The sequence below is a fragment of the Equus quagga genome, chromosome 9 (assembly GCF_021613505.1).
Source record: "Equus quagga isolate Etosha38 chromosome 9, UCLA_HA_Equagga_1.0, whole genome shotgun sequence".
In the NCBI taxonomy this organism is placed as follows: Eukaryota; Metazoa; Chordata; class Mammalia; order Perissodactyla; family Equidae; genus Equus; species Equus quagga.
The window spans coordinates 18,966,267-19,110,445 of record NC_060275.1 but is presented as its reverse complement, the minus strand read 5'-3'; the positions used below and the strand labels follow the sequence as shown (position 1 = coordinate 19,110,445).

At 42.2% G+C, this 144,179-nt stretch overlaps 2 protein-coding genes and 1 pseudogene across 5 annotated transcripts in view; all 3 read right to left on the bottom strand.

Moving 5' to 3' along the window:
• Nucleotides 1–543, bottom strand: part of NARS1 (asparaginyl-tRNA synthetase 1) — a 21,339-nt gene extending 20,796 nt beyond the window's left edge. The window contains exon 1 of the mRNA XM_046672039.1: nt 365–543. Coding sequence (XP_046527995.1) covers nt 365–407 — 43 coding nt within the window. The 5' untranslated portion in view covers nt 408–543. The remainder of the gene's footprint in view (nt 1–364) is intronic.
• Nucleotides 544–28,008: 27,465 nt separating this feature from the next.
• On the bottom strand, nt 28,009–140,259 carry ATP8B1 (ATPase phospholipid transporting 8B1). 4 transcript variants are annotated; one of them, XM_046671721.1, is made up of 29 exons: nt 139,761–140,259; nt 103,968–104,352; nt 86,980–87,182; nt 72,981–73,078; nt 71,538–71,651; nt 69,512–69,610; nt 69,336–69,397; nt 67,139–67,211; nt 66,960–67,030; nt 64,803–64,885; nt 64,525–64,683; nt 64,271–64,359; nt 61,867–62,057; nt 58,022–58,230; nt 56,543–56,586; nt 55,737–55,893; nt 50,304–50,492; nt 48,248–48,360; nt 46,423–46,587; nt 45,288–45,399; nt 44,198–44,273; nt 41,109–41,241; nt 40,417–40,705; nt 36,192–36,415; nt 35,024–35,107; nt 33,759–34,004; nt 33,303–33,441; nt 30,964–31,094; nt 28,009–29,715 (listed from the first exon to the last, which is right to left on the bottom strand). In XM_046671721.1, exons 3-29 carry the CDS (start codon nt 87,158–87,160, stop codon nt 29,491–29,493), a joined length of 3,756 nt encoding a protein of 1,251 aa, XP_046527677.1. In that variant the 5' UTR covers nt 87,161–87,182; nt 103,968–104,352; nt 139,761–140,259; the 3' UTR covers nt 28,009–29,490. The 4 variants fall into 4 exon arrangements, with proteins under 4 accessions (XP_046527677.1, XP_046527676.1, XP_046527678.1 ...); XM_046671720.1 differs by lacking the exon at nt 103,968–104,352 and having other exon boundaries at nt 139,761–140,258; XM_046671722.1 differs by lacking the exons at nt 103,968–104,352; nt 139,761–140,259 and adding an exon at nt 122,943–123,317.
• Nucleotides 57,436–57,621, bottom strand: LOC124245233 (uncharacterized; annotated as a pseudogene).
• Nucleotides 140,260–144,179: the final 3,920 nt, after the last annotated feature.

Genomic DNA, 144,179 nt, shown 5'->3' with positions numbered 1-144,179 from the left:
AAAGAATTAGAATTCTAAAATCCTTTCCTAACGATCACTTTGGAGAGTTACAGATTTGGGGGCTACCCTGACGTCTGACAGTGCCCAAGTCTCAGCTGAATCACGGGATTTTTCGCAGCGGGGCAGGGCCTGGAGCTGCCGCCATCCCAGCCCTGGGACCCGCGGCGCTCGAGGGGAGTCCGGGCCCAGCGTGATCCAGGTCCCTCCCTTCCCCTCTCCCTCCCATGGTTCTGCATATTAGCAGTGGTGGAGCGCCCACTCCGGGCCAGGCACCCACAAGCGCTGCGTTCAACCAGAACGAGGTTCCTAGTCCAGGCAGGAGCACGCGCCACTTACACACCTGTGGACCCCAAGCCTCACTCACCTAGAACCATCCCGGCGGTCGCCCTGGTCACCTCCAAGGACATCGTCTGCAAAACGCCGCCGCCTCGTCACCCCAACGTGCTCCAGCGACTTCCTAGACTCAGAAGTTGCATCATACAACGTCGCGCATAGATCGCCCTAGGGAGTCACCCGAGCGTCGCGGCACCATTGGTTACCGGAGGATACACGCCGTGCGCGAGCGTCGCTACAGCCGCCATGTTTAGTCCGGGCAGAGGTAACTTCCGGTCCGGCGCCGTAACCTGCCCCCCAGGATTCCGGGGTGCCGCTTGCCTGGGACTCCCAGGACCGGGAGATTCCCGCTCCCTTTGGTCTCTACCTTCCTAACATTCTGGGCTGAATCTTCCAATTCCGCCCCAAGCTGTAGACGCGCCAGGGCCCTCTTGGAAACCAGACCAAGGATATCTGTCCAGATCCCGAGATGCCGAAATGCTGGTGGAATTAACGTAATCATCAAATGTGACAAATAGAAATGGCAAGCAATAGGATATATTGGAGTATATGAGGAAGCCATTTGGTGTAAACCTAATTCGGCCTGACTTTGTTCTTCCAAAAGGGCCTGACCATGGCGGGTTGAGCATGCATTGTATATCTGCTTTAGACACTCCCTATGGCAAGAACAAAGGCCCTTGAGATAAAGGTGCAACTTCCCTCCCCCTCCCAATGTTGGCATTTCCTTAAGGATTAAGCATCTTTTCTTAGGCTGGGAACTGACTGCTGCGCTCACCTGTGACCACCCAGCTCGAGACAATAGACTTGCCTCCTGCTCCGCCCTTCGAGATAGCAGAGCCACTACCTGCTGTGTCCACTCTGTATACCTCACTTCTTTGGTGCCCTTTCCTTCGCGAAGAAAGGCCCCGGGCCATGGTCCTCAGATTTTAGCTCAGAATAAACTCTCCAAAATTTTCATTTAGAGATTGGTTATGGATTATTTTCGTCAACAAATGTATTGAGCATCATCCCAACCCAGGGACGCTGGGATGGGGTGGAGGTAGTCCTAGCTCACATGCATTGCCTGTTTTTGTAAGTGAACATAAGGAGGCATCTTGTTACGCTAAATGTCCCCAGCTCCTCCTCTGTGTGACTACTTGCTGCTCTGCACTATTCTAAAAAAGTTCACATGCTCTCCTGATTTATTGCCTCCGCTTACGTCTGTACTCCCCCATAGCTTGATAAATTAAAACTTTGTCACATGAGTTTCTTTCCAGGAACAGGCTGACCACAGGCAGGAAACATGCCTGCAAGGTATCCATCACAGCTGACAGAAGAATGGAACAATGTGATGCCTGGAGCCCGCCATGCCTGGACCTCCTCTTAGCTGCCCGTTTTCCCTATGTAACTGCCTCAAGATTCTGTAATCCTGGAAGATGGTTTTGTTTTGTTTTGTTTTTTGAGGAAGACTGGCCCTGAGCTAACATCCATGCCCATCTTCCTCGACTTTATATGTAGGATGTCTGCCACAGCATGGCTTGACAAGTGGTGCGTAGGTCGGCACCCAGGATCTGAACTGGTGAACCCTGGGCCACCCAAGCGGAACATCCAAACTAAACTGCTGCGCCACTGGCCAGCCCCCAGGAAGACGGGTTTTTTTGAGACTTTAGTCTTCCATCTCCTCAATTATGCTGGCTAATTGAATTAAAACTTCCTTTCTCAGTCTCTGACTCATTGTGATTAATTGGCTCAGACTACAGTGAGCAGAGCATTGCTCAGCAACATTTTGAAATGTGAAGCTGCCTTAACTTTCTAACTTCAATGAATGATGCAGTTCTATATTTATGTCTCAGAATATGGTATATTTTCATTTAAAGTTATAAGGATCACTATTAGGAAGGCCATATGTTGTGGAAAGAACTAGCACTTCAGGATACAAACCTGGTTGGAATTCTGGTTCTGCCTTTTACTAACCGTGTGTCTTGGGGTAAATGACCTAACCTGTCGGAGCTTCAATTTCTGTATTTGTGAAGAATGGTATAAGTTTACTGCCCAGCATGTAATAGGTACTAAATAAAGGATGGCTAACATGATCCTTCTCAACTTAATGGAATATCAGAGTTTGTCCTTGAATCAAAGGAAAACATATTTTTGTTATGAAAGAAACTCTGAAAATACGATCATGGGGGCCATCTTAGAAAGCTGCCTACCACAGTGAGCAAAACCTGAGCTGCAGTGCCTTTTTACAACCTAATTGGTGAAGTGACATGTCATCATTGCTGCTATATTCTGCTGGTCACACAGGCAAACCCTAGCACAGTGTGGGAGAGGACCACAGGGGGTGAATACCAGGAGGTGGAGCTCAGTGGGGGCCATGTTGGAGGCTGCTTCCCATCCTGATGAATTTCTCCTCTTCGTCCTGCTTTGAGCCCTCAGAGACTGACTATGTGAACTGCACGGTTCTCTGGCTTCTGCTTGGATACAGCCAGTGGGGAGCACTGGCAGGAGAGAAGAGGGACGAGAGTGAGGTCGGGGTACCTATTCCTCGGCTCCTTCATTGCAGTCTGGCTGCATCCTCAACTGAAGGCCACAACTCCTGTCAGGTGGCACTAAGAGACTGTCGTCTGAACTGCCCTTCATGAATTTAGTTTTACCTGATCTATAAAATTGGCTGTACACAGAAACAGTCCATTGTGAAAAGAAAAGTGTATATGGGACTGGGCCTGAGCAGGTCTGAAAGGCTAGAGTAAGCTGCACCAGAAGATGACAGGGTCCCATAGCATCTGCCTTGCCCTCTTTACTGCTTCTTCCTCAATCTACACCTGTAGACTCACAGGATTTCCCTGTGTCCAGTTACTGCAGGGCAAAAAAAGTGAGCCTGGTACTGACATCTGCATAATACGCCAGAAGTGGACAGCTATTGGATTACAGCCTCACTTGGGTGCAGCACTGAAAAGACAGTGGCAAAGACAGATGGTAGAACTCTGAGTAGGATGACTGGTTTTCCATTTCTTATGTGAGTAGAGATGGCCTGAGGGACTGATGGACACTGGCTAATAGCTTGGCCAGTTGATCAGGGTCTTGGAAAGAACGAGAATGGAGATTAGGGCTTGTGGGGGAGTATGTGGATGGACCTATCTGAATGGACACAGAATGTGAAGATTTCTCATCCCATGTAAACATCCGCAGAAGTCATTCAGGATGGGGGAGGTTTCTATAATCTGTGGACATTGGCCTTTTTCCAAAAACACCCCAGTGCCTGCTCAAAGAAACCATATAAAAGTGGTGATAGTAACAGGACGGAGGCTAAGCATTGGTCTGACCTCATGGATTGCCCTTCATCAAGGCTGATCTGGCTGGCACTGCAGGGTACCCAAACTGTCAATAGCAGAAGCTAAGTTTGAGAACCTGATATGACACCAATCTTTGGGGGGACCAGCTGGTCACCTGGTGGTGGGTGGATTACTTTAGACCCCTGGAGGAGGCAGCAATGTGCCTCTCAACCAAAGAGTCATAGTCCACATAGGGATGTTGCCCTCCTTGGCTGCAGCACCAACATCTGTGGATTTACAGAATGCTGTATCCATTTCCATGGTACATAACATCTTCTCTAACCAGGGAATATATTTTTAGTGAAGGAAGTCTGACAATGGGCTCATACCTGTGGAATTCACTGGTCTAACCATGGGCTTTATGTTAAATTAGATTATTGTTTAAAATATTCACACATGATCCCCTTTCCTACGTGGGAGAAATATACTTCCCTTCTTCATTTATGTTTGGTTTGGCCATGTAGATTTTCTTTGACCATAGGATATTGGAAGATGTGATGCAAGCACAGGTTTAAACTGTGCTTATACAGTTGACCTTGTTTTCTTGCTTCTGCCAGCATCATGAGAAGAACATGCCCCAACTGGTCCACTGGTCCCAGTTAGGTAAGAGATGTGTGGGGAAGACCTGGACCCAGTCTGCAGCTTGGGGCCAAGCCCAACTGAACTCAACCCAGATCAGCTGACCCCAAATGCATGAGTGAGAATAAATTATTGTTGTGTTGCCTCTGAGTTTTGGAGCATTTTGTTACACAGCTTTGTTGTGGCAATAGTATACTGATACATGCCCCATTATCCAGAAGCAGCTGGATTAAAAGAATAGCTGAATGGTCTACTGGAAGTCAGTTATGACACCCTGTGAGGGTGCCATATATACCTTAAACCAGTAGCCAATGTAGGGTGCAATCTTCCCATAGTAGAATGCATATTATTATTGTTATTTTGTATGTTTGTTGGTTTCAAAGAATTCTTCAGGTATTTTCATTTCCATGAAATAATTGAGATGTCTATGATCCACACTGAGGCCAATAGGCAGGAATCTTTACTGTTCTTTTCCTAAAGGAAAGACAACTTCTCCTAACACCAGTGAAGAGCACAGGAAGTGGGAGAAAAGAACACAGCTCCAGATTTATTGCAGACCATCCCCTCTACCCACCACCCTTAGTCTCTACCCCCAGGATTAAAAACAAAGTGGTCGGGTCGCACCTCCTCTTTCCCAGGGGCATTCTCTCCTCATCTGTCCACAGCGGGCACTGTACTTGCCTGTGCTTGCTGTGTCTACGAGGTGCCCTTACATGTCACTGCTAGATTGTAGGCAAGATGCTTTCCTGGCATCCTTCCAGGGCACTTAGCACAGAGCCCCGCACTCCATAAGCACTTGGAAGCTATTTCTTAGGCAGACAGTCTCATTTAGTCCAACCTTCCTCCAGGAAGCAGGACTTTGGCTACAGCATCGCTGAAAGGGTCACTTACAAAAACAAACTGAAGTTTGTCGGTCTTCATGAATGAATGAATAAATGAATGAATGAACTGAATGAATGGCATTGCTCTTCTGTCTCCTCATCCGACTCTGGCCAGCTGAGGACACGCTCTTCTACCAGTCCTTGATGTTCCGCCTCCGCACCCACTCAGGACTGTCCTAATCTATCGGTTGACACCGCCTTCACTCCGCCAGGCACCAGATGCGAGTCGCTGTCCTAAGACTGTTATGACCTCCACGGGCCACCGTAGCCCTGAACTCAGGGCATGCGCCGCCGGCTCCGCCATGTTTTTTCCGGGCCCGTTCCCCATCTCCCACACCTGGTTGTGCCTTTCCGGCTCCTTGCGGCGCCTCCAGGTGTCGGGGGAAGCCCCACGTTTCTTCCTGTTGCCGGGGCAGTGCTTTCCGGGCCCTGTCTCTGAGTAAACCCACAGATGTCTTTAAAGAGCTTTCGCGTGCACTCGCTTGTTTGCTCCTCAAAACAGTCTTCGGAGAGGGAAGAGACCAAAATCGCTGTAAGCGCCTCTAGGACCGCTTTCCCCGTCCCGGGCCCTGGAACGGGGCTGGGGCCCGGGGAGGGGCGGTCCAGGATTCGCTTAAGTAGCGAATCGGTTAAGCAATCAAAGAAATCTTAGTACTGTTTAGGACGGATTTGAAACTGCGAAGAAAAAGTGGGAATTATTATGATGAAACTGTTAATTTGAGGAACCGAAAATGTAACTTTCCTTTTCATTGTAGAGTTAAATTTAAGCACTTAGGTTTGCTCGTTAATTTATTTCAGTGATTCCCAGGCTCCTTCATATTTGTGAAATGCTTGCTTGTAAACGCTTTATCTATAATCTCTCCCTAAAAAAAATAAAAATGGATGAAATCGTTTTAAGGTCCTGCTGGATGCTCACCCTTTAAGGAGCGTAAATAATAACGGTGCAGCTGGGGCTCTAAAGCCGCATACATTGCCGTTGGACACAGGACTCTTACTTTCTGCCTCGGTGATCCTGGTCAGGTTCCCTAACCTCTGAGCTACGGATCTTTCAATTGTAAGATGATAATAACTTCTCTGGAAGAGTGGTTGCGAGTTTGATAGAAGATCAAGTATACATAAATGTCCATATACAAAAATTGTGCTTGGCATCCAGTGAGCCTTCTGAATTAGAATATAAATGGTATTAATAGTTAATCATTGTTATTCTTTTAATCCTGCATGAATCAAACCTTCAAGCCTTCAACCAAACTGCTGAGGGCTGCTGGTGGACCCACCCCATCCTCCACCCCCTCCTCCCCCGCTGTGAATTCTGGCCAGTATTCAGAATATCTCCCACTCTGCAGATCCTTCCTGTTGCCCCGACTCTCAGCACATGACCTGTCTCTTGCTTCAGACCATTAAATAGGAGCTCTCAGATAGTCCTCCCCTTACAACCCTCAAACTTGCCAGCTTCGACACCCATCCTCTTTCTAGTACAATGCACGTAGTAGCCTCCCTCCTTATCTTCTGGATCTCTCTCAGCTCTCCAACGTAATCTCTACATTCCAACCAGAGCAAACACTTAAAAACATAAACCCAATCATTTTATTCTTCAGCTGGCAACCTTCCATGACTTCCTTTTGCTCTCAGGATCCACCCCAGTCTCCCTGCAGGCTCACTAGGCAGTGAATGCACTGGCCTGTCATTGCTTTCCAAAAGCACAATTAACAGCCTGAGCTAGTTTCTTCACTGAATCATCCTGGGTACCATGTGCAATTTGGGATAGCCTTTAGGAAAGGTGAAGACACAGTCAAATGGAAAAGGAACTGGGGAAACTCAAAGCAGAATTAATTGTGTCTTCTGAAAGCAATGAGGAGAAAGTCCTCCAGGTTAGTAGGAAGACGAGTCATTGTATCAGTTTAGCAGGAGTTGAGGCTCCTAGGGCATCTCTGGGAGTCTCGGAGGCCAAACTGATGATTTCTTAGTTTATCAGGTTTTTTGCTGTTAGAGCAGGTCATGAAAGTATTTTCACCCCAAGAATCCTAAGAAATATCCCAGTCTTGGACAAATCCAGCAAATTTAAAAGCTCTTTGGGGTTCACATTTACGCAAGATGTTTGCAGTGATGAAGTTTTGATGCAAGTTTTCCAGAAGCTTGAACCCAAACTCTCCCTTTAGAAATAGTCCTTAGTGTTATCTTTATTAGACTCTTCAATAAGCATAAACTTTTATGTTAGTCACACAAATTTTAAATAAAGAAGCTGAATGTGGGTGGGAATCCCAGAGCAGATGGTAACGGGAAACCTCCTATAGGATTTCCATAGACCGGCTTATTCATTAGGCAGCTTGGCTCAACAGAACTGTCTTATAATGAAACTGCAAGATGACTCCCTGTTGGCAAATCGACCTCTATTCTAAGGGTTGATTCTTATCACCTGAGAGAATCGATTCCTGATGAGAAATGCTAGACTAAAGAAGCTTCCCATGTTGGCTTCACAAGCCAGATCCAGTGTCTTTCATCCTCTGGTGGAAAAAAAACAGGGAGACGTTCTAGGGCTTATGACAGTCCTTTGAGAGTGGTGGTTGTTGTTTACCAGCGTTAGGGGCCAAAGGGACATTGGTAATCTCTCCAACTGAAGATCATAAACAGGTTATCTGGAGTGAATAGCCTATATCCTGAATTTGGCAGGAGCACCCTGGGTTTTTAACCACCATACTTAGTCAGGAGGTTTGGGTTTCTCTCCATGTTAGAATTTCCTTTCCTCTTATATATACTTATTGTGAACAGCTGCATTATAATTTTACTCAAGTTTTTGAGGCCAAATTCCTGATGATTTAAAAACTATGAGAGTTATTTCTTCCTACGCATCTTACTACTGAGGTCATGTTGGCTAATAATTGATTGGACGGCACAGAGGCAAATCTATCCTGATCTTTGAATCTGCAACATTGTCTCAGATTCTTTTGGAGCTTCCACTTATTTCACGAGACCTTAAGATGTTACCCAGACTCGTATGAGGGCAAAGAAAACGTGTTTGCATATACATGGCTGAAGTCAACACACTGCTTTCCATCTGTACCCATGAACAGGAAGCTACCATCTCTTTGGATTCACAGTCTCCCAAGAGGGCAAAGTAAAGAGCTGAGGGCTGCTGGTCTAGTGAGAAATTTGTGGGCTAGGGAGATACTCAGTTTGAGAGGATTTGTAACTTAAGCAGGAAAAATATGAACTCAAACTACCCTTTTTTGGTTTAAAAATCATTTCTGTTTTTTATTATTTAATTTTTGGAGTAGATAATATATTCAAATGGTTCAAAACTTAAAAATAAAATTTTGAAGTATGAAAAGGTAATTCCAGTTTTAAAAGTTTCACTCCCCACTTCTTCCTTTTATTTCTCTCTTTAAAACAGCTTCTTTTGAAGTATGAATGATATACAACAAACTGCACATATTTAAAGTGTGCAATTTGATGTTTTAAACATATGCATATACCTGTCAAACCATCACCACAATCAAGATAGTGAACATATCCATCACTCAAAATAGTTTTCTTATGCCCCTTTGGAATCCTTCCTCACATATTTCCCTACTGACTAATGATCTTGAGCATCTTTTCTTATGCTGTTTTGCCATATGTCTCTCTTTTTTTCCCCCAGTTTATTGAGGCATAATTGACATACAGCACTGTGTATGTTTAAAGTATACAGCATATGATTTGACTTACATATATAGTGAAGGGATTATCATAATAAGTTTAGTTAACATCCATCATCTCATATAGATACAAAATACAAGAAAAACAATATTTTTTTCCTTCTGATGAGAACTCTTAGGATTTACCCCTTTAACAACTTTCCCGTATATCATAGAGCAGTGTTAACTGTAGTCATCATGTTGTACATTACATCCTTATTTGTATTATAAGTGAAAGTGTGTATCTTTTGACCACCTTCATCCAATTTCCCCTCCCTGCCTCTGGTAACCGCAAATCTGATCTCTTTTTCTATGACTTTCTTTTTTTTAAATTCCACATATAAATGAGATCATACAGTGTTTGTCTTTCTCTGTCTGACTTATTTCACTTAGCATAATGACCTCAAGCTCCATCCATGTTGTTGCACATGGGAGGATTTCCTCTTTTTTTATGACTGAGTATTCCACTGTGTGTGTGAGAGTGTGTGTGTGCGTGTGTGTGTGTGCGTGTGTGTATCTCTCACAAATTCTTTATCCTTTCATCCATCAGTGGACACTTAGGTTGTTTCCATGTCTTGGCTATTATAAATAATGCTACTGTGAACGTGAGGGTGCAGATATCTCTTTGATACAGTGTTTTCATTTCCTTCAGATATATTCCCAGAAGTGGGATTGCTGGATTATATGGTAGTTCTATTTTTTATTTTTTGATGAACTTACATACTGTTTTCCATAGTGCTGTACAAATTTACAATCCCACCAACAGTGCACAAGTGTCCCCTTTTCTACACATCCTTGCCAGCATTTGTTCTCTCTTATCTTTTTGATGCTAGCCATTCTAGCAGATGTGAGGTGATATCTCATTGTGGCTTTGATTTGCCTTTCCCTAATGATGATGTTGAGCATCTTTTCATGTACCTATTGGCCATTTGTATATCTTTGGATGAATGCCTATCCAGGTCCTTCACCCATTCTCTAATTGGATTATTTGTTTTTTTGCTATTGAGTTGTATGAGTTCCCGGTATATTTTGGATGTTAACCCATTATCAGATAAATGGTTTGCAAATACTTCTTCCCATTCCTTAGATTGTCTTTTCATTTTGTTGATTGTTTCTTTTGCCTTGCAGAAGCTTTTTAGTTTGATGTAGTCCCAATGTTTATTTTTGCTTTTGTTGCTTGTACTTTAGGTGTCATATCCAAAAATCATTGCCAAGACTCATGTCAAGGAGCTTTTTTATTATGTTTTCTTCTAGGAGTTTTAAGGTTTCCGGTCTTACATTTAAATCTTTAATCAATTTCAAGTTAATTTTTGTGAATGGTGTAAGATAAGGGTCTAATTTTGTTCTTTTACCAGTGGATATCCAGTTTTCACAGCACCGTTTATTGAAGAGACTATATTTTCTCCACTGAGTAGCCTTGGCTCCTTTGCCAAATATTAGTTGACTATATATGCTTGGGTTTATGGCTGGGCCCTCAATTCTGTTCCATTGGTCTATGTGTCTGTTTCTATGCTAGTACCATACTGTTTTGATTACCATAGCTTTATAGTATAGTTTGGAATCAGAAAGTGTGATGCCTCCTGCTTTGTCCTTCTTTCTCAGGATTGCTTTGGCTAGTGGGTTTTTTTGTTGTTCCACGTGAATTTGGGATCGTTTTTTTCTACTTCTGTAGAAAATGCTGTTGGAATTTTGATAAGGACTGCATTGAACCTATAGATGGTTTTTGATAGTATTGACATTTTAACAATATTCTTCCAACCCTCAAATATAAATAGCTTTCGATTTATTTGTGTCTTCTTCAATTTCTTTAATCAATCTCTTATAGTTTTCAGAGTAGAGCTCTTTCACCCACTTGGTTAAGTGTATTTTATTGTTTTTAATGCTATTATAAATGGGGTTATTTTCTTTATTTCTTTTTCAGATAGTTTGTTGTAATGTATGGAAATGCTATTGATTTTTTGTATGTTAATTTTGTATTCTGCAACTTTACTGAATTTGTTGATTAGATCTAAGAGATTTTTGGTGGGGTCTTTAGGATTTTCTATATATAAAATCAGATCATTTGCAAATAGAGACAGTTTTACTTTTTCCTTTCCAATTGTGATGCCTTTTATTTCTTTTTCTTGCCTGATTGCTCTGGCTAGAACTTATAGTACTATGTTGAAGAGGAGTGGTGAGTGTGTTCATCTTTGTCTTGTTCCCAGTCTTCGAGGAAAAGCTTTCAACCTTTCACTATTGAGTATGATGTTAGCTGTGGGCTGTCATATATGGCCTTTATTGTGCTGATGTATGTTCCTTCTAGACCTCATGTGTTGAGTTTTTATCGTGAATGGATGTTGAATTTTGTCAAATGCCTCTTCTGTGTCTTTTGAGATTATCATATGATTTTTTTCATTCTATTAATGTGATGTATGACAAGGATTGATTTGCATATGTTGAACCATTCTTGCATTCCAGGGATAAATCCCACTTGATCATGGCAAAGGATCCTTTTAATGTGCTGCTGAATTTGATTTGAAGGTATTTTATTGAGAATTTTTGCATCTATATTCATCAGGGATATTGGCCTGTAGTTTTCTTTTCTTATAATGTCCTTTTCTGGCTTTGGTATCAGGATAATGCTGGCCTTGTAAAATGCGTTAGGGAGTAATCCTTCCTCTTCCGTTTTTTGGAAGAATTTGAGAAGGCTTGGGATTTATTCTTCTTTAAATGTTTGGTAGAATTCGCCAATAAAGCTGTATAGTCCTGGACTTTTGTTTGTTGCAAGGTTTTTGATTACTGGATCAATTACTGAGTCAATCTCCTTACTAGTAATTGGTCATATTTTTAATTTCTTTGTGATTCAGCCTTGGTAGTTTGTATGTTTCTAAGAATTTTTCCATTTCTTCTAGGTTATCCAGTTTGTTGGCATATCGTTGTTCATAGCCTCTTATGACCCTTTGTATTTCTATAGTATCACTTGTAATGTCTCCTTTTGCATTTAGGATTTTGTTGATTTTGAGTCCTTGTTCTTTTTTCCTTGGTTAGTCTAGATAAACGTTTGTCGATTTTCTTTCTCTTTTTCTTTTTTGAGAAAGATTAGCTCTGAGCTAACATCCGTACCCATCTTCCTCTACTTTATTTGTGGGATGCCTGCCAAAGCATGGCTTGATAAGTGGTGCATAGGTTCTCACCTGGAATCCAAACCAGTGAACCCTGGGCCGCCGAAGTGGAGTGTGCAGACTTAACCTCTACACCACAGGGACGAATCCTTATTTATCTTTTCAAAGAACTAACTCTTTGTTAATCTTTTCTGTTGTTTTCCTGTTATCTATTTCATTTTTTCCCTCTAATCTTTATTATTTCTTTCCTTCTGCTAACTTTGGCCTTGGTTCGTTCTTCTTTTTCTAGTTCCTTAAGGTGTAGAGTTAGGTTGTTTGAGATCTTTATTGTTTCTTAATGTAGGCATTTATCGCTATGAACCCCTCTATTAGGACTGCTTTTGCTGCATCCCATAAGTTTTGGTATGTTGTGTTCCCATTTTCATTTGTCTCAAGGTACTTTTTTATTTCCCTTTTAATTTCTTCTTGGATCTATTGGTTGTTGAGAGTGTTGTTTAATTACCATGTATTCATGAATTTTCCACTTTTCTTCTTGTAATCAATTTCTAGTTTCATACCATTGTAGTCAGAGAAGATACTTGGTATGATTTTGATCTTTTTGAATTTACTAAGACTTGTTTTGTGGCGTAACATATGGTCTATCCTAGAAAATGTTCCATATGCTTTTGAGAAGAATGTGTATTCTGCTGTTGGTGGATAGAATCTTCTGTATATGTCTGTGAGGTCCATTTGGTCTGTAGTGTTGTTCAAATCTGCTGTTTCCTTGTTGATTCTCTGTCTCAATGATCTGTCCATTGTTGGGAGTGGAGAATTAAAGTCTCCAACTATTATCGTGTTGTGTTTATTTCTACTTTTAGCTCTCTTAGTTTTTGCTTTATGTATTTAGGTGCTTCCATGTTGGGCGCATAAATACTTACAATTGTGATATCTTCTTGATGGATTAGCCCTTTATCATTATATAATGACCTTCTTTGTTACTTTTTACCATTTTCAGTTTAAAGTTTACTTTGTCTGATATAAGTATAGCTACCTCTGCTTATTTTTTGGTTACCAATTGCTTGAAATACCTTTTTCCATCCCTTCACTCTCAGTCCATGTGTGTCTTTAAGGCTTAAGTGAGTTTCTTCTTGGCAGCATATTGTTGGTTCTTGTTTTGTGTTTTTTGGTTTTTTTAAAATCCATTCAGCCCTTCTATGTTTTTTGATTGGAGAATTTAATCCATTTACATTTAAGGTAATTATTGATAAATAAGGACTTACCATTTTGTTAATTGTTTTCTGGCTATTTTGTAGATCCATTGTTCCTTGTTTCTTATCCTGCTATCTTTTTTTGTGTTTTGATGTCTTTTGGTATCAGTATGCTTTCACTTCATCATGTTCTTTTTCCCTTTTCTCATACAGGTTTTCCCCTTGTTGTTACCATGAGGTTTACGTAAAGTATCTTAAAATTATAACACCCTTTTTAAAGCTAACAACTTAACTTCAATAGCATTCCTAAACTTTACACTTGTACTTTTCCTCCCCCTCACAATTTAGGTTATTGATGTTACAGCTTACATGTTTTTATATTTTGCAATGAATAACAGATTATTGTAATTATGGCAATTTTTACTATGTTTGTTTTTAACTTTTCAACTAGAGTTTTAAGTGGATTACACACCACCATTACCATATTACAGAATCTTTGCCTATATATTTACCATTGCCAGTGAGTTTGATGCTACCTTCTTACGTTTTTATGATGTTAATTAGCATCCTGTTACTTCCATTCAAAGAACTCCCTTTAGCATTTCTTGTAAGATGGGTCTAGTGGTGATGAACTCCCTCAACTTTTCTTTGTTCAGGAAAGTCTTTCTCTCTCCTCCATTTCTGAAGGACAGCTTTGCCAGGTAAAGAAGTCTTGGTTGACAGGTTTTTTCTTTCAATATTTTGCATATATTATCTCATTCTCTCCTGGAGTGAAATCTGCATATAGTCTTCTGGGGGTCCCTTGTATGTAACTTCTTTTTTCTCGTGCTACTTTCAGAATTCTTTCTTTGTCTTTGACTTTTTTTTTTTGAGGAAGAGTAGCCCTGAGCTAACATCTGCCAATCCTCCTCTTTTTGCTGAGGAAGACTGGCCCTGAGTTAACATCCGTGCCCATCTTCCTCTATTTTATATGTGGGACGCCTACCACAGCATGGCTTGCCAAGCGGTGCCATGTCCACACCCAGGATCCGAACTGGCAAACCCCAGGCTGCCAAAGCAGAACATGCACACTTTTTTAACTTCTGTGCCACCAGGCTGGCCCCTGTCTTTGACTTTTAATATTTTAATTATAATGTGTCTTGGTGTAGCCCTGTTTGGGTTCAACCTATTTGGCGTCTTTTGGGCCACATGGGTCTGGATGTCCTTTCTTTCCCCAGGTTTGGGAAGTTTTCAGGCATTATTGCTTTAAATATACTTTCTGCCCCTTTCTCTTTCTCTTCTCCTTCTGGAATTCCCTTAATGAGGATGTTGTTTCTTTTGATTGTGTCCAATAAATCCTGTAGGTTTTCTTCACTTTTTTTCATTCTTTTTTCATTTTGCTCCTCTGACTGGATAATTTCAAGTATTCTGTCTTCTAGATCACTGATTCTTTCTTATGCCTGGTCAAGTCTGTTTTTGAAGCTCTCTAATTCTTCAGTTCATTCATTGTATTTTTCAGCTCTAGGATTTCTTTTTTTTTTTTTTTTTTTTGAGAGTATTTCTTTCTTTGTTGAACTCATTTTGTTCATGCATCGTTTTCCTGATTTCCTTAGTTATCTGTCTATGTGTTCTTGCATTTCATTAAACCTCTTTAAGGAGACTATTCTGAGTTGTTTGTCTCACTGCTCATAGATCTCCATTTCTTTAGGGCAGTTATTGGAGCTTTATTAGTTTCCTTTGGTGGTATCATGTTTACCTGATTTTCATGGTCCTTGATTCCTTACATTGTTATCTATGCATTTGAGTAAGAAGTTTCCTCTTCCATACCTTACAGGTTCATTTTGGGAGCAACATTCACCAGTCAGCTCAGTTTGGGTTTCTGGATGTCCCTGCTGGTAACATCCTTGGGCAGGTGGAGCTTGCTATCAGAGTCTAATTTTGTGTGAGGCCATTGCCCAAGCTCAGAGGCCAGAGGGGATGGTGCCACTGGCTGAAAACAGTTGGATAGGACTGCTGACTGGTTCCCTTCCCACATGAAGTTGTAGGATGGGCTCTTCATTTGCTTGGGTTCTCTGGTCAGGGTTACTAGATAGTTGGGACTGGGTACTACACTCAGCAGATGGCACCATGAATTAGCTTCCCTGTCCTGGTGGAGCAGCAGGACAGGTCCCAGGGGCTGCACAGCTTGTTGTTTGAGAACCTGAATCAGGCGAGATGGTGCACTGAATTCCCTCGCCAGATGGGGCCACTGGTTTTGTTCTACAGATGGGGAAAGCCACAGGCCGTGCTCTCTGTTCAAGAGTCACTGTAATCAGGGCTGTTGGATAAACTATGCATCTCCCTGTGTGCTCTAGTTAGGTTCGCTTGTCTGATGGGCTGAGGCTGTATTCAGCAATGGACAGGGCTGTGACTTAATTCTCCTGCCCAAGCCAGGTCCAAGCAGCCTTACAGGTGAACCACATCAGGCTTTCTGGTCTGGAGGGGCCAGGAGCTACAGTCAGCACTATGCTGGGCTATCCCTCAGCTCCACGGCCTGGGCGGGGCAGGGCTGGAAGAGCTCTTTGTTTGAGGATCCAGACAAGACAGACCTGTACCCTGCTGAGTTTCCTGGTCAGACTGCACCACTGTCTTGGCTCTGCAGATGAGCAAAGCTGCTGGTTTTGACCGCTACTTGGGTACTGCAGGTAGGGACTCATTCTGCCAAGATCTGAGTGCTGGTTGTTGCAAGCCCCTCCCTCACTTCTCTGTCACAATCAGATTCCCAGTGGTCAAAGCCTGCAGATTCCCCCACAATCCCTGTTGGGAAAGTCTGGAGTGGAGGCTCCCAAGAAGTGACCCAATGCTGGGGGAGCTAGATGTCCACCCTGGGCTCTCTTTTCCCACTAGGGGAACTGCAGGGACAGGGGAGACCTCTTGGCGTGGTGCTGCTCCGGGCTGGGGGAGGGGCAATGTGGTCAGCATGGAGCTGCTCTTCTTACCTCTCTAAAGGTCCGTCTTGATCCACGTGGTTTATGGGGGCGCGTCAGCCTCACCCTCACATTCTAGGATTCTCTCAGTGATGTCTTGTTCATGAATAGTTGTTAGTTGTTCTGGTGATGGGGAGCAAAGTCAGGAACAACCTATTTGCCATCTTGGTGACATCACTGTTATATATCTTCTTTGATGAAATCTGTTCAAATCTTTTGCCAGTATGAGGTGTGGCTCCAAGTTCCTTTTTTTTATTTTGCATATGGATATTAAAATGTTCCAGGAGCATTTGTTGACAAGGCTGTCCTTTCTCCACTTCATTGCCTTTGTACCTTTGTCAAAAATCAGTTGTTCGTAAACATGTGGCTTGATTTCTAGACTTTTTATTCTGTTCCCTTGACCATCTTGCTATCTTTAGGCCAACACCATGCTGTTTTGATTGCTATAGATTTACAATAATTCTAAAGATCATGTCGTGTTAGCCCTCTGACTTTATTTTTCTTTCTCAGAGTCATTTTGGCCATTTTAGGTCCTTTGCATGTCCGTTTGAATTTTAGAATCAGCTTATCAATGTTTGCAAAAAATATCCCGTGGGATTTGGGTTCTGATTGGATTGATTCTATGGGTCAGTTTCGTCCCCTCACCCTCTCATGTTTTTCACATAAAGGGTGGCGACCACACACACAGTTCTGCACTTGGCTCTTCCTATCACAAGGACGCGTGGAGCTCTTTCCTCAGTCTCCATTCAGTGTCAGTGTGTCCTGTCAGTGGGATGTTCTTCACTTCCTTTAACCAGTCCTCCGTGATGGATTTCTCGCTCATTGCCAGTGTTTTGCTATTACAAACAGTGCCACAGTGTAACACTTGTACATGTCATTTCCCTTGTGGGCAAATACAGCTGCAGGATAAATTTAAGAAATGTGATTGCTGGGTCAAAGGGTGTATAGATTTGAAATTTTAATGGATATTGCTAAATTGCTCTCCCTAGAGTTTTGTCAATTTATATTCCTGCCAATGATAAAATAGAGGGCCTGTTTTGCCATAATCTCCACAGCACATTACCAAACTTTTTCTTTTTTGCCAAGTTGATAGGCAAAGATGGTCTATGAAAATCATTTTGATTTGTATTTCTTTACTACAGGGAAGTTTAAACATCCTTTCATGTGTTTAGGAGCCACTTGTATTTCTTTTTGTATATTTCTGTATTTCTTTGTTCATATCCTTTGTCCACTTTTTTTCTCTTGGATTGTTAGAATCTTTCAGTTCCAAGGAAGTTTTTATATAATAGGGAGATTAACCCTTTGTCTGATATGAGTTGCAAATATTTTTCCCCACTTTGCCACTTGTCTTTGTTTATACTTTTTTTTTTTTTTTTTTGCTGTAAGGAAGGCTTTTATATTTACGTATTTGAACTTACTGCCTTTTCTTTTGTCTTTTTTTTTTTTTTTTTGGTGAGGAAGATTGGCCCTGAGCTAACATCTGTTGCCCATCCTCTTTTTTTTTTTTCTCCCCCAAGCTCCAGTATGTGGTTGTATATCCTGGTTGTAGGTCATTCTCGTTCTTCTGTGTGGGATGCTGTCACAGCATGGCTTGATGAGTGGTGTGCAGGTACATGCCCAAGATCCAAACTGACCAACCCTGGGCCACTGAAGCGGAGCATGCAAACTTAACCACTTGGCCACGGGGCTGGCCCCCTATTAACCTTTTCTATGAGGCTTTATAAAGGCTTTCCCTACTCCAAGGCTATATTTGAATTTTCTCATGTTTTTTAACTACTTCTACGAGTTTTTTTTTACATTTAAATCTTTTATTTATTTGGAATTTATTCTACTACTGTGTAAGGTATCCAATTTGTTTTCCTCTTGTTCCAACACCATTAATTAAAAAGCCTGTCTTTCCCCCATTGATCTTTGATGCCACCTTTATATATAGTCTCTGGGTCTATTTCTGGATCTTATATTCTATTCCATGGAATGTGTAATCGTGCATCAGAATCACACTGTTTAAGTTACTTTTTAAATTATAGAATGATTTATTATCTGGCAGGGATAGTGTCCCCTCATTGCTTTCTTTTCAGTTTTCTGGCTCTTATTAATTTTTCCAAATAAACTTTCGAATCAACCTGGCTACCGAAAAAAGCTGTTGGCACTTTTTATGAGGATCATATGCCATTTATAAATTATCTTGGGGAGAATCCATTCTTTATGGTGTTATGTCTTATCCAGGAACAGGACATGCCTTTCATTTGCTCATCTCTTCTGAATTTGCTAGTATTTTAAAATTTTGTTCATATAGGTTTTATTTGTAAAGTTTATTCCTAGATATTTTGTCTTTTCTGTAGCAACTGCAAATGTGATCTTTCCCCATTATGTCTTGTTTGTTGCTTGCACAAATGAAAGTTATCTTTATTTTGCTACCACTATCTTGTAGAATTCTTCCATAGGTTTTTTAGTTGAATCTCCTGGGTTTTCCAGGAATACCATCATGTCACCTTTAAAAGTGATGGATTTATTTCCTTTCCTGCAATTTTTATACCTCTAATTTTGTTTTTTGCAATTCCAAAGCCACTTCCACATTTTTAGATAACACTGTAGCACTTCATTTCTTGGTACTAAAATCTGTATTAGCGTTCTCCAGAGAAACAGAACCAATGAATATATATATAGAGAGAGAGAGAGAGAGAGAGAGAGAGAGAGAGAGAGAGATAAAGAGATTTATTATAAAGAATTGGCTCATCTGATTTCTAATTGCATTCAAATTATTCTCCCCCTTTTAACCTCTTTTTTTCCCATGGGTTTGCTGTTATTTTAAGCATTGTAGTATTTAGAATTTCTTTCAACCACAAGTAACAGAAAACATGACACAGCTTAAACAGATAAAGATTGATTTTTCTTGTATGGAAGTAGTCTAGAGGTAGGCAGTCAGTGAGCAATTCAGCCATGTCAGTAACCCAATTTTCCTCTCTGCCATCTTTCATGTGTTGGCTTGTTGCTTCATGGTCACAATATGGCTGCCAGAGCTCCAGGCATCACATTCATATTCAAAGTAGGAAGAAGGTGGGGGTGGCAGTGAGATGAGGGGAAAGGCAGTGATAGGCATCTCGGAAAAGTAAAAGTCCTCCCAAGCACACTTCTTTCGTCTCATTGCCTAGAAGTGGATCACATTGCAACCCCTAGCTGCAAGGGAATTTGGGAAGATAAGTATTTAGATGGTCAGGCTCTGTAGTGGAGGTGGGCAAGAAAGAAGAGGGTTGGCAATGGTTGGGGAGTTAGCCAGTCACTAGTGTCCATCGGAGGCATCATTACTTCTTCATGTTTATATAGAGGAGTAAAGGAAGACCTGTGAACTGATCCTAAATAAGCACTGTAATCTTGAAGGCCTGGGTGGTTTTGCTTTGTTATTGTTTTCTATAAAAAGAAAATCACGGGGGCTGGCCGCGTGGCTGAGTGGTTAAGTTCGCGCGCTCTGCTGCAGGTGGCCCAGTGTTTCGTTCGTTCGAATCCTGGGCACGGACATGGCACTCCTCATCAAACCACTCTGAGGCAGCATCCCACATGCCACAACTAGAAGGACCCACAACGAAGAATATACAACTATGTACCAGGGGGCTTTGGGGAGGAAAAGGAAAAAAATAAAATCTTTAAAAAAAATAAAATAAAATAAAAAAAAGAAAGAAAGAAAATCAGGGGCTGGCCCGGTGGAGCAGCAGTTAAGTGTACACGTTCCACTTTGGCAGCTGGGGGCTCACTGGTTCGGATCCTGGGTGTGGACATGGCACCACTTGGCAAGCCATGCTGTGGTAGGCGTCCCACATATAAAGTGGAGGAAGATGGGCACGGATGTTAGCTCAGGGCCAGTCTTCCTCAGCAAAAGGAGGAGGATTGGCAGCAGTTAGCTCAGGGCTAATCTTCCTCAAAAAAAAAAAAAAAAGAAAAGCAGTTTCTCTCGTATTTTTTTATTTGATGTGAAATTCATTTAACATAAGATTACCCATATTAAAATGTATAACTCAGTGGCATTTGGTACATTCACAATGTTGTGCAACCATCACATGTATCAAGTTTTAAAACATTTTCATCACCACAAAAGAAAACCCCATCCCCATTGTGATGGTTAATTTGTGTGCCAGCCTGGGTGGGCTGTGGTGCCCGGTTGTCTGGTCAAACACAAACCTGCACATTGCTATGAGGGCATTATTAGCACTTAAGTCAGCAGACTTTGCGTGAAGCACATTACCCTCCATAATGTGGGTGGGTGTCATGCAGTCACTTAAAAGCCTTAAAAGCAAAGAAGAAGGAGGAATTTGGCCTCCAGACTGCAACATAAGAATTCTGCCTCAGTTTCCAGTGTTTGGACTCAGAATTGCAACATCAACCCCTACTGGAATTTCAGCCTGCTGGTCCCCGCCCTGCGCATTTCAAATTTGCCAAGTCCTGCAATTGTGGGAGCCAGGTCCTTAACATCAATCTCTCTGTCTCTTTTTTTTCTCTATTTCTTTGTACATCCTATTGGGACTGTTTCTTCTCTGGAGAACCCTAGTACATCCATTAAGCATTCACTCCCTCCCTATTCTCTCCTACCCGCAGGCCCTGGTAACCAGTCATCAGTGGTCTCTATGGATTTACCTGATCTGGGTATTTTATATAAATGGAACCATAAATATGCAACCTTTTGGATCTGGCTTCTTTGACTTCACATAGGTTTTCGATGTTCATGCACCATGTATCATGTATTAGCACTTACTTCCTTTTTAAAAATTTTTATTTATTTTTTCAATTGCTATAATTGACATAAAACATTATATTAGTTTCAGGTATACAACATAAAGATTTGTTATTTCTATATATTATAAAATGATCTCCGCAATAAGTCTAGTTAGCATCTATCACCATATATAGTTACAAAATTATTTTTTCCTGTGATGAAAACTTTTAAGACTTACTCATTTACCAAATTTAAAATATACAAAACAATGTTATTAACTATGGTCACTGTACGTTACATCCTCATGACTTATTTATTTTACAACTGGAAGTTTGTACTTTTTAACCCTCTTAACCCCTTTTACCCACCCCCGACCTGAGCCCTCGCCTCTGGCAACCACCAATCTGTTCTTTGTATCCTTGAGCTTGGGGATTCTTTTGTTTTGTTTTTTTTCTGTTTTAGGTTCCATATATAAGTGAGATCATATGGTGTTTGTCTTTCTCTGTCTGACTTATTTCACTTAGCATTATGCCCTCAAGGTCCATCCATGTTGTAACAAATGGCAATATTTCATTCTTTTTTATGGCTGAATAATACTTCATTGTGTGTGTGTGTGTGTGTGTGTGTGTGTGTGTGTGTGTGTATACCACAACTTCTTTATCCTTTCATCCATCAGTGGACACTTAGGTTGCTTCCATGTCTTGTCTATTGTAAATAATGCTGCAGTGAACATGAGGGTGCAGATATCTTTTTGAGTTTGTATTTTCATTTTCTTTGGATAAATACCCAGAAGTAGAATTGTTGCATCATATGGTAGCGTATTTTTAATTTTTTTGAGGAACCTCCATACTGTTTTCCATAGTGGCTGCGCCAGTTTACATTTCCCACCAACAGTGCATAAAGGTTCTCTTTTGTCCACATCCTCACCAACACTTGTTATTTCTTATCTTTTTAATAATAGCTGTAATAATAAGGATGAAGTGATATCTCATTGTGATTTTGATTTGCATTTCTCTGCTGATAAATGATGTTGAGCACCTTTTCATGTACCTGCTGGCTATCTGTATGTCTTCTCTGGAAAAACGTCTATTCAGAGCCTCTGCCCATTTTTAAATTGGATTATTTTTTGGCTCTCGAGTTTTATGAGTTCTTTATATTTTTTGGATATTAACCCTTTATCAGATATATGATTTGCAAATATTTTCTCCCATTGAGTAGGTTGTCCTTTCATTTTGTTTGTGGTTTCCTTTGCTGTGCAGAAACTTTTTAGTTTGATGTAGTCCCACTTATTTATTTTTGCTTTTATTGACATTGCTTTTGGTGTCAAATCCAAAAACTCATTGCAAAGACCAATGTCAAGGAGTTTGCCACCTAATTTTTCTTCTAGGAGTTTTACAGTTTTACGTCTTATGTTCAAATCTTTGATCCATTTTGAATTAATTTTTTTTTTAAGATTTTAAAAAAATTTTTCCTTTTTCTCCCCAAAGCCCCCTGGTACATAGTTGCACATTTTTAGTTGTGGGTCCTTCTAGTTGTGGCATGTGGGATGCCACCTCAGCATGGCTTGATGAGCTGTGCCACATCCACACCCAGGATTCGAACCGGTGAAAACCTGGGCTGCTGAAGCAGAGTGCGTGAACTTAAACCACTTGGCCATGGAGCCGGCCCCTTGAGTTAATTTTTATGTATGGTGTAAGATAGTGGTCCAGTTTCATTCTTTTGCATGTGGCTGCCTGGTTTTCCCAGCACCATTTATTGAAGAGACGCTCCTTTCCCTATTGTGTACTCTTGGCTCCTTTATCATAAATTAATTGACCATGTATGCATGGGTTTATTTCTGGGCTCTCTATTCTGTTCTGTTGATCTATGTGTCTGTTTTTATGCTAGTACCATTCTGTTTCTATTACTATCACTTTGTTATATAGTTTGAAATAAGGAAGTATGATGCCTCTAGCTTTGCTCTTTCACAAGCTTGCTTTGGCTCTTCAGGGTCTTTTGTAATTCCATACACATTTTAGGTTTTTTGGATTTCTGTGAAAAATACCTCCGGAATCTTGGTATGGATTGCATTGAATCTGTAGATGCTTTGGGTAGTATGGACATTTAACAATATTCTTGCAGTCCATGAGCATGGGATATCTTTCCATTTATTTGTATCTTCTTCAATTTCTTTCATCAGTATCTTAGTTTTCAGTGTACAGGTCTTTGACTTCCTTGGTTAAATTTATTCCTGTGTATTTTCTTGTTTTTGATGAAGTTGTAAATGGGATTGTTTTCTTAATTTCTCTTTTTGCTATTCTGTTTCTAGTGTATAGAAATGCAACAGACTTTAATCTACTGATTTTGTATCCTGCAACTTTACTGAATTTGTTTATTAGTTTTGACGGTTCTTTGGTAGAGTCTTTAGGGTTTCCTATATATAGTATGTTATCTGCAAATAGTGACAGTTGCACTTCTTCTTTTCTGATTTGGATGCCTTTTATTTTATTTTGCCTGATTGATTTGGCTGGGGCTTTCAATACTTTGTTGAATAATAGTAGCAAGAGTGGGCATCCTTGTGTTGTTCCTGATCTTAGAGTAAAAGTTTTCAGCTTTTCACCACTGAGTATGATGTTAGCTGTGGGCTTGTCATATATGGTCTTTATTATGTTGAAGTACATTTCCTTTACACCCATTTTGTTGAGAATTTTTATCATAAATATTGCATTTTGTCAAACGCTTTTTATGCATCTATTGAGATGATCATATGATTTTTCATACTTCATTTTGTTAATATGTTGTATTATATTTATTGATTTGTGGATGTTGAAACATGCTTGCCTCCCTGGGATAAATCCCACTTCATGATGGTATATGATCCTTTTAATGTATTGTTGAACTCTGTTTGCCTATATTTTATTGAGGATTTTTACATGTTCATCAGGGATATTGGCTGGTTATTTTTCTTTCTTGTGACATCCTTGTCTGGTTTTGATATCAGGGTAATGCTGGCCTTGTAAAACAAGTTTGGAAGGTTCCCTCCTCTTCTGTGTTTTGGAAGAGTTTGAGAAGGATTGGTATTAATTCTTCTTTAAATGTTTGGCAGAATTCACCAGTGAAGCTGTCTGGTCCTGGACTTTTTTTGTTGATTGTTGATTTTTCGTTTATTGATTTGTTCCTGATTACTGATTTATCTCTTTCCTAGTAATTGATCTGTTCCTATTTTCTATTTCTTCATGATGTAGGCTTGGTAGGTTGTATGTTCCTAGGAATTTATCCCTTTCTTCTGGGTTGTCCAAATGGATGGTGTCTCATTTCATAGTAGTCTGGTATGATCCTTTGTATTTCTGTGGTATAAGTTGTAGCCACCTCTCCTGGTCTGGAGGGTGTGGCCGGGCTCGTGTAGGAGATGAAGCTTATCGCTCTCTTGGTTGTCATTCAAACCTTTGTGATTGTCCAAGCAGCCTATTTTATTTTTAGTGGCTCCCAGTAGTTGAGGGTGTGCCCAGACCTGTCATTGTCCCCTCGGGGAGGATCTGAGTCAGCATCTCGATTCAGGCTGATTGGAAGCCAGAACCTCAGACAGCAGCTCAGAAAATATACAAGTATATATAGTCCTGTAGGACCACAAGCGTAAGCCCTGCTGGCTGCCAAAGCTGGGCACAGTAGGAGTGCCCCCTGGGTGGCAGTCACAAAAATTGCGGCGCCAGATGACTGTACAAGCTCCTTTCTGAGAGATACTGGCAATCTGGAGCGAGGCAGATGGAGAGCACAAAAATGGTGTCCACTGGCCTCCATCCCTAGAGAGCATCTCAAGAGGTCCCTAGATGTATGTCAACTCAGAAGCCTACGCCTCGGGCCACAGTGCCAGAACAAGCAGACAGGCCTCTTGCACAGAAAGACTTAGCGGTGTATTTCAGTCTGCTGTTTGTGCTGTGCCCTGGGGGTGGTAGCCTGCCAAGAACTGTCTCCTCATTTGTTACAACCCCATGGGATCCAGGAATGCAAGCCCTACTGGCCACCAGAGCCAGGTGATTAAGGGGCATCCCCTAGGCAGCAGCCACAAAAAACCAAAGCACCAGACGTGAAATCTGAGACCAGACACGTGTATAAGCTCCACTCCAGAGGATCCTGGTGCTCTGGCTCGCTGCAGAGAGAAAGTGCAAAGAGAGCGCTCACCCTCCAAGGGCGCCGGAGAGGATGACAGTGGGCACTTAGACGTGTGCTCACTTAGAAGCCTGCCCATCAGGTTGCAGCTGTTAAGATAAGCTAATAGGCCTCTTTCACAGGAAACCAGTTGTGCCCTGGGAGTGGTAGCTGGCCAAGAGCTGTCTTTCCACTTGTTATAGTCCCACGGGACCCAGGAACGAAGCCCCACTAACCACCAGAGCCAGGTGATCAAGGGGCGTTCCCTGGGCAGCAGCCACAGAAAACCGGGGCACCAGACACAAAAACAGGGCAACAGATATAAACTCTCCCCTCTGGGAGATGTTGGTGCTCTGGAATGTGGCAGAGGGAGGGCACAAAGATGGTGCCCACGAGGACAAAATTAAAAAGAGCCCAGAGTATAAATAAAAGAAAGGTGGCACCTACTAGGTGGCGCAAGGTGGAGGGAGAGAGCAAAGATGGCACCCACCAGCTTCTGTCTTTGGAGGGTATCCCTGCTGGCCTCTAGATGTGTGTTAAACCAGGTGCCTGCCCCTAAGGCTGGTGCTTTAAGATAAGCAAATAAACCTCTTTCACGTAAAGTCTGGGTGTCTTGCAGTTGGCTGCTTCTGTGCTGGGCCCAAGTGTAGGTGAATCCAAGGGCACAAGTTCTTTACGAGCCGTTTCTCAGTTTGCTATAGCCTTGTGGGTCTCCTGGATGTAAACCTCATTGGCCTTCGAAGCTAGATGTTTTGAGGGCTTGTCTCTCAGGTGCAGGTCTTAAAAATTTGGTGTATCCAATGTGTGTTTCAAGCCCGTCGCTCCTCATGGAGAAGCTCAGAGTTTTGAGTACTGAGGGTGGGGTTTTCAGTGAGATTGTGTCTCAGCCATTCCCACCTGCCTTGATGTGGATATTTTCTTCTTTACTCAATGTATAGGGGTCCCTCAGCTAGTTTTGGGGTTTTTTTCAGAGGAAATTGTTCCATACCTAGCTGTAGATTGTGTCTGTGGGAGGAGGTGAGTTCAGGATCTTCTTATATCACCATCTTGAACCAGTCCCATTCTTTTTTATGGGTAAATAATATTCCATTGTATGTTTATACCACATTTTGTTTATCATCTGTTGATGGGCATTTGGGTTGTTTCTACGTTTTGGTTATTGTGAATAGTGCTGCTATGAACATTCATGTGTAAGTATTATGAGTACTTGTTTTCAGTGTTTGGGGGAATATAAATACGCCTAGAATTGCTGGGTCATCGGGTAATTGTTTAACCTGTTGAGTAACTGCCAACTGTTTTCCACAGTGGGTGCAGGCTTTTACATTCCCACCAGCAATGGATGAGGGTTCCAATTTCTATACATTCTTGCCTACACTTGTTAATTTGTTTCTTTTTATTATTTTTTAATAGTCATCCTTGTGGGTATGAAGTGGTATCTCATTGTGGTTTTTGATTTGTATTTCCCTGATGACTAATGATGCTGAGCATGTTTTCATATGCTTATTGGTCATACATATATATATACACACACACACACACACACACATGCACACACATATATCTTCTTTGGAGAAGTGTCTATTCAAGTCAAGAAAATCATTTTTACAGTGTTTATTTTTAAGGGTCCTAACCTCAACTTCTTCCTGAAATATGTTTTGTTTTCCTTTCAGTGTTTTGACAGGCCTTTCTGTATTTATAAATGCACCCAAAGTTGTACTGGAGCCATAACTTTCTAGCAGATTCTGGGAGGAATTTTAGAAGCTGTCTTACAGTTGTCCTAATCTTCATTCACACCACGTGAAGGCAGCGACTGTTGAAATACACTTAGATCCCATTAGGGTACGTTTTGCTATGACATTAGAGTCTCTTAAGAGCCATTTTATCCCTGTCAGATATCGTTACTGAAAAGATAGTGCCTGGTACTGAACATCAGTAAGAACCTTTAGGTGGTGCTCTTTGGTTAAAAACATTTATTCCTCAATCAGTTTAATACAGTAATGTGTCCCAGGAGAAAAGTGGCCTTTAAGTTTTTAGGGACTCTCCCAGGTCTGCTCAGAGCTCTCTCACCATTTCTATGGCAGAGGCTAGAAATCTGTCCCACTTCCTCCCACTCCACTTCCACAGGGTCGCCCTGACATAGACATGGAATTCTGCTCTAGAAGCAGGCTGTCAGTTGCAGAATAGCAGAGAGGGAGGAACTGATTTCCCACCTTAAAAAGCACCCCCCGGGGGCAGGCCCAGTGGTGCAGCGATTAAGTTCGGTGTTCCGCTTCAGCAGCCTGGGGTTCACTGGTTCAGATCCTGGGCGCAGACCTACACACCACTCTTCAAGCCATGCTGTGGCGACATCCCACATAGAAGAACTAAAAGGACTTACAACCAGGATATACAACTAGGTACTGGGGCTTTGGGGAGGAAAAAAAAGAGAGAAAGATTGGCAACAGATGTTAGCTCAGGGCCAATCCTCCTCACCAAAAAGCATACCTTAAAAAAAAGCACCCCCAGACTGATACTCTCTCATCACCTGCTGTGATTATCCCTCCCAAAGAAGTCCCCCATCTCTGTCCTCCGACAGAGAACCTCCATCTCTGTGGCATAGTCACATTTGTCTAGTGGGGTCACAGCTTCCCTTCCTGGCCAGGAGCTGACAACCTGTCCTGCAGCCAGCTTATCAGACTCAGCCCTCCCACCGCCTGAAGGCTCAGGTCTCCTAACTTCTCCGGACCGGCTCTCCTGCTCTTCAGCATCCTAATTCCCCTTTGCTCATTTTCCTCCCAACTCTTCACCATGTATTTCTCAACCATCTGCTCACTTCCTGGCCCCTACTTTCGGGCAAGGGTTACCTTTGCTGTTATTCTGGCTCCATAGAGTTGAGGTCATTGGAGAAATTGTCCCTTATCTATCCTAAGATGCACCCTCCCTGGACACAAGTGATCTACCAACTATAAATCCATACCCTCTGCCTCTGCAGTCTGAGCTCCTTGTCTCAGCCACTTCTCCCCTAATACTTAGTACCTGGCCTCAACTTTATTTCATGCCAACAAAGGAGCCCCCTCAGTTCCTTTAGAAACCTTGCAGACCTAGATTCTTCTGTCACATACCCCACTCTAAAATAAATAACCCAACTTAAAAGGTTTTAAAAGATTATACTTTCCAAAGATTTTACTAAAGTATTTATTTTTTAAACAAAAATATACATTGGATCTCAGATTTACAGAATATAGAAATAATTTATCGAAAGCAATTTGCATTTTAAAATTGGTAATATTGCACCCAACAGTGTAGGTCTTTGACACTTTTGCACTGTCGACCCTTCCCACAATTCGCAAAACTGGAGAGAAATCTGAAACCGACAGAATTACACAAGCTAACTTTTTACAAAACAACCCCCAAAACTTACAATTCTGTTTATTTACAAGATAAAGAAAAGTTGTAAACTTTCCGAAATTTACTACCATGGAATAAAGAGCCGTACATCCTTTTATCATACCCAGAAAACGAACTATATACATGCTGTGATTTCCTCATAGGAATTCAAAGGAACAGATCTTCTGAACATTTGCAGCCTAAGGGTAAAGAATAGAATTATTGAAAACACTTGTGTATCTTCACTAGAATACTGAAACTAGTGTGTGAAAGATGGGAGAATGAGAAAAGCCTCTGGAAAAATAAGTTTTACCTCTGAGGGTAGTTTCCATGATTGCCTAAAGTTATCTTCAATTTTAAGAGGATACACTGTTACTCAGCCTTAGAAATGTGGCTACCAACCTTTTCTCTCAAGACAAAACAAGCAAAAAAGAGTGAGGTCTCTGTTCCAGTCCCTTATAAAATACTTTTACATATAGGCAGGCACAAAGTTTGCTTTTCAAAAGAAAGCTTTGCAAAATATTCTGCAATTTATCACTGATATCCTCAGTTTTTAAAAACTATTTTTTTTAAAAAAAGGCATAAATAATTAAACGCATCTTTTCATGACATACACAATAAATTCACGTGTACTACAGGAAGTGGCTAAGATAATATGTGATAGCAAGAGTAAACACATGTAATGTGCTATTTTAACCTAGTAGTAAACCAAAACATACCAAAACCTCGTACTTAATGCAATTTGAAGTAATTTTCCCTGATTTAATTGAATTATTAAACCAATGTGAGGAGAACGTGAAACCATGCAACCTATTATCAACTCTGAAAAAGTCATCGGACCACTTAGCTTCCAAGTTGACGAACATGCACGGATCTTCTGTCATTACCATTGTAAGCAAAAGTTCTTTGTTAATAAGGTGGCCTACAGGAAAAAAGGAGAGTCTGGAAAAATCTAATTATAATTTTATAATGAAATACCATTTGAACTGAAACATGACTTTTTAAATTCTGTTGTCCTACATTGAGATTGGGTTAAAATGTTCCCTTTAAATCATAATGACCATAAACAGCTGAATAATAGGACTTTTTATAAAAGGTGGTCTTGGCTTTGCTATTGCTTAACAGTCCAACCCAAGTAGTTTTTTGTAAAGCTTATTGTCTTCAACAAGCTTGCGACAAATTCAATTAAAAAAAAAAAGTCCTGAGAGTTTTCCATAAAAAAATAGACATTTCCTTTCTTGGAAATGTGTGATTCTTTCGCGACAGACCATTTGGAGGCAAAGGCATCAGCTCTCCACAGTTCGCCTGTATTCTGCGGTCCCATCCGCTATGATGGCATCCAGGGGAGAGCGCTTCTTGCGGATGCTGCGGCCGGAGGAGATGAGGTCGGCGTAGCCCCGCTGGTGGGAGAACGCGTAGGCCGAGCGTCGCGAGGACACACCCCGGCGGAACACGTTCTGCCTCCGCTCCCACTGCTCTTCTGCTTTCAACCGCTTGCGATGCTTCTGAATCTACAGAAGGGAGACAGATGGGGCAAGCTAAAAAGAACTGGCTGAATGAAAATGAAGGGCTGTGCCGGCGGAGGACGCCTGGCCGAAAGGACGTGGACAGGCGCTAACACTGATGGGGTGCCTACCGCAGGCTTTCCCACCCCTGTCTCAATTGAGGTGGGCGTCACCGGCCTCCCTTTATTGATGAGGAAATGGAGACAGAGAGCGGTTACAGTGACACTTCCAAGGTCTTGGAGCTAGAAAACGGCAAGTGAGGCTTCCCATTCACCAAAGCTAGTGCTCTTTCCAGTTCATCAATCAGACCGGTACAAGTTTAAGAGAAAACTCTTTCCCTGTTGCTACTGCACAGTCTCGTCAATGGAAAAGGGAGATGTAGCAGATGCTGCTGCTTGCTTACTCTCTTTCTTTCTGATAGAAACTGAGTTTATTCAGGTACCCCCTCCGCCATACAGCCACAATCCTCCTGGAATGTAGGTGCCACCCCCAGGAATGGGACTGATTAATTTTCCTTGCTCAGTACTAGGCCAGGAAGAGGCATGTGACCTAATTCTGGCTAATGAGACCTGAGGGAAGTGTGCTGGGCCCTTCTGTGAAAAGTCCCTAGGCTCCTAAGGGAAAGCTATAGAGGAAACTTTTATCTTCCCTGGATATTGACATGTGAGGATGTGATGCCTGGAACTGCTGTAGCCCTCTTCCAGCTTCAAGATGAAGCTAATAATGAAGACGGGTGGGGGAGGTGAGGGGAGGTGACGATGACATGGAAAGAACCCCAGTCCTTTTTGATGACATTAAGTTGCTCATCAACTGAGCCTGAAGCCTGCTAATTATTATGTGAGTTGATACATTATTATTGAAGCATTTTGAGCCACAGTTTTCTGTTACTTGTAACTCAAAGGATCCTGCTACAAGAAGTGACATTTTTCTTTAAATGAAGAAAGAAAAAAACCCAACCTATTTGTATGGCAAAATGTTAATACTGTAATTGTTAAATAGAGAGGATAGATATATGGGGTGTCATTATACTATTCTCCCTTTTTATGTTTGATAATTTTTGTAATAAAAAGCAAGCCAACAAAAATGCCAAGCCCAAAAGACTTTTTTGCAAAATGAAAAGAGAAGTCGTCATAAAAATGTTCATACCAAACTTTTCAAGAGATTAAAATTTTGCAAGAAAGCTGCTTTTGGGAAATGCTTTGATTTCTGTGAGGGGCACTCAGAGTTAGGAGAGGACTATATTTTTTTCTATACCTTATCACTTTCTGATGGCCAAATGGTCATTGACAGGAAACGTATGGCAACAACAGGCAGTAAGCACACTGCAGCGGTCAAAATGATGGTCAACCAGATATACGGCTGTCTCAGAGCATTTGAAGCTGTGCCTGTAAAAAAACATGGAGAATGAGTGACAGTGGTCCTTTCATCCTGAGGGCACAGTTCATATTCCATAATCCATCAGTGGATTATCTATGGTAAAGTTTTACAAGCAATTTGCCCTCCCCAAAACAGCCCATCACAGCTCAAGGAATGAACATTTTAAAATCAGACTGAGCAAAGCAAAATTAGGTAGGTAAATTCTTTGGAACAAGGCAAGTGTATATATGTGAACAAATAAATAAAGAAAAAAGAAAGTGTGTTTGTTGACATTGCATTGATTAAAAATGCAAAATTAGGTACTCTATTACTTCTGAATTTTTTCAGGAACTTGAAAAAAAGAACTTTCCAATTTATTGTTCTGGTTTGAATCTCCAAATCCTAACAACTGGCACTGCCATTTGTATGACAGGCCTTGTAGTAGATGTTTTATACAAATCATGCCATTTAACCTTTAGTTCTGAGAGATGAGTATTAACTGTCTTTACCACGTAAGGAAATTGAGCTGTGGAAAAATAAAGGAATTAGCCCAAAGTAACAGAACCAGTTATGGCATCTCCTGAATTAAAACCCACATCTGTCTGACTAGAGTCAGGCTTTTTCCACTGCAATGCAGCTTCTAGTTTTTTTATGTCAGAGAAGTAACAATTCCATTCTATAATACAATCAGGTAATCATATATACTACTCAATTTTAAAACTAGAGCCAAATTTGTCACAATATTTTCTGCACTTACACTGTAAGTTTATAAAAATAATGGCATCTTTAAAATGTAGTTTTTACACTGCTAAATGTGTATGGGTTTAAAAAACACTCCCTTTGGGAATATTTCAAGTAGCTGGGCACTAAGTCTTTAAAACAGAGTCAGTAAAGAAAAACATAATCACAAAAAAATGAGCTCAATCTCAGGAGGAAAAGGGTTACCAAAGCAACTGGCTTTTACAATCCAACTCTAATTATTAAAAAACCTATGGAAGGGCTGGCCCCGTGGCTGAATGGTTAGAGTTCCATGCACTCTGCTTCAGCAGCCCAGCTTTGCAGGTTGGGATCCAGGTGTGGACTTACTCCACTCATCAGCCATGCTGTGGAGGCATCCCACATATAAAATAGAGGAAGATTGGCACAGATGTTAGCTCAGGGTGAATCTTCCTCAGCAAAAAAAAAAACCCCTAGAAACAACCCTAATCTTTTTTAGGGAAACAAGTTTATGGGGATTTTTTTTTCCATTGTGAATCCAAACTACTCTATTCAAAATAAGAAATTTATAAACTCCAATTCATGATACTTATTTATAATATTTATGATATCAGTTCGAATTCATCCCAGCATTTGTCAATTTGTCATATATTTTATACAGTGTAAACTATAGTCATGAGTCTCTTAACGACAGGGATACGTTCTGAGAAATGCATCATTAGGCAATTTCGTGGTTGTGCAAACATCACAGTGTACTTACACAAACCTAGATGGTAGAGCCTACTACACACCTAGGCTGTATGGTACTAATCTTATGGCACCTCTGTGTATATGTGGTCCGTCATTGACTAAAATATTGTTCTACGGTGCATTACTGTATTTTGTGTTCTATAAGTTTACTAATTGCCCTGCATACATATTTCCAATGATGTAGTCTACTTTTAAGTTCTAGAATTCCATTATATGGGATTCATAGTTTTATCAGCTAATTGATATTCTTAGGTCTTTGGGTTATTTCCATTTTTTAAAAAACAATTAGAAATATTGTGGTAGTATGATCTTTGTATAGATTACCATTCCAAAATTTGGTGTGTTTTATTTTAGGATATTTTCTCCAAGTGGAAATAATAGGGTCAAAATGTATGAAAGATTTTATTGTTCATTATGTATTTCCAGATAGTGTTTTGGAAAAATTAAACTATGTTATAGTGCTACCAGCAATACATGTATTCTCAATTTCCCAATAACCTGCCAATATTAGGTTTTATGCAAGGAAAAGAAAAGCTTTTATCTAACTTAGCAGATGCACAATTATATGTTAAGGTTATTTTAATTTGCTTTCCTCCCATCACATTACCACCTTCCAACCCACCACCACCATTCAATTTCCAGTCAGGACATTAAGTTTCACCAGCAATAATTCATACCTTGTGTGTTCTGACTTACCCAGAAGTTATGTCAGAATTTAAACTAATGATATTTTTTGGTACACTTATTTTTGGAATTTAGATAATACCAACCTGTAAACGTAAATGCAGATGGCAGGAGAACGTGTATTCCAGCACTATGAAAGTCAAACATGATGCCAAAATAAAGTGCAATGCTTCCAAAAATTGAAAAAGCGTTCACAAAAGTCCAATAAGAAGTATCCAAGCCAATCTGTTGGGAAAGCAGAGAAGAACAGAGCACTCACTTTGGGGACTTAGCAAGAAATAAAAGATTTAAGGATTCTGAAAATAGAATTCAATAATCTAGGCACGATTTGGCTTGAATACTGAACGATCAGAAACTATCCTTGGCTCAGGCAAGAAGTAGGAATGTGCTTGGTGTAAGGGGTGAAAACAGCATTCGTATTTGGTAAGGTGGCAGAGGCTCAGCTGCAGGGAGAATGGGAGGCAGGTGGGTGTGCACGCTGGTCTGTGTACAGAAATACACGTACCTACAGACACTGAAAACAGGCGACGAAAGGCACATACCTGGAAATTGACCGTGATTATAAGAGCAGAGGCAATTGTGACAGCAAAAGATTGGTAGTCTGAAGGCGCCTCTCCATCCTGTCCCACAGTTTGCAGATAAGCTCCAAAAGGTATGAAGAAGAGGACCATCGATGTTAGAATCCCATGCAGCAAGCTTATGAAGAATCTCTTATAGTTGAACAGTAAGTCTCTTTGTCCCACAACATATAAGGCAGGGAATCGAAGGCTCAGTTTGTCACTCACATCCTTGAAGGGAAAACACAATCAGAGCTGTGTACCATCCATCAAGATGAAAGAACTCAGAGAGATGCTACAACTTATTTCTCACCAAGAGTTTCAGCTTGGTAAGTCCTGAATAGTTTCAGCATGCAGGGATCAACCACATTACTTTAGTCCGCCATTAATTGATATTTAATTCAGAGTGGGACTAGGGAGAAGTATTATTATTCTGCTACTTATGGAAAGAAAGCAAATTAGTAATGTCAAAAAAATATAGGGAGGCTATTTTTACCTCCTGAGAGAATATATAGTTTCTAATTCTTTGGGAAAGTATTTTCACATACATGTTGAGGAGTTAATTCCAAATTATTCTTTTTATTCATTAAAGCATTTTCTCTAAGAATTATTACTAGATAATATGTGAACTAATTTGGGAATTAAACATAAATTTTGGAACGTGTTAAAATAATTTACTTTTTTAAAATGAGTAAGTTATTATTATAGAGACATACTATACAGTCAGACAAGAAAGCTTTTGTCCAAAAGGAGGATAATAAACTCTTTTGTCAATGAATTCAACCCAGGCACAAAAGTCCTTTTTTTTTTTTTTTTAAGATTGGCACCTGAGCTAACAACTGTTGCCAATCTTTTTTTTTTTCTGCTTTTTCTCCCCAAATCTCCCCCAGTACATAGTTGTGTATATATATTTTTTAGTTGTGGGTCCTTCTAGTTGTGGCATGTGGGACGCCACCTCAGTGTGGCCTGATGAGCGGTGCCATGTCCACGCCCAGGATCCGAACCAGGGAAACTCTGGGCCATGGAAACAGAGCATGCGAACTTAACCATTCAGCCACGGGGCCAGCCCCAAAAGTCCTCTCTTTTTACTATAGGAAGCACAGCAGTTACTCTTGTTGCCTGACAACAGAAATATAATAGAGTTTACTCAGAATGAAGTCAAAACCAAAAGAACTGAAACAATTGCTTTTAACTTCTCTAAGAGGTGCTCAGTCTGTCCCGAAGTGTCCCTGTCAGCACGAGGCTCCTACCTGGTCAAGCAGCCCCATGAGGAGCACAGGCAGGCTGGAGTACAGCACGTTGTAGAGGGTGATGAACCAGTCTTCGTACGCCGTCTGTGAGGAGATTACAGAGTCTCTGTGTCAGCAACCAAGACATAGCACCAGCCTAGTTGATATGCATTCATCTGCTCTTCAAAGCAGGGACGACCCCAAGCTGAGTGGCGGCTTCTCCTGCCAGTGTAAACACCCCTCAGCTACACCTGCAGCCGGCATGAATTTGGTTCTATGCAATGGGCAGAATCAAAGAATGAAACTAAATTTCCCCCTCTAGGAAATGGAGGAATATGCTCCAGAAAGTTTTTGGAAAAGGAGTCTGCTCTATTTGAATAATACTGGATTCGTCCATTTTTATGTCCCTTTAATAATGAATTGGAAGACATAAAACTAGCTCAGGAGCACCATTCAAAGTTTCTTCACTTTGAGCAAGTCCAGCATTTCCATTTAAACATTTTGTAAAGCAGAATTTGACTGAATATGAGAAATATGCTTCTGAAAGCGCTAAGCGAGGCTGTGCACACCCAAGTCCTCAGGGTAGGATACAGGAAGAGGGCTCAGTCAGCACTAACAGTTACATACAGTCCTGTGGAGACAGGAGGAAGGCCTCACCGGCTCAGAGTTGCCCCTGGCCCCTGTTTCTGAGCATCAGAGAGGTTTGGACAACCACAGGCGCTGACTTAGGTTCATTTTTTACTAATGATATTTTTCTGCTGTATCACCATTTTAACATAGTAAATATGCCCCCCATGTCCATTTCAGCAAAAAATAAAAATTTAAAAAGCCCAGTAAACGGAAACATGATAATAGATCTATGATCATCCAAAATTTATATAATTCCTTGAGCTGTAGTCACCACATAATTTTATACTTTCAAAGTTGAACAATTTGTTATCACTATTCTTAATACAAGGTAACTTGGAAAAAATACATAAGGTGAGAGCAAAGACACATAAACAAAAGCCAGTAGACCAGGAACAAATTTCACCTTTTAAAAGGCAACATAAAATATTTTTAAAGCATCAGAAATATTTTGGAAAAGTAATCTCTAATCTGAATTAATCTATGCCTCAACTATTAAGAGAGAGAACACCAAAACTGCAAATCAAATCAAATCAATTAATTAATGATGATGTTATATTACCTGTGCAGAGTACCCATTGAAGAAGGAGTACCAGAAGTGAACCAAAGTAAATGCAAAGTTTTTATAAAAGAAGTATCGTAGGAACTTGCACATCCTTATGTAAGACCACCGGCCATGCACCAGCAGCAGTCTCTGCAGGTATCTGAACTGAGCAAAGGAATAATCACTCGACATGACGGCTTGCATACCTTCTTGTCCACTTATTCCAACACCAATATGGGCAGCTATGGGGCAGAGGGAGAAGATACTGTGAATCATAAGCCTATTTTAAGACAAAACATTGAGATGATAAAAATGTTTCCATAGCAAAACAAAGAACAAAGGCAGACATTGATGGAACAATAAATATGAAAACTCCTGCTCTCTATCCCCCACCCCCAGTTTCTGAACTCAAAGGCAGAGGTACAAGTTGCTAAACAGAGCACATGGTTGGGCCTCCATAAATGTGAACGGATCTCAGGTGGGTGGTGAATTCCATTTGGATTATCTGCTCAGCTCTTAAACTATCTTTCCCACCCACAGGGTGAGCCCCAGGCACCCACATGAACTGTGTTTCCCTGCCTTCCTGGGCACAGCTGAGTCAGCCCTGAGCAGATATGTAATCTGAGGTAGATACTACGAATTGGCTCTCTCAACCTTCACTCCATCCTTGTTCTAACTGGAGAGGTGGGGAAGCAAATAAAAGCCCTACGTTGTCCAGACTCCCTGGCAGCTAGAGTCTCTCTGTGATTTAAGTTCCACTGTTTCTTCCTACTTGTGACTTAGAAGCAGAAGTGAATTGAAGTCCAGCATCACTTCCCTTTTTGGCATTTCTGCAGCAGAGTTCATATCCATTGTCCAGTTGCCAGATGTTGGTAGACAACTGCAAAGCCTTCTCAATTGAAAAGCTCTTCAGAGGACCCTCAAAGCTAGAAGCTCCTCTGGTGAGTGACCCAGACATTAGACACTCTGCTTCTTCAGTCCATCCAGAGCTTTTATGAGCACCCAGCCCCCTGTATTAATCATTTCCTGCTTCAAGTACCTAAAGGTGTCTGTTTCCTGTATTACACTCTGATTGATAGAAAACTCAAGCTGGGCCAGTCAGTCTCTCTCTCAGCATCTGGAATTAGGATTTGGGTGTTTGTGTTTGGAACTTTAACATGTAAATTACTGAGGTATGGCATGGATATATTTCTTTCTGAGGGGTTCTGCGAGGCAGAGAAATAAAGTAACCCAGAGACAAGGAGAGAGAGACAGACAGACACTGGGTTCCTGGTGCAGTTTCAAGTCCTGGTTCCAGCATCTTCTCAGGCCTGGTTTCTTGGGCAGCATGGGACATATTTGTAGCTTTTAAAATAAATTTAGTTTTGTCATAAGTTAGCTTTGGTTGTTCTCCAACACATATAATCAAAAGTTTTAACTAAGATACTATTAAACTTTCAAAGGCTTATTCATGGCCCACCATGACTTTAAGGCATGCAATTTTTTGCAGGAGGGAAAGCTTCCAGGATGGATTAAAATGAAAAGACAATTCCATCCATCCTTCCAATAGTCATTAAATCACATTTTCGACTTAGAGAATTACGAATTTTTTCTAGGTCTTAAAAGTCATGAAAGTGAAGACAGATATTGAGATGATTTAGAGAACATATGCTGGAGAACACAACCTATTATTACTCAGACCCTGAGAAGTCACTGCCAACTCAGCAGAGTTTCCAACTAAAAGAAGCTCCAAAAATCCCGCCCCAGTTGCAGAACACAAGGTCTGGCAAATTCAAAACACAGCACAGCAACTTGTCCAAACCTAAGTTTTCAATAACACTTTGCAATTCTCAAAAACAGAATAAATTGCATCTCATTCAATATTTATGACCGATTTCAAAACACACAAATACTAATGACTAGTTGTAGTTGCCAAACTGCTCTTTCCACCAAACCATGGCCTTCTTTCCTGAACAAGCAACGGAGGGAAATGTGGCGATTCTGCTGGAGCCAAGGAACAGGAAACACTGCCACGGGCCCTGGCATCCATTCCAACCTTTCTGCTGAGCAGACCAAGGACAGTATGTGCAATGAACACTGTCGCAGTTCACAGGTGATTCAAGGCAACTGAACAAATGCACTTTATAAGGCCACACTGTTTTTTCCCAAAAATCTAAATATAGGCACCTAGACTTTCCAGAAGTTCCAAATGTGGTTTCAGATGCCTCATTGGTAGGCTCCTTCATAATTCCTTAACAAACCCATCATTTCCTCAAGGCTTTCTGCCTCAGTCTCACCTCTCACATGCTGCTTGTTCATTCTTAGGGTTTTAGACCAACAAACAAAACACCCACCAGCCAGTAGACATCTTTAGGCACAAGAGAGGGGGAGGGTAGCTTATGCGAGTCCTTAGATCCTCGCTGGGGACAAAAATGTGGTGGGTTGCAAGGCCCTCCACTTCTACTGGAGAACACTGCTAAACATGAAACATGTTAGCAAATGGTCAGATTCTTTTTGACACTTAAATTTCACTCTACTTCTTTATAAACAACAAACAATTTCTTTCTGTATAATGTTCTTGATGCTGTTGAAAGAGATGATAGTTGAAAGAGATGAAAGTACAAATAGGCACTAACAATACTTGGATAAAGCTACTGACTTCCAAAGAGACCTCAGAGATTCCTTGATTTGTGTGCCAAATGGATGCTCTGTAGTTTATATATAAAAGCACTTGCCACACAACAGAGCTTAATAAAATTGTTAAGACAACTTAAGAAAAACAAGTCTCTATAAAGTTATCTATTTTGACTTTTTGTGATCCTTTTCACTATCAGCTGGTGAACTCAGAGGAAGAAAAATATTTTCAAGTCCAAGTTATATAATCAGATGGTAAATCTGCAAGGTAATGGCCCCCCAATCCAACATCTAGAAGTCTACATTATAACTGAATAAAAATAATGTTTGAGTTCCTTGCCCTTAAGGATACACAATGGAAAATAAACTAGTACTGGCTACAGAGGTAAGAAGCAGATCTAATTCTGAGCAAGAAACGTCATTTGTATGGTAGGACCAGCATGTGCAAAACAGAGTGGAGAGGAATTAAGCTGGCAGTGGCGACAGACGTACTCATGATAAGGAAGAAGACGTACATCATAGAGCTGACTCCTGCTGAGGAAGAAAAGTTGGAATATTCTCTATATCAAGGAGGAGGAAGATACTCTAAGAAAAGAAAGAGACAGATGCATGAGTTACAAAAATAGGCTGAATTAAAACCTAGTTATACATAATGCATTTAAACCACCCAGCACCACAGGACATGCGTATACACTGTAGTCATGTAACAGTTCATCTTAACAATATCACAAAGCTGTAGGTGACGTCGGACACAATTTTCTTGTTTTCAGATGAGAAAACAGGCCTGAGCATAAGACCAAGGTGACACAGTATGTTGGCAGTAAGATGAGGACAAGTGTTTAGGTCTCACTAGTTTGGGCATTTTCCTTACAAGATACTCCCTAATAGTAGTATAGAGAGAAAAAAAGGACCAGGATTCAGACATGTTGATGAGGGTTTGGATCTGCCTGCTTTAATTCCAGCACAACTGTAGTTCTGCATGATAGGACTCAGTCCTTTAATTTGTGGGAACCTAGGGTCCTCCAATCAGCAAAACAACCCTTGGCAGTCTTCTGGGGAGGTCAGGAGGATGGAGCTCTGCTTCAATGCCAAAGATGTCACTGAGCTCAGCCTAGTTCACCCAATGGGGAAGTTCTAACAGATCTACCAAAGGCAAGAAAGCCCCACAGAAAGACCCTTAGGTGAGGGAGAATAACATTCCCAAAACAAACACCAGGGAGAGTTCAACAATTTATGCCAAGCTCAGCAGAATTTTTAACAAAACTCATTAAATAGCAAGATTTTTAATAAGCCCCAAAGAAATATGGGAGGAGAAGCAGCAAGAGGAAAAAAAAATCCAAACATTTGTAAAAAGAAGGAAACAAAGAAGGATAAATTCTCCCATGTGGAACTCGTCTTCTACTTGGCATTCTATGAATAGCCCTGCCATGCCTGCTCTTTCCTACTGGAAGGACTGTAAACCTCCTGAGGGCAGGGTCACAGGTGTACCCATCATGGTTAAGTACCTTTATTAAATGTCTGCTTTATGAAAGCTTAAGCAATGAAATCTGAAAAAACTACCCCCAAAAACGTTCCTGCCGTTTCTTCTCTTAGCAAGTCAGGTTGCACTGGCTGCCTGCACGAGACTCACTTTTGATCATGTTGACGTCATTGGCCCCGTCTCCGATCGCCAGCGTGATGGCTTTCTTGTACCTCTTCACCAGGTCCACCACCATCGCCTTCTGCTTGGGGGTGACCCGGCAGCAGATGACTGCGCTGCACTCGCAGGCCAGATCCACAAAGTTCTGCTGCTGCTGCTCTTTTTTAGCTTCTAGCCTCCTTTTACTTTGCGTCCGCATTCGTCTTTCTTCTTCTGTCCTGGGGAACTTCAGCTTCAGAATCTTACTTCTTTTGGTCTTTTTCTCTAGAAGAATCTCATTCTATGAAGTCAGAGAGGGAAAGGATTAAACCATTTTGGTTTTTCTATCAAGAATACCATTCCCAAGACTTTGATTATGTGAAGGATAATTCTTGGGTTATATCATTGATTATATTGTTCTGATTATACAACATACTTACTATAAAAATTTAGAAAATACAAAAATGTACAAAGAAGAAAATTAAAATTATCCACTAATTGATAAACCAGGTGTAGGCACTGTTACCAGTTTGGTATAATTCCTTTCATATATCTTATAACAAGTCTCAAACTTGGGAAATCACACTATCATTTATAGACTAAGATCTTCAGGTTGGCAGTTAATAAGGAAAACGGTCTAAAATTGTTCCATAATGAACTGCTTTAGTTTGAGCCAAAGGCACAGGTACACTAATGATACATACCAACCACGAACCAGTGATTATTAAGGCACGGTTTCCGCCAGGTGGAAAAAAGGGTTCGTGCACCGGGGCTACAAATTTTGCATAGACTCCACTTCTGTTCCTCTGGTTTTCCATCCTTGTTTGAAGAAGAGCACTAGGGAAAAAGAAATTTAAGTGTTTAAAGTACGAGACTATAAACAGGCCTTTGACTATGAGATAATTTTGACATAGAATCTCTTTTTAAAATTGTGGTAAAAAACACATTACATAAAATTTATCTTCTTAACTATTTCCAAGTGCATAGTTCAGTAATATTAAGTATATTCACATTGTTGTGTAACAATTACTAGAACACTTTCATCTCTCAAAACGGAAACTCTATACCCATTAAATAACAGCTCCCTATTTCCAGGCCCCCAGTCCCTGGTACCCACCACTCTACTTTCTGTTTCTATGAATTCGACTATTCTAGATAGCTCATATGTGGAATCATACAGTATTTGTCTTTTTGTGACTCGCTTATTTCACTTAACATGTCCTCGAGATTCCTCCATGTTGTAGCATGGGATAGTATTTCCCTCCTTTTTAAAGGTGAGCAGTACGCCATTGTATGGCTATACAACATTTTGTTTATTCATTCATCAACCGATGGACACTGGGTTGCTTCTACCTCTTGGCTATTGTTAATAGTGCTGCTATGAACGTGGGTGTGCAAATATCTGTTCGAGTCCCTGCTTTCAATTCTTTGGGGTATAGACCCAGAAGTGGGATTGCTGGCATGGTAATTTTTTAATTTTTTTGAGGAACCACCATACTATTTTCCACAGTGGCTATACCACGTTACATTCCCACAAACAGTGCACAAGAGTTTCAATTTCTCCATATCCTTGCCCACACTCGTTATTTTCTGGGTTTTTTTGTTAGTAGCCATCTCGTGGGTGTGAGGTGATATCTTACTGTGGTTTTAATTTGCATTTCCCTAACGATTAGTGATGCTGAGCATCAGTTCATATGCTTGTTGGCCATTTGTATATCGTCTTTGGAGAAATGTCTGGTCAAGTCCTTTGCTCATGTTTTACTTGGATGACATATGATCTTACTAAGTCTGGATTCCTCCACCATGGGGGTACCATGTTCCTGGTGCTTCGTTATTTGCCAAAGACAGCTAAAGGAAGAAACGGTTGGAAATGTGTTCACAAGCAACTGAAGAAAGGCGATCCTAATCTGAATTATAACACACTGGAGTGACCCCTACTATATTATAAACAGTGGCTTCTGTTTTATTTCCACATAAAGATCTTAGAAATTCTCAGAGCTTTACATCAATGCATTATTGAGAAGACCACATATAACACCTTCACGTGATAGAAAAATGAGTCATGGCATTTTGGAGTAGAAGGGACTGTAAATATCTTATCCAATCTCTTTGTGTTACAAATAAGGAAATCAAGCCCAGGAGAGATGATGCAATTTGCTGCAGCAAGTTGACAGGAAAACTGGAATGAAGACTCAGGTGTCTTAACTCTCAGCCTTGGGCTTCCCTCATTACACACACAGAACCATTATTTTTCACCTTCAAGAGCAGGTGTCTCAACCTTGGCACTATTGATGTCTCGAGCCAGATCATTCTTTGTTGTATGTGGCCGTCCGTTGGATTGTAGGATGTTTAGCAGCATCCCTGACCTCTACCCATTAGAACCCAGCAGCATCCCTTCTCCCCCACTGTGACAACCAAAGATGTCTCCAGACATTGCCAGATGTTCCCTGGAAGGCAAAATAGCCCCCGTTGAGAACGACTGCACTAGAGAATTAGGTATCTACTATCCTTCTGCCTGTTAATTTAATTCTCATTTCCAAGTTGAAAACAAGGAATTTCAAGACCTATCACTAAAAGCCTGGAAGAGAAAAATATGAAGTTATTCAGTCAAACCCTTCTACAGAAATCACCCTTTCGGGAACTACCTAAAGGATGATTCATCTCTCTATAAAGGTAAACTGAGCTAAGAGAATGATCATAAAATTTGCTACTTGCATAAATTTTATCTTCTAATTTATCTCAGGGCCAAATTTTCAACACTTTCAAAAGAGAGACCAGAAATTTATGAAGGCCTCTATCTACAAGAAATAAACCAAACCATGAGGTAATTAACCAAATTACTTGAAACCAAGAAACTACTTAAGTAAACATATTAGTATTTATTTGTCTATTTCTATTTTTTAAAATCTATAAGCACAAAGAGGCATGGTTTACATATCTCCACTCAGAGAGAATGGATCTATTTCAATTATAAGGCTATTGATTTTGTTTAATTTCGCAGAGTGCCTAATATCCTGGAAGTACTCGCAAAAGCTCTAGCATCATCAGTAGAAAGAAGACTAATAAACATCAGCTCCCCCATCATCTTACCAGACTAGGCAAGTATGTATGTTAACAGTTTAATTTGGCCTTGTGACAGCCTGAGGGAGGCTCATAAGGAAAAGCCTTGAGGAATAAATGGAACTGTCAAGGCACTGGGAAATGTATCCTGGCAACGGTGTGGAGCACAGTTCCAGCTTCATAACAAGACAGGGCCTTTTCCCTACTCATTTCCAGGTCTGTTGTGACTCCGATTCAGGGCTAACGAGTGTTTTAGCACGAGCCAACTGTTGAGATATCAGGCCTGCCCCATGCAGACAAGACTACAGATATAACCCACCCAAATGTTTTCTTCCAGGCAGGACTGCGTGGGTTTTTTCTTCTAATTTCCTTTCAAAAGTTAAAATTCCTAGAAAAGGCAATACATGAATATAATTCATATTAATTTGTTAGTGATGTCTCAGGCCCAATTCCTTTTTCAGCAGACAAGCACTGAGGGCTTTTAACAGAGAAAAATGGCCCCTGAAGGGCCAATAAAAGCTCCCAGTTTCCCTAAAACTAAGATTTGCTCAAAATAAGGCCAAACCATGGTAACTAAGAACTGCCTATTGTTCTCTCGCTTCATTGAAATCAGAGGAAACGAAAGTGACATTCTAGCGTCCGCTTCTCCACATGTGTCGTGTCTACCGCATCCAGCCATGCCTTTATAAAAATAAGACACAACATATTCCCCCACAGCAGGCCCTCTACGTACCTTATATCTTCCCCATAGTAGATAGTGGTGTCTTCAGTGAGAAGCTCACAAGCAAATCCTATATTTTCAGCAGTTTCTACAACAGAAAAAAATTAAGTCAAATGTTGTTATGACTGATGAATTTAATAATCAACTTTACCTAGTAATGATGATTTTTTTTTCTATTAATGAAATAGCCAGATTCAAACATGCTTGTTTTTTATAGCAAGGTATAGAAATCACATAAAGAAAAAAAAATCCCTTTCTCTGTAATAAAATAAGTGTAAGTCAAAGTCTGGTTTGAGATGTTTTCAATAGTGAAATGTGCTACAATATCAAATACATAAACTGGTTATTTAATAAATCCATTGAAATACTAAACACATTTAGTTCCTGTGGTTTAATCATTCCATTACAAGGGAAAAAAAGGATAACCACTTCCATAAGCCCTCACATGGGGCTCCTACTGGAGATGTTTTCTCTTTTTCCATCACCACCCACTGGTATTTGTCTAAAGTCAGGATTTCCTAAGCTTATCAGAGTGTGTAACCTACTAACAATGTCAGTCAGAGTAAGAGAAATTCTCTGGTTTCCCATGGGTGGCTTGTGGCATAAAGTATCAATGCCAAACAACTCCTTGTTGAGTTCTAAACTTAAAAAATTAAAATCTTCCCTTGGGTATAAAATTTTAATTATAATTTTCAACGAATAAAATGGGCAAGAAAACAAAAGTTGTCGTCCAGCATTTGGTATTGTTCTGCTCTATGCCCAAGAAATGGCACAGTGCTGGGGAGGCAGAAGGGACGGGAAGGATGGCCCTTCAGGACAGAGCCCATGTCTGGCTGGAGAAGACGACTAATCACAACCAGAAAGATGCGACCAGGAGCTCAGTTAAAAGGAATAAACTCTGCTCCGGAGGGGGTTTGGGGAAGGATGCAGTCAGGGCGGGCTGGAATAACAGAGAAGGGCTTCTTAGGGAGAGTGTCTCGTCTCAAAGAAATGGATAGCGTTTGCACAAGTTGGAAGTCTGAGAAGGTCATCCTGGGCAAGGGAGACAGGAACTATGAATATTTGTCAGTGAACAGATATGATTCCCTACACAATGGATTACCCTTTTTGTCTCCAGTAAGTACCCAGATCTTAACGTCAGCTTTTCCAAGTTTTGAAATGGTTTCTGGGACTCCATCCTGTAGCTTGTCTTCAATAGCTGTAGCTCCCAACAGCTGGAATGTATATTTAAAAAAAGGAATTAGCAAATAACCCAAAAATGTTCCATAATTTCAGTCTGCCAACCTACCAAAGGAAGAAGGGCTAATTACACGGCCCAGTTGGTGTTCTATGGGGGCTGACGGCCGGCCTTGACAGGGAAGGCTGCCGTGTTTCACGCTCACTACAAGCTAAAATAGCCCCGAACTTTTTCTTAAAGTAATTTACCAAGACAAAAATGGAAGTACAAAATCAAGGACATTAAAAACACACTTGCACGGTGTATATGCTACTTTACTCGAACATAAGCCAATTTCTCTTGCTGAAAGTGAAAAGTAGCTATTTGTTGAACATTTCCCATTAATTTTAACTCTACAAGCAATAAGTATTAAACTTTGAAAAACTTCATTTACCAACGGTATATTTTTTTGTTTCAAGATTTTGCAAAATATAAATTGTTTCAGTAATTCTCACAATGTAATAAGTATATGCTGGTTTGCTATGTAAAAATCATAATGAATTTTAATAAGTGATATAAAAATCACTTAATCATAAAAATCAGAATCATGTTTTCTGTCTTTTGGTTTCTCATAATGGCAACTTCTATTTTGCTTGTTGAACAAAAAGGAATTCTAGGGGCCGGCCCGGTGGCACAGTGGTTAAGTGCGCACGTTCTGCTTCAGTGGCCCGGGGTTCACCAGTTTAGATCCTGGGTGCGGACATGGCACCGCTTGGCAAGCCATGCTGTGGCAGGCGTCCCACATGTAAAGTAGAGGAGGAGGGATGGGCACAGATGTTAGCTCAGGGCCAGTCTTCCTCAGCAAAAAGAGGAGGATTGGCAGCAGATGTTAGTTCAGGGCTAATCTTCCTCAAAAAAACAAACAAAAAAAAGAATTCTAATGCCCTAGTTCCACTGTACCAATTTCAAATGCTGAAGTTAGAATTATCTTTCAAGCATGAGATCAAAACTGTGATAAAACAATAAAATTTCCAATTCTGTTTAGAATATCAAAGAAAAAGCTACAAAGGTTAAAACTCACAATTAAGTCTTTTTCGATCTCCTCATACACTTTATCCAGAGCTTCATCCCGGTTAGTTGAGGCTAAGCTGGCAGCCACAAACTTTTTATTCCATTCTTCAAATTCTCTTTCTTCAATTTCCTTGTAGCAAAGGCACAGGGTTCGAAGAGTCTCACTTGCAAAGATCTGTTTTATTTAAAAGACAATCCATCCACCCAATGAAGAGTTAATTTTATGTAATTCAACATCAAGTTTGAAATCTTAATTTGAAGTAATACAGTAAGAGAATTTAAAAAAAAGAGACCATGAAACATGATGAATTCTGTACAAATACATTCTGTAGAGGAGATTAAACAAATACTTTGTTTTCTTAAATATTCTGAGGATCGTAGGAGCGTATTTACAGTTCCCAAATTAGTTAAAAGGGTAAGTAGGCCTTTCTTCTAAATCAAGTCACTAAAGTGAAGAAAACCTTTTTCTCTTAAAATAACAGATGAAGGGAGCTGCCTTGGAGTGTAATGACGTTGTAAACACAGACAACTATAATTTGTTCTCACAAACTGTGTTATAAGTCCAATCAACTATGAACTCTCAACCAAGTATCATTCCCTCAAGCCAATTCTGAAATACACGAGCCGCCGTTAAAGCTGAGATCAAACATTTTAATTAAAAAGAGTCTCTGGGAAATTTAATCACGATGAACAGATTTAAGCCATTTTAAATCACTTAACTATAAACCAGTAAATATGTTTTATTACTTTACAATCATATCTTGTTTAGCCAAGGTGGTAGAACTGGTTCACCCAACTACACGTTCACTTTCAAAGATTCTTTGGAAGGTTCTGCATGTATTTGATTAGACTGCCACAGTTCATATCCTCATGAGAAATTATCCATTGTAACTGCTTCAGCAACATATATAACCCTAAAATGTGACCCCACTTAGTAAACAGCAAATTCGTCAGGGTTCTTTCTGAAGAACCTTTGGCTGGCCTCAGAACTCAATCAGCTGCTTAATGTGAAGGGAAGAAACCACCCTTTATTAAGCATCTACTAAGTGCTGGAAACTGTACAAGATGCTTTCCCTTGCAACAACCCTCCAGGATAGGAATTATCCTCTTCCTCTTTCACACGGGCAATTAATGATTCATCTGAGACAACAACCATGTCCCTCAAGGGCACAAAACAAGCAAAGAGGCAGAACTGGGACACCAGGCCAGATGGATATCCACTATACTTCATTGCCATCATTATAGTGAACCAAAACAATATGAGGAATGGTAGGCAATTCCAAAAGGGAAATTTCCAGAAATATTCTGAGTAATTGCAATATCATTGGACTAAGTACATACAGGTCCCTAAAATAACAAGTTTGAAGTAATGAAGACCAAAGTGATTCACTAGCAAAGGTATCAGAACTCAACCGTCCAATGCATTGCTTTGTCACGCCCTGTCATATATGAATATGCTTTCTTTCCTTCACTATATACTAGGAGGTTGGTGGAATTCTTGGGAGTGACACAAATATTAAGACTACAGCACAGTATGGTTATGTAGCTTGCTCAAGGTCACTGGAAGAGAGACCAGTCATTCCTCTGGGCCAGTCCTGCAGATCCTGCCAACCTGGGATGCTGGGAAAGGGCATGTGGTCATTTACTAGGAAGGCAGGGGCAGAACCAGAACCAGAACCAGCCTGCCATATTCCTACTTTGGTGCTCTTTCCATTCAACTGCCTCAGGACAAGGGAGGGGTCAACAGTTAACACAAAGCTTTCACTCGAGATTAAGAGATAGTACCAGAAAGTGAGTCTGGAATCTGTGGCACAAAGAGTGAAAGTCAGACTTACATCCAGGGCATCCTGCGTCTCTTGCTTTGTAGGATTCATTTGATGTAACCGTTCATAAATTACAGTGTCAGCCCCTTTACAATAAAGCCTGATATTGCCTTCTGGGGTTCTTACTAGTAGCAAGAGAAGGAAAAACAAACAATAAAGTTAGGTTTGATTTCTTAATAGAAAATTACATTTAAAAAGTTAATTAAGTGTTACTATGCAAATAATTCACTATTAGTTTAAGATCATCAATGCACCTAGAAAAACTTTGCTCGCGACAAAGCTGGTAAGCCAGTATCTACATATGACGTGATTGTGAAATAAATATGAAAAGATTTCCTCAGTCTGCTCATATCTTGACTTATTCTTTCAGCAAATACTTACTGACTCCCTATTGTGTGCCACACCCTGTGCTAGTTACTCTCTTCCATACAGCCTTCTTTGTCCCCGCCACAGGAATCTTTCTTACCTATAAACCCATAACACACTGCCTTTAATATTCAGACCATCACATGTCTCCTTGTGACCATTTTCTTGGATTGTTTGATCTGTGCAGTAACTTAACTATAGTATGTGCCTCATAGCTAACGAGATTTTAAGTTCTCCCACAGAGATGCCAGACATGATAATCAGCCTAGATCAGTGCTAGCCACACGGAAAGTGCTCAGTAAAATGAGCCTACTCAGAGTTCAGTAGGCAGTTAAACATATATATTTATTTTATTTTATTTTTATTGAAGTCATAGTAATTTATAACACTGTGAAATTTCAGTTGTACATTGTTATTTGTCTGTCACCATATATATGTACACCTTTATCCCTTATTCCCACCCCTCAGCCCCTTTCCCCTCTGGTAACCCTTAGTCTGATCTCTTTCTCCACGTATTTGAAACATGTATATTTTTATTGGTTAAAAATTCAATCTCACAGCGGAGAAATCTTGTGGACACCACCTAACTGAGTGATCAAAGCTAACATGGCCAATGATGGTGAGCCTTCTGATGCGATGTGCTGGGGAGAATGCAGCCTCATCTCTGTGCTCATCCTGCCAATAATGTATCACCTGAGTCTAATCATGAGGGAACATCGGACAAATCCAAATTGAGGGACTTGACACAAAATAACCGGCCTGTGCTTTTCAAAAACGTCAAAGTATGAAAGATCAAAACCCTGCTGAGGAACTGTTCCAGGCATGTATTGATCATGTAATGCAATGTGTAATCTTGAGTTGGATCCTGAACCAGAAAAAAGAAAGAAAAAAAATTCCTGGTAAAATTTGAAAAATGTTCTATAGATTATATAATAATGATATACCATGTTAAATCTTCTGATTCTGATCATCACATTGTATATAGAAGTGACTGTTCCTGTTCTTAGGAAACATCTACTATTTAGGGGAAGGGACATTAGATCTGCAATTTATTCGCAAATGGTTCAGAAAACAAGAACCTGTATATAATGAAAAGGGCAAAGAGTATGTGGCCAAGGTTAATAGGTGGATATGGAAGAATATACAGGAGTTCTTTAAATCATTCTTGCAATTTTTCTGTAAGTTTGAAATTATTTCAAATTGTGAACTTAAAACAATTCAGTATTAGGAAGAGATCATCATCTCCGCTTGGTGGCCTGTTGTAACGTGCCTGGACCGGAGGTACGATTTTGATTTGCAAGCACAGCCTTAACTTTTCTCAGAACTCCTCTCCTGCTGCATACTGCCTTGTCTGACATCGGGTGTAGAACAGAGGTGCTCAGGGGGGCTCACAAAATAAAAGCACATGTTGTGGGTCTACCACCCACTCTGCTGCCACCCCAGATTCAGCAGCTGGCAGCCCATGTTGTTGAAGGACGTCAACATCTGCAAGATTCAGAGACTGCAGTTGTCCCTTTGAGCGACAGATATCGCGCAGAATGAAGGAAAGAAAACACTAGTTTCAATAAGTCTGTGGAAATCTTCCAGGAGCCAAGTGGTTCATTCATCGCCTCCTTTACCCCGGCATCACTAAATAAAATATGCGAAAGGCAGCATCTAAATGAATGAAATGATTTACAGACATACTCTGAGGGAGACCTACCAATTATAGACATCCGCTTCCGGTCACTGTTGAAGTCTAAAATGGCGAGAACATTGTAGGTCTTCTCAGTGCCCATCTCACTGATGGTGATGGTGTTCTGGGTCCTGGCCAGGAAGGTAAAGCCGAAGTTCCTGGCAGCGCTTACGAGGGCGCCTTCATCAGGGGAGGCCGCCTGGTAGTTGAGCTGACCTAACAAAAGAAGCAGGAGAAAGAACCAGAAAAGCTGTAAGGACAACAGCAGAGGTCACCACCAAGAGTTCACCACTGAGGTTCATTTACATGGGGGATGAGGATGTCTCACAAAGCCCAAAACATCCCCAAGAAAACAAGTCATTGATTCTTTTTTTTTAAATAATTTTTTTTAAGATTTTAATTTTTTCCTTTTTCTCCCCAAAGCCCCCAGTACATAGTTGTATATATTTTAATTGTACGTCCTTCTAGCTGTGGCATGTTGGACGCCGCCTCAGCAAGGCCTGATGAGTGGTGCTATGTCCACGCCCAGGATTCGAACCGGTGAAACCCTGGACCACTGAATGGAGCGCACAAACTTAACCACTCGGCCAGGGGGCCAGCCCCCGAGTCATTGATTCTGAAGGGGTATGCCACCATTAACACTTTTTAAACTTTACAGTGTTATTTCTAATTATAAAGAGTAATATAAACCAGAAGTTAAAAATAAATATCCAAGAACAGGAAAATAATTCCCATAATCCCATCATCCAAAGGAAAAACAACCCTATTGACATGTTATTATAATCCCTTCCAGTCCTTTAGAAAAAGCCCATTTCTGTAATAGTGTCTATCACACTGAATATACATCTACAGTCTGATTATTTTAACATTATATTTCGAGCATGTTGCCATAGCTTTCAAAATTCTCTCTACACATTATTTTAAAGAAAGTAAACATATCATGTCACCATTTCCTGGTACAGACACTTAGTTTATTTCCAAAATTTTTTGTCCTCAACAATAACATTGTAATAACCATTTTGTATGTGTGTAAAGGTTTTCCTGTCTTTATTTTCTAAGGATAGCTTCCTAGTAGGGAAATATGAGCAAGAGAATACTGATAATTTTTAAGCCTATTAGTTACTTATTACTCATTTGTTTTCCAAAAGGGTTGTACCAGTTTCTCTTCCCTCTAGAAGAGTATGTTTACTTCACCTTCTCTATATTTTCATATTAAAAAAACCAACTCATAATTCATCAATCTGTTCAATAGTTTGATGTTTTAAAAGCTGGATAATGGAAAACTGCCTTCTAGTCACAAGTACATTTCAATAATAGGCATAAATCTCACAATGTTCAGTAAGCCAGACACGCAAGTACATGGTTCCATTTATACAGAACATCAAACCAACAAAGCTAACCTATTCTGTTCAAAGTTAGCTTAAACGTCGACGTTTTATTTCTAATTATAGTTACCTTTGGAGGGGCAATGACTAAAGGAGAACAGAAAAGGCACTCCTAGTGGATTGATAATGTTCTTTTTGTAAAAATCTGGGTACTCATGACACGGGAGTATTCGGTGTGTGAAAATCCATTGAACTATATGCTTGTCTCTGTACACATGTTGTATATCAGTAAAATGTTTTTTAAAAAAACCCTCTGCTCAGCCAAAATGTTCTATTTTTCCAATCTAGTTCTTCTGTCTCGAAGTGGAAAGAAAGGTATTTCTACGGTCAGGTGAATTTTCACAGAAAAACGCATTTAATTTTCCACCATGGTTTGAGCAGGATGCAGACCATGGATGGATGGGCAGCTTTTTATACCATCAGGTTTCTGTGGAAGGGGAGGATGCTCCAGGGTGATCCCCCCCCTTCCTTCATGTACCCGCTCAGACGGTTCACTCTAATTAAGTCAGTATTAATCACTTCCCAATTAAGAATGGCTAATTAAGAAATTAGTAATTAAAGATGACATTTTAGCTTCTCTATTTGTTCACCCAGAAAGTCATACACCAGAAGTTACGAATTACTTGCTAAATCCAGCCATTCTACAAACACACACACTGCCAGAAGGCAAAATATTTAACCAGCGCTAACCAAGCAGAAGGGAGAACACAATCCCCTCCCTTCAGCAGGTTTAGCTGGCACACAGATATGTTACATCATACTGACGGCAAACTTATTTCCAACAGAAAAAAGAAACAAAATGATAAAGGTGGTCAAGTTCCCATGACTAAGACAATCATATCTGGAGCAAACACTGATATTTTTACCATCAAAAGAAAATCTCTCCGTTTTATTCTAGTAATGGAATCCCAGAATTGCAGACCAATAGAGATGGGAGGAGCTTCAGAGACCTGGTCCGAACTCCAACTTGATGTCTGCAGGGAGAGACCTGGACTAAAAAAGGAGCCTCTGAAACAATTTCTGGAGAAAACTCTTTATTGATGGCACACTTAGAGGCAACCAGAGAGACCTTCTTTTCTTTTACGGACTAATCTGTGGATCGTGAAACTGATGCAAATAAAGATGATGCTCAAACCACAAATCCCATCTCTCATTATCCCGATTCCATAGCTTCCTCTGGCTGATCATCTTCTAGTCAGCAGCCTTGAAACAAGTTACCTTTCTGACCACTTTTTCCCCTCAATCATCTCACCCCCTTCAAATCACTTGCCAAATGTCTCCCACATTTGTGGCTTTCTCATCCTTCCCAAAGACTCCACCCTGATCCAGGCCCTAAGCTTCCTCACTGATCTCCAGTGTGTCCCTGCTCCAACCTACTAAGACATAGCTCTTTAATCATGGTGCATTCCGACTTAAAGACCTTCAGGTGAAGAGAAGGCCTCCAAGCATTTCACACTTTGCTCTCACATGGCCTCTGCGGAAGGCAGGAGTCTAAGACGGCCTCAAGGTTCCTGCCCCGGCTGGTGGACACACACCTTCTCCAAGCAATTGAAGCAAACACTAATCTAGGTACTGCTGGGAAGAGATTTTGCAGATGTAATTAAGGTCCAAATCAGTTGACCATAAGATAGGGAGATTATCTGGGTGTTCCCAACCTAATTAGGTCAGTCCTTAAAACAGATGGGGCTCTTCCTGGGGAAGGAGATTCTAAGCATGAAAGGGGTTTGATGGAAGGCAGATTCTCTACTGGCTTTGAAGACGGAGGCAACCATGTGGCAAGAAACGAGGAAGACCACCAGGTCACTAGGAGTAGAGAGTAGCCCCAGCTGACAGCCAGCAAGGAAACGGAGACCTCAGTCCTACCACCACAGAGAACTGCATCCTGCCACAACCGTATGAGCTTGGAAGAGGATGCGGAGCTCTAGATGAGAACACGGCCTGAGCCTGATTTTTAGGGAGATCCTGAGCAGAGAACCCAGTCAAGCTATGCTCAGACTTCCGACGTGGAGAACTGTAAACTAATGAATGGGTGTTTTAAGCCACTAAACCACTATTTTAATTACCACTAAACTAGTTTATTACCACTGTGGTAATTCATTACAGAGCAACAGAAAACCAATGCAGCATCTCCACACTTAGCCCCATTGTGCCTCCACATGTACTCAACATTCAGGCCACACAAATTGTACAACTACTCAGATGTTTATGGCAACTTATAGGAAAGGATTTCCTTGCCTCTCTTGTTGAAGACTAACCAATCTCTGTTATTCTTATAAAAGAGAGAAAATGAGAGCACAAGAGTAAAGGCACACCAGCATGGTGGAGGGTAAGGAGGATTCAGCTAGAATGAATTTTAACCTGCTGTATGAGCTCAGGCAGGTCCTTGTGTTTTCTGGGTCTGAATTTCCTTATCTGTAAAATTTGGAGGAGTTATCGCCAAGGTCCCTTCCAAGGGAATCTTTCAAGGTCCTTCATGTATCAAAGCCCAAACCAATTTCTCTTTTAACCTCCTGCACAGGGAACTCTAACTTGTCCCCATTCTCATTGGCTAGAGCAATTGCCTATCATAAGCAATTGTAAGGGAGGATTCCTCAGGATGTACAACACTGCGCCGCAGTGGACAGTGGGACAAAGAGCTGCAAATAGTGGGCTGGAAGGGACTTTGAACTGCAACCTTCTTCTTGCAACACTGAGGAAGTTGGTGCTCAGACAGAAAATCCTGGTCTGTACTATGTGTTACGAGAGGAGCTAAAGACTGGGATGGCCCATCTCCAGGACACAGTCCAGGGCCCTTCCCATTCTCCCAGTGGGGAAAGAAGAAAACAGAGACCAGAAGATTAATGTACATTTGCCTAAGTTGGCTGGGTAGCTCTCAAAATAACACTACCACAAACTCAAAGAAAAAGTAGAATAATTTTACTAATCAGTCAAAACCTAAGAAAACCAAGTTGTCTAAAGACATCATACTTTAGCATTATTGTATGAGTAAAATGTGCTTGGCTGGTCAGACAGACTTTGACCTCTGCTTCAGTTTCTCGTGACCTAGTATCATCTGTTTCCATCTTCCCCCACTTCGCCTGCTAATAGCTCCCCCTTCCAGATATCTCCCCCAATATGAATTCTGCTGTTATCTCGCTTTATTGCACCATTAGATTCATCCTTGGAGAATGGGTTTCTCTGATACTTGCTGCAACATATCACATGCAGCTTCTACACTTTTAGTTTTTATGCATACTCCTCTGGAGATTTCATACCTGCTACACGTGAAACCTCAGGATCAGAATACAGAGGGACCTTCTGCACCGATTAAAGTGGGGAATGGACAGGCAGACTACGCTTTGTCACAGACATGCCAAAAAGGTTCCTTTTGCTCCTTCTGTAACGCATATGTGTACCTATATAATTTATCATTATGTTCATTTGTGATCAAAGGACCAGCTTTCGTTGACACTGGACAAACTTGTAACAAAGCTCTCTCAAGCTACATTTAAGAATTCTGCAAAGGGACCTACAAGTCAGCTTTGCTTGTTCCCATGCAAACACACATTAATTATGCTCCTTCAAATGAAAAAAGGCACCTTGGAGTCCTGGGCGTTGGCTGGTATTATTTCAAACCCTGAACATACCTGAATCTAGAAAATAAAAGTTTCTCTCTGAAATTATTTTGTAGAAAAGATTATCCAAGTTTAAAGTCCACTTACGATCCAAATAAGGTTTGACTCTTCATTCTTAATAAATGTTAAGTAATGATACCATGGGAAGATTTTGCTTCTTCTATTATAACTCAAGAGTCAACCATTTCTTTTAATGATAAGATTTCATTTAGAAAGCGATAAACACATCTGGAGCTCTAACTATGAATAAGATGTAAATTTTCAGAGACCAAAATCTTGCTTCATACTTTGTCATCCCATTTATCACCCAGTGAAAGGTGCTCACAAATATTCTGTGCTTGAGTGAAAGTGACACAAACTCGTCATGCTTACTACTCTATATGCCTCTGAGTCCCAAGCACAAGTCACCTGTAAACTAAAAAACTGGTCTCCGAAGTCAAAGACGCCAGAGAAACACTCACCATCAATTCTGTCCACCATGACAGTGTGGCAAACAGCGAGCAAGAAGAAGAACTGCCGGACTTCGGGCTCTTTCCCTGACTGGATTTGCTCAATGAGATAATGGTCGTAAAAGGCAAACTTCCCATCAGCAAATGTATTCCAGCTAAAGTCAACTTGCTGAAAGAAGTAGAGAAGGAAAAGAAAATGTGATTTAAAAACCCAGTTTGGGCTTAACAAATCCCAAGTGTTTATGCAAAAATCACCTTAGGATTTTAACACAGTCTTAAGAGTCAAGAGGCTCACACCTGTCTTAAAACAAAAAGACACTCCGTTGTGGGTTGAATTGTGTCCCCTCACCCCACAATAGATATGTTGAAGTCCTAACCCCTGGTACCTGTCAATATGACTTTACTTGGAAATAAGGTCTTTGCAGATATAATCAAGTTAACATGAGGTTATAGTGGATTAGGGTGGGCCCCCATCCAATGACTGGCATCTTTATAAAAGGAGGGAAACTTGGACACAGACACACAGGGGGAACACATGCGACAACACACGCAGACATCTGAGTGTTGCGTCTACAAGCCAAGGAACACCAAGGACTGCAGGCAACCACCAGAAGCTGGAAAAGGCAAGAAAGGCTTCCTCCCCAGAGCCTTCAGAGGGAGCACGGCCCTGCTGACACTTTGATTTCAGACTTCCAGCCTCCAGAACTGTCGAGAATAAATCTCTGTTGTTCTAAGCCACCCAGTTTGTGGTAATTTGTTACAGCAGCCCTACGAAACTAATCCATACCCCGAACAATGCCTAAAGTTAAAGGACTCACCTCTATTTTGCTATGATTATTTTGAGAAGCATCTCTATGGTCTCCTGAAAAACAGACAGGACAAAGCAGATTGAGTCACGACCTGTGTCCAGAGGTCCCTCCCCATCTTGCTGTGTTGGTGGTGGTGCTGTGGGTCTCATAGCCTGTTTCTGGACAACCCTCAAGATAAGAAGGGTTTTTACATTTTTCAAGAGTTGCAAAAAACAAACAAGACTTAACAAAAAATATCTGATACAGACCTATATGGCCTGCAAAGACTAAAATATTTCTATCTGGCTCTTTATAGAAAAAGTTCGTTGACCCCTGGTCAAGAGACACAAATACTGGCACCTGTGTCCCTCTACACTGTACTCTCCTCTGGGGCCAGACTCATGTCCTTTGAAGTGCTCTACATCTCCCAGAATGGACTGCCACGCACATGAGAACCATTTCCTCAACCTCCCAGTGTCCCACCTTCCTCACTGATGCTCACTATGTGAAAACATGTTCATGTTCATAGTATAAAGTTTCCTACAAGTGGAAAGCATATGGTGTTCTTATAGCTTTTTTAAAAAAAACGGTATTAAGTCTTTGTTTAAAAGTTGGAGCACTCTATTTGAAGGCAGTAATATTTTTATAAATATATAGCACATTTCAGAATATTAGAATGGAAATCAACTTTTTAAAAATAACTGTGGTGACAGATACATAACATAAAATTTACCATCTTGACCATTTTTAAGTGCAGAATTCAGAGGCATTAAGTATAATTACACTGTTGTGCAACCATCACCACCGTCCACTTCCATAGCTCTTTTCATCTGGTAAAATTAAAACTCTGTACTCATTAAACACTAACTCCCCATTCCTCTCTGCCCCCCAGCCCCTGGCAACCACCATTCCACTTAGTCTCTACAAATTAGACTGTTCTAGATACCTCATGTAAGTGGAATCATCAAGTATTTGTTCTTTTCTGACTGGCTTATTTCACTTAGCATAATACCCTCAAGGTTCATCTGTGTTGTAGCATGTGCCAGAATTTCCTTTCTTTTTAAGGCTATGTAACAAACTATAGAAATGATCCCTGAAAGTATAGTCTTGTAATATTTCTTTCTATGGATATAACACATTGTCTTTATCCATTCATCCGTCGATGGACACTTGGGTTGCTTCCACACTTTGGCTATTACGAGTAATGCTGCTATGAACATGGGTGTACAAATATCTCTGAGTCCTTGCTTTCAATTCTTTTGGATATACAACCCAGAAGTGGAATTGCTGTATCACACAGTGATTTTACGTTTAATTTTTTGAGGAACGTGTGCCTATTTCTGACTGCTGACCTCTCCCATGCATATGTCCCCAACGCCACCAGCAATGCAGCTTCTGAACTCAACCCGGAATGACCACCAGGGCTCTGCACTGGGAGCGTATGGGCAACTCTGGGACAGCAAGCTCTGGTCATGCATGCCCCAGGCCTGAGGAACAACTTCCACTCACCGTATATTTGCCCGTTGATGCAGCACTTTTTAAAGGTCATGACATTCTGTGTGAGGGTCCCTGTCTTATCAGAGAAAATGTAATGGATCTGCCCAAGCTGCTCATTCAGCGTGGTGGTTCTTGCCTTTGCGGGCGTGTCCTTCTCAGGATAGTACATCTGCAGGTCCCAGTTTATGAAGTAACTCTGTCCAAGACGAATCACTTCCACACTAGGAAGACAAAAGATCACTTTCAAGAGAGTTCTCACATATGATTGGCAGGTAGTGGATTCCATCCTCACTTGCGTGTACAAGAACGAGCTGCTCATCTACAGAGACAAGCCATGTGGTGGCCCACGTGCCCAGCCTCTGGGTTCTCCTGACCAAACACAGCTCTCTTCAGCTTCAGGGTCAAAGCCCCCTGCTCACGGTGGTCTCCCTCTCAGTCCTGAGCACATCTGGCCATGGCCACAGTGCCCCACATTCAGAACACACAGCCCGGTGGGACAGGTGACATGGTAACGCTGCAGATGGCACTGCACAATGTGGCAATACTATTCTCTTTTCTCTCATTCCCCATCGCACCGAGGGACAACTGCAACAGCCGTGTTCACCTTTGCCCCCAACCGCAGGGCAAAGGGAGTGAGGGTCCATGAGGTTACAGACCCCCGTGTGCCCTCATGTAGGGCAAAGGGCTTTTGGCAAATAACTCCTAAATTGTGATTCCACACTTGTGAAAAAGCATTTTTTTCCCCTAAATTCTTATAAGGTTCTAGAATGTCCAGAATAGGATACTCTAAAAGGATCATCTCAATTTGAAAACTGTGATGTGTCTCAGTTTTGAGGAAGCTGTTGACATATCCAGCAACTGTTACATGGGCCAATTTATAACAGGTTATAAGTTTTATAACAAGTTAAGCAGATGGAAAAATAACTCCCTCCCCCCATCCCATAAATATTTCTTGAGTGCCTACTACGTACCAGACACTATGCTAGGTACAGGGGACACACCAGTAAATAAAACAGACAAAATCCCTGCTCTCATGGAGGTCACCTGCTAATGGAGACAAATAAATAGACCAGTCAATATACACTATCTCAAGGGGTGAAAATTCTCTGCAGAAAATGAAAGCAGGGTAAGGGTGGCTGGAGACCAACAGGGATGGAAGTGACATTTAAGATACAGCGAGTCAAGAGATCTTCTGCATGGTGAAGGAAACCATGAACAAAACAAAAAGACAACCCACCAACTGGGAGAAAATATTTGCAAATCAAATATTTAACAAGGGGTTAATCTCCCAAATATATAAAGAATTCATACAACCCAACAACAAAAAAACAAACAACCTGATAAAGAAAAATGGGCAGAGGATAATAACAGACATTTTTCCAAAGAAGATATGCAGATGGACAACAGACACATAAAAAGATGTTCGACATCACTAATCATCAGGGAAATGCAAATCAAAACTACGAGATATCACCTTACACCTGTTAGAATGGGATAATCATCAAGACAAAAAACAACAAATGTTGGAGAGGATGTGGAGAAAAGGAAACTCTCTTACATTGTTGGTGGGAATGCAAACTGGTGTAGCCACTATGAAAAACAGTATGGAGATTTCTCAAAAAATTGAAAATAGAAATACCATATGACCCAGCTATCTGACTACTGGCTATTTATCCAAAGAACTTGAAATCAACAACTCAAGGAGACTTATGCACCCCTATGTTCATTGCAGCATTATTCACAACAGCCAAGACATGGAAGCAACCCAAGTGTCCACTAACTGGTGAATGGAAAAAGAAGATGTGGCAATATATATACAATGAAATACTACTCAGCCATAAAAAAAGACAAAATCGTACCATTTGCAACAACATGACGGACCTAGAGGGTACTATGCTAAGCGAAATAAGCCAGACAGAGAAAAACAAACACCCATGATTTCACTCATATGTGGAAGATATACTAACACATGGACAAAGAGAACAGATTAGTGGTTGCCAGAGGGGAACGGGGTTGGGGAGTGGGCGAAAGGGGTAAAGGGGCACATATATATGGTGACAGATAAAAATTAGACTATTGGTGGTGAGCACAATGCAGTCTATACAGAAACTGATAAATAATGTACATCTGAAATTTCACAATGTTATAATCCATTATGACCTCAATAAAATAATTTTTAAAAAAATACAGAGAGTCAGGAAAGGCCAAGGTGATAGGGTAGTGCTGGAGCAGAGACCTGAAGGACCTGAAGGAAATGAAAGAGCAACTGCGCAGGGAAGAATGTTCTGGGCAGAGAGAAAAGCAGGTACAAAGGCCCTGTGGCTGGCACAGGCACCAGTGAGGAGTATCAAGGAGGCTAGAGTGGTGGGAACCCAGGGAGGTGGTGGAGGTACAGAAGCTGACGGTCAGGGTTGGAGGGCAGAGCACCAGATCACTCCAGGCCTTGTGGGTTATAGTGTGGCTTTGATGCATTTATGCTGAATGAGATGGAAAGCTACTATAGGGTTCAAAACAAAGCAGGGATATTATCTGGAATGACCTCACCTAACTTACGCTTTTAAAAGACTTTTATTTCCAAGAGAAATAAATCATATTAGTCACATGTCATGACCTTTTTATTTATTTATATATATATATATATATATATATATATATATATTTTTTTTTTCCTGAGGAAAATTAGCTGTGAGCTAACATCTGTGCCAATTTTCTTCTACTTTATATGTGGGATGCTGCCACGGCATGGCTGACAAGTGGTGTAGGTCCACGTCCAGGATCTGAACCCACAAACCCAGGCCGCTGAAGAGAAGTGTGCCAAACTTAACCATTAGGCCGTACGGGTGGCCCGTCATGACCTTTTTAAACTCAAAACTACATATACAGCTTATTTTATGACATATGTTTATGGTTTTGGACAAAATAATCTGTGTAATAGTTCTCTTAACAAAGGTAAAACTCATCTCATTTTTTTTTTACGTAACTGCAGACACATGGCTCTCCAGGGTTTTGTTAAAAGAATAACAGCAACTACATGTAATAAAATTAAAAATAAAACAAATGCACACGTAATAAAATTAAAATAAAGTAAGTGCTCCTAATTACAGGTGTGTATGTCACCCTGTACGCCTCTGGGCTATTACTTATTAGAACCAAGAGCAGACTCTGGCTGCTGAGTGTATTCCAAGGCACGATCCCTCTCCCAAAGGTCTAAAACCCAACTGACTGGTGACAGTGAACTTTGATATTAATGAAAAAGTAAAAACAGAAGAAATATCACAAAACAAGGCGATTACCATTTGTAAGAGATATGACCCCGACTCCTTTATTGTGTTTGAGATTGAGATAAGAAACAGACCATTTTGAGAGGCTGAAGGTGGGTGGGGAGCGTGGCATTCCCATTACAAGGCAGTGGCTAGGAAGCCTAATGAGTTAAAAGTAATGGGTATGGCCGGTGATAAGAGGTTAGGAAGGCTCCTGAAAGGGAAAACCACTAAGTTTTCCCTTGACATTCTAAATCTCCACCTTCTCCCAGCCTCTTTCTGAAGCTTGGGGGTTTGGAGCCCAGAGAGAAGGAATCTGACCAAGAGAGTGACTACAGGACTAGCGTTTGATCTCTGAACTCCAGTAGTCTTATCCGTAAAGAGGTTGAGATAGGAAGTGCCATGCCTGGCATAGGGCACACACGCAAATATTAATTTCTTTTCCCTATATTACCCTCAATTCTGAAATGGAAGTTATTTTCTTACTTGTTCCTTAGGACCTTTGAAACAATTATTGCTAGAAACAAAGGCGTCAAGTTGGGAAAATGTACTGTGTTCTTCCCTTAAAGCAAAAGGCTAACGAGAAGACAGGCTTACCTGACATAGAGAGAGATGGGCACCAGTGTGTTTAGAACAATGATGTAGCCCCAGAAATTTAGGAATCCACTGTAGGAGGGTGTAGAGTCTTCTCCATCATAGAGGTACCAAGAATAATTGCCAACTTGAGCTTCCCAGTAAGCATGGCCAATGGCAAGTCCAGCAGAAAGCAGGATAAGAACAACAAAGATCTAGAAGACACACGACATTTAAGTGTATTGTGAAGATGGACTGCCAGTCCCGTGCATTTCATAGGTGTTAATCTACTCAATACTTCACGTTTATAATAATTTAGTAGGCTGTAAAAACAACACACTTAAAATAAAAACAGTGCCATAAGAACACTTTGAAAGTCTATTTGATTTCTACGATAGATTGACTTATCCCACACACCACACATACGATACGGTTTTCTTCCCAAAATTATCTTTCAGAAGAGAAAGTAGAGTCTTATATTCAAATCTTTAAACATTCTCATATTACAGGGCATTCTCTCAATCACTCTTACTTTGAATAATAACATACCGTTTGGGGAAGACGCCTTACCTAAGCACGAAACAATTTCAAAGAATGATGAATTGGGATGCTTATAGAAAATGTTTGATGGAAATGATTTCTTTAAAAAGGTGGCAAGGAAATTTCACCCAGATTTGGGTAATTATTCCTGAAGGGTTTTTTTTCCTCCTCCGAGGAAGATTAGCCCTGAGCTAACATCAGCCAATCCTCCTCTTTTTTCTGAGGAAGACTGGCCCTGAGCTAACATCCGTGCCCGTTTTCCTCTACTTTATATGTGGGACTCCTACCACAGCATGGCTTGCCACACGGTGCGATGTCCACACCTGGGATCCGAACCTGCAAACCCCGGGCTGCCGAAGTGAAACATGCGCACTTAACTGCTGTGCCATTGGGCTGGCCTCCTGAAGGTTTAATGATCACTTAAGGTTAAGACCATTTAAGAAGCAATATAGTAAGTATTCTGTTGTGGAAATTATGAGTATATACTTAAGGAATGAATAAAACAGTCAACTGTCCTAGTGGTATTTGGGTATTTGTGGGTAGGAATAAAATTTCCAGGGACAGATTTAAATGTCTGGACACAGATTCCAAAAGTGCTATATTTCAAAATGACTTGGCACAGAAGGAGAGACAATGAGCTCCTTGTGAGTGCTCTAGTCATAACCACGACAGTGACATGGAAGATGCACGGGAAAAGTTTCAATAAAGTTTTTGTAAAATGTGAGACCAGGAAAAAAGAGTTTTTTCTTAAATTAGTATATTGCTTTTATATGATCTAAAATATGTATATGCAATTACAGTATTATAAGCCCCTAAAAATTTATGTATTCAAATTAAACTAAACACTTGAAAAAAAATTAATTCTCATTGGGAAATTTGAGGACTGGCTAATATTTGGGGCCACTCTAGGTGTAGAAGATTTAACACGGCAGGTCTGCTATCCTTAGAAGGCCTGCTTGCAAGTTTGGCCCTTGGCTGGCGTCTGGGAACTTAGATTTTGGGAGGGTTTCCTGATTCCTTATTTCTTAGTCTCTGATAAGAATGGCTCATGGTGCCCAACCGGTTGTGCAAATCAACATGGTTTACGCTGACCACCTGCAATGCTTCAGAAAGTCTGGGATTTCGGTACATGGCAGGCAGGCAGAGCCTACATGACCAAACCCCAAAAAAACCCCAGGCACTGAGTCTCCAGTGAACTTCCCTGGTACAGATAGCACTTCACATGGGCTGTCACAAATTGTCTTGGGGGGAATGAAGCATGTCTTTTGTGTGAGACCTCATTGGAAGAGAACTCTTGGCAGCTGGCACCTGGTTTCCCCCGTGCTTTGCCCTTCACTGATCTTACTTTGTAATAAGCTATAATCAGTCATAAGTGTGAGTGCAACTGTACACTGACTTCTGTGTGTGCTCCTAGTGAATCATTGAACCTGGGGTGGTCTTAGGGACCCTCAACACACACTTAAACCTGCCTTATATTTGGACTTAAAAATATATGTTGGAAAAAAAAAAGTTTGCTTTTAAGAAAACTATCCCTATGGAAAATTAACAGCAGTAAAACCAACCCTACATGGACCTCAGGAGCCCGATCCCACTAACTTATCTGAGGCAATCTGGTTTTCCAACTGGTCAATCCAGGCACCAAAATACTCAACTACTCAGAGCACCCAACAACTGGAAGTTCCATTCCCAAGGAACTTCTCCTAATAGAAATGCAGCATGTCTGAGAAAAAATGAGTGAACTCTGCCCCCATCCAATCTTGGAATGCCTCAAGCATTTCCATATTTGGCCTACAGATGTAAGATTTCTTTCCATTAGAAAAACATACAACAGAATTAGAGTAAAAGACAGCAATCTAGCTTCTCATCTACCAAAACAGAAAGCAAATACCGTATAAACCATGTAGTTCATCAAGTAATCAATTTTAGTTCTTTTAAATCTGGTTTTCCCACTATTCTTCATTATTTTAGTGTCAGCACCTAAAAATGGAAAATTCAATGCAATCAACAATTGGAAAAATCAATTTACTGGCATGTCAATAAAATTACTCTTCCTTTGGTTTCGATGAAGGACAGAAAATTAAGCCCCTCCTTTAATCTTCAATGTGGATATCAGATCAATTTCCCAAGAAACTGTGAAAGTACCTGCAAAAATGACCAATCCATGGCAGAAATCGGTGTTCCTAATTACACAGCCACGTAACAAAATTTTATCAGCATCCAAAGGAAAACTTGCGTTTCTCCAAGATAGTGTTCCTGTAAATTTATCCAGTCGGTTATTGGGTTCTTCACATTCAATTAAACCTTTAAAAAAGATATGATTTACATAAGTACTCACATATGAAAGATTTTCTGGTTTTAATTAATAGGAACTCAATCAAGCCACTAAAATTTAATACAAAGTAAGACACGTTTGTACAAACCATCAAACGTTGCCAACGAATTTTCTCTTTGAAGATATTGGTGTGTGATTTCAAGTGACATTTTGAACTTTAAATTGGTTTCTCTAAAGGGAGAGAAATAAAAAGAGAAGTAAACGAATAAATTTTGGAGTTTGAAAGGGAATATAAAGAAAATTGTACAAAGTAACATTAGGCATACCTAGAAGTGAAAGCTAAATAATTAGCTTTTTCGATTTCCAACTTTCTGTTCACCATGGAACTTCAGGTTTACATCAAGTTATCCTCTGAACTAGAGGAAAAACTCCTGATCAGGGAAATGTTGGTCCCCTTTGCTGTTTGTCACTTTGGGCCAGTATGGGAAGGACGGAGGCACCCACAAGTTTCCCTTCCTCCTTCTTACCAACTTAAGACTTAGCAACAGTCTATCAAACTGCTGTTGAAAAACTTAGCTTCTAATATTTAATCACAATAAGATGATTGTACAAAACACGGTTGTTACAGAAAGTGTCTAGACTCTGTCAACTTACTATTTCCCATCATAACTGGATCCCAAGTCTTTGAAAAATAATTCTATCTGAGAAAAGAGGTGGTTAACCTTACCCCCAAAACTTGGCACGTCCCATCCACAGTGCAAGGCAAGGCACGTGTGAGAGGACACGTAGGGTCGGGCTGAGTATGTGCGCTCTGGAGAGCGATGCTGCCTTCTCACGATGGACGTCCTTTTACAGGCTTCACAAATAGAAGCTGACCAGTGGTTCTCAACTTTCCCATTTTGTCTGTTCCGACAGGGCATGATAGGATTTTATATCTTTGTAAAGCTTTAGAATCTCTCACTCATGAGAATAACAGCTGTTCTGTAGCTAAGATTGAACAATCAATCAACTGATTTATAGAGCAAAGAAAGACCTGCTTGTTAATCAGATAATTTCAGCTCTCCATAAAGGAGCTTATGCTCATCTAGGGCATGGGGAAAGGAGTTTATGAGTGGGCAACACGGGCACTAGCCTTGAGAGCCAGCACAGGGGAGCAGTGTCTCAACTCTGCCACTTATGCCACTTACTGCGTGACCTTGGGCAGACTACTTCACCTCCTTGTGCCTCAGTTTCCTCATGGGTAATGTGGAGGTAATAATACTACTCATCTCATAGGGTTGTTGAGATTAAATGAGCTAACACGTAAAGCTAATGCAACCTATAAGCACTCAATAAACCTATTGAAAACTAGTCAAAAACAGAACTTTGCTCTTTTTCAAGTGGCGGCATAATAACCAAAACCACCAATGGGAGAATTCAAAATTGTATATTGGCAAAGACTTTAAAAATCTGTTCTTTTTACTACCATATGATCCAGCTATCCCACTACTGGATATCTATCCAAAGAGCTTGAAGTCAGCAATTCCAAAAGTCCCATGCACCCCAATGTTCATTGCAGCATTATTTACAACAGCCAAGACGTGGAAGCAACCTAAGTGCCCATCAACAGATGACTGGATAAAGAAGATGTGGTGTATATATATATATATATATATATACAATGGAATACTACTCAGCCACAAAAAAGAACAAAATTGTCCCATTTGCAACAACATGGATGGACCTTGAGGGAATTATGTTAAGTGAAATAAGCCAGATAGAGAAGGACAATCTCTGTATGACTCCACTCAAATGAGGAATTTAAACATGTGGACAAAGAGAACAGATTAGTGGCTACCAGGGGAAAGGTGGGGTGGGGGGTGGGCACAAAGGGTGAAGGGGTGCACCTACAACACGACTGACAGATAATAATGTACAACTGAAATTTCACAAGATTGTAACCTACCATTAACTCAATAAAAAATTTAAAACAATCTGTCCTTCTTTTCTGAAATAGATTATTATATGAGTCATTCCTATGTGTCTAGACTCTGCTCAGCAGTGTATGAAGGGCTCAGGCATACATTCTGCCAACAATCCTTGTACCTTCTCTGGAAGGTAGGGGAAAGGCAAATTTGAGAGCGCCACTTTACAGAGGGAATAAAACACAGAGAGGTTGGTCTACTAGGGAGACTGCTGGACAGCCAGCAAGTAGCAGAGGCACGGCTGGTTCTCAGGGCTTTCTGTCCAGAGTGCGCAGCTTTCGGTGTAATAAACATGCCATTAAAGGTCAGCTTTAAAACAGGCCTGTCTAAGACACGCTTACCCATCGAGCTCAGCCGTTTCCACATAGCAGAGGCTGTTAGGTTCAGAGCTGGACAGCAGCAGGATGTCAGCCTGTTCAAAACAAAACACACCAATGACACAGAGACCCCAAAGGGCAAAACTGAGCACCATGTCAGAGGAGAGAACAAGGAACGAGACACACAGAGCTTGCTCACTTACCGGAATAAAATCATTTTTTTTCAGACGAATGACATCTCCAACTTGAATCTCTTTCCACTTGGCAATTTTAAATCTAAATATTAAAAATAATGATAGTTCTATGGTTTTTAAAAAGTTACTGGCAAGGGACTTGGAATTATTCTTTCTGGAAGCCAAAGATTCTGGGAAAACATGCATAACCCAAGGAAAAGGTTTGCTAAAAGTTCAGCCATTTAATGATTAAGGGGTCATGAGAATCGTACTATCTTCTGAAGGAAAGAACAACGATGGTGATGACTTCGATGTTCTTTTCCTTCTGCATCATGTAATAAAGGGTCAATGGGGCTACTTAAATGTGTGGCAAGGAGATACATGCCACCCTTTTTGTTTTTACCCATGTCCTACACTCCCACCTCTCCTGTTCTCTTTCCTCTCTACGCTCCATCACCTGCTCGGTGCTGGTCCCAGGACAGGGCAGCATCATGACTCCCACACGGGCCACCTGGAATCCTCAGGGAGCTTTAGAGCTTGCCTCCTCTCTATTGTTTAAATTATCTTTCTAGTGAGTATGTATCACTTTTATAATAAGTCTAACAAGGATATTGATAAAATAAAATAAAAAGATTACTATCTTCAGTATTAAATTCCACAGGAAATACTCATTTAAATGTCTAAGAAATCAACATTTAAAAAAGTTTTAGAATATAGGAGTCTCTTTTAAAGGTTTTCACATACATAAAAAGATATGCCTAACAGATATTATGAACCTAGTGCAACTAAGAAACTTAATGTTTTTTAGAGGCAGGAATCCAATGACTATGCTTGTCCTCCCATTCATTTATAGATAAGAGACCTAGAGATTTAAAATACATTTTAAATATATCCTTATGCCTCAGTTTCCTCAATTTTACAAGAATTTAATACACAATTTCTTAATCTCAGGATTTTTTTTTAACTTGGTTTATCTTCCAATAAAAGGAATTATAGTTAGTTTATGTTTCAATATCTCTAAAATGATAAATTAGCAATTTGCGTGTGGGTCTCAAATTATAAACGAACAAGGTAAGCACCTTCTTGCCACAGTTCTTTGGGGGTATTAGAGGCAGTTCCATTGGATTCTTCCACTGTGATGTCCCACTGTCCCCTTGGGAGGCCCCTGATGTCCTGCCCCACAGATACCCAAGGCCCCACACAGGCTTGACCCCACTCCAGGGCCTGCCAGGGCCACAGCCCTGCCAGATACGCGTCCCCAACAGATATGCTGTCCCCAATTCAAGGCAACTCAGAGCTACTCATTACCATGCAGTTAGCCAGGTTGTGGGCTAAACAGAGCTGTGTGGGGCTAGCTATGTATCTTATCTCCATTCATGACAGTGACTCTAAGTTATGTAGAACAGAATCTATTTATTTGTGAGGGAAAAAAAGCCATCTAAACATATTTATAGATTGATGTAGTCTATATGCAATTAGGCACAGTTGAAGTGTGGATATAAATCAGGTTATTTTCCCCAGTGCTGACACATAAAAAGTCTTTGAATTAGGCCTTAGTCACTATTTTTAGCCCTTGAATTTGTAATTCTGCCTTGAGGCTCTTGCGCAAAAAACAACTCATTACTGATCCCTGAGTTGGCACTTCGGTCACAGCTAACTACATTAATTTAACAAACGTTTATGGAGCACTTCCTGCGTGATGGAGGCCCTCGTGGGCCCCAAAACAAACGCCATCAGGACAGTCTCCTCAAGAAACTTATAGTTCAGGACAGAAGATGGGACATCTACACAAATAATTCTAATAAAATTCAGATCATAATACGAAAAATGAAAAAAAATGCTCTGAAAGTTCAGGGAAGGAAGAAGTCACTTTAGCTGGAGAATTGGGAAAGGGGTCAAGACATTTGAGCAAAGCCCTGAACTGCATAAGTTTGGGAAGAGTAGAGAGGAGGGCAGCATATTCCAGGCTGAAGGAGTTACATCAACACAGGAGTGATGAGGACACAGAGCCCAATCAGGCAACCACCTGTAATCCAGTTTGGGTTTCGCCTCTGGGTCACGAAGAGGACGCAAAGTCTTAGCAAATTAACAGAGGCCTTGACAATGCAAGGTTAATGTGCTGATAGACTTATAAATTCTAACAGTCATCTCTAAGCATGTTTCTAGACCTATTTATACATTACATCCTGGTAACTAAAGTACTACAAATTAGGAAAGGCACAAGTACCTGCCATCTTTAATGACTTCACATGTCCTGTTGTTGATTTTGTTATCCATTTTATGGCGAGCCTTTAGAAGAGAGATGGGGAAAGGCTATTTTAGTAATCTCAAAATGTAAAGTATTGATGTGGAACTAAAATAAGCTCACAGCAGTGAGGAGACAGTTGCAAGAGAAATCCTTACCACATCATCCACCAGGTCTTTGATCGCCGTAATGCCCAGCACCACAAGCAAGGGCACCAGGGTGGTGTACCATGCCAGGGTTGTGATTTGAGGGATTGACTGAAAGAAATAAAAAGGCATACATGTGTGCCCAGGAAGACACAGCCAACCTATAGATAACTGCTCATTCTAAGCTCGCTGATTCTAAGTCTGATCTCCGTCATCACCCAAGTCTACATCCTGCAGAGCATGCAGGGAAAGGCGTCTGAGCATTCAGCTAACTTCTTTCTCATGGCTCTCTTGCCAGCTTCTGGCCTCCTGGAACAGAGCCCAGAGAAGAGGAGCTCCTGAAATTGTCTCATTGTGACCTTAACTGCACACCAAAGAGGCTTTGTAACATGATACCTAAAAGAGAACAGCTCTAAACCTTTTGTGAAAGTCATAATCAACAGCGGGGAGGGCCGTAGGGAGCGCTGGGGGGAAGCAGTCCTTTAACTTTTAGGGAATGCATACAGCTGGCTCTACACTGCTGGCTGCTCAGCCAGCGGTCTCTGAGGGTCCCATGATGGAGGCAGAGATGGTAGTAGGTAGTGGCTGCTTCTGAAAGCTAGTGATTGGGTGGGGCATCGCTGGGGGTACTAGAAGAAAGTGCTTTCTTCACGGTCGTTGCTCCTGGTCCAGCCAAGAAAGAGGCTGGCCTTGCAGGAAGCCCCGCCTCCATCCAGACAGCCTCCAAATTGGAATAAAGGATTGGGATGCAAGTTTAGTAAAGATCTCTTGTCACCATCCTATAACGGAGAGGTTAAATTGACAGGCCTTGGAGTCAAACTCCTGGATCCAAGTCCACTTCAGGCTATGGGACTTCGAGCAAGTTCCTTTACACCTTGCCCAGCCTCAGTTCTTCTCTACAAAATGGAGGCGAGGATAGTACTTACACTGAGTACAAGGATTAAGGGAAGTAACAGTGCAAATAAAGGGCTCACTAAGGCTACTCCTATTATTCTAATTTGGACTGCTGGACCTTAAGAAAAGATAATTGGGGAGTGGTTGGAAGAGAGAAAGATCATTTCCTACATTACTGTCAATGCGTGGAACTCCCCTTTTCCCTGCCAGAAGGAAGTAAGGGAAGAGTAGCCCACTTATCATGCCACAGCACCTTAGGATTCGTAGCGTTTATCTCTACGCATGCCTGTCTCAAAGGTCCCTCTTGATAAGAGAACCATCAGGTCAATAGGTCCTATATTCTACTAAATCTATTGCGTATCCATTTCTGTCTCGCGTCTTCTCTTCTCTCCACTCCATCTGTCCTCCGTCCCCCGAGACACACATGTTACCATTTTCATAAAACCTTACTGGGTAAATCCCAGCCGGGAGACTCTTTTCCAAACCCAAGGCTTAATGTAAAGAATCTGATAAACCAACTGGCCATGCCATCCTCTGCAACCTGCACAGCAGGTGCGAAAGGTTGGTGCTCTGAGAGGCAACTCGGGGGTGTAGAGCTCCCTGGATTATAACAACAGTTCCTAAAGAGAGAACATGAATGCTTTCCAGATAAGTGAATAATCGTTTGCCACAATTAAGAAAAAAAAAATAAATGCCTTTTCCAATGTAAAATCAGTTCACAAAAATAATCGACTGAGATTTATGACCAAAATATTAATAAAAATCAGTAACATTCTTGGAGAAATTGGGTATCTAAATAAAAAATAAAAGGCAAGCATAAAAAATAAATTTTAAGACACAAATAATTTTACAAAGTGAAAATCTTAATTTTATTCACTTCAGAGAAAGCGGTCTTAACGTTCACATCAGCGTGAAACTGAATTTTAAAAATACAGAATTAAAATACCATTTCCATTTGCTCCTTTTCCCTGTTCATTTAACAATGATTGAGCCAGTTCTGTATATGACGTATGTTCCCATATGGGCAGAACCCTGATATTAATGTAAAAAACTTTCAAGATTATTCACATTATATGTGTCCACAACTTAAACGTTATCAAGTCATCATAATTCAAAATAGATTTAAGATATCAAACGACATTACCTGTAAGACAAGAAGGACCAGGAAGTAGAAATTGGCTGCTCTCTTAAACTGCTCAAACAAATTCATTGGTAGAAAGGTAAACACATTATACTTGTATGTTTTAATTGCATTATTCTGTTGGAGAAAAATAAGAGAGTCATTCTAAATGATGCCACACATTTATCACAATGTATACACATCTGCAAAAATCACTAAGCCCTGTGGCCCACAGTGACACGGGGACATAACTTGTCAGTCAGAAAGATGGTGAGACTTCCTTTAAGCTTTTACTTCTAGCCAGGCTTCCGAGTGACTCCCCTGGAGGCTTATGTCAGAGACGGTAACAGGATGCAGAGGCTTCACCTCAACGGGCTCTGCGGCAAGTCCAGCTGTGACCAAATGGATCCTGCTGTCAGATTCCTTGACTCCTTAGAGCTTCTTAGAAAATGGGCAAAGGAGACATCAACATGGGTGGCAAGCTGGAAAAGGGTCACTCTTATGTAAGGGGGATGGAGGCTACCGTGTAAGAAAGAGTAAAAGACACCGTTGTGGGTTGAATTGCGTGCTCAGAAGATACGCTCAAGTCCTAACCCGGATCCCTGTGGACGCCATCTTACTTAGAAATAGGGTCTTTGCAGATGTGATCAAGTTACAGTGAAGTCTTACTGAATTAAGGTGGACCCAAAAACAGTGTCCACGGAAGAAGAAGGAAATTGGACACAGACAGAGACACACAGAGAGAAGCCCATGTGAACAGAGGCAGAGACTGGAGTGATGCATCTGAAAGCCAAGGACTGTCAGCAATCACCAGAATCCAGGGGAGACGCTTGGAACAGACTCTCCCGCAGATCTTCCAGAAGGAACCAACACCTTGCTGACACCTTGATTTTAGACTTCTGGCCCCCTGAACTGTAAATAATAAATTTCGATTGTTTTAAACCACCCAGTTTTGTGGTACTTTGTAAGCAATTCTAGGGAACTTATAGACATCTCACAACATTTAAGCCCACACTTAGCAGGTGTTCTTTATCATATTTCAAAGGTAATAAGCATTTTGGAGGTGAAAATATCTTCAGTCTCTAAATCTATCACAGGCAGAGGAGGGGGAGATAAGTTATTAAGATTCCTTTCAAATTCGTATTACTTTCAAACATCAGGCTTCTGTGACATTATCGCATATTCGTCATAAAACATTTTAAAGAGAGCTTTGCACATACATAGGGACATTTTCAATCTACATGATTTTGTTTTGTTTTGTTTCAAGCCACTGCTACACACCCTCAGGGGAGTTAAAGTTAATGTGATGAATAAAAATGACATCCCATAGAACTAACAATGATTATCAAGAGCCCCAGGCCAGGGGTTACCTGGAAGGCCGGTGTCCCATGAAACTAGTAAGCACCATGGCTACTGGGAAAAATCGGCTTTTAATAAAGATAATGCAGGAATTTAAAATCAACTTACCGCATATTTGCTCTCCTTAATACAAAAGAATTTTGTGTTCATAAATTGAGGTTGTTCGTGGAAGCTTCGGTCATTTGCTTTGACTTGCCATGTAGAATCTTTAAAAAAGAGAAAAAAAATCCATCAAGCAGAAAATTAGCCTGTTGTTTTGGGTCGAATTATGTCCTTCCCTTGTTCATATGTTGAAGGCCTACCCCCTATCCAGTACCTTATTCAAAAACAGGGTTATTTGAAAATATGACCTTATTTGGAAACAGAGTCACTGCAAATGCAATCAAGTTAAAATGAAATCATTAGAGTGGACCCTAACACAATATGACTGATGCCTTTATAAAAAAAAGTAAATTGGGACACAGAGATACGTATACAGGGAAGACAGCCACCTACAAGCCAAGGAGAGAAGCCTCGAACAGATCCTTCCCTCACAGCCCTCAGAAGGACTCAACACTGCTCACACTTTGATCTCAGACTTCTAGTCTCTAGAACCATGAAACAAGAAATTGTTGTCGTTTAAGACACCCAGTTTGTGGGGCCGGCCCTGTGGCCGAGTGGTTAAGTTCACGCGCTCCGCTTCGGCGGTCCAGGATTTCGCTGGTTTGGATCCTGGGTGCGGACATGGCACGGCTCATCAGGCCAGGCTGAGGCGGCGTCCCACATGCCACAACTAGAAGGACCCACAACTAAAATATCCAACTATATACTGGGGGGATTTGGGGAGAAAAAGCAGAAAGAAAAGAAAGGACACCCAGTTTGTGTTACTTTGTTATGGCAGCCCTGCAAAGTAATAAACATGTAACTTGACCAACCATTCATAGAACATTAGAATTCTAAGAAAGTAATCCTCATTTAAGTATGGCTCAAACAAAAAGTCCCAGAGCCCCCCAGAAGGTCACAGCTAAATTAAGTTAAACTATTTTTTCAAACTCATTTACTTGGTTTGCAAAATTTATAACCCATTAAATACTTAGTGAATGAATAAATTAAAGAAAAAGGGCATCACCGACTAATTCAACACTTCTGAGTCCTGATCATAGATCAGTGTTATGCACTGCTTTATCCTGATGGCCAACATCTGTCGTATTTCTAAGTTCATTTCATGTACTTAATGTCACATCTACCACTCAACTGCCACGTCTCAATTCCAGGGAACTTTAGAAAGTCCACAGCTTCTCTGTTGCTGGAGGGAACCATTCTCAACAGGTGTCTCATAAAACCTTCTCCGACATGCCAGAAGTCCCCTCTAAGGACGCACTTACAGACCTTCCGAATGAACAGGAAAGGTAAAGTTCACAAATGGTGAGATGCAGTTTCTCTCTGGCTCGATTCCTTTCTATCTCAATGGTGGAATCCAGCATCTAACAGAAATTTCAGCCAAAGGGACGTTCCAACGTGGAGATGACTAACCTGGCAATCAGGCTGCATCAGCAGGGGAAAGAAATTTCCACCCCACCTGGTTCTTCTTTGCCCTTCTACTTTCGACTTCTACTGTCCCATGATAGATAGCTCTAAAGCTAACATATGTTCAGTGCTTACCCTGTGCCAACCATCATGCCAAATAGTTAATATCTCAATTTTAGAGGATCAGTAACTTGAACAGTGGGAGAATCAGAATTCAAAGTCTGGCAGTCTGACCTCCATCCACCTTACTGTACTGACTGAGCCTTCTTTTGTGACTTATGCTCCAAAGCACCCTGAGAACTCTGCCAGCGAGCCAACTTGGGAGGGTCGTTTACGAGTATAAGGTCAACCTTCCCATGGTTACCCAGTATCAGGCTGTGCTTGGTCTCCTAACAGGCAGGCATAAGCATGCCACTGCTGTGAAAGCTCGAGACAAAGATGTTACAAATTAGGAGGGAAAGTCCAGGAAGCTCCTCTTTGGCATTAGGGTCTCCACTGATTTGTGCGTTCAAGCTTCCCTTGTGTGACACACATGCTAGACGGGCAAACCTAGTTTGGATGAACACTTCTTCCTCTACAGACCGACAAGGAAGGGAGATTAACAACTAGTGTGACACAACTATTTCTGGAGAAAGGAAAATATTAAAGAAGAGCAGTGAATTTATAAGTAGAGAATAATAAAATTATCCATCTTATGACTATCATTAAAAAAATAAAGATATACTTTTGAAAACATTGTATTTCATTTTTTTAAATGATTCATTTTCTGGACTTTTATTTTATAGGAAATACAGACAATATTGCAAAAGGAACAAGTATGGACTACTGAAGAATGCAAATAATTAAGCTTATTATTTTTTTAAAACCACAATACCATCACTGAAAATGTCTCTTGCATCATTTTGGCTGCCATTTATTGGGTAATCATACTTGTCGTGTCATTACAAATGGAAATGTTTCTAGCATCTTTCTAGCTGAAGTGCAATTTTGTCAAAATGGAAAATTAAAATGGAACTATAAAACAACTTGTAAGCATTATTATAACGTATGCAACCAGAACATTTTTTCCCCACTCAAACAGGAGATCTAAATGGAAGTAGGTAAAAAAAAAAAAAAAAGATATTTGATAGGGTAATCTTGAATCCATTCTATTTTATGGCACTTTGCAAATGTATGAGCTTTTAATGGTTTACTTTAGCTCGCAGATGACTTGTGATATACCTCCAGTCATCAGTGTCCTAGAACACCCAGAGCTGCTGTTCTAAGATCCAGGAAGCCCAAGAAGGAAAATAGAAGACTCCTCGAGAAGGGAGAAAAGGCCAAGGGGAAGGGACAAAAATCAAACTCGGAAATACTCGAGAGGAAAGAATAAGCTGCCCTGATAATGAGCTGGATTCTCTGGGCCTCTTGTGGCTTTCTACATTTGCTTTCTAATTCCGTTCCCCCAGCCAGCAGTTCCTCCGTCTGTCCCAGTACCCCCCATCCCCAGCTAATTCGGACTACATGCCTCAGACAGAGGGTGGTATCCGACCTCAAGTAGGCGCAATAAGGGATCGACCAGAAATGACCTTGGTCTGTTAATTTTACACTTTCAGTAACATCCTGGGGAGCTTGGAGAAAAGTAATCAGGATGTCTTCATCTATGACTTAACCACAGCAGCATTTCTAGTTAATTTCAGAAATCTGACTGCCATCAAGTAATCAATAATCCTATTTCCAACAAGGTTCCTTGTTTGGCCTAATTCAGACAAATCAGAGGCCAAACAAATTGACGCCTTCTGATTCTTTCCCGAGTTTTAACGCTTGAGCAGTATTTAAATCAGAGAGTATTTAAAAAAAAGGTGAAAACAGTGTTCTGTGGTCAAATACATTTGCAAAAGACAGCATACTGCATCCCTCTCTTGGACATTCATAGACCCACTGGTATATTAAAGGCTCTGAGAAGTCCTGTAGTAAAGAAACATTTAATTTTACTTAATTCAGTCTTTTCAAAATTCATGTGACCACAGGCACATTTTGTAAAATCACAGAACCCTTATTAATACGGTTTGAGAAGCGCTGTGCTAAAGCACAGGCCTTTAGGAAGGGCAGCAAAACAGCACTTGGAGATACTAGTCTTTTTCACCATTTGCTAAAGTACCCACTTGGAACAGAGAACTTTACTAGACACTTGGACCACAAGGCTAATTTATAGAAAAAGCAGGAATCTTGCTCCATTTTCTAAAATGGAAATATTGACTAAGAAAAGAGAAAAAATGATATATTTACCAGCAAAAAAGGCACCTTCACCACATGGCCCTTTGGTTAAAAGCTAGAAACATATCAACTAACAAGGGTGGTGCCTAGCAAAACCATCAACGCACGTGTCCAGAGATGCATTTAACATCAGCCAGCTGTGGCTCCAAATCATCCCCAAATCTGGTAACTGTATACTCAGTACATGTAAATATTGTTACATGATGTTCCAAGTGTTTCCATGGACACCAAGTCCTTTGATCATCGCCTTCTGGAAAAGGAAGTAAGCTTGGCCTGGCCTCTCATCCTCTCATTGCTGGTTCTGAATTCTTGTTTACAGACACATCAAAAACCAAAGAGCTGCATTAGTTGGTAGAAACTGTAGCAAACCAGTAGAGTAAAGAGATCAAAAGTTTAACATCAAAAAGAAAAAAACAAATAAAAAGAGAAATGGGTAACAAACACAAATAGACAGTTCACACAAAGGGAAATTCAAGTGGCTCTTAAATATGGGAAAAGATACTCAAGTTCATTAAAAAAACAAGTGCAGTTCTTCAGTGTGGGACAAATTTTTATCCTATCATGGCAGAATATCAGGAAAGAGTAAAGAATTTGATGGCACACTGGGTTGAAAAGAGGGTGGAAAAACAAGCCCTGTCACGTGGGTCCTTGGAGAGCAATTTGGCCATATCTACCAAACTTTCACACACACACCCACTGACCAAGCAATCCACTTCTAGGAATGTATCCTCCAGGTCTATACTTGTGCACGGGAGAAATGGCATATCTTAGGGCTATTCAGTGCAGCCCAGTCTATCAGAAGGATTAGAAACAACCTAGATGCCACCATGAGCAGCTGGTTAAACATCCACACGATGGAAGCCTATGCAGCCTGCAAAAAAGAACCAGGCAGCTTTCTATGTTCCGATGGGGAAGATCTCCAAATTACACAAGTGACAAGAGCAGAGGGTGTCTACCATACTGTGCTTTCAGCTATGTGACACACAGAATTAATGTACAAGAGGAATGCACGCATGTACACATACTTGCACATGTGTGTATGTGTATCTACGCATTTATAAGAGCAGGTGCTCCTAAGTATTCTTTGCACATACAAGTGTGTGTATATCTCCAGAAGGACATACGAGAAAGGTGGTCACAGAAGTTCCTCTCTGGGATAGGACACTGCATGTCTGAGAGACGGAAGAGGCAGGGAGGGCAACTTTGTTTTCACCTGTACCCTTCTATAACTAGATCTATTTGCACGTATTACCTTTAAAAAAAGTATGTTTGCAATTCAATTTCTTCCCTCTATAGGTTTATATATAAAGCAAATATGTTAAGTTGCTTAGTTTTCTTATGGTTATTATACCATTGTATTTAATATTAAAAAAATACTATTCTAAAAGCAGTGGGATGGTGGGTAGAAATAAATCAAGAGAGACAATATAGGAAAAGATGGAAATCTATGCAGTCATGGAAAAAACCCACAACTACATTCAACAATGAGTAAATCTTTAAAAATATCTTTGAATAAAGCCAGACATGCATAAATACATACTATATTCCATTCAAATCTTTCCAAATGTATGATTCCATTTATACACATAGTTTGAAAACATGCAAACTACAGTGTTTAGGGATATATATTTAGGTGGTAAAATTATACAGAAAATCAAGAGAGTTATTATTATAAAAATGAGAATAGAGGTTATTATCTCCAAGGAGGAAGGGAGAGAGGGTCTTCCTAGGGGGACTGCTACCATAAAAAACCTACTGCAGAGACTCAGTTTCCAAATTGGCAGTAAGAAAAACAAGAGCGCATTAGGTCTCCATGAGCAAGAGCTTCTTCCTCGAGGTTTGGTCATAAAATGACATTCCTCAAAAGCAAGTTCCATAAAACGAGACGACACAGCCTCATCACCCCTCCCCCATTACAATCATCCAGTGCAGGGACATCCCCCTACCCTCGACCGACACACACACACACTCTTTATTTTACAAGCTGCAAGTTCCCGTGGTACTCTTAAGGCTGAAGTGGCAGACGGCAGTTCACAGCTGATCAGAGAAAGAAAAGAAGTAGGCAGAGTGGAATTCCCACATGCAGTATGTGTCAACACTCAAAATGCATCTAATCGAGTGGAAAACATAGCTCCTAAGCATGATTCATGGATTTCCTAGGATTTACAGACTGCAGTGGACTAGCTTCATAGGTCTTTTGATTCCAGATAAAAATTCACTCACTGATGCTCTAGAGATCCACACCCTTAATTCCGAACTCGTCTCTGAAGGTACCACTTTCATCAGGCCTACAGCTCCGCTTGTTTCACATCCAATCTGAAGCTGAAGAGAGAGAACTTCCTCTGTACATCCTGATGCTCACGTGGTGATGCCTTTAAATCTTAACGATTAAATATTCCATCTTAAATACTGCCAACCAATGATCGTGTCACCCCTGAACAGAATTTTGAACAACAAAATTCTAAATTGGAAAAGACTCTGAAGGAAACGCAGTTTTGTATTCTCAAGTACAGAGAGCAAGCAACCCAGGTCTTTGAGGACTGCCTCTAACAAAGAGATAGCTGCGCATGCTCAGCCTACGTTCACAGGCATGCGCCTCAAAGGCCCTGACAAGCTGCTCTGTGAGTGGCTCAGCATCCCCTAAATGGTCTTGTTCACAGTATTACTTGGCTTTAAACAAAAAACAAAAAGAGTAATGACATTGAAGCCTCTGTCTGAATCATCTTCAATTCCAAAGCTGTAGAATCAGAATTAGTCAGTCTAATACACCATAGTCAGGCATCTTTGTTAACCTCACAAGCACTATAAGGTGGGCAAATGGGGCAAGTATAGCCCCAGGAAGCCCTGGTGCTGGCACATGACTGTGCCGTGTGGCAGTAGGCATGTGTGCTTATGGAGGGGTGGGGACAGGTACCTGAACTCACCCTCTCCCAAAGGATATGCCACTTACATGGGTGCAGCAAAACCCAAAAGTCAATCAACTACTCTCACTAAGGATTGCAGTCTGGGAACTAAAGCTCAGTGCTGTCTATTACCTCATGTTTAAGAATTTACAATTCTGTCACTTCCTAGAGACAAGGGAGCACCATTCTTGGTCATTTCTTAGCATTTCATCCTATATTTCTAGCCGGCTGGCCAGTCACGCCAGTGGATGTCCCACGGATATCCCAAACTCATCAGGTTGAAAACAGTCCTCTTCTTGACATACAAAGGGTCTCCCCCTCCCATTACTCATCTCCACAAATGGCTCCATTATCCACTGAGGCAGAATGCACTTTCCAAAGGTGGCCGCAACAGTATCTCCCAACCCGCAGTGTGACCTTGTTACTCCCTCATCAAGAAGTGGCATCTAATTTCCCTTCCCTTGAATCGGGCTGGCCTCAGTGACTCTCTTGCAACCAAGAAAACAGAGCACAAGTGATGCTGTGCAAATTCTTCTACCGGCTTCTGCTTTGATCTCTTGGGATGCTAGTTCTCCAAATGGTCCCTCTTAGGACATCCCCATGACAGCACCACACCATGCTGGGAGGAGCCTGAGCCATGTGGAGGTGCTCCCATCAAAGACCCAATCAAGCCTTTGAGTTATCCAGCTCAGGTGCCAGACATAGAAATGAACAAGCTTCCAGATGATTCCAGGCCCCAGGGGTTCAAGTCACCTCAGCTGTTCAAGGCTTCACAGCTGAGGGCCCAGACATCCTAGAGCAGAAACAAGCCATTCGCACCAAGTCCTGTCTGAATTCCTGACTCACAGAATCTGTAAACATTGTGAAACGGTCATTTTAGACCAGTAAGTTTGGAATTTTTTTTTATGCAGCAATAGATGACTGGAATATCCACTGGGGTGTGTAAGCCAGAAATCAGTCCTCAGGCCTCTTTTTACCTTGACCCTCACATCTAATGGGACTTGTGAATATCAAATCCTTAACATATACCATGATCTGTCCACTTCTCTCCATCCTGGCCATCTTGGTTTAGGTCCTCACCACTTTTTACTTGGATTATCGTCTACTCCCTTCTCCCCACTGCTGCCAACATGGGATTTCTACGATAAATTCATGTACCCAACATATATTTATTGAGTGCCTGTTATGTGCTCTGCATGGGATAGACATGGCCACCAATTCTCATGAAGCCAACAGTCTAGTGGGAGCGAGTTTCATTAGCCACATAGTCATCCAAGGACATAATCATAAATGCCCTCAGGGGTATAAAGGGAAGTGCAAGGGGCTCTAAGATCCTATAACAGGGAGTCTGCTCCAGGCTGGGGCTGGGAGTGGGGCTCAGAGAGGCTTTTCTAAGGAGGTGATGCCTACACTGAGACCTGAAGTGTGAGAAGGAGTGAGCCACAGGTGAGCGGCTGCCCTGGGCACTGTGAAGAGTGGCTGGAAAGTCATGGGGAAGAAAAATGCTTGTGTGAACTAGGAACTGAGAGTAGGATAGGATGGATGGAACACGGTGAGTAAGGATACAAGCCCCAAGCAACCAGCCTAGTCAGAAGAGAAAGACAGGGCCAAATCATATGGGCCTGAGCAGCCAAGGGAAGGTGATGGAGTCAGATTCCAAGTGGAATGAAGTCTTTTTCCATGATGAAGACTGGATTGATAAGACCAAACCTGGCTATGGAGAGGTCGTAGTGGGAGGAGGCCACTGCACACCTAGCCATGTTATTTTCAGCCCATGCTTTAATGGCTCCCTGAGGCCTTCAGGAGAGCGTCCAATCTCTTCAATATGGCCGCTGCCCCATCTTATCATCTAGGCTCCAAGAATGACTTGCAGTTTCCTGAACTCTCAACTCCTTTGAGCCTTCCTTTATGGTTCAGCCTGGAACGCCCTGCTCCTGAGACCACCAGGGTCGATTTACCTCTCACACTTACTTAGGACTCAGCTCAGGTGTCCTCACCTCCAGGAAGCCTTCCTCGACCAGGGAAGGCCACTGAAGAGCTCACCTGGTTCCCCATTCATACCTCTGTTGAAACACTCCGATACATTCATCACAAATGTCCACTGAGCCTGTACAACATGCCAAGCACAGAGGCTGGTGCGCCAACATCAGCTTGGAATAAGACAGATTGAACCCTGGGCCCTGGTAGCACTTACATATTAGCTGGAAGATGGGCAACATACAACCAGTCACCCAGTTTTTAAATTACACTGTGATAGGTGCTGAAAAAGAGGTGGGTGAGCACACATTAATCCTCTCTTCTCATGACATCCTCATTCCCTGAGGCTTACTTTCAGTTCCTCCATGTGCCACAGGCATGCCACCTTTCCTCCTGCCACAGAGACTCAGTATGCAGTCCGTATTCGGGACCCTCTTGCCTCTCCCCTCCCCTAATTAACTCCTCCTCATTCTTCATTTGACAGCTCAGGCACGGCTTTTTCACAAGGAAGCCATCCCTAAGCCCTAACCAGGGCCAACTCCTTTGTCATAGCTCTTGGAGCAGAAATTCATGAAATTCATGTAAAGACCAAGTCATGCCCTGAGTGAGGCTCTTTTGCAAGCTTTAGCTTTGCCCCTGTAGTTTTATATGTGCCTGGATGGACTTTCCCATAAATACAGTTTTCTGTCTTCTCTGTTTGAAGAGAATTATGCCTTGACCTCCTGCAGGCGTGCCGAACATTCTGAGACCCAATCTAAGATTTTATCTGAGAAACCACTGGGGCATAGGAAAGCACGAGGGTGGGGTCAGCCTATGTGTCCACAGGTCTACAAACAAAGAGAAAGCCGAGAGGCTGGATTCATGGGAAAGACTTATAAGATGGCAGAGGCAGGGACAACATTAAATCACCAAAAATGTCTTCAGTATGTGGGCAAACTCATTGCTGGGAAAATTAACTGTGTTTATCCCATTCATCTCTCCATCTATTCACTGTACCTGGATTTGGGGACGGGAGGATCTGTTGAAAAGAATGACTCTGTAGCTTCAGCCTGGGGAGTCCAGGAGCATCTGAATACCCCAAAGGACATGGGGGGACAAGAAGATCTGACGATCCAAACATGAGAGAGGAGAAGATGTGTGGGGGTAGATGCTTTAGGTTTGATGTGAAAGACATTAAGGGAGGCACTGGTGGGGTGTGTGACAACAGCTTCTATTTATTGAGTACCTACTACATGCTTGAAACTGTTCCAAGTCCTCTACGTTTATTTTCTAATCTAATCCTCACAACCACCCAATGAACTAGGTACTGGCATTAGGCCAATTTTACAGCAGGGGACACTGAGCCACAGAGAGAGGAAGTCCCTTCCTCAAGCGCACACAGCTAGAAAGTGGGGAAGGCAGGGCTGGAAGCCACACAGTCTGCGTCCAGCATCTTCCCTCTTCACCACCACGCACATCGCCTCTCAGAGTCCCGCACAGAGATGTGGTACGTGAGGCAGACTAAAGGAGATTAGCTTGCCAAAGGAAGGCCTGTAGAGAGAGAAGAGAGTACAAACAGGAATGTGAATACTTGAAGGAGGGGGCAAGAGTAGCCAGAAGGAAGGAGAAATTGGAGAAGTGTTGGGACAAGAGAGTGTCATCATCTGCCAAGGAGCTCAGCATTTCCTGAAGCAGAGCCTGTTAAAAAGGCCAAGCCCTTCAGGAACAACAGAGATTGAAAGACGATGGTTGACAAAAAGCTCACTGGACTTGGCACCGGGGTTCTTGGTGACCTTTAAGAAAGTGTTATCCATAGGGCAGTGGGGCAGCCCACAGAGAGGAAGAACCCAGGAGAACGGGAGGATGCAGTGGTGGAGAAATGGGTTTCCAGAAGCTTGGCTATGAGAACAGGAGATATAACACTAGCTCGAGGCAGAAAGCAGGACTCAGGTAAGAATCTGCTGTAGGAGGGAAGCTGTGAGTGTATCTGTAAGCCAGCCAGAGCAGGAAGAGGGGAGAGTTCATCAATTAAGCAATGCTACCGAGGAAGCAGGAGACAGCTTTCTCATTCCATCCCCAGGCTCAGAAGAAAGAGCCAATTTGCAATGATCCAGGAACTCTCTCCAGAGCACTCAGTTACTCCCAAGGACTTCATCTCTAGGCTGGCTCCTGACTGGCACAGAATTACCCAAGGAGTTGATCTAGGGAGACCAGGATGGTGAGGTGGTAAGCTAGAAAAAAATCCTAGCCTTCTAGAAGGAATTTTAGGAACCAGTGACTGAATAAAATCAAACAGGTTTCTTTAAAGCCAGAACTTCTTAGATGCTTTTATGCTAATAAACAACCTTCAACTCCAAGAAGAGGATATATATAGAATTCGGAGTTTCCGGTCTCAGGGACCATAGAATCTTTGCATCCTGGAGCATCTGGCAGAACTAGTGTTTCCCAGAATACACTGTGAGTAATACTTTTCCAGTGTGTTCAGGAAATGAGAGTGTTCATCCCACAGCACAAAAAACATTCCCGCTCATTTTTGTCAAAGTAAACCAAGGGTAAAGTTACTTCGGTAAAATCTGTGGGCCTCTCTCTTCCTCCCTGGCACATTCTAACAGCATGTTTACACTCGTTCTTGATTCTCACAGCACACAGTAAAGGTCCTTCGACTAGAAAGCATTTGCAGTGGGTCTCTCCTAACACTTGCTTAACATCTAAAGCTCAGCTGGGTTAGGGCATCTTTAAAAAAAGAAAACCGACTTTCTGCACTAAGACGGTATTGCTAAAGAGATGAATGTGGTTCACGCACTTTTAGGCACTGCTCTTCTGCAACGGGCACTGGCCCCTGGTGTTACTCAACCCAACGGGACTTCACAGAGTGACTCATGCTCTGGTGTTCTAAAGAACTGAATTCTTGGAAGAAACTGTCCTTTATGTAAAACGTCAAGACAGATAGATGATGGTTAAAAAGAAAAGTCAGAGCGACATTGGGCTTAACTGGAAAAACGGCCAAGTGAGAACATGAGAAAAAAGTTAAGAGAAGGGAAAAGGGATGCAGAGGAAGAAAGGAGGGAGAGAGGAGGAGAGGAAGCAGATTGGTTGTGGGGAAGGCACGGCAGAAGTAGGAATGGGGGAAGAGAATTCCAGCACTTGCTAAATGTCCTCTGTGTGTTTGGCAAGGGCAGATAGAGGTGTTAGAATAATAAGATTTTTTAAAGTCACAGGCAAAGTCATTTGACAGAGGTTTTGAGAAATGAGAACCACCAAATTCTTCTAGAAATATAAGCCACCACTGGAAAAGACTATGAAGAGTCAAGATCAAGTCAAGCTCCCTCAATGCCTGTATGCTGAGGGTAGAAATCTACAAGAAATATGACCTGCAAACTGAAGGATCAAGAAAGGGCCCTGAGCACCAGAATGTGAAGACAGAGTTAGAAAAACCAGACATGAGAATTTCTACATGTTGCTCTGACATTTCTGCAGACAACCAACCCTGGTCCCTTGGCTGCATCCTGGATCCCACATCTGATAGAGTGGCACTGAGCACCAACAGTAACGTTCACCTTAACCCCACCGAGCCAATTCTCTGCCAACTCATCAGCTATCCGCACATGGTGGAGATTCTAAGATTGTGATAAGAAACTCAGAAGTACAGTGGGGGAAGGAATGAGGAAGAAACATGTTATTCATTATTTGGGCAATCAAGTAGAACTCCCCTGCTAACTTGTCAGGCTACTTCGGCTTTATCCCCATTTGAACAATATCCAGCCAGGACCTGTTACGACAGAGGCCACATTCCTGTTCAAATTGGCAGTGATTCCATTTTAATTTAGCTCAATTATCATGATTTTAGTACCTTCTGCTTTGAGGCAGAAAGCACTTAAGTATTAATAATCAATAGCCTAACATTACAGCCAGAAATCCACAGTAAGGTCTAATAATTCTAAATGCTTGACATGGAGAGCCAAGGATGGGCAAACGATATACATGAGTTGCTGGCCTCACCAGGTTTCAGAGCCTGCAGGGGGAGGGGGCCCACATGGACCTATGCACTCCCCCACATCAAGAACCTCCCCACAGAGGGGCCGGCCCCGTGGCCCAGTGGTTAAGTTCGCGCGCTCCGCAGCAGGCGGCCCAGTGTTTCGTTGGTTCGAATCCCGGGCGCGGACATGCCACTGCTCATCAAACCACGCTGAGGCAGCGTCCCACATGCCACAACTAGGACCCACAACGAAGAATATACAACTATGTACTGGGGGGCTTTTGGGAGAAAAAAAAAAAAAAAAAAAATAAAAAAAAAAAAAAAAAAAAAAAAAAAGAACCTCCCCACAGAGAATGGCTGAAGAGAGGCACCCTCTGACCAGACCAGGAAAAATCATTAGATAAGTTGGATTTCATGTCTTGTCATTTTTTCTACAGGTGAAAACTCAAAAAAAAAAAAAAAAAAAATACAACCACCCCACAAACAAAACTCAGTTTAACCAGGCAGCAGAACTCCAGAAGGAGAGCCTAGGTAGGGAGTGACCTCAGGGAAGCAGACTTCTGGCAGACCTGGACGCACAGACCAGCAACGATGGGGACTTTAGGGAACCAAGAAAAAAAACCAGAGGTTATTCTGATGGAGCCTGTAGAGAGATGCATCTAAGGAGCCAGAAACAGAATAATTTCATGGAGACTTCTGTGAATGGGAAACTAAAGTTATTTAGCTGGAATTTGAGGGGCTGTGGAGGAACCATTTTTGACCTAAAATCTAGAGCAAATCTGGGGTCCAAAGAGAAAAGGATCTGCTTCCTCATGGAGCAGAAGAGCTGCCAGAAAAGACCACATTGGTTTGCCAGCGGGGGAGCACCAGTAGGAAATGAAAATAGAGAAGCCACGGGGAAAAAAGTATTATCGGAAAAGTAAGGTACGTTCTGTTATCCTAAATGATGGACTGTCGATGGCCATTTTCAAGAAACATCAGTAGAGCTGAGAAGGTCTGACAGAGCCCATAGGGCCCATGGAACCTAAAATATTTACTGTCTAACAGAAAAAGGTAGCTGACCTCTGGTCTAGACCCTGTCTTGAAACTGCCCTGACTTTGGGCAGGTAGCACCGTTTGCTGTATAACAGGCCCCTCACGGCAAGCAGAAACCCGTCAAAAATTTCCTAATAGAGAGCCCAAACCATTTGATATTCACAAATGACTGAACAAAAGGTATGGTAACTCCAAGGTTCCTGTGTGCAGTAACAAGCAAATTCCTCCTTGTAACTCCCTTCTAAAAATATAGACACTAACCAAGACCTATTTTCTCCGTAGAACTCGTCAGGTATGGTTGACTAGCCTTACATCTTGAGGACGACACGTACTTGTTTGAGCCCATCAGCCATTCTCCCAGCTGCATCCTAAGAGAAGAGGATGCCTCCTGGACCATCTACAACCGGCCGGTGCCACTGCCCATGTGAGGATTCGCAGGGACCCGACAGAGGCTCCAGGTCCCAGCAACTGTTACCTTTTTTGACTGGCTCCCGGTTTTCCTCTGCTTCTCTGTTGACTCGATTCTGTTCCGGCTCAACCACAGGCCCCTGGTCTTCAAGTTCATCTTCTGTTTCATCGTCACTGTAGGGTACCACTTCGTCATTAGGTTGAGAATCCTCCTCAAATGTTGTTTCTGAGTCTCTTTCTGTATCCATCCTGCTGGCAAATTGGAACTATCTGGTTTAAAAGAAAGAGAAACCAGAGTGAATTATGACTCTTGCCCAGTTTTTGGTTGAATTCTGCCTGCACCTGGTTACAACGCCCTTCCAACAGAACATTATCTTACTAATATGTAAATATGTGTGAATAGCACCCAAAAGTTCAAATTATCATGCAAATAAGAACAAAACCATTCATTATTGATTAAATGCTTGGGTGAGAATTAACAACAAAAAAACAGATGGATGCAAACTTTTTTTTTTAAACAATGGTATACAAACTTTAAGGCAGTATTTCAAATTGTGGGTTTCTGTACAATGAAATAAATCTAGTGGGTCACAACCAACATTAAAATAAAATGAAACAGATTATAAAATATCAGAATACAGCATGCATAGCAATAAGTGGTACTGTTTGGTGAAAAAGTTTTATGAAACTGACAGACAAACACATTTATTTGCATTGTGGATCCTAATGGAACTGAATTTCTTATTGTGGATTGCTGACAAAGTTTGAAAACTACTGCCGTAAGATATCTGGTTTCTGCTAACGCTAATATTCTGAGCCTTTACTCCGTGATACATTTTAAATACAAGCTTAGGTCCTCAAATTTTACTAATGACTTCCTGGGAGCACTCTCCAGACTATTTTCCTAACTGCCACCACTTGCTCCCTGTATCTGGAATTCGTACTTGTGTGTATATCACTGTATGAAGTGACGCATAGAAGTGACAAGTATCACCATAGTTATTTTTACATTAGGAAAATATTTACACAAATACCTCACATTCGTGAGAATACACATACAGCCTGGCATTATTTACATAAGCATCACTCTGCCGTGTACTCAATCTTGTTAATAATAGCAGCTCACATTTACTTAATGGTAACTGCACGCCAGGCCCTGCATGAAATGCTGTATAGCCATCGGCTCCTTGAAACTTCCCACACCACCATGGTGAAGACATTATTGTTATTCCACCCCACAGAGTGAGAAAACCAAAACTCTGGGACGCTGAATAACTTGTACAATAGTTATCAAAATTTCCCAGGAAAAAAGAGATCTTCTATATCCTATTTTTGTGTTACAGTTTGTTACATATTTTAATCAAGCGTAAGTTTCCTTGAGTGAAACGATTTAGCTGATTTGCAAGCTTTGTACCAAAATCTAGCATCTTGGACATCTAAATTTTTATAGCCACAAGTGTACATCTAGGAAATGTGCAAATATTCAAAGAGAATTTTGTCCACTATTATATAAAACAGTAAAACTCAGAAGCAACCTAGATGTCCAATGATTGACAACTGTGTAAATACATATTTATTCATTTTCCAAAATTTCAACAATTGCCAAGCATGATTTTAAGGGAGATGATGCATGTAAAGTGTTCGCTTCAGTATTCAGTCTACGGTTAAGTACTCAAACCTTAGCATCGTTATTGTTAACAATTATTTCCGCAGTTAGAAAAAATGTTATTTATAATAACAAACGGAACAGTGTGGAGAGCTATCCCTTTAGGCTTTTTCCATCTCCAAAAGTCACTTCTAAAATGCATTTGCCCCGGGGGCCGGCCCTGTGGCCGAGTGGTTAAGTTCGTGTGCTCCGCTTCAGTGGCCCCAGGTTTCAGGGTTTGGATCCTGGGCACAGACATGGCACCGCTCATCAGGCCATGCTGAGGTGGGGTCCCACACAGCACAACCCGAAGGAGCTACAACTAGAATATACAACTATGTACTGGGGGGCTTTGGAGAGAAGAAAAAAAAAAAAAGAGGAAGATTGGCAACAGATGTTAGCTCAGGGCCAATCTTTAAAAAAAAAATGCATTTGCCCCTCGTTGGGAAGTAAAATATGAGACTACTATAAAATATGAGTACAATTAAGCACAGGCATATTCAGTTTTAAAACCTCTTAATTGCAGAGTAAAACATTTTCCCTCTTTCCCAATTTTCTGTGGGTTTGTATATGACTATTTTGTGGGATTTTACACATGTTTAAATGGCCTTACTTGTGGCTTTGTAATATACTGTCATCTATGCTTTAGCTAATATTTAAATTCAATACACTCTTTTTAAAAGTGCCAAACCCACAAAGGCAAAACTTTCACCAGAAATCTTTCAAAACAAAAACCATAAAAGTGGTTACCATTTATTGAGCACCAACTATGTGTCAAGCAGGACAACCCTGCAAGACATTATTCTGCCATCTTACAGATAAGGAGACTGAGGCTCAGCTGGTCCGTGGCACAGTTGGGATCTGATCTCTCCTTTACAGGGGCGTATAAAATACTGAAAAGTCTGAAAGCACCATATAGAAACATTTTTTTACTGTAGTAAATATACGTAACATAAAATTTACCATTTTTAAGTGTACAGGTCAGTGGCATTAAGTACCTTTTACAGAAACTTTTTGTAAATAATCATTTCGTCCTCATTATTGCCAAGCACCTCCACGCTTATTTCCCAGGTTAAGACTGGATCCAGTCCAAGGTTGAGAGAGGAAACTGACAAACAGAAAGGAATGAATTCGACAACCACTAGCACGTGATCCAAAGTAAGCAAGGCCTTACAAAAGCAACTACTCACTGTCCGAACATCCACCACAGGCAGATCTGTGCAGCCAACTTGGAAAGCAGGGCCAGGGAGCCTAAGCTAAGCTGGAAGTTCTCTGTTGTATGTGGGTGTAATGCAGACACACGGGAATAGCTTAGCTCTGTTATCTTAGGACTATCAAAGAAAAATTAGGAAGAAATCATCTCCTTTTTTTTTTTGAGGAAGATTAGCCCTGAGCTAAGATCTGCCGCCAATCCTCCTCTTTTTGCTGACGAAGACTGGCCCTGAGCTAACATCTGTGCCCATCTTCCTCTACTTTATACGTGGGATGCCTGCCACAGCATGGCTTGTCAAGCAGTGCCAATGTCCGCACTCGGGATCCGAACCAGTGAACCCCGGGCCGCCAAAGTGGAACATGCGCACTTAACCGCTGCACCACTGGGCCGGCCCCCAGGAAGAAATCAAGAAATCATTTATTTGAAGCCCTAAGTAACATAAGGAAGCTTTCCAGGTCTAAACCAAGATCCCTATAAGGCAGGCACTACAATATATAATATGGATTTGGAAATGTTAGAATGCCTGTTCCCACCGCTCCAGCACATTGCAGCCACCTGTGCATTTACTCAACCTCCGTAAGCACCTGCTAGGTGCAGACTACCGCACTAGACCCGGGACAAGAACTACTTAGAGACTTCCAGGTTATCGAGGGATGCAGATAAATAAACTCTGTGTGACAGTCACGAGACATAGCAAGGCCAGTCATTTCTGCCCAACACACACCTCCAGTCCATTCCCTCCTCCCCTTCACAGCCATGCCCTGCTTCAGACCACCAGCATCTCTCTCCTGAAATGCCGCAAGTGGATTCTAACGGACTTCCTGCAATCAACTTCCACAAGGTCCCCAGAGTCAGGCCATTCTCCTGCTTAGAACCTTCCTGGGTGTTATGGACTGAATTGCAACCCCTAAAGTTCAAAGGCTGAAGCCCTAACCCCCAATGTGGCTGTGTTTGGAAATAGGGCCCTTAAGGAGGGAATTAAAATTAAATGAAGTTATATGGGATGGGTTCTGTTCCTATAGGTCTAGTGTCTTTATAAGAAGAGAAAGAAACAACAGAGAGCTCTCTCTCTTTTTGTGCATGCACAGAGGAAAGGCCATGTGAGGGCACAGCAAGATGGCGGGTGTCTACAAGCCAAGGAGAGAGGCTCCACCAGAATCCAACTCTGCTGGTGCCTCCATCTTGGACTTTCCAGTCTCCAGAACTGTGAGAAAATAAATATGTGGTTTAAGCCTCCCAGTCTGTGGTATTCTGTTATGACTACCCAAGCAGACTAAAGCAAACTAATACACTACTTAATTTACTTTAAATTAAATCCAAATTTCCCCCAGCTTTGAGAGCTCTGCACACTCCTACAAGCTTCTTCTTCCTCACTACTCCTTAGCCCCAGGGCTCTGCTTTCAGTTCCTTAAGTAAGCAAAGCCTTTCATACCTCAGGGCCTTTGCATATGCTTTTCCTACTCCCTGAAATGCTCTTCTCCCAGTTCCTTGCACGGCTGCTGTTTTTCACACTTTAGGTCTCAACTTCAACATCCACTTGCACTGATGGTATTGAGCAGGGATTGCCCTCCTCTTCCTGCTCGCACTGGCCTCCTGACCACCTGCATTTCTGTTTCTTTCCTCACACGCACCATGATTTGTAAATATACATTTGCTTTTCCTTACTTATCATCTGCCTCCCCCACCAGACCACAAGCTCTCTAAGAACAGAGTCCTATCAGTGAATCCTCAGTGCCTACCGCATAGCTGACTTTCAAAGATCTAGGGAAAGAATAAACTTTCAATGAAGTCTTCAGGGGCTCACAGAGTTGTCTTATGAAAGGTTCTTTCACACCTTTCCACAGTTCACACCTACTACCCAGTAACGGACTTCCAAAAAGCCACTGGACGAGGGCTGAAAGCTTCACAGCAATGATGACAGAGAACAGGAACACCAAGTTCAAAGGTCGTACAAGATGGAGCTTCTTCGGCGTCTGACTCATTCAAGGCCATCCAAAGACTACTGCCTGTGATTTCGCCATGCACACAAAACTAAAACAGCCTCGTGGTCAGGTACCGAGGGAATCCAAAGGGAGCTCTTATCTTTCATGTTTATCACTATAACCCCAGCACCCGGCAAGTGTCTGCCACACAGGAGACACTTTTGCCTCGGTCCTTAGGGAGCTTACAGTTTAGGTGAGAGTCAGCAAATTACAGCCTGTGGGCCAGATTTGGCCAACCACCTGTTTTTGTAAATAAAGTTTTATTAGAACACATCCTTGTTCATTCCTTTATGTATTGTCTTTTACACTACAATAGCAGAGTTAAATAGTTGTGATAGACACCATATGGCTTCAAAGTCTAAAATATTTACTATCTGGCCCTTTACAGAAAAAGTCTGTTGATCCCGAGACTAAAATGAAAGATAATAAGAGACAGCAATAAAACAAGTGCGCGTCAAATGCCAACAACCAGATAAAGTCATTGCTGACCAGGGCAAATCATGCATGCTTTGGGAATGCAAAATAAACTACCTGGTGTAGTGGTAGAAAATTGTCCCTAAATAATCCAGTTGCCCTATTGACTGGGAATGGTACTGCTTCAACTGCTACACAGCTGTGTGACTAGAGAAGATACACAATTTCAGGTGCCTGTGGGACAGCACACCATCACCTCCCATTTCGTATGAGAAAAGCTGTGGTTGCGCGTCTTCTAAACATCCACACTCAGTTCAAAGTGGTATTTCATCATTAATCCATGTGTTATAATCATGGCACCAAATGTAAATGTGAATAAATGTTAGAGCAAAGGGACAAAAGATTTATCAGGATTTTTTTTTTTTAATTCATCAATGTAATATAGCATTCAAGGATTCTCCTGGTCCTATGACCTTAAGAAAACATCCTTAATTAGCTCCTGCCTAGGCTGAGAAGAAGCGCAAATTATTGGAAAGAACATGGGTCTAGATTCAAATCCTGGCTCTACTATTCACTAGTTTATAACTTGGGTGGGTCATTTAACATTTTGAAAGTTTATTTTTTCCCATCTGTAAAAAAAAAAAAAAAAAAAAAAAGAGGAGGTGGATATTTATCTTTCAAATATTGTGAGGATTAGTTTAGATAACTAATGGTTGTCAAAGATCCTAGCAATAGCCAACAGAGAGTAGAGGCAATGCACATGTTGGTTTCCATTCCCTTTTTCTTGAAAGACAAAGACTCAAAGACTACACCCACCACAGAAGGGAACCTCATATGGCCACTATGATGTCCAAGTAATTCCAAAGAAGAGCCCCATCTAAGACGCAGCAGCAATCTTCTCTATTATCCCAGTTAGTTCAGACACATGTCACACTCTGTTTGGAATCTGCCTAATACTCTTGAGAGTAAAATCTGACAAGACTGACGACAGTTGTAATTAGACAAAGAATCTCATGAAGCAATAGTAATAAACACATCTAAGATCTAGATGAAATCTAAACTTTATAATGTTACAGAAACAACATGATTACTGTTTCTAGACCCAACAGGGTTAAATTTTTTATTTCCCAAACTAAAGCCTAGAAACCTGGGACAACTAATGTAAAACTAAGGGACAATTCAGTTGGGACCCTTACTCATGACAGAAAAGGCTTCTTTGGGTCCACAGCTTCATCTTCTGTTCCTCCAAAAGCCCACCCTGGAGCCCTCTGCCACAAAGGCCTGCGCACCATTGCACATCACACAACTTCGATGGCTACCATTGAAAAAAATGCAGGGGAAATCTCAAAATGTTGACCTCTCAGAGAAGGGCAATTTTTTCATTTTCCTGATAAAACTTCAAGGATTTCTGGGTGATATTGTCCCACCTCTGTCATGGGCTCCCCAACATATCCTAGGAATGATGATGACTTCTTGTCAGTATCAGGTAGCCTTACAGTTCACTAAGAGAACCCTGACAGTTCACTAACTAGTTTTCACACACATCGTCTCGCACAATTGTCATGGAATTATTTGGAGACGTGTGGCCAGCCGCCATCATTGCCATTTCACCAGTGAGAAAACTGAGGTGATTAAGGAACTTGCCCAGGGTGTTTTCTCATAAGCAGTAATGTCCGATTGGATTCAGGCTCCTTCACCGCATGGCCAAGCCTGTGCCAGGTGTGGAGCAGTGAATGCATCGTGGGCTCAGACTGGAATTCAAGCCCTGTCCAAGAAGCATCAGAGCCCACTCCCCACTGTAAGCGTCAACTGCTTTCCCTCCTTTACACACCAACTTAGAGCCTCATTAGTCACAAGAGAAACCTAAGCAGAAAAAACGGAGAAACTGACAAGCAAAATAAAGCAAACTTTGCTGTCTACAGACAGGTCTCTCCTACACCAATGAATGGTAACATTTTAAAGTTCCTCCCAATTGCTATCACATTAGAGTGTACTGAAATCAATAATTATTTCCTAGGTCTTTTGAGCTGGGCAATATGGGAGTCACGGAGGTGAGTAAGAACTCAGGGGGGACCGGAGAGAGATTTTCAGGAATGAGGAACAACTGGGCTGAAGACTCAGCGGCAGGAAAGTACAAAGCACCCACCCAACTAAAAGATTTAGGGGTGCAGGAGAAGAGCTGGTAAAGGCTGGTGGGAGTGACCCTCCCTGGCCCACTGAGGCCTTGACCAGGCTTCCTTCCAGGGAGTGCGAGGAACCACTGGAGGTGTCTGCAAGGAAAGGAATATGATCTGCACCATGCCTCAGGAAGATTAATCTGATAGAGTAGGCAGTGTGGGTGGCCAGGAAGGTGACAGCCGGGCAGGGAGACCGTCCAGAGGTCACAGCGGACACTGGGCATCTCCCAGTCAGTTTGGTCATTTGTAAAACCAAGCGGTTTGATCATATTACCTCTGCAGCCGCATTCAGCAACAACACTCAGTGTGTGACTGTGGCCGAAGCAAGGAAGACAACAGGCCTGAATTAGGGTGGTGGCAACTAGAAAAATGTGTTTAAAATTAAGCTGGGTGGGGCTGCCATTCTTTTGTCTGGAAAACCAAGAGAAAAAGTCAACAAAAGACTAGAACTGGTTCCCATAGGCTAACGATGCCAGAATTCCCCGAATGTTTACTTTGGAGCCTAGGCCTCCATCCACAATGTATTTTTATAATAAATACTGAAAGTTACCAGGAGAAAAGCAGTGTTATTTTTACACTTGAGCTTCATCCTTACTTGTTAGGGACAATGGCCCCATTTTTACTTAGTCACCATCACCTCTATAATTAGGTTTTTCAATAATATTCATGCTTAAATAATATAAAAAATCGTAGGGGCTTTACAACTGAGAGCTGCCTGGAAGCAAAACCTCCGAGGCAAAAACAAAAAATAAGTCTGTCGAGTTGAATTAATTTTAATGTTTGAAGAGTCACCAATCCATGGACAGACGATGCATTTAACACAAAGATTACACTACAGAAAGATGTATGAATCGGCAGAGTTTTCCAGAACCAAACATAAACCTTAAAACTTTCAGGCCACAAAGGGACAACTTATGTTCCCCCCATTCAGATTCAACAGGAGCTGCTTTTTTGGAATAAAAGGGTAGTAGAGGGAGCAGATGTGACAAGTAGATGAGAACAATAAGTAAACGGGGAAAATTACTCATACTAACAATCAAAGAAAGGCGAACTGATGAAAACGTAAGATATCATTTTATGCCTATTAAGTTAACAATATTCAATGATTACATCTAATGCTGGCTGTAGCAAAGCTGAGTGAACGAATTCACGCACACGCACATACACAAACACGCTCTGAAGCTGCTGCTCACCCTGAAACTGGAACATTCCTTATGGAAAACAATATAGCAACACCCTATGTACCAAGAACGCCATAAACATTTATAACATTTGACTCAATAATCTCATTTATAGAAACTCTTCCAATAGAAATAATTACACAAGTAAAATAACTACTCACACAAAATTTTTGATTGTCATTGTCAGCTATAAAAAGGAGGAATACAAACCACCTGAAAGTCCAACAGAATAATGGTTTCATAAATTATGATTTTAGTGGAGCCATTGAAAACGACAGCCATAGAAATACAGAAAATGCTTTAAATACTGCTTTAAAGGAGGGAAAGACAGAAGCCAGAATTGTGTCCTATTTCTTCAGCTTTGTAAATAATACATATATATATTTTAGAAAAGATTTTTTTGCACTGAAAGAAGAGACTCACTGTGTGTGTGTCTCGTTCCAAAATAATGAACAGTTGGTCATAGCTACCCCTCGTATCAGAAACTACCAAGTAATCACCTATGTGCTGGGCACTCGTTACAAAATCCTCACAATATATCCAAATGGAAGGTATTATCCTCATTTTGCAGGCTCTGTAGAAGTTAGGTGACTTCTCCAGGGTCATAGAGTGAGCTTTCAATTGGGTCCGTTTGTCCCCAAATCTCTTAAGATTTGTCACAGTGCTGTTCAAAGGAGGAGACAAGTTATCAGGGGGATTAAGACTATGCCCACCCACACCCCAACCCATCCTCAGAGGCCACACCCTCTTTTCCTCCTTCACCTTCGAGATCTGGCTATGGTGAATCTATATCTTAGCTTTCCAACGTCTAAACTCCATGCACAGAAAACAATGTTGCCCTAACCCCGAGGCAGTATCTCTGTGCACGTTTGCATGTCACATGAGGATTTACATATTGCGAATGCTTGTCTCGGCGTAAACACTTAGGCTATCAATAAGACAGGAATCATTCGAATGAGATTTAAATTTTGTTGTCTAGACCAAATACAAAATTCAATTAATGTTCAACATATTTGGAAATCTGAATCAATGACTCTCAAGAAATGGCTGTTGTAGGTCAGATGGAGAATCTGTGAGATTATTCAGGTTGTCTTCAAAAGCTATTGACAGATGGTTTCTATCATGCTCTGTTATGGAATTTACTAGCGTTTCACATCTTCATTAGAAATGAGGGAGGCTCTGGCTCTGCCCCTCACTCCAGCCATCCCCTGCCTGCACACAGGTCACACCAAGGCCAAAAGCACCTTCATTCCTTTTCCAGACCCACTGTCCGATCTACTCTTTGTATTCTGCCTTGTACTGTAGTTTTGTCTCTAATAGAGAATAAATTCCAAAGGCTCAGGACCAAGCCCTATTTCTCCAATTTTTTCAGTGAGGCTGGATCAAGAAATGGTTACGGGCTCCCATCTGAAGACGAACAAAGAGATAGATAGGTGCTAAAGTCCCAGCTCTACCACTCACCACCTGCAGGACTTCGGGGGGAAAATACGCTTACCAAGCTCCTTATTTATAAAATGAAGATAATGCCTATCTTACCATGTCCTTGTGAAGCTAAATCTTGATCTCATTTAAAACTCTTGGCAGAGGGTGCAGCACCCGGCACTCAGGTATCTACTGAGTGAGTAATTTTGGTGATCCATTCCAGCAGAAATGCAGCAAGACAGCACAGAGATGATAGAATGAATAATATTTTTCTCCTCAAAACTTAGTTTATTATAAGCCTAGGATATTTGGAACTGAAGTTTTCAAGTGAAAAGCAGAGTAAGAAAATAAAGGTAATAGTAACCTTTATATTTTACTTTAGAGTTTGCAAAAGGTTTTAACATGCCATTAATGTATTTGATCTATACAATGTCATTGAAAAATAAATTATTTTTGAATTATTCTCTGTGATATCTCCATGGCCAAGAAGAGTGTCTGACACACAGTGGACCTTTGGTAAAGAGCTACCAAATGAATGCACTTTATAGATGAAGATTCAAGCTCAGAGTTCAAAGTTGTGTCCAGGTTCTCAGAGCTCATAAGAGATAGAGGATCAGAAGCAGGTCTTATCATCTGAATCCGAATCCTGCATCCTCTCCCCTCCATCACGCTGTCTCCTGCCACTAGGGCAAGGTTTCAGAGAACTATGATCATTTAAAGCACCATATATTTTCTAGATGATAATAACTCCAAGACCACTTAAAACGGGACCCCGATTAAAACAAACAAAGCTATCACTCTTGTGTCATCCAGGGAAGAGTTATAGTTATTAATCTAACTACTTAAATGCAGATTTTTGCTTTCCTCCAAGTCTGCGCCTCAAACGATCTTTATAATGGTATGAAAAAGTTAAACAAATTTCAAAACCAAGTTTAATGGAAAGAAGCATTGGCTGAGTCTGCTTTGAAATAATTTGGGGGATGGAGGAAGTAGATAAAAGTAGAGATGAAAGCTCTTGGCCATGGCCATGAACAAAGGGGGTTTGTTATAAGATTATTTCTATTTTTATACATGTTTGAAATACTCCTAAATCAAAAAAAATCTAGCCTTAAAATAAACCAATGGGTTAACATCAGGTCACCATCACACGTAGCATCTACGTCCCAATTCATAACACAGGCACTGAAGGGACCACATGCTTTGTGCAGCCATTGGCCCATCTTGAGGACTCAGATATTAAACAACTGCGATATTAAGTAATAAGTCTTTTCATAGTTAAAAGGAGAGTATTTTTTAAATGAAAATGAATATTTCATGCTTCATAAAGTGAAAAGTGAATTTCACTGGAGATTTCATAATGTGAAAATGTCCCAGAAACCTGCAACATTTTATCAGTGAGGGCTGCCCCATCTGTATGGCACCTGAGGCTGTGCATTCGCTCTTTGGATCACTAGGAACAACTAGCATTTACGTTGTTTTTGTGCATTATAACATATTTCTTTTAAGAATTATTTTTAGCTCAAATACTGTTCCCATCCTTTATCACATTTTTTCCTCCCCCAATATGTGAGTAAAATATTGTCACTGTCCCCATTTCAAGGATGAGCAAACTGAGGTTAAGAAAGGTTACAATGGATTGCTCAAGGTCACACAGCTGGTTGCCAGAAGGCTGAAACTGGAACCAAGTCCAGATTCTCCAGATGCCAAGGTCATTTCACTGTGCCATGTTGAGTACCCCCAGCACGCCTACAGTTCATTCTAGGGCAGTGGCAACGAATGTGCCCTCTGGCCATAGTTCCTGCAAGCTGTGAGACCTCAGAAAAGCTCATTAAGTAACACTGCTCTTCATCAGTTTGCTCATCCATAAAATGGGTAAAATAATAGCGTCTGCTTCTTCTGGTTGCTGTGAGGATGAAGTGAGCTGATAGATAGAAAGCTCCTGGAATAGAGCCAGGCCCAAAGGAAGGACGCAATAAATACTGTCATTGTTATTCTTCTGTGAGAGGATTAAACACCAGGAGAAGAAATGTGTGACTAAACCGACACTCCAGGAGCAGCTGAGAAGTCACTACAGCTCATGTTGGAGCTCAAATTTACCTTCATTTGTTGAATCATTGATAGCGAGGGGAATACCTAGCTTGTAACCTGCTGTGCTCGGGCCACAGGAAAATGTCACCCTAGTAGTGAGAGAGACATTAAATATTTTACTCTCCCAGCTGCTCACAATAAAGCAGCCTGCGGTGTATCCATTACCTCTTTTTTCAGATCTCCTGAGGAAAGGGGAAACATGTCACAAAACTCGAACTCTGGAGTTTAAAATATGATATAAACAAATCTCATAGCCTGTATCTTTGCATAATGAATAAAAGAGGGATTTTTCAGAAAGAGAAAATGTTATTTTCAGAAACAGAAACTGTCTTTACATCTGACACCTCTCTGCCACAATATACGATATATCTTGCCAATAAGAGACACGCTACACCAGCCAGCCAAAAATAGTCTCGAGTTGTTTATCAACAATGTGTAATTGTACATTGGAGAAGCCCAAGCTGAACCTATTCTTATATTTACATATTGACTCTCATCGCAATTGCTTTATTAAACTGGTCCTATGATAGCATCCTATTTAAATAGTAAAACTCATGCACTATATAACCACATCAACATTTGGGAAGGGAAAGATTATAACAGACTGAATCTTCTCATTTTTTTCCTACCAAGATAAAAATTCTTGATAAAATTTCCTATGGTTTTGGCACTTTCACATCGACTGCTTAATCAAGTTAATCCCTGATTCTTTGCGTGTTTAATGATTGATTTCATTATCTGTGGATCCTGGGCCCGGCTCCCTCCCTGGTCAGCTGCTTGGCCTCACCTGTTTACACAGGCAAGCTCCCAAAGGGAGTTATTAACTCTTAACTGCTTAAAGGGTGGACAGAAGTAGTCAATATCCTAAGGACTTTCGGGCCTTAAACACAGAGAATCCTTTTATAGACTCCTGTATTCTCTATAGTCAGAGTGGTGCTAGTCCAATTCTACCCGAACTCCAACCATAACACAGGAGCAGCGCTTCTAGGAACAGACATCCAACTCCCCATGTGCCCAGACACCAAGAGCTCGGAGCTCCCCAGCCCATTGGAATTACAACAGAAACCACCACCTGGCAGCTGAATGCAACCTGCAGCTGTGTGCTGTTTGGCTCACTGAGGGTTTCTTATTTAAATTTTAATTAGTTGCATGTAAAAATCTGTTGATTTTTGCATAATATCCAGATATCCAAATTTTCTTAAATTGTGAAGTCTGGAACACTTGGGCAAGATGACTGGCAGTGGGGGCTGGATAGCAACTGCTCCTTTTGAGTGCTGTGTGCTACCCCCTGACCTTGCCACAGTCCCCACCCAGCCAGCCTGTACCCTCTCGCACCCTTGCAGGAGTTGAATTTGGGACCTCTCAGTCAAATACTATTATGATTTCCCTTTTACGGATAAGGAAATTGAGGCTTAGAAGAGTTAAGTGATTTCCTCAATGTCACACAACTAGTATGTGGAACCGCAATCAAGGTCTGTTCTGCTCCAAAACTGGTGTTTTTAACTACCACTCTGTTCAGCAAGAGAACTAGCACTCAAAGGGCAGGATAGACACGTTGGGGTAATTTTCAAATTCTCTACCGGCAAAGGAGAAGGCACCCTCTACAGTTAATCAAGATAGGGTGTTCTGAATTAGAACATATAACATAGCCACAAATTTGCCATAAACTTCTTAGAAAGGTAAAAGAAAAGAAATATCTGTGGAACCACAGAACATTTCCCATTAGGAATCTTTGTGTGTGTGTGTGTGTATTGTTGACCCAGATTCACCTGTTGTTGACATTTTACCCCATTTGCTTTATCCTTAGCTCTCCTCTCCTCTTTCTCTCTCTCTCTCCCTTTACCTCTCAATACTTCAGGGGTAGTCTCTCATATTCCCTTACATAACCACATACAGTTATCAACTTTAGACAATTTAACATTAATAATAACACTAATAGGTAATCTAATATCCTTATTTTATCATTGACCCAATAATGTCTTTTATAGCATTATTTTTCCTCCAGGACATGATCCAGTCTAGAAACAGGTATTGCTTTAAATGGCCAAGTCTTTTAATCTGGAACAATCTTGCAACCAATTTTTTTGTCATTGATGACACTGACATTTTTTAAGAACACAGCCCCCACTCCCCATTTTTTAACAGAACGTTCCTCATTTGGAATTCCATGCTTCCTCATGATTGAATCCAGGTCACGCATCTGTGCTGCAACACTGCATAGGTGATGCTGTGTCCTTCTTAGGACATCCCAACTGGAGGCGCCTGATGTCCTCCACCCCTTACTGGTGATTTGATTTTCATCACTTGGGCAAGGTGTTGCCTGATTTCCCCACCGTACTGTTTTTAACTCGCAGTCTGTGGGGAGACACTTTAAAAGCACAAACACCGTACTCCTTGGCATCTCCTCCTAGATGTGGCATCCACTGATGGTTCTTGCCTGATCCCATCTTTACTACAATGGCTACAACAGGATGGCTTCCCAGCTCCAGCATTTTCTCCACATTTATCAGTCAGCATGAACATTCCTTCTTCCAGGGTCTCCCTTCTTCCCACTTATTTGTCTATTTATGGCTTGGTTATCAGGATGGACTTACTGTCCATAATTATTTTAGTGTTCAAATTGCCCCAGGTTTGGATGATGGGAGTCCCTTCAAGCTAGCAAATATGTCCTTGTGACAGGTTTCCATCATTCTTTGAGCATTTCCATACTTTGGAGCAGTAACAAGATGTTCCAGGCTCATTGCCACCTATCCTGTCGCAGCCCAGTTCCTTTCAGTGGGGAATGATATTCGAGGCCAAGATCTGGGCATTAGATGGGCTCACTGCTTCTGGGGTGTCTTTGCTTCTTGGCCCTTTGGTGGAGAGAGTTAAGTACGATATACTATATGTCACACAGATAGACTTACACATACAAACACACACACAGACATGTTACATGAGAATGCTTCTGCACACGTTTTAGAAATGAGTTCATACCAATACCTCCCATTCCAGCTGATCCCCACAATCCCTCTCATTTCATATTCCATGTCTGTCCACTCTTCCTCGATGAGAAACCCGGCTCCCCAAAACAATGCACTGACTCATTTGCTCAATGCTAATAGACATCTAAAACGGTTTCAGAACTGCTTCGCCATTATCACTACATAAAATATACTGAAATAATTGAAGATCGTTTTTGGCGTTTCTTCCACACCTTGTCTAAGATGGAGCATTTGTAGTAAAATACTGTGTTTATATTCCTTGAATTCTTTCTTTCTTTTCTTCCCCGTCTTCACTGTGGTTGTGGTATTCATGTGAAATGCAATTGCGGTCATTCATTTCATTTTGCTTTCAGTTTTAGGGTTTTTTCCCTCCTTCACATTTTAATGACTTAAATCTATCTTTTGAATATGTAGAACATTAACATGCTCCCAAAAGTCAAAACATTGCAAAAAGGTATACTTAGCCGAATAGCCCCCCTCACATATCCTCTTCTTCCCACTGACCCTTTGTCGGTAACCGACTTCATTGTTTTCTGTTGATTCTTCCCGTGTTTCCTTTTATAAAGATAGCAGATATATGTATTTCTTTTTTTAAAATCTTTCTTATACAGAAGTATAATATATATCCTCCTTTGCACTTTGCCTTTTTTTTTTTTTTTACTTAATATCTCCCGGAAATCAGCAGAAGTCACTTTTCAGGCACTGTTTATAAGTAGAGACACAGTTGTGTACATGTATAAGTCATTTGGTGATGCAGTGGTTAAGATTCGGCGCTCTCATCACTGCGGCCCGGGTTCATTTAGGGTCAGGGAACCACATCACCCAGTGTGTTTGTTGTCATACTGTGGCAGCTCAGTGTTGCTGTGTGTGATGCTGAAAGCTATGCCACCTGTATTTCAAACACCAGCAGGGTCCCCCATGGTGGCCAGGTCTCAGCAGAGCTTCCAGACTAAGACAGACTAGGAAGAAGGACCTGGCCACCCACTTCTGAAAATATTGGCTGTGAAAACCCTGTGAATAGCAGCAGAGCACTGTCTGATACGGCGCCGGAGGGTGAGAGGATGGTGCAAAAAGACAAGGCAGGGTTCCGCTCTGCTGAACACAGGGTCACTAGGAGTTAGAATCGACTCAAAGGCACTAACAACAAATAAATCATTTCCTTGGAAAACTTTTTAAAGAAACTCATAAATCTCACCACGTTATTTTGCTCCCTTTCCTCTCTCTATTCTCCAAGACAGGTCTAGCTTGCCTTTGGGATTCCATTTCACCAGGCCTAGTATATTACTACAGTGAATTTAGTAACACCCAGGTAAGACACTCATGATTGCCAGGGACTTTCCCCAGGCAAAATTTCAATCTAAAGTGGTGGCCCCAATGGCAGCAACTAAGTAAATATTCGTCACAGGGAATAAAAAGAAAGGTCACTTTGTCAACCTTTAACCCCTGACAGGTATCTGGCAACCCATGTCGAGTGGCCATAAAAGGAACCAGGAAAAAAAAAAGGTATAAGGATGACTCAGAACAAATCCACCAGCACTGCTGGGAAACCCACTCGCAGTCCTGACCTTGGCAAGCCGACTGCAGCTCAAGGCTAATTTTCTCTGCCTGGTGTTGCTCCCACCCTCCCATCCTTCCCACCATGAAGGAGAGTTGCTAGGAGTTCCTCTCTCTCTGTCTCCAGCACCCAGACTCAAAGGCAATGGAGAGAGCCAGCACTCCAAACTCTCTACACAGCAAGAAGGGGGTTAGTGCTGTGGCACTGGGCATTTCCAGTGTGGCCAGTCTCTCCAATATACAAAGGGCAGGGGGAAAAAGACACTAAAAGTGATCCCCCCATAGCCATTTTAATGAGCACACAAATATAAATGGAAGAAAGCCACAGATGAATTCAGTATGGTAATAGCATCATTAATAGTCTCAGGGGATTAACATTCCAAAAGCACACTCACTCTGGGATACGCCTGGGTGGACGAGACTTCGGAGGAACTTCTGCCTCAGTAACTGTCCTAGGGCCAGCTGAGGGAAAAGTCCTGTCCCCAAGACCCTACCAGCTGGGAACTGGGTGTGCTGGGCGAACCAGCTCCAGAAATGCCCAGGCCCCCGTCCCATAGCCAGACCATCTCCACCTTCATCTTTTCTCTCTCATCTTCCCCAAAGTGAACGCTGGTCTCCCTTGAGGGAAACAGAAGCTGGCGGCTTCCACAAGACACAGTTTATGAGTAATGCACATCCTGGAGTTTAATCCTGGACATTCTGCAACATCTCTTCTCCCTCGTGAAACTTCTGACAAGGCAATAGGGTCCTACTATCCTCTTCTTTGTTCATCAAGGTGCTCTGTATCACGAAAACAAAATTTAAAAGCCCAAAGTTGTTTCTAAAAAAGAGAAATACACCTAATAGAAATAGACATCATTCACACACCCAACTCTGCACTTAATGGATTCTAATTTAATTGCTCCTCTGCAATTAAAAATTGCTTCTCTTCTAGAGGAAGCATTTAAAAGGATCAGTATGTCTACCTGGAATGACATGTTCTAGAATCAGTAATCACTGAGCACTTTTATTACTAAAAGTGGAAGAAGTCATAAAAATATCTTCCCCTTCACAGACGGGTAACTTGCTGAAAAGGGTTTTCTCAAAATGAGAGAAAACAGAGGGCTAGGTAAAGAGGCCAGCTGAATTATCTGCCCTTTTTTTAAAGAGACCAGGGAAACTGTGCCATCTATGATTCAAGAAATCATTAGGTTAAAATGCAACAGCCTCTCTGAAGGTCCTTGAGATAATACAGAAGAGTGGAGAGAGACCTACCCTCTAGTCCTGCACGGCCAGCACTAGCTGTATGGCCTCAGGCAGGTCATGTCCTGACCTGGGCTCAGATTCTCATCTGTAAGTGAGGGTTCTTGACCACATCACTGGTTCTAAAATGTGACCACACATCAGAGTCCCATGGAATGCTTTTAACAACGATAGATTGCTAAGCCTAAACCCAAACACGAAACTAGACTGAGGAACAGGGGTTAGACTGTAGTAGGATTTCTCTAGAAAATGTCTGAGATCCCTTCTGGGGCTAAGTTTCCTAATTGCATCAAATTTTTTTAAATGTGTTTCTTAATTAGTAGGCTTTTTAAAAATAGTTTTCAGGTTTACGGAAAAATTGAGCAGAAGGCAGACAGAATTCCCATTTACCCCCTCAGCCCTCTCTCGTTACCCTTACTGTTAACATCTTGCATTAGTAGGGTCCATACTGATGGGCCAATACTGATACCTTCTTATGAACTAAAGTCCACAGTTTACGTGGGGTTCACTCTTTGTGTTGTACATTCTATGGGCTTTGACAAATGACTGGTATGTTTTCTAGTTTAAGAATACCCTCAAGTAAGTCTTGCTCTCAAGAGTGGGACACACAATAAAACGCAGTAGGACAGAGGGAAATGCTGCTTAGGTCTACTGATGCTAAAGTTATGACAAATCAAAGATATTTACAGTGAACATTGATAGACAGGTTTCCCCCGCTGTCCAAAGTTACTTTACGCCATTTCACTTTTACGAAAGCCCTACCTTAGTACCAGTTTTCACAAACTGAAGGAAATCTGAAGAGGATTTTTGCTTTTAGGAAAAAAGCAAAAATAACGTTCAGTCCTTACAGAGGCAGCGAGCGCCCCGAGCAACGGGAACTCAACTCAGCATCTCGGCATCAAGTCGCCAGAGATTTGAACTGTGTCTGTGAACATCTGTGCTTTACCTTGATTTATTTTGGTAGGTTATTTTGGGGGCCTGAGAACACTCAACATTTTTCCATATAAAGTAATGTTAATAGCCTTCCGTCAGTGTGGCTTTCGGAAGGTTTCACAGGAACACTAGACTTTCAGGTGGTGGGGGAAACCTGTCTAGGGCCAAATCCCATAAACACACAAATCTACCTTTTCACTTTTTCATTTTTCCTTTCTAGCACTTAGAATCTCTTTCCTACAGAGTATATCTCTTATTTAAACTGCCAAACCCATGAGTATTTCCTGATAATGCAACGCGCTTCCCAGACGTGATGGCACAGGTTCTATGACTTTACAGTCTTAACAATTTTTAAGAAACCTAAGAGATAGCAACCAGGTGTTGACAGAGATTACTTCTCTCAATCCAAAGATAACTGGCACTTGAAGTTCTACGAAATTCAGGAGTTAAAATAATGAGAATTTTGGTGAGGGAAAAGGAAGCTCCTGGAACATATATTTTTGCACAGTTATCCAGTTATTTCCTTGTGATACATTTTAAGAATGGAATAATTGTCAAAAAACTGTTCTCTAAAGATGGAGTTTTGTTTCCACAAAATGTATGAGGAACTAGCAGTAACATTTCAACATTTAAGTTTTCATATGCATTTTTCTCCTAATTTTAACAAGCATTTTCAAAGACCAACTGGAATAAATTCTATTGATTTTATGTCTCAATAAAACAAGCTATCATACAATAAGTACTCAGTGTATAAGTTTTACTTGATCAAAGAAATACATTTAAGAAAATAAGGAGCTCTTTCCCTGACAAAGTCATTAACTTTTCTCTTTCAAGTACACAGTTGCCAAAAAACAGAAGATAACAAGTATTGGTAAGGATGTGAAGAAGTTGGAACCCTTGTCCATCGCTGGTGGGAATTTACGTGATGCGGCCACTGTGGAAGACAGTATGGTTGATGGTTCCTCAAAAAATTAAACATACTGGGGGCTGGCCCCGTGGCCGAGTGGTTAAGTTCGCATGCTCCGCTGCAGGCGGCCCAGTGTTTCGTTGGTTCGAATCCTGGGCGCGGACATGGCACTGCTCATCAACCACGCTGAGGCAGTGTCCCACATGCCACAACTAGAAGGACCCACAACGAAGAATATACAACTATGTACCAGGGGACTGTGGGGAGAAAAAGGAAAAAAATAAAATCTTTAAAAAAAAAAATTAAACATACTGGCAGAAAAACACACACACAAATCAATGGAAGAGAACTGAGAGTCCAGAAATAAACCTACACATCTATGAACAGCTAAGCTTCAACAAAGGAGCCAAGAACATACAATAGAGAAAGGAAAGTCTCTCCAATAAATGGTTTTGGGAAAATTGGACAGCCACATGCAAAAGAATGAAAGTAGACCATTATCTTATACCATACACAAAAATTAACTCAAAACCAATTAAAGAAGTGAATGTAAGACCTGAAACCATAAAACTCCTAGAAGAAAATATAGGTAGTACACTGTTTGACATTGGTCTTAACAGTATCTTTTAAAATACCATGTCCACTCAGACAAAGGAACAAAAGAAAGAACAAACAAATGGGACTACAACACACTAAAAAGCTTCTGCAAGGCAAAGGAAACCAGGAACAAAACAAAAGGAGAACATACCAACTGGGAGAAAATATTTCAAATCATATATCCAACAAGGGGTTAATTTCCAAAATATATAAAGAACTCATAAAACTCAACAGCAAAAAAATGAACAACCTGATCAAAAACTGGGCTGAGGATATGAACAGATATTTTTCCAAAGAAGATATACAAATGGCCAACAGACACATGAAGCTATCCAACATAATTAATTATTAGGAAATACACACCAAAACTACAATGAGATACTACCTCACATCCATAAGAATGGCTATAATTAACAAGAAATAACAGCTGTTGGAGAGGATGTAGAGAAAAAGGAACACTCAGACGGCTGGTGGGAATGTGAACTGGTGCAGCCACTATGGAAAGCAGTATGGACATTTCTCAAAAAATTAAAAATAGAAATACCATATGATCCAGCTACTCCACTACTGGTCATTTATCCAAAGAACATGAAATCAATAATTCAAAAGATGTATGCATCTATGATCACAGCAGCATTATTCACAATAGCCAAAACATGGAAGTGACCCAAGTGCCCAACAACAGATGAGTGGATAAAGAAGGTGTGTTATATATATATATATATATATATATATATATATATACACAATGGAATACTACTCAGCCATTAAAAAGGCAAAATTGTGCCATTTGCAACAACATGGATAAACCTGGAGGGTATTATGCTAAGCAAAATAAGTCAGACAGAGAAAAACAAATACTGCATGATTTCACTCATCTCTAGAAGATAAACACATAGATAAGGAGAACAGATTGGTAGTTACCAGAGGGGAGAGGGGGAGGGCAAAAGGGGTAAAGGGGCACATATGCATGGTGACAAAAACTACACTATTGGTGGTGAACATGATACAATCTATACAGAAACTGAAATATAATAATGTACACATGAAATTTACACAGTGTTCTAAGCCAATATGACCTGAATAAAATAATTTTTACAAAGTCAAACACAACCATACAATAATGCTATTCCATTTCTGGGTATATGCTCAAAAGAACAGAAGCAGGGATTCGAGCAGGGATGTGCACACCTATGTTCACAGCACCATTATTCACAAAGCCAAAACGTGGACACAACCCAAGTACCCACCAACAGAAACGGATAAACAAATTGTGGTATATTTATACAATGGAATATTATTCTGCCTTAAAAAGGAAATTCTGACACATTCTACAACATGGAGGAACCTCAAGGACAATATGCTAAGGGAATAAGCCAGTCACAAAAGGACAAATACTCTATGATTCCACTTACCCGAGGGATCCAGAGTAGTCAAATTCCTAGAGACAGAAAGCAGAATAGAAAGGAGAAGGGTGGCTGTCAGCGGCTCCGGGGAGGAAGAAAGGGGTGTTATTGTTTAATGGGTACAGAGTTTCAATTTGGGAAGATGAAGAACTTCCGGAGATGAATGGTGGTGATGGTGCAAAACAAGGTAAATGTACTTAATGCTACTGAACCGTGCACTTAAAAGTGGTTCAAATGGTAGGGGCTGGCCCCGTGGCCGAGTGGTTAAGTTCGCACGCTCCGCTGCAGGCGGCCCAGTGTTTCATTGGTTCGAATCCTGGGCGCGGACATGCCACTGCTCATCAAACCACGCTGAGGCAGCATCCCACATGCCACAACTAGAAGGACCCACAAGGAAGAAGATACAACTATGTACTGGGGGGCTTTGGGGAGAAAAAGGAAAAAATAAAATCTTTAAAAAAAAAAAAAGTGGTTCAAATGGTAAATTTTATGTTACAACTTTTTTCCCCCCCCCCCCCCCCCCCAAAAAAAGTACTCAGTTGTCCTTTATCTCCTCTGGAGAAAGGAGACAAGATTTAAATTGATTTCAGCTAAAAATTTCCAGACTGGACAACGTGTCCGAAGAATAATAAATATCCTCTCTGGAGGAGTTTCTTGAGAATCTACTACTCTGAGCGGGATAGCGTGCTAAAGGCTAGGGACCCAGTGGCAAATAGGAAGTCATGGATCTCTGCCTTCACAGGGCTTAGGGTTTGGCTCAGTGGTTCTCAAACTAGCTGGCATTGGACTCTCCTGGAGGGCTTGTTAAAGACAGACGGCTAGGCCCAACCCTCAGAATTTCTAACTGAGGAGATCTAGGGGAGGCCCCGGGAATTTGCATTTCTAGCAAGCTCCCAGGTGATGCTGATGCTGCTGGTCCAGGGACCACACCTTGAGAAGCACTAGTGAAAGGAGAGAGACATGTAGGTAAATGAGCAATTTCAATCAAGCGTGGTAGCTGCTGTGATGGTGATCCACCTAGGACACCTACCAGCGCGGGCACCCATCTGTGATAGGAGGGGTCAAGAAAGCCTTTCCCAGATGAGATGCTATAGGAATTGACATATCTAATCTGAGACCCATAGGACATGTAGAGTGAACCAGACGAAGGGAAGGGAAAGGACATTCCAGCAGAGGGCACAGTAAGGTCTAGCGGTGAGAACACACACACCCTGTTGGTGCGATGCAAGTCTGTCCATGTGATGGGAAGTCGGAGGGGAAAGTGATGAGCAAGGAGGTGAGAGGTAAGCAGCTAACACAGAGCATAAGGACCCTAGAGTTTATACTCAGGGCAATAGGGAGCATCAGAAGGGCTTTCAGCATTACAGGATTTAAGCTGTAAGAACTAAGGCTAGGTCATCACCTCCCAGGGAGAGCTTACATCCAGCAGAGACACTGCCTAAGGAGCTGGAGCGGGGCAGTGGCACATTTACCTCTCCTTCTAAGTTCATCCCACCTGATCCAAGTGCTAGCTCCTCAGAAAGCCAACTGCTGCTTGTGTTACAGCCTGTTTCAGGTAAGAATAGCTCAGGTCCACCATGAGATCCCATACAAGTGGCCACTAGCACGTAAAGCTGTTTAAATTTAGTTAATTAAAATTAAGCCAGTCCCTCAGTGACACTAGCCACATTTCGAGTGCTCAATAGCCACATGTAGCTAGTGGCTAGATATAGAACACTTTTATCATTGCAGAAAGTTCTACTGCAAGCACTGGTCCAGGTGATATAAGCAGGATCGGATCGAAGACTTGCCAGGCACCGTGGTTTTATTGCATTAAAGCAGCACACACTGGTTTGGGCCTTCACTCATGAAGACACACACACAATAAGCTCAAAGTTGATTTTTAAAAATTAGATACAAACCTAGACAACTGGCAGGTCCTCATAATATATATTCAAGCAACAAATAGCCTAGATATCACTTTTATAAAGGAGATAGAAGGAATATTTTTTCCAGGCCACTAAGAACAATCCTAGAATCACAATTATTCTCCAAAGTTACTTCTAAATCCTCAAAATAACTGGCTAAGGGATTTGAGGGAGGATAATATATCCTAGATTAAAATTCTAAAAGCCCATTTTCACTGCTTACGTGCCAAAAAAGCTAAGCTTTTAAAGCTTTTTCTCTATAGTGTATTTTACCTACCTAATTCAATACAGAGGATTCATAATATTACATTGCTAATCCTTACTAAAGCAACAGATACTGTATGCCAAGTTGCTAGTAAACCCCAAGCCACGGACAGAACTGGAAACTGATGCGGGGAGGGAATGAGTTATGCTAGAAAACGAAACACACGCCCAGGAGAAAGGTTTAACCCTCAGACTGACCATAACAGCCATCATTTTTTAGACAGTTAAAAAGCCCAAGAAGCCAGAGGCGGGTGATATTTCTGCAGATAAAAATGCAGAGATGTTTTTATTTTCCCAGCTGCTCAGGAAGTAATTGACCAGCCTGAGCAGACAGGCAACGCCCAAGAGCCCACCTTCCAACCTCCCCCTGAAGGACCTGGTGGGGGAGTTCCCAGTGAGTAGATGGGTCCTCCCAAGGTTGCCTGAGTGTTCTGGTCTTGATGCCAAGGGACAGATGGCTTTGAGAAACGTACTCAAGAAGACCAGATGTAGCATCTTTGTTCAACAATCTCCCAGCCCAGGCATTTTAAAGGGAGGGGTGTGTCAGAAAGAAATAAGAGCCGGGTGGTCTGCATTGCTCAAAACCACTGACCAGCCCAGGAGGGCCCAGCCACCACCTCCCTGAGTCCTGCTTCCTGCCTTTCTGCGGTACAACTCCTTGCCCCTCAACGCTCCATCTCTGCCTGGATCTGGCCTGTGGGGAGACGGACATGAAGATCTGATCAGCTCCCTCCTCCCTGCTCTCTGATTAGAACCCTTCCTCCGGTTAAGACCACTTTCTCTAGAGCCTTTCTAGGGATGTCTATGCCTTTCTACTCCAAACCATCACAAATGGAACACTATTTATTTACCAATTCCTGGTTTGGTTAAAATCAAAATATTCAGCCTAAGGCTCTTTGTGGTATCAGAGTAAAGCAAGAAGCAGTTAACATGTGAATTATCTTAAGTGGCAGGAAACAGCCAAAGAGGACCCCAGAATAGACGGTCGAGATGGGAGGTGGAAAAGAACACCACCTCATCAGGAGCGCTGTGCTCTGGGCATTCAGATGCACAGCAAATGGCATGTATTATCCAAGAATTGTTTATTTCTAATTCTGATTTAAATAATGTATCAATGATCACACTAGCCAGCATTTATTGAGCTAATTCTCTTTGCCAGGTACTGTCCCAAGCACTTAACACAGATAAAGGTCTTTAAAGCTCACAATGACCCAATGAGGTAGGTCCTGTTACTGCTATTTTACAGAAGAAGACACTGAGGTCAAGAAGCTTGCCCAGGATCTCACAACTAGTATGTACGTAGCAGAGCCTGGATTCAAATCTAGTCAGTCTCGTTCCAGCATCCTGCTCTTAAAACCATCACGTGGGGAAGGCCCCACGGCAGGGTGGTTACGTTCACATGCTCTGCTTGGTGGCCCAGGGCCTCACCGGTTCAGATCCTGGGCACGGACATAGCACTGCTCATCAGGCCATGCTGAAGCAGCATCCCATAACACAACCAGAAGGACTTACAACTAGAATATACAACTATGTACTGGGGGCTTTGGGGAGAAGAAGAAGGGGAAAAAAAAAAAAAAGAAGATTGGCAACAGATGTTAGCTCACGGCCAATCTTTAAAAAACAACCAACCAACCAACCATCATGCCTCTGACTCCTTTGTCTTGCTCTCAGGCAGAAGGATCTGAGCCCAGCAGGCCTTCCCAGTGGCTCCCCCCTCCAAGCTGCCGACAGGAATTGCATTCCAAGATTTTCGTTCATTGTCTGGAAACTGGACTGGATCTTTCCAGAGAAGTCCACAAAACGCACACGTGCCTTGAGAGGCCTGCGTTCCACATGAAATGATACCAGGGAACTTAGGCGTCACGTGCAGTGTCTGTTCAGTTTGGAATGCCAGAGCCTTCTCTCCACTCCTCATCTTCCTCGTTCCATGACCTGCATGAGGCACGAGGCTCCTTCCACCACCTCCAGCCAGCCCACTGTCAGAACAGGGCGCCCCAGAGCCAAACCATCTCATCATCATCAGAGCTCCAGGGAGGTGAGAATGGGCCAGAGGAGGAGAGGCTGGATGAAGACCTCAGGATTAACAGCCAGCCAGCCAGTGAGGTGGCTTGTCCACGGAAGCAACCACATGTAAGGGACAGGTACTTTGGGGCCTGCCGACTACAGCACATTTCCAGTGCATGGCAGTACTCCTATCCGTGGAAACATCTCAGCACACCCTACTGTTAGAGAGAGAGAGAAGAGGAGAAACAGGACAGTCAGACACAGGCATTTCGTCTCCTCTCTACTAGGGAAACGGACTTTCATTTGTACCGGAGGAAGTTTGGATTTAGTGCTGCTACAACTGATAAGAAAATTAAGATAGTAAATCTTATTTCACAACTACCTCATAAAATTGAAATAGAGCTATTTCAGCTGAAGACAAACTCTCCACTTAAGAGGATACGTCAGTCATCCTTCACCCATTCAGATGGTTGTATTGTGCATGACATAGTCCCACCCCTCCGGGGCTTGGGACATCTCATATTTCAAGACAACTCCCTTCCATGCCTTACTTCTGACTCTTCAATTCACTTCCTCCATAATTCCCAAATGATCTGGGATTACCAGATTTCCCTTACTTAAGCTTCCAAAAGTCAGACTGAGGAGCCATTTTTAGGCATTTGCACTTTAAAAGCCAATTGCAGAGTTTCCTTTTTCGATAAGCAATGAGCTGTCGCTGCCCTGTGAGTCACCGGGCCACACACAGAGCAGCGAGCGGGTCCTGGGTGCTGCCTCAAGTCCAAGTTTTCCTGTAATCCCTGACAAAGGAAACCAATGAGCTGATCAGAACACATCCAGTTCCCAAAGACTGGAGCGGTACCAAACAACATAAATTAGTTTTCCAGTAACGTCAAGGGGCACGTTGAGCATTTTTCTTGGAACAACCAGAAAACCCACATTTGGAAGGGAGCACAGCCCAAGGCCCAAGAACTCATGAGAAATACCTGGAGGGAAAGGGACAGGCCCTACCTTTCATCTTGAGACAAATAAATCAGATCAGAGAGCCCCAGGTTCCCACCACAGAAAACCTTCCCGCGCCAAGTTCAAACCTATCTATACTTTTGTTACTTATACAGTGCCTTACAAGAGTTAAGAGGAATCATAAGGAACAAGCCTCCTAAAATGTAAAATTCCACCATTTCCTCTATTAACCCAAAAATCAACATGATAAACAAATTAGTTATATAAAGTATATAAAGATATATAGAGATATATAAAGACATAAAGCATATATAGTATATGAAGTACGTAGAATATAAGTCGCCACAGTATCCAGAGAGACACAGAATATGAGCCGCATGCCCCTATGCTTGCCGTCCGTGCAGCAGCAGTGGCAAAGACACACCTCACCACAATTTGGTTGACCGGTGCTAGGAGAACCCAGAGGACACAGCAGTCAACTATACTCAATGAGCAGGGACTTCAGGGAAGGACAGAGAGGGCAAGGATGTTACTTAATTGGGCCTTAAAGGTTGATTCGGGCTGTGATCAGGTTGGGAGATGGGAAGTAAGAGAGAAAGACACGTCGGGAGAGGAAACCACAGGAGCGAGGTTCTGAAGCACAAAGGGACACAGGATTAGTTTCGTTACTAAAGCACAGGCGGGCGCAGGAAGAAGACGGTTGGGAGAGGAGGCTGGAGAGGTGGCCTGAGGCAAAGTTGTCAAGCCCTCGCAGGTCAGAGGCACTTGGAATTTGTGTGCTCCGCAAGCAGGGGCCATTAGAGGCTTTTCATGCTTTAAATAAATGTCTCTGGGCTTTATGACAGGTACCCAGTTAGCTGCCGGTAAGCAAGACATGGCTCCTGTCCTTCTTAAGTTTGGGGATTGACAGACACGACTGCGGCCCAAGTATTTACACTGTGACAGAGAAGTAAGGGGGAAAATGAGGACATGGAGACTAGGAAAGGGGCAGGGAAGACCGAAGTGAGGTTGACCCTGGGGTTTGAAGCATAAGCAGAGTGAGGGAGGAGAGAGAGCATTATTCTAGGAGCTCTCTCTGCAAAGAGCCTGGGGCCTCTGCAACAGGAACTAGCCTAATCAGATCTGCATTTTAGAAATGATGACCCTGACCAGGGCTCCAGAGAACGATGGTATCAATCTGTGGCCAAGACAAGATTGCAGGAAGTTCCTACGGTCCTCTGGCCTGCAGATGATGAAGACAGAGGAAAGGCAGCGCAGGCGGAGAGGGGGCTCATGGAAGACCTTGTAGAGGGAGAAGCAACAGCTTTCACAACTCATCTGACTGGGGCAAACGGGTCTGGGAGGAAAAACATCAAGGAAGACGCCAGCCTTCTAGCTTGGGTGATGGCTGTGACTTCCCTGCTCAAAACCCTGCTACGGATTCTCATTTCTCTCAGAGCAAAACCCAACGTCTGCCTGCTATTTTACCTCTCGGCCTCACCTCCACCACCCTCACGCCCTCTGCTCCAGCCACATGGGCCCCTCCCTGGTCCTGGAACCCCCTGGGGGCCAGGCTGTGTCTGTTCTCTGGGCCTGGAACACTCTCTCCAGTAACCACAAGGCTCAGCCCCTCATCACATCGTAGCTCAAATGTCACCTTTTTAGGGGACCTGCCCAACTACCACTGAATTTAAACTGTGCAGTTCCCACCTTCCTGATGCCTCTTTTCCTCCTTTATACCGTTTTCCATACCACTTCCCACCTTCTAACAGACTCTAAAATGTACTTGTGTACCGTCTGTCTCTTCCTAGCAGAATGTACACTCCCTGAGAGAAGGGATTTTTGTTTCTTTTGTTCAGATGGATCGCCAGCTCCTAGAGCAGAGCCTGACACACAGCAGGTATCTTAGATACATATTGATTGGATGAAAGGCCACATTACTAACAAGGCCTCCTCTAGTCATCCACATAAAACCATAAGTCTTCACCTCTGTCATCGTACTCTTTACCCCCTCGTCCCCATTTATTTTTTCCATTGTATTTATCACCAACCAACAGACCTCATGTAAGTGTCCTTCTTCTCTGTCTCTCCCCACGAGAGTGTAAGCTCCCTGAGGGCAGGGGGCTTTTTCTCTTTTTCTCCCTGCTGTACCCAGAACATCTAGAACAGTGCCTGGCGTATAGTAATACTCAAAGGTTTGGTAAGTGAGTGAAAGAGAGAAAGGGGGAGGAGGAATAAGGAGGAGGAGAGGGAGGGAGAAAGGAAAGAAGGAAAAAGGAAGGAAGGAATTAATTCTCACTTCATGTCATCAGGGTCACAGATAAGGGGCCTAAAATAAAGAAACATTAGTTGGTTCTCCTACATATAGAAAGAGATTCTGTCAGGGTGCAGTGAAATAAGTAAGCATTCACCTAGAATCTATCCACTCAACGTGTCACTTGAGTTAAAATAAAAGGGATTTTCTAGTAACGATGTCAGAACAAGAAACAGACAATACATTGGATTCTAGTCAAAGGAATCATGAGTCACCGACCATCAACCATCATCATTATTTGTAAGCTGCTTCTATGGGTCTCTGAACAATAAATGCAAAGGATTGGCCAATCTTGTTATTTGGCATAACAAGCCAGGTGAGCATACTGTATGACTCAATTTAGAGTCAATACTACTCCTTTAAGGAAACAAAACTAACATCTGTGTTCAACTGAATTCTGTCCAATTACTCTTTTGCCTCCCCTGCAACTTGTTTGGCATGCCGCCTGTAGTTTTAAAGGTAATGACTATATAACAAGAATACCAACTCAAATTCATAAGGCCCCTTTCTTCTAAGGCATTTATTAGTCTTCATATGTCATGTTAATTAGGTTTCCGCCATTCCTGAAAGTTATAGTTTAATCACCTGGTTTAATCACTTTCACCTTGCAGAAAGGAAATGGAGACATGAACAGATTACGATGTGTGGCAAAGGTCTCAGGGCCAGCCGGGGAAGGAGTTAACTCTTCTGACAGCCTGGGACACCACCCACACAATTAACAACAGTTACCCAGAGACTCCACCACGAGGCCAACAGAAAGAAGTAGAAGATCAAGAGGAAGCTTTTTACTTCCTTGTTCATATCTGTTCTCAGGACTCATTCCACGTCTAACCCAGAGTCATCTTAGTTTCCCAAAGGCGATTTGTTCCCAGAAGCAAATCACACACACCCACAAAATCTAATTTTTCACAATACGAGGGGTTCTTAGGGAGAAGTTAGTTGAAAATAAGGGAGGAGAAGGTTGGAACAACTGTCTGGGACATTTTCTGATATGGAGAGTTATTTTCATCCCCTCTTCCCCAAAGATCAACATCATACTTCCTTGTGGATGACTCGCAAAAGCAGCTCACCTGGACGTTGTAAACACTATCCTGCACAAAGGCAAGTGGGCAAACCAGATGGCCTCTCTAGGTCCCACTCCACCCCTATTATTATGCAACATGTAATCTTCCTCTCTCTCAAAGGTTTTTCAACTGTTTCCTCCAGTTAATTTCTTATCTATTAAGTCGAGAGCAGAATCCACTGGCAGAAATTTCATAAGTTTTCAATCTGTTGTGTATTGGCCATACTCCTGATTTCAAGTCAAGGTTGACAGTCAATTCCAATGCCATTTGTTATTTTGTTTCTTGGGGTTTTGGGGGGGAGGGTAGAAATATGTATGTTGACATTTATAAATGCAAAGACTATCTCTAGAAGGTTAATCAACAAAACTGGTAATGGCTGGTGCCTTTGGGGAGGGGAACTGGTACCGGGGTGAAAGAGCGGGGAGATTTACTTTACACTTTATATCCTTTCGTACCTTTTGAAGGTTGTACCATTTGCATGTATAACTTATTCTAAAAGTTAAATTAAAAAACAGACAAAAATATGCGGGACAAAAACTGACACTTAGAAACTATTTTTGTTGCAGCCCTTCATCAGAAAACAATGATAATGATTCCCCATCTTGGCTTACCTGTGATGCTTGACAACTGAAGAGCTTACTAAATAGATGGTGAGCTCCCCGAAGGCAGGGGACACTCTAATTGTACCTTAAATCTTCGTCTTTGTCTTAGCTATCTTTTGCTGCATAACAAATCACCCCCAAACTTAGCAGTTTAAAACACAAGTATTATCTCAGTTGCAGTGGCTCAGGAACTTGGGTATGGCTCAGGGTCCCTCACAGGCTACAATCAAGGTGTCGGCCAGGGGGGCAGCCATCTGAAGGTTCACCTGGGAGCCTCTGCTCCCGAGCTCGCTCAGAGGGCTGTTGGAAGGATTCAGTTCCTCATGGGCTGTTGGCTGGAGGCCACCTTCACTTTTTTGCCATGCCTCTCTCTCCATACAGCAGCTCACATCATGGCAGTTGGCTTCTCTCAGAGCAAGTCAAAGGAGGGTCTTTGGAAGTGACATCCCAACCCTTTTGCCATATCTATTCATTGGAAGCACAGCACTAGGTCCAGCCTGAACTCAAGGAGAGAGGACACCCAGAAATAGAAGGCACAAATTCCTCTTAAAGAGAATCCCAAGACATTTTAGCAGGGTCTCCAATTTGGTCAGAAGTCATTTGAGACAGCTTTTATGGAACAAACATGAAAGGTCTAGCAGCAAAATGAAAACCAGAGAGACACAGCTTCACTCAAACCAGCTTCAAAGAATTATGAGCACTCACAGGGAGAGCTGGAAAACTCCCAGAAGGGGCAAAAATAAAATTCAAAACTAACTTTTAAAATCAAAGTTGGTACCAGCTATGGTCTAATGTTCACTTTTTTACTTTAGCAACACTGAATATGGTGTTTATATCTTATTTTGGGGGGATGATTATCAATTCTTAACTTGTGTTGTTCAAGTTTTTGCTAAATTCATTGTAAATCACTGTGAACATAAATTGTAGAGTTCAAAAGCTAAATAAATCAACTGACCTTGAAGCCCATATTTCTGATCCTCGTGTTTGATTTTGATGAATCTCAAATTCACAAGTTTGCATATGTAAAATTGCTTTAGAGATGTCAATAAATATAGAGAAATTTTTTAAAAATCCAAAGTTGGAAAAGGTAAAGCAAACAAGATCTTTTTTTATCTTTTACTTACTTGAGTAAATCCTTAAAAGGATTAAAATATATTCAACTTGTCAATGTTTTTAAAAGTCCTTTTAAGGGCTGGCCCCGTGGCCAACCAGCTAAGTTCCCATGCTCCACTTCAGCAACCCAGGGTTCCACTGGTTCAGACCCTGGGTGTGGACATGGCATCACTCATCAAGCCATGCTGAGGCAGTGTCCCACATGCCACAACTGGAAGGACCCACAACTAAAAATACACAGCTTTGTACTGGGGGGCTTTGGGGAGAAGAAGAAAAAATATTAAAAAAAAAAAAAGTCCTTTTAAAATGAAAATGCCTAAGTTCACAAATACTCTAAACAGAACTGAAGGTTTTACAGGATTCACTCTATAAATGGCTCCCTGTGGCCTGGCTCCCAAGTCATTATGTGCAGGTGTAAGGAACATCCTGTTGTATGTTTACATATATTAACTGCTTCGGGAATTTAACAATTAGAAGAGCCAGATCTTATCATACTGCTAAACTATGGTAGGCTGGCTTCCAATTCAGGGCTGGGTTGAGGGGAGACCAGGAAAAATAAAACTTCTCGGAAGATGTGTCTGTGGGGGGAGAGTCAGCACGACATTGGGAATACGGATTTCCAGTAGTTCACATAACTACCGTGGGTCAGATGTGAGCAACCTCCAGAACAGCAAAAAGTGGGCCTTAAACGCCCATTGGACCACTTCAAAATCACTTGGGGAACTTCAGAAGAGAAAAGGGGTAGGACACAGGAGTTTCTCCACTCTCAACCTCCTGACGTGAATTTGAGGCACAGCCGTCAGGATTGGTGATCGGTCTAGAGTGAAGCATAAATATGAATTTCCATTCTTGCCAACAGGTGGGTTACTTTGACCATATTCTTTACTCTTTATTCTCAAGACTATTTCACACCCGTCTGGAGAACTTTGTTGAGTTTCTGCAACACTACCAAGTAGTTAAAATCATAACACAGAGCCACCTATTCTAGAGCTATAAAGGGTGTTAGAGAAAAGTTCCAAACTCTTCATTTTTACAAAAGGAATCCAGAGCTCAGAAAGCGTAGGGGAGGTGAGAGTACTGGGCCCGTATTTAGCCTCCTCGTACCCCAGTGGCCCCATCTGTAAAGTGGTGATTAACTTACTTCACCAAACAGTTACTGAATGCCCCCTGGATTATCGACCCTTGGGATGAGTAAGATCTGATGACCCTTTCCTCAAGGGGAGAGGAACCGTAACACGGATTATTACAGTTCAATATGGTCTGTGCCAGGAGAGGATGACATGCCCCAGAGGTGGTGGGAGCTCAGAGAAGCCACACCTAACCCAGCCCGGTCCCTAACCCAGCCTGGGAAGCATTTGGGAGGGGCTCCAGGCCAGAAAAATGCTGCAGCTGAACCTTAAACAATAAGGAATTGTGTTCCCTGAAGACAGGGCAGAAGGGGCAAAGGGTCCCTGCCCTCTCTTTAGAATTCTTGTGAAAATAAGATACTGTATGTGAAGGTGCTTTGTAATCAGCAAACCACTACACAGATGTGAGCTGTGAGGCTATTAAGTGACTCGATCAAGGCCACCCACAGCTGAGGTATTACAGAATCCAGTCCCATCTTTGAGTTACACTACTACTCATTTATTTCAATCACTTCCCCCATATTCATATTTAGATATTTCCACAAACCTGAGTGAATTTTTGACACACTAAAAGACATCCCATAGAGGACAAACTCCAAGAGGGTCTACCTTCCAAGCAGTAGTTCTCTGCCTTAACCACGCATTAGACTCACCCCAGGTGTACCCCGGTTGGGTAATCAGAATCTCTGGGTGGGGGACTCAGGCATCAACATAGTTGATGCTCCCCAGGTGGTTCTAATTTGCAGCCAAGTTTGAGAACCTCATTTACTGCCAAGCTAAGAATGGACTGCACACTCCCACACACAGGCAATTCCTCAGTCACCTCTGGCTTACACATCTTAAGGAAGGCTCCAGATAATGTGAAATCCATTTGTTTGAATCTGGACTGCAATATGGTTCTTTTAGGAAAAGAGATTTACCTTCTGAATGATGATTAGCCTAGATTAATACTAGTTTGTCTTTTCTGAAGATAACATAGGCTGATTGGGGTGGGGATGGGGGTGCCCAGAAGTACGACAGGTGGCAAAGAACAGACTGTCCCAGCTAAAAATGGTCTACAGAGAAATCATGAAATAATGTGCAGATTACAGGAGAGAGTGCGCCTAGATGAACACAGACATGGATAATATTTAAGTGGATTTATGTTTAACAAAAGTACTAACGTACTTATTTTGCTCCTTTGAAACTGATGGCAGACATTTAACAGGGTGGACGCACGTGGCTCAAAAACAACTCTTTTGATGTTTCTACTTCCTTTAGAAAGACAGGAAAGCCCATGTAAAATAAGAACCTTAACACCTGGTAGATGCTGCCTAAAATGAAACCATAAAATGCTTCTTTTTAGTGATTCACAAGAAAAGAAAGTCTAAAAATTAAGTATTGGAGAGAACACAGAAGTCATCTCTTCTACCATTTATCAAAGGGCACATGATGACAGAGCTGTGGCTGGTTCAACAATCTATTTGGGCTTCCCCATCCTGTGTTCTTGCTGCTCAAAGTGAGGTCTGCAGACCAGCTGCCTCTGCATCATCTAGAGCTTGTGCGAACTGCAGAAGTTCACCACCCACCAAACCCAGAATCTACATTTTAGCAAGATTCCCCAGGAAATTCACATGCAGATTAATGTTTGAGAAGCCAGTAGTGTACACTGTGGAAGAAGCCACTTTCTGGGTGGTCCATGGCATCCATGTGTGGGCCATGATCAGAGGCTAGATTTTCTTCAGGATCCATTTAATGGCAAGTATTCCCCCCACCCCAATTGGAACTTTTTATTATTTCCCAAGCCTGAGGAACCCCAAATCATTCATCAAGATTGCCCTCCAATGTAACCTCTTCTTGGGCAGCTTCCTGAACGCCTGAGTAACTTCCTCCTCTGTGCTCCCATAGCCTCACATTTTATACTTCCCTCCCTCACCGCTTCAGGCTAGTCTCCATTCATTCACACACCCAGGCAGCAAGGACTCCCACCACCATTCCCCTCATAGTAATCAGACAAGCTTCAGCCATTCTGTCAGCCACCGAGCTGTAGTAAGCAGGACAGACACCATCCCTCCCTCCTAGGAAGCTTCTAGGCTCATGGAGCAGCACACCAAGAATCCTGCAAATAAATAAAGATTTACACTATAATGAGTACAGGAAAAAGAGCAGAGGGCATACCTTGGCAGAGACCTACTTTAATTAGGATGGTCGGAGAATGCTCTGAGGAAATAGCACTTGAGTTGAAAAGCAAAAGATAAGCAGGAGTCATTCAGGGCATTTCTCGTCATTCAGACCTTTCCAGAGAAGAAAGCAACAGATGTGGAAGTCCTGGGACAGGAAAGGGCTTGTCATGCTCCAGAAACTGAAGTAGGAGAAGAATGAAACTGCAGGAAGGAAGCAGGGGTTGGGGCAGGCTGGGCCTGGCGAGCCATGGAAAGGAGGTAAATGTTGTTATAACTGCAATGGTGAACTAAGAAAAGGTTTTGCAGCTGGATGTGGATGTGCTCCAGGATCTGACTGGCTGCCCTTGGTCGGGGGGCACAGGGTGGAAATGGAGACATCAGTTAGGAGGCTCCTAGGATGGTCCAGGAGAGAGACGGTGGTGGCTTGAACTAAGGGGGTGGCAGTGGAGACAATCAGATGAACTCAAGATCTTCTGGAGGAAGAAGCAACAGATCTTGGACCAGGATTGGAGATGGAGGTGGGGGGGGTGCAGAATGGGAGAGACAGGGGTCCCTGCTCAGGTCCAGGTTTCTGCTTTAAGCACCAGCCGGAGAAAAGTCATCTTCTAAACTGGCTGGGGTTTGGTGCTGCATGTGCTGTGTCCAGGGTGCTCCGGAGATACACAAGTGGAGCTAACAGGCTGGCAGGGAGAAAAAGCTGGCGCCATGTAAATCCAGCAGGGACTGGTGTACACGAAGGGCATTTAAAGGCACAGAAATGGAGAGTACCTCATGGAGTGAGAATTGTACCTGGGACTGAGTCCTGAGGAACTCCAGCATTTTGAGATGATTCCTGCCCGTTGTTTAGGTCAGGATTTCTCAACCTCAGCACTATTGACTCCTTGGGTGGGATACTTCTTTGCTGTGGGGGCTGTCCCATGCATTGCAGGATGTTTCACAGCGTCCCTGGCCTCTACCACTAAATGCTAGTAGCACTTGCTGAGTTGTGACAACCTAAAATGTCCCCTGGGGGCCAAAATCACCCCTGCTTGATTAGATTGGGGATTCTTCTGCAGTCTTTTTAATAAATCTGGTGCCTGTCTTCTGTCTCAAAAAGCTCACAACCAACTGAGGGTAAGAGTTCCATAAATCATTTCAATTTTCTCATGTTCTGGCCTTATGGACAAGCACCTAAAATTGACTGAATAAAACAAGACATAGTATTAAGCTTGACTTTGCTCCATCTAATAGGAAACAATTGTAGTTATACTAACCCCAAAATACTCTCAAGAGCCTGAAAACTCTTTATCTTGATTGTCTTTTGACAATAACATAAACCAAACCAGAACAGTGAATGTAGGTCTTAGCCGCTTTTCCCTTTATGTAAATATTTTATAGCTCAGAGTTACAGAATGGCCTATAAATTTCCAAGCATCATTAGCAAAAAGATTATAATCTGGACTAAGATGTCACAAGAGTCCACTTTTCCCAAAAAGGAGCTAACTAAAAATCCCGGGTATTTTGTGGCATTTGCAAAGGATGGCAATATAATATGTGCCGAAAGTTGATGCAAAAATCTTAAAATATCTGTTTTTGTTTGTGACCATTTTACTAAGTAATAAGGTCCAAGAACTTGGTTATTCTCCCCTGGCATCTTAATGAAGGAATGAAAGCCATCAAGTTCACTTGATCAGGCCACAGTGGGTTCTCTTTATCCCAGGGTCACTACAAAAACAACCAACTTCAACAACACCCCTCAGAGAACATCTTTGAATAATGGCAGCTAATGCCAGTGACTGTAAGTGTGCAAAGAGGCATGCTTCTGACTTCACTACTTAATATGCAACTGCAGAACAGCCACAACAGTTTAAGCACTGTGCTGGAAGCTGGGCCATATTAATGAACCTGAACCAGGTGCTCTTCTCATCAAGGTGACAGCCTAGTGAGAGAGACAAAAAGACCAGCAATTACAATACAGCTCAGGGACGGCACACCCCTGGGCCCACATCTGTTCAGCTTCTCACCTGCTTCAGGTGATGTCCCACATCAAAACCTCTAGGCCAGTGGTCCTCAACCTGGAGCAGGCGAAAGAATCATCTGGAAGTTTTGTTCAGACACAGATTGCTGGGTCCTACTTCGCAAGTTTCAGATTCAGTAAGGCTGGGTGGGGCCCCCAGTTGTGCTGATGTTGCTGTTTCTGGTACCATACTTTGAAAACCAGTGTCTAGGCATCTACGACAAATCGAGCCGAGTTGGCATAGGAAATAAAAGCTAGCTACCATCTCTGGAATGGAATGATCTGAGCTGGGACAGGAATGTACAGAGAGCAACCAGAACAAAGGAGGGGCCCCTCACTCTGACCTGGGAGGGGGAAGGCTCAGGAAGTCTTCCAGGGGGAAGTAGTACCTGGTCAGCACGGGGCAGGGCAGGGGGAGGGTAGAAGAACACAGTACACGCAGAGACCCTGAGACAGAGGGAGAGTGCTCTGTCCCAGTAGAATTCTAGGAGGGAAATGGCATTTGACATCAGGTAAAGTTAGTAGAAGCAACTGCACCATTAACCTCAGGAATGAAAACATTCCTTTTCTACTGAAAGCATTTTAATGATCAAATGTTTCATTGTCATCCTTTTTCATTGAATGCTTTCCTCCTTACACAACATCTTGTGCTTTAAAAGAGTCTATCACAATGTCCACATTATGAAATACTAATAACCCCGCCGTTTTAATACCACTGCCAAGGACGCAAACGGAGGATGCTCAGAGTTAGTCTAAAGATAGTGCCTGCAACAGTCCAGGAAACAAGCAAAGAAATAGACTAAAAATCTCAGGATCACCTTTTAAGTGGAGACCAACTGGGGCAGAGGTAGGGGAGGGAAGGAGCCAGTAATTTAACTCAAACAGGGATGTTAGAGCTGGAAATTTTGCTGGATAGCTTCTAATCTAAGCCCCTCCATTTCAATAATGAAATGCAGTCATCTAAATAAAGGTTCGTGAAAACTAGGAAATCCTCAAAAAACATCAAAGGGAATTTTTTTTAAAAAAATCAAGATTTGCTTAAGTACAAAGGAAAGATATTATCATCTTTGTCTAGTAAGAGAGGTTAAAATATAGCACGATACGGAAGATAACACTGACTTTGAACATGTTGGGACAGAAAAATGATCCCTAACAAAACTTAGAGCTCAGTCAGACAAATTCTAAAGTATTGGACAGACAAGGACTGTCCCACAGGACGCTAGAACAGAAATATTATTTAAAATATTTGAAGTATTCAAATATAAAATTTTGAAGACAATAAACTTTGTGATTATTAACTTCCAAGGGTACTCTGGACAGGAAACAATTGCACAATGCCATAGACAATGTAGCAAACAAAATTTTACTAGCAAATAAAATGTACTCAGTTCTTGCAATGATGGCCAACCTTTACATTCCCTTAGTTCTGTGCCAAGTGCAATTAAAGCCATATTACGCTTCCTGATTTCCTTATGACACACTGCAAAGGAAACTGTATATAAGAAAACATAACTTCATCTGATAAAATGGAGGCATCTAGAAGCTGGGTGGCACGGGGCACACTATGGATTTCCTCTTGTTCTTCTGGCTTGGTCCTGCCATGAGCTTCTTTTTCCAAACTGATTTTCAATGCCTTATTGATTGCACAGCTTTACTGATTTTCAACTTTAAAAAGAGTCTCTTCATTTAAAAATGCTATTAATTATGTCAGTGGTAAGGTACACGAATGTTGATAGTATTTGATTTTTCTGAAGATTTAAAATTTCTCAAAACAGAAAAAAAATCATTTAAAATAAAAAGGCCTCATTTGATATTTTATAAATCTTCTAAAGGGATCTGTAGTATTCACTGCACAGACATAAAAATACTTTATAAAAGTGAGTATGGAATGAACAAAACAGAACCTACTGTATATATCTGCCATCAGAAAAGCGTATGTTTCTTTTTTTCTTTGTGTGAAAACCGTAACTGCCTCGTACTTTAGCTAGAAGTGGTTTTGTCCAATTCCCCGACTAAATATTAAATATCTGAAGGGCAAGGACTATTTCTAACACAGCTGTAGTTCCCTAAATCAAGTATTAAAAGTGAAATTAATGACCTTCCAAGTGGTCATCAAGGAGATGGTCTGTTTTAATCATTCATTCAACACAGACTTGTTGAGTTTCTACTGTGTGCTAAGGAATATGGTCAGCACTGGCTGCACAGAGTAAGTGTATATTCCAAAAGAAACAGAAAGAACTCCCCAAAATACAGAATACGCACTATCCAGATTGAGGTCTACTCATATGGGAGGTGTCCATTGGGACAGCTACACTTTAAGCATTAGGATTTCAAAAATCCCAGTAAGCATCACTGTTATTAAGACAACGCCTCACCTCGGAAGAAACTGAGCTTGCTACTTCAAAATGTTGGATGCCAATTCTTCTCAAATACTACCTACAACATCATATGGAATGCACAGGGAGTCTATCCACGACTGCCAATGCAGCATGTGTCCCACTGTCTTCTCAACCTACAATGCTTCACATTATTTCCACCATGTCACTTTTTAAAATTGGACTCTAATGACAGATGAGACCACAAAGTCATGGAATTACATCAGGAAGACACCCTATAAAACATCAGGACCATGATTTGAAACACAAAGAAATGGGAGCTTAGAAAACTAACTGAGCACCAAACTGGGGGTTGGGAAGACTGCCCCAGGCCAGTTCTGACTACTGACCACTCCCCAAACCTTGCTTTTCCTTGGGTTTCTCATCCGTTCCATGGGGATAATGCCTGCCCTATTAACCCCCAGATGAGAAGATTTTAAAACCACGAAGAGGTCTAAAAACATGAAGCATTGTTTTTACTAGCCAAGGTCAAAGAACTGGCCAGTGACTTGGCCAGATCGGACATCTCCTGAACCCATGGCCTGTTCCCAAATACCAGGCTGCTGTTTATTACAAATAATGAACATTCATTAAAGACCAGGAAAATAACATAACACAGCCATTTTGAAAGACTAGGAAGGAAAAAAAAAAAAAATCAATCCTCCTCCTACCCCCATCCCCAAATTTTAAAAAATGCACGGAAGATCCAGGAGTTGTCAAATGGAGCGTGAACATACAGGTAGTTCTCAAATTACAAATTCTGGGTGGTGCTGCCAAATAAAATAGAAGACACACAGTTAAATTTGAGTTTTAGATAATTTTAGATAAACAATAAATAATTTTTAGCGTATTACACGGGACATACTTATGTTAAAAAAAAATTGTTGTTTATCTGCGATTCAAATTTAGCTGTATGCCCTTTACTTTTATTTGCTAACTTATTTCTGGGTCATTTGTATTCCTTTTCTGACCATCAGTTGTGAGGTACTGGAAAGAACACTCACCTTGGGATTCTAGAAACCTGAGTTCAATTTCTGGTTTTGTCCATTCCTAGTTCTGAGACCTCAGGCAAGTCAGAGTTCCCTCACTTGGCAAAAAGAGGCCAATAAATACATCCCCTACAGGACTGAGTGAGTAAATACTACATGTGGAAGTTCAGCACTTTGCCAACAAGGGCAACACCATTTTGTCATACCACCTTTTAGAGAGACACACTATTAGAAGGAGTGATTTGGTTTTTAGAAGAGGCCACATCAGACAATTTAAATACTCTATTTTTCCCTGAGAAATTCCCTGACTTTAGCGAGTTCCCCTTAAATACAAATTGGCGCTTTCCTGCATCTGATAAACATTTTGAGCTGTGTATTACGGTCCTGCCTTCTAGACAACACTGCATCAGCCTTTCACCATCATTGTCCATCCACAAAGCTAGGCGTGTTCAAACTTAAATGCTTTATTGCTCAAAAAATAGCTGAGTGTATGATTTCACGAAAATTAGAATTAAAAGGCTGACCTTAAGGATAGGAAGCACTGGTTTCATCAGCTTTCCCAATGTCCCTGTGGAGTTCCTCAAACCAACTGGACGGTGCCACTTCCCAAGGCTCCACGTGTCCAGCCGAGACTTCTGAATCTATCAAAGCTTGACCTCTAGCCACTCCTGGGTGTCCCAGCAACTGGAACTTAACGTGACCAAAGCAAATTCTTAATCTTCCAGTCTGCTCCTCTGTCTCTGACACCATTATCTCTAGTTACTTCTGTTAGAAATCTGAGAATCATCTGACACGTCCCTTCTGTGAAGTTCTCAAATCTAACCCATCACCAACATCAGGATTCCACATCTAAAATGCAGCTCCTACCCCCCAGTTCTCATCTCCACTCCTGTCATCTTGACCCAAGCCTCGTTCATCTCTCTCACCGACCCTACAGCAGCCTCCTAACTGGTCCTCTGCCCCCCAACTCATTCTCCATATCGTAACCTGAGTTATCAGATGAAATCAGAAATCAAATCACGTGACTCTGCTTAAAACTACATTAATGCCTCTCTATCAGCTTGGTTGCTGCCCACCTCATCACATGCTTCTTGGCCCCGTCATCACTTCCCCCCCAGCTATTCTGGCCTTCTCACAGTTCCTAGAACACAGCACTAAGCTCTCATGACAGGGTCTTTGCACATGCTGTTCCCATTGGCTGGACCAGGGGAAGCCTTGACTGATGCCTTCTCATCCTTCAAGTCCCAACTTAAGTATAATCTCCTCCAAGAGACCCTCCTGCACTGATTCTTCTATTGTGGTAAAATATATATAACCCTTACTCTTTTAACCATTTTTAAGGGTACAGTGATATTACGTACATTCACATTATTGTACAACCATCACCACCATCCATCTCCAGAACTTTTTCATCATCTCAAACTGAAACTGTACGCATTAAACAATAACTCCCCATTCCCCCGCCTCTCAGCTTCTAGTACCTACTGTTCTCCTTTCTTTCTGTAAACTTGACCACTCTAGATACCTCATATAAATGGAATTACACAATATTCGTCCTTTTGTATCTGGCTTATTTCACTTAACATAATGCGTTCAACGTTCATCCATGTTGTAACATGGATCAGAATTTCCTTCCTTTTTAAGACTGAATAATATTCCATTGTCTAGATATACCACATTTTATTTAGCCATTCATCCATCAATGGCCATTTGGGTTCCTCTGGGGCCATTTTAAAGTAGGCCCTCATTATTCTCTTAGTAATGTCTTATTTTCCTTTAAACACTTATCATAGATTGTAATTCTAATATCAGTTTGTTTCATATCTCTTTCATTCAATATTTTGTTTACTATCTACTCCTGCCACCCCACCCCCAGCAATCCTGTAAGCTCCACAAGGGGGAGGACTGTGTCTTTTGTTCATCCCTGTATTAACCACCAGTACCTGGCACGGGGCCTGGAGTTAGAGGGTATTTAATAAATAATTGTTGAGGGGTCGGCCCTGTGGCCGAGTAGTTAAGTTCACACGTTCCGCTTTGGCGGCCCAGGGTTTCACGGGTTTGGATCCTGGGCACGGATATGGCACCGCTTATCAGGCCATGTTGAGGTGGCATCCCACATGCCAAAATAGAAGAACCCATAACTAAAATGTGCAACTATGTACTGGGGGGATTTGGGGAGAAAAAGCAGGAAAAAAATAAAATAAAAAGATTGGCAACAGTTGTTAGCTCAGGTGCCAATCCTTAAAAAATAAATAAATAAATAATTGTTGAATCATTGAATGAAAGAAAATCATTAGGCCACCACAAAGCCACTAGTCTTTAGATTCATTCACAAATTCTACACACTTTGCATTCAACTGTGAAAGACAACAAACTAATGCACACATATACCCACACACATATTTAGCTCTCTGGACACAAGCAATTCCTTTTATAACATGTAAGTCTATCTATTTTTGATTAATACACATTTCCATTTCCTATGTTCTTTTCAAGAATGCAACACGTGCAAAAGTAACTTATATTGAGCAATATAAGGAAATTAAGTATTAATAAACGCTACACCATGGATGATTATGCTAAGCAAAACAAGTGGATCACGAAAGAACATATGTTGTATGATTCCATTTATATAAAATGTACAGATAGGCAAATACATAGAGTCAGAAAGTAGATTAGAGGTTGCCAGGAGCTGGGGGGAGAGGGGAATACAAGTGACAGTTAAGGATACAGGATTTCTCTTTTGGAGTGACGAAAAGATTCTAAAATAGATTGTGGTGATGGTTTTAGAACTCTGTAAATATACTAAAAACCACTGACTTGTACACTTTAAAAGGATGAATTGTATCGTACATGAGTTATATCTCAATAAAGCCGTTTTAAAAAAAGAAAACGTATATGTATGGAGATGGAGGGGGCCGCCTCTATTCGAGGGTTGGGAAGAGCTTGCCTTCCCAGTTAGGCAGCACACAGCAAGGAGGAGGGAAGCGAGCAGGCCCTTGGCAGCAGCCCTGGGGCAGCAGCCTGTTTTCTCTCGCGGCAGACGCCTCCTTGCCCCACATACCCTGTGGATTACAGACCATCTTCCTTCCAATACAAGTAAAGCCCTCACCTTCACCAAACCATCTCTTTCTGACACCCCTCCCCTCCCCGCCAAAGTGGGAAGACATGCTCTGATGATAAACAAAGTTCTATCAACGAAAACCTTATACAAATATGCATATTTCTGAAGAGCCTCTTTATAACTGATTATGCGTGATCTGAACACAGCCCATTGAATTTACAGTTCTGAGTTCTCAAACTCAGATTTCCATTTGCAACCCAGGCTCTGCCAAGAAAGTTATCTTTGGCTCCTCTCTCTCCCACACCCCATATCCAATCTGTCCGGAAATCCTGTTGGCTCTACCTTTAAAATATATCCACAACCTTCTCTCCCTCAGACATCTCACCCTGAGCCAAGCCTCCATCATGGCTCACCTGGTTTACCCTCCTAACTGGTCTCCCTCCCTAGGAGCCCTCCCCAAGCCTGGTCGCCACACAGGAGCCAGAATGACCCTTTTGAAAGGCAAGTCAGATCACAGATCACGCTTCTCCAATGGTAACGTCATACACCAACTCCCCACCCATCTTCCACAAAGTCAAAGCCAAAGTTCTTCCATGCCCAAGAAGCCCTGCACGAGGGGCCCCTCTTACCTGCTCTCATCTTCTCCCCCTCTCTCCTGCCCTCCCCACTCACAGGTTTGAGAAACAGTCGACTACCTGCTCATCAGACTGCATCAGATGAGCCAGGCACCCGCACCGAGTCATATGTCCCCTCTGCCTAGGACATTCCTCCCCCAGATCTTCATGATTCACCCTCTTCCTGCTGAGTCTTTGCTCAAACATCGCTTTCTCCACTCCGCAATTGCATCTTGCTCCCTTGCCCCCCCACCCCAATTTCCTTTACCCTGCTCACCTCTTTTTATCCCCTGTAGCACTCATCTTCAAACATACCATAAAATTTACCTATTTATTATCTTTACCAAACACTGTCTCTCTCCTCTCTCTAGAATGTGGGCTCCTTGAGGACAGGCTCTTTATTTACTTGATTCGCCGACAGATGCAAAGTGCCAGGCACACGGGATGTGCTCCGTAAGTATCTGTTGGCTGGCTGGCTGGATGGATGAGGTTCTGTTTGTTTCAGCCTTTGAAGGCTAAGAAGAGAGTCCACTCTGTGGAATGACTGAGGAGACAGGAAGTTCCCTAGCAGAAGCCATGAGTTTATTTCTTTGGCCATTCAAGCTAGAACTCAAGAAATGAGACCAATAGTTAACTAAGAATACAGGGCCTGAGAAAACTTTCTTCAGCTTTAAAAAGAGTGTTGGTTTGAGCAACTGCAAAGATCCAGGACACATTCGATGCTACCTACGTCACCACTCACACAGTCTGAGGTTCTCAAATTGACCTTGGAGAATTTTCACCTTATTTCTCAATGTAAAGGGGGAAGCTCAAGACTGAAAAAAAAATTGTAAACAATCTTAATCAAGCTGAACCAGACAAATAAAGTATCAAAACTCTGAGAGATTACCCATGTTAGCCCCAATATCTTTTTTGTGGCTGTGACTGGCATAGGGAAGGAAGGAATAATACCCAAGAATGGTGGTATTTGAGGTTAGTTTGAAGCTTTTGTTTTTTCCATAAAAAAAAATCTTGCTTTTTAAATACACAAATCCTTATTTTGGCTAATTTTCAGGGCACAGTATAAGCATAAACTCATATGATAGTCTATTGCTTTCTAGAAAATATAGATTAAGATGTCTTTAACCTAGTAGACTGACATCTAATCATTATAGAAAAGCTTCTGGTTTGGGGGGGGGGTTTTAAGATTTTTTTTTTATTTCCATTTTTTCTTCTTCTCCCCAAATCCCCCGAGTACACAGTTGTATATATTTAGAGGTAGGTCCTTCTAGTTGTGGCATGCGGGACCCCACCTCAGCATGGCCTGATGAGTGGTGCCATGTCCGCGCCCAGGATCCGAACCAGTGAGACCCTGGGCCACGGAAGTGGAGCGTGTCAACTTAACCAGTCAGCCACGGCGTCGGCCCCCAAGGCTTCTGGTTTTCATCCTGCCACACAAATAAGCACATTATTACACAGGGGCAATATTTGATAATTCCACCATTCTACAGTCTATAACTGATTTTTGGCCGTGAAGTTTATTTTGAAAACCATGGATTCTACCCTGAGGTAGAAAACAATCTGACTTTTAAGTATTCAATTTTTCAAACACTGAAATATCAGTTTTAAATATCATCACAGTCTATTTAAATATCACATTTTAACCCTCCCTCCAACAAGAACAACAAAATTTTCTTTATTTTTAATCCAAGTCAATTCTGGAGGAAAGTTAAACATTTCCTCCTCCACCACATAATGTCATTCTTGGAAGGCGGCTGTGGTTTGCAGAAGTCTCCAGATCATGGAGCTAGGTCTCCTAGCTTTTACACCCTCCCTGGCACAGAGCAGTGTCAGCCACACTGTGGGCCAGTTGGGTGATGGAATGCCGAAGGACCTCCAGCTTTGTAAGAGTAGCTGCAAGTGAAAAGGAGAAGCATGTGGCTGCCCTTTACATGTCTTCAACGCGACCATCCTCCCCTCCGTAACCTGAGTTCTTACCTCCAAGCTATTTTGGAGGAAAGTGTAGTTTACTACATGTCCCTGCCCATCTTAACCACTTTCTATGAAAGATAAATCTCACAAAATAGAATAAGAGCTCAAAACTCCCATGAACAAACAGATTCGGATGTCCATGTTCATAGCAGCATTATTCACAACAACCAAAGGTGGACACAACCCAAGTGTCCGTTGATGGATGAATGGATAAACAAAATGTGGCATGTACAGACAATGGAATATTATTTAGCTTTGAAAAGGAATGAGATTCTGATACAAGCTACAACTTGGATGAACCTTGAGGACATTAGGCCAAGTGAAATAAGCCAGTCACAAAAGGACGAATATGTATTATTCCACTGACATGAGGTACCTTAGAACCGCCAAAATCATAGAGACAAAGCAGAATAGAGGTTATCAGGGACTATGAAGAGGGAGAGATGGGTTTAACGGGTACAGAGCTCCAGAATGGGTTGTTAAAAAATTTCTGGAGATGGATGATGGCGACAGTTGCAGGTTATCATGAATGTGCTTAATGCCACTGAACTCACACTTAAAAATGGCTAAAATGGTAAATTTTATAAATATTTTATGGCAATTAAAACAAAACTCCCATGAAATAAGCTTCTGCACTAAAGTGAGATCATGAGAAACCTCCTTTTCTCACGAAGTCATTCTAGTACCAAAAACCAGGTACAGATTTTCACTTAATTCTCATAATCTCTGCAGTCTGATGAACCCCACGCACTTAGTTTCCTTGTTTTATCAAAACTTCTGGAGGCTTATATAAGATTTTCTAGTGCCTAGCTTAAGGCCCCAAAATTTATTTCCAACATGGCAAGAGGACCAATATTTTCCAGCATGAAATATACAAAATCGGACCCATCTCCCCACATGAGTGAATATTTAAACCACCCAAGTGAAATGGTTATCTGGGGGTTTTTTTGGCTTTTTTTTTTGAGGAAGATTAGCCCTGAGCTAACTGCTGCCAATCCTACTCTTTTCGCTGAGGAAGACTGGCCCTGAGCTAACATCCATGCCCATCTTCCTCCACTTTATATATGTGGGACACCTACCACAGCATGGCGTGACAAGCGGTACCATGTCTGCACACCAGATCTGAACCGGCGAACCCCGGGCCGCCAAAACGGAATGTGAGCACTTAACCACTGCGCCACCGGGCCGACCCCTGTTTTCTTATAGAGAATGTAAACACTTCTTCTGGATCAGATCTCAAAGAACGGTCTCAGTAGTTCACTGCGTCCCAAGAAGACAAAGCAAAGATTTGCGTACAAGTCACATCACACTTTTTAAATAATGCATCCAAACCATGGGAGCTTCCGCAAGCAAGAATGGATGCTCAGAGGCTGTATGAGGATAATGCTCGGAGCCTGAGGAGTTCCAATGAAGATACTCCACCTCAACTCAAGTAAAGGCTAGAAAAGTGATTCCAAACACTGCCTGCTCTAAATCAAACAAACCTCAATTCTAGTAGAACAAAAGCCACTCTGCAAAGAGACAAAGCCATAAATGACAGCCCTGTAAATAAAGACCAAAGCTACCAGCCAAAGGTCGTCTACACATGTACTCGATGCAGAAGTGCCAGGCTTCTTGGTCATGCTGTGGGGAGGCGGTCATCGCTACTCAAGGATTGCCCTGGAACAAGGGTGACCTCCGCCCCTGCAACCCCCGCCCCAGAAGTCAGTGCCTTTTCCCCAGACTGAGAGCCAGCTTCCCACCACTGCCCCTGCACAGCTTCCAGGCCCAGCTCTCCCTTATTAAATGCGAATTCACTAGACATGGACACTGATAATGAACACAGAGCTTCAGAGCTGGAAGTGGCCTAGGCCATCCTCCAGAGTCTAAGGCAACCATCTCCCCATGCAGAGAAGGAGAAATGTCCAGAGTGGGAAGAGAGAGAACGCGCCTGGTCTACTTTCTTACCAAAGAAGAAAAAGATCCCGCAACTCAGGCCCTCTGAGACCCTCACAGGCTTTCCATGAAGCAGGGAGGTAATCCCCAGCGTAGTGCTTAGAGAAGATGCTCAAGCCATTTTAAAAATGAATGAATGAATGGGATGGTACCAAGAGTCTCTCTCATTAGCGATGCTTCTCAGGCGCCACAACTAAGAAACCACGTGGAGAGCATTGATCCTCTAAAGAAGAGTCACTGTTCAGAAACACCTGACCTTTGAACAGGGAAGAGTAATTTTTTTTAAACAGGAGTATGAAGGCTGAGGGAGAGGAAAGACAGACAGGAAGTGGGGGTAAACAAGACACAGCAGAGCTCGGTATGTCCCAAGGGCCCCCACTGCACAGGAGCAGGGAGCACCCAGATGAGAGCAGCCAGAGCCCCTCATGGCTGTGACTGAGTGGACATGTCCCTAGGTCAGTGAGCACCCTGGTCCTCTGTGCCACCTCCACAACACCTGGGCTCTAGGACTCAAGCCGTGGATTTGGAGGTTCAGAACCTCACCCCTACTCTAGGAGACTCTTTCTTGCCAGGGCCTGGAGCAAACAGGCACCAATGTTTGCTAAATAAATACTAACACATAGAGAGAGTAGGGTTTGCTCCGCAGTCTAGGAGAAAGGCAACTGCTAGATGAGCAATAAATATTTACGGCGCTATATCAACACCACCACAACAGTAATATTAATGACTACTTTTTATTGAGCTCTGGGCTAAACCCTTTTAGCTAAATCCCCTCATTTGGAACTCCTCACACAACCTTGCAGGTAGCATTATTATTATTATTCTGTTTTACAGATGAGGAAACAAGCAGGAAGGATTGAGTAACTTGCCGTAGGTCATACAACTGGGAAGCGGTGACGGCTGGATTCTGAGCTGGGTCAAAGGATTCCCAAGCTCAGGCTACCAACCTCTATGTCATTGCTGCCTCTGGGATCGGTGCTCACTGGGACCAGTTATCAAACGCAGTTCCCATTGTGCACGGTTTGGGCCACAATTTATGTAAAGGTGGAATGCATTTCGAAGTGCTAGGAAAAGTACTAACGTGTTCCTAAATGATCAGATGATAAAAATTCGTTTGTTTTCTAAGAATAAAAATGAGAAACACGACTGTTATAGATAGATAGATAGAGATACATGCATACACACATATATATGCTTCTAGACTCTTCTTCCATAACGCAAGGTCTTCAGTGACACTGGACTGCAAAAGATCTTAGACTGAAGTATTATTTTTAGCTGAGCACAGGGATGGGAATTCAGGAGTAATTTGATTAATAGAATAAAGAAGGCTAAGCTATCTCCTTTTTGTGTTATTAAAACTGTTCTGGCAGCAAATTAATTTTTACTTATCTTAATAAGTAACAAAACACCTACAGGCATGAATACAATTAATCTCCTCGAATGATGCCAACAAACAGACCTGGAAATTCACAAGATAGCTAAAGATATCACAAAGAAAAACTTCCCAGGAGACTAATCTAAAAGCAAAGAGAGAAGCAAATTCTAAAATTAAGTGCTTAAGAAAGTATAGGCTCTTCTCTGTAGAGCCAGGGACATGAATGGACCCCATAAAACTTGTTCTAGTACCTAAAAAGCAAGTTCCTCTGCATTCACAAGACCATAGGTTTTTTTTTTTTACAATGACTGGAACTACAAGGCAAAGGTAACCAATAGATTAAAATCTCTCCAGAGTAGGTTACAAGGATCACCTGGATTCCATGAATGTTGTTTATGAAAAACTAAAATGGCATTCAAACTAATAAGGCAATAAAATACCAAAAATACACCAAATACCTGGGCATCATACTAATTTTTTAAAAATCAGTTTAATTAAAAAAATAAGAAAATAACACATTCACTCACCTTTCTCTCACTTAATTCTCTCAACATCTTTTTTCCCCACAAATGAGTAAACTGAGGTTCAGAAAACTTAGAAATTCATCTAAGCTTATACAATTTAAAAAGGAAGTAAATATAATAAAAATAAGTTGTAAAAAGTAAGTACAATTTAAAGTCAGTAACAGAACTGAAATGTGTGGGAATCTAAGTCCATACGTTTTCCACGACCCCTTGCTTAGAAGGGAGAGAAAGAAGGAAGGAAAGAATGAAAAAGGAGAGAAAGGAAGGCAGACAGACAGACAGGGATAGAAACATTCTACAGTTAGATCGGGTCAGCGCCATCGGTGCTCAGGTCCCAGAGACGGAAATCCAGTTGAAGCATGGAACCAGTGCTGAACCTGCCGTTTTGTTTAGTCATTTGCTTTAACAAATCATTATTTTAAAGCTTCGATCAAAAACAACAACAAAAATCCTCCTAGTTCCATCACTAATTATTTTTCTTAAAATAAAAACCAGATGGAGGGGCTGGCCCCGTGGCCGAGTTGTTAAGTTCGCGCGCTCCGCTGCAGGCGGCCCAGTGTTTCGTTGGTTCGAATCCTGGGCGCGGACATGGCACTGCTCATCAAACCACGCTGAGGCAGCGTCCCACATGCCACAACTAGAAGGACCCACAGCGAAGAATATACAACTATGTACTGGGGGGGCTTTGGGGAGAAAAAGGAAAAATAAAATCTTTAAAAAAAAACAAACAAGGGGGCTGGCTCTGTGGCTGAGTGGTTAAGTTCGCGCGCTCCGCTGCAGGCGGCCCAGTGTTTCGTCGGTTCGAATCCTGGGCGCGGACATGGCACTACTCATCAAACCACGCTGAGGCAGCGTCCCACATACCACAACTAGAAAGACCCACAACGAAGAATATACAACTGTACTGGGGGGCTTCGGGGAAAAAAAGGAAAAAATAAAATCTTTAACAAAAAAAAAAAAAAAAAAAAAAAACCAGATGGAAAGCCTGAAAGAGACCAGAGCTACTCCCACACAGATGGCACTCGTGTTCACTAGGATGAAGCCGCATTAGCCTTGCTTGCCTCTCAAAAACAGACACACAATCACTGAAAGTTACGCAGCACAGCCAGTAGGAAACGGCAAATTGAGAAAGCAGTTAAGGTTTCTTACCTAAAATTAGAACAAGAAAGCCTCCACTACCTAATGAAAACTATTAAGAGAATTCAGAGGAGTAACTGCAGGCAGGCAGGCTTCTCCCCCAGAGAGTAATCAGCTAAGAACCATTCGTCGTCTTTTGCACAGTATATGCATTTATAATGGGTTTGAATAAGGCCTTCAACAACAGGCCCAGAATGAATGGCGTTTTAGGTCTAAGACAAAAGTACTCCTGAGACGAAGAAAATTATAACTTCTGCTTCACGTTTTGCGTTGTTTCCTCTCTCTATATGCGCTTGTATTTACTATCACTGCAGACTTCATCATACATCATTTTTAGTTTTTGTTCCCCAAAACAGTTAACCTTTGTCCGGAACCTACTGTGTGCCCGGTGATCCTCAAGCACTTCGCCTGTGTTGTCTCACTCAATTCTCAAGGAGCGGAGGCAGAAATTTGAAGGCAATGCAACCAGGCAGATGGGACAGAATCTTTTCTCAGGCCAACAGGGCGGGCAGTTTCCGGGTGGGGAACTCGGCGGAGTCCGGAGCTACCCAAGGTCTCGGAGCCCTGCAGGCTCGGCGCGGACGGGCCGAAGGAGTCGGGTGGGGTGGACCAGGGCTCACTGGGCGGAAACGAGGCCCACGTTCCCCTTACTAGCGCGAGTCAACCACCCTCCCCCGTCCAGCATCCTCGTCCTCCCGCTACAGCTGTCACGGATCTACATTCTGAGCCTCCCCGCCGCTGGGCGCACACTCGCTCGCAGAAGTTGGGCGGACGATTCAAGCTTTTCTTTCACTTGGGGAGAAGTGAGGACTTGGGGGGGGGGGGTAAAATATTCGCCATTCTCTGCAACACCCCTCCCCCAATAAGTTGCCCCTCCGGAAGTACACAGCGAGGTGACAGCGCTGGGCACCAAACTGGGAAGGGAAGGAGATGGCCTTTAGCAGTGCCAGGGGAGCTGGCGGATACGACCCTACAACCACTGGGGGAAAAAAGTCTCTCTCTTCCCCCTCACTTCTCAACAGGCATTAAAGCGCACAGAAGACGTCTGGATGGTACCTGCTCCCGCAGCAGGCGCGGTGGAGGCGAGTTCACCCTCCATCCTTCCTGCAGGAGCGGCCAGGTACATTTGGCCTTAAGGTCTTTTTCGGACATGTTGACATCGGCTCCCAAAGGGAACCGCAGCAGAACCTGGTCACGGGAGACTTCCGGAGGGGCGGCAGATACTGCTGGGAAGCCAGCTGCACTTCCCAAGGACGCACAAGCCCTGCCAGGCTTGACCCTCGGAGCTTAACCCCGGACATATGCGCGGAAAGGAGGGAAGAACCCAAACACCTCCTGCGAGTTGCCTCTCGCCCTGGCAGGTGAAGACCCCATGGACCTCTCCACAGCGCTACCTGCCCGGTCAGCGGTACCTCCCCACCCCCGAGGCCACGAAGGCTCCTGGTACCCCCAACCAAATCCCACCCGTCCTGCGGGCTCAGGAGCCCAAGGACGCGGCCAGCTGCTGCCACAGCATCTCGCATCCCGGGAGTCCGCGCGCCCTAGTACAGCCAGGGGACTTGCGGGATCCTACGGGACGGGGGGCGTGGAAGAGGGCCGGGGGCCCCGGCGCCGCGCACCTCCTTACCTGTCGCTCGCCGGGCCCCGGCTGGGGCATCCGCCGGGTGCGCGCCTCTCCGCACTCTCGCTGCGCACCTGGCCGCCGCCGCCAGCCCAGCCCCAGCCCTGGCCGCGGCTCTAGCGCTTCATGGCGCACGGGGGCTGGCCCGGGGCCCGGGGCAGCGTGTCCAGTTGGCGGCGGCTACTCTGCTCTCGCGGCTCGCCAATGGCTCCCCGCCTTCCCCCGCCCCGCGCCCGCGCGCCCTTCCTCTGCGGCTGCCCTTTTCTCTCCGCTCCCCGGGACCGGCCAAACTGGTTTCTCCGCTCCGGGGTGGTGCCTCCAGTCTCCCACCGGCAGCCACGACTGCTGCGCGCGGTAGAGCTGAAGGGAGAGGGCGGGCCCCGCCGTCCGCCCTCCCTTTGTCCCTCCCCTGGGGCGGAGAGGGGCTGGACAGCTAGCCCCAGGACGGGCAGACACAGTCCAGGTCGAACCCCGCGCCCCACGTGCGCCCCGGCGGCAGGTGGGCACGACGGCCGTGTTCCCCGCCCAGCGCCGCCCGCGACCCAGCAGCTGCGGCCGCTCTCGGCTCCCCCGCGCTCCCGCCTCCTTGGGGGCCCCGCTCCCCACCCCGCCCCACCAGCCCCGCCTCACTTTCTCGCCGCCCTCGGCCGGCCTGGCCACCGCCCGGGGGTCGGTGACCGCGCCAGCCTAGAAAGCTGGCGGGGCCGCGTCTCGCTTGGGACCTGAGCTCCCTCAGTAAGGGGAGCAGTACCCTCTCGATGCCAAGTCACGTTCCGGGACGGGTCACCGAATGCGCGTCGCCGGTCGCCGCGCGGAGGATGGGGAAAGAGACGACGCCGAAAGACCTCGAGAAACTTCCTGTAATTGCAGCAAGCAGGCTTTCTGCTGAGACCAAACTCCCCCAGCTTTACGGGTTTGGGGTCAAAAGGAGCCAAAGTGCGGCGTGTGAATGGAGCGGTATACTTGGACATTCTGGACTCGTGTGCCTGATTATTGGCTGTTTTTTGGGCATGTGAATCGCGCCTCCGTGGCAATATATACGTTACACTCATTACGCCCATAACTCTCCTTTCTGCATGATTTTACTGCTCACCTACTATGGACAAGTCGCTGGGATAGAAAGTCAAAGATGAATCAGAGTTTGCTTAAAATGTAGTAGGGGTGGGGCCGCCGGTGGCGCAGCGGTTAAGTTCGCACGTTCTGCTTTAGCCGCTAGGCGATCGTCAGTTCGGATCCTGGGTGCGGATATGACACCGCTTGGCACGCCGTGCTGTGGTAGGTGTCCCACATATAAAGTAGAGGAAGATGGGCACGGACGTTAGCTGAGGGCCACTCTTCCTCAGCGAAAAGAGGATTGACAGCAGATGTTAGCTCAGGGCTAGTCTTCCTCAAAAACAAACAAAAAAAATGTAGCAGGGGAGATAAGACTCATAGACAAATATCTAGTTACCTGCAGATCAGAGAGGTTGTTGGCCTGAGAGTTCAGACTCAACTGGGGGCCTAAGGGAGACTTCATTGAGGAGGCCACGCTTGAGGTGGGACTCAAAGATTCACACATTCAGGGATCAGAGTTGCATGGACAGGGTATTCAGAGAGTGGTCCACTGCTTTGATCTTCAGGTATATGAAAGATTCAGGGGGATGTTGTTAAGCCCAAGACTGCCCTGGGTTTCTTATTCATTAGTGACACTTGATCTTTGACTAGGTGGTGCCGGTCAGTCATGTAATCTCTCTGGGCCTCAGTTTCCTCAAGTATAAAATGAGATTGGACCAGATGATCTCAATTGGTTCCTTCCAGCAGTTAGTTTCTGAACCCAACAACAGAACAAAGAGGCCAGAAAACACAGGGCCTGTTTAGTGACAATGTGGTAAACCACTTGGCTGGTACTGCAGTGGTAATACGCAAAGCTAATGAGTGAGTTAGGGCCTGGAAAACATTGCCCAGAAGAGAGGCTACAGCTGCATTTAACACCCCTGTGTAGACACTGAAGATTTCAAGCTAGACTGCTTCGCTAACAGATGACAGTGGGTGGGGGGTAGGGAGGAGGTGTGGACAAAAGGGCATAATGGCTATTGTTTCTAAGACTCATTCAACAAATATTTGAGTGCCTACCATGCACTAGGCACTGTTCTGGTTGCTTGGGCACATCAGTGGACCAGTCAGGCAAGTTGTATCTTAAAAGGTGACAAATGCTTTAGAAAACTAAAACAAGACTGCGGGGATGTTGGGGGGAGGGATTGGAGGGGTGGTGAAGGAGCCTTCTAGGGTGCTGTGAAAGTTCTCCATCTTGATCTGGGTGGTGGTTATATGAGTGTATACATATGTAAGAGTTCATCAACCCGTGCACTTAAGATTTTTACACTAAAAAATAATAAAAATAAAGCAAGGTTAAGAAATTAGAAATAGGGGAATGAATTGCAATTTTCAATAATGCAGTCAGGGTAGGCTTCAAGAGGAGTTGCACTTGAAAAAGACTTGCAAGAAGGTGAAGGAGTTTCATCCAAGGTGAGAGAAATTCTTGGAAAACTCATTTTACCTGTAACCCACCAGAAAAGGGCGTGGTCAAACCTTGTGCTAGTGAGTTTCCCAAACATAGGCCTTCCACACCGTCCTGCTCTACACCCTCCTGGTGGTTGGGAAGGAGACTCAAAGCATGTCAGCTGATGTTGTTGATAAAGGAAGTGGCTCACCCTGGAAGCCTGACCCTTGTCCTCTCTGAGAGAACCGCACCAAATTTCAGGGAGCCTTGTCAGGTCAGTCATGGAAAATGTCTCATGCATGGCGCGAGGATGGATTTTGAATGTGTCTTATAGGGGTCACTTGAACGATAGTTTCTTTGTCTTGGTAGCAGCCCTACTCCCCCCAGCCTCAGCCATTCTTTCCCAGCATACCCAGATAGAATCGAACAAGTGCTCCGGTTTTATTTAGAAGCCACTCCTATTCAGTAACCAACATCTTTACCTTGTCAGCTGCTGGAGGAAGTAATTAAATTTAACAGCAACAGTCATTTCCAAAAGAGGATGGGAATGCTTTTCAGCTTTTATAGTTCGTAATTTCCTTCAACTATTCTTTTTCTTTACCTTTCTTTTCTTTTTCCCCCCCTTCTTTTGGCAACACTCCTGTGCATTTCCATGATGTGGGTAAGAAAAGCTGAGAAGGTTGCCAAAAGAACTAGCTCAATTTTACTGAAAATTCCTTTCCTATAATTTTTTTTTCTGTGAGATAAGAGCTGAGAGATTAAAGATAAGTTTAAAGGGAGGTGATACTGCCTGTATTCAGTTCTTTGTTAAACTCGGTGGGCATTTAAGCTAAAGCATTTAATGCCAATGGAAAGGTATTCATGCCCCACTGGGTGTTACTGTAACCCTGTGCTTGGCCGTCAAGATTAACTCAGTTGGAAGGCAAATTCTTCACAGCCATTGTCTAGAGCAGCTCCAGAATTTTCAACATGATAAGAAGTTACCACTTAGGTGAGACTGTCTTTGCAATAAGTGAAATTAGAAGCTTCGAGTAGTCTGCCCCGCTTTCTTTTAAATGGTATTTAAAACAACAGCTACAGATGATGTTGTCCGTTGTCTCTGGCACAAATAATTTTCCAAATTCCTTCTGACTCACTATGCTTTCCACCTCATTTACCACTTAGTGACTTCTTTTTTCTGGCCGTTTTAAATAAAAAATTGGATTCCAAGAGACACATTAAACATCAGGTAGCTGTGCCTCAGTTATTTTAACCTTATCCCTACTTAACATGCAAGAGATGTTAGAGAAGGTATTATTCCTGGGCATGTTATTAAAATTCACTTCTCTTTCTTTCATATTCATGAGTATGTAAATATATAGGATTAGTCTACGGTTTTTCTTTTCTACAAAAAGGAGATTTTAATAACCTACTATCTATATGGAAATGTAATGAATATTAAATTGAACTGGTGTTGATAATATAATCCCAGATAAACTTAATTCATATAGTTAATTTAGATGTCGAATCAACAGTTTTCCAGAATATCTTGTGATCATTGTTAGTATATGTAGCCATGTTTTCACGTAATTGTAAGAAGTGTGTATGTATTACCTTATGCTTTGTTTTCATCATTTACCATTGTGTCATGAAAACACGGTTACCTTTCCATCTTCATCCCTCATCCCTCATCCTCCACAGCTTAAGCGCCTCCCCCTATTCCAAGCTTCTGATTCACTGAATTCTGAATTGCCCTTGATATGCACTGTGTTTGAAATGTCCTCCTCGTCTGCTGATCTCCAGCTCCAAAGTGAGTTTCTCTGGGAAAACCTTGCCCTAGTCTCCCCGAGACAGTAGTAGCCAAAGCGTTTTGCACCTAACGTCTAGGGAAGCATTTGTTCCATTGTATTTTAACTGTTTGCCTGTCTCATTCCCCACTGTACTGTGAGCCCTCTGAGACCCAAGAC

What these genes read in the sequence shown, in the direction of transcription:
- ATP8B1 (XM_046671721.1), bottom strand. Translation starts at nt 87,160, where the DNA reads ATGGATACAGAAAGAGACTCAGAAACAACATTTGAGGAGGATTCTCAA. An exon ending in ACTTACTGGAGACAAAAAGG is followed by an intron (nt 44,274 to 45,287) that starts GTAATCCATTGT and finishes TTTCTGTTGTAG; the next exon opens with AAACTGCTGAAAATATAGGA. An exon ending in TACTATGGGGAAGATATAAG is followed by an intron (nt 41,242 to 44,197) that starts GTACGTAGAGGG and finishes CTTTTTCCCTAG; the next exon opens with TGCTCTTCTTCAAACAAGGA.